Source organism: Oncorhynchus nerka, linkage group LG15, assembly GCF_034236695.1.
Source record: "Oncorhynchus nerka isolate Pitt River linkage group LG15, Oner_Uvic_2.0, whole genome shotgun sequence".
In the NCBI taxonomy this organism is placed as follows: domain Eukaryota; kingdom Metazoa; phylum Chordata; class Actinopteri; order Salmoniformes; family Salmonidae; genus Oncorhynchus; species Oncorhynchus nerka.
In genome coordinates, this window is record NC_088410.1 from 19,951,511 (window position 1) to 20,056,510 (window position 105,000).

Consider the following 105,000-nt stretch of genomic DNA (forward strand, 5'->3'; position numbering starts at 1 on the left):
ATCTCACCTGTGCTTCTTTGGATGACTGTATTTCTGCCCAATCACCACTGATCCTCTTAATCTTGCTTGGTAGATAGCCAATGGGCTGAGGTAAATGGAAATAGCAATTGTTTATATCAGGGAAGACCAGCTCTTGAACGAAACTCATGCGGAACGCAGCCATTCGCCATTGGAATTTCTACCAGAAGGAGCCATTTTCTTTGCGCGACGCAGTATTGAGTCAAGATCATTTTCAGCTCTTTTATTGAAGTAATTATGGCGAGTAAATCTGCAAAGGCAAAGTCCAGGTATACGCATCTACATGATATTATTACCAAGATAAGTGACACAGAAGTCCAAGAAGATCTATCAGATTGTGTGTCAAGTTTGGACAGTCAATTTGAGGACATGTTTATGTATGGTGAGGATGCCATTCTCGTTTGGTAAGTAATTCTCATGCAGTTGTTTGAAATATTTGACAAAAATATAATATAAAATCAGTAATGGAATGTTTGTTGAGGTGCCCACGTGGCTTTCCCTTTGCGTGTGTCTGAACCTCACCGGAGTGATTTATGTTCCCTACTCTAATATAATCTGTGTTTCTGTGTCTTTATTTCACAGTCCCTCCGATTCTGATTGGGAGCCCCCACTGCCAAGGTGCCCATCCCCGACAGGAGCTGGATCATCTAGCCGGACCCCTGCTGTCTCCGGCTCCACACCTACCCCCGCCCTGCCAGGTGTGAAGTCTGTGACAAAGAAGCGGAGGTGGGGAAGGGCTAAACCGGCAATCAGAGAGGAGGAGGGTCGTTGGCACTCTGTGCTGGAGGAGGATGTGGTGCCACCACCTCCAGTATTCAGACCGAAGAGGCCATCAGGACCTCAGCTGGACATGACGTCTAAGTACAGCCCCATGCAACTTTTTCAGCTGTTTTTCACCTCGGCAGTTGTTGATTCCCTGGTGTCGAACACAAACAAGTATGGTGCTAAGAAGCAGGCAGGCAAGAAAGAGGGATGGAAGCCCATTTCCATTTCAGATCTTTTTTGTTTCATGTCAATGGTCATGTCATGGGTCTTGTGAAGCTAAAATCCCTGAAAGATTACTGGAAAACTGCTCCCCTCTATCAACTGCCTTTCCCATCCACGGTCATGTCATGCAAGAGGTTTCTGGCAATCTCACGGGCGCTTCATATCAGTGACCCAGAAGTTGATGAGGACAACGAGAAGAAGAGAGGCACAGCCAGGTTTGATAGGCTGTGCAAAATAATACCTCTCTATCCCAGCATCGTTGAGGCTTGCACAGTAGGGAGATGTCGTTGTGCCCTTTGTCACAGGAAATGCCCCATCACCTGCACCAGCTGTACAGTAACCTTCTGCTTTACAGCAGAAAGAGACTGCTATTGGGCATGGCATCAGAAGAACAATATTGTGTAGAGGACTGAGGGTCTTCACAATATTGTACATTATACATTGAATGTGTGTAAATAGTTAGCCTTGTTATTTGAAAATGTTTCGAATGTTCATTTTTTTGGGGGGGGGGGTTATTTGAGTGTTTTGTATATAGTAATTTACTTCAAAATGTATCACTGTACCAATTCGGCCACTTGGGTACATTTGGGCACCTTGTGTGGGACACCTGGGTGACTACATGCTCAATGTCATGTAGCTCACTCCTTCCTGAAGATATCTTTCTAAAACTTTTTTCAAATACTGTTGAAATACTGTTGCCATCTTATGTTCTCCATTTTTACCACCCCCAGCATCCTCTGTATGTTTGGATGTTCTTGTTCAGTTGATAGATGCAGCAACAATAAAAACAAAACAAATGTTTATTTCCTTGCATTTTCTTCTACCAGATCTACGGTGTTCTATTCTCCTACATTCAATTCACATTTACACAAAATTCAGAGTGTTTCCTTTCAAATAGTACCAAGAATATGCATGTCCTTGCTTCTGGGCCAGAGCTACAGGCAGTTAGATTTGGGTATGTCTTCAGGCGGAAATTGGAAAAAGTGGAGGGGTAGCTTTAAGAGGTTTGCTTAACGTTAACAGCAACAGCTCTCCCACCCTAATCATGCAGTGTTCTCTCAGGTACCAGGGCAATTGCAATGCATTTCCAGGCATTCCTGTTGGATGGACTGATGAGGTGGAACGAGGACCGTGCGCAGGCAGCAGTGGAGGGAAAGAACAGGAAGCCCCTGCTCTCCTACAGTGGCCACCTGCAGCACATCCTTAACCTTGCTTGGGTTGCTTGGCAAGGAACAGGGTAAGGACTACACCAAGCCTAGCAAGTACAGGGGTAAGTCGAGTAAGAGAATGAACATTTACATCAGTTGCATTAATTACATCCCATTAACACTTCCCTACTCTGCTTTTGCCTGAGTTTTTCTTGTTTGTTGTTTTGTTGCATTAATAGGGGAACTTCTCGGAGTGGAGTACCTGTACTCACAGACTGGCAGAGTGCCTGCAGGATGTCAGCGCGGGCCCTGACCTTCCGGAAGAGGCAGCCGCCGTCGAGCAGCTCGACGAGGAGGACGAGGGCTTTCAGGAGGATGTGGACCAGACAGTCCATATCCCTCATGTCACTCCTATGAGCACGCCGTCCTCCAGCTCAACGGCACCTCTGTCAGGGGAACCTGCTGACGCACCCAGGTCTGGGCCATCCAGTCCCACCGCCCCTGAAGACTGAAGCTCCCCTGAGGCCCCTGAGTTTACTCTGGGCACCTTACTCATCCAAGCTGCTCCCAGCCATAAGAAGTTAACAACTTCTAGCGACTTTTAGGACATCCAATAGCTACTTTCCTTACTGAGGAGTTGGCAACACTGCTGGGCCGCCTGTGAGTGCATTGGGCCAATGGCAGCACCCACTGCTCGTTGAGAAGAGTAAGAACGATACGTGCTTTCACGTCAGTCTCCAATAACACCAGAAAAAGTCGCTAGATTTGTCGCTAGTCACTTTTTTGAAAATGTGTTGCTAGAGGGATCTGAACACTCACTAAATATAGTGACAAAGTCGCTAAGTTGGAAACACTGCGGCCCAGTCCTTGCACAGCAGTCCCTCCCAGCTGCAGTCAGAGCAGGAGTTGTTCACCCCTCCACGTCCAGACTGCAAATTAATTGAGCATGCGGGAAGCCGCCGCTGGCTTATCCCGCCCTGGCTTACATTCAGGGCAGGATGTAAATGTAAAATGTTCTTTGTCTAAAATAAATCACGGCACAAAAATAAAACACTGCTTTTGACTCATACAGCCTCCAGTCACTTCCTCACCTTGTCCACTGTGTGTGTGTGCACATACATAAGCTAAACATCTAGCTGCCTAGCTCATATCTCAGTCTAAACTGTACACAAAAATACAGAAAGGAGTGGGAATCAAACCCTGAATTCAAAAGCTGGTTGAGGCCGGTAATTGGAGATGATACACGGCATACTGCCTGTATGTAAGGCTGATTTCTACGCCAAACTTAGCAATGTAAACAAACACATGACTACTCAAAAACATACTCAAAAGACAAGGCCTTATAACAGTTCCACCCAAAACAAGCTGCCATTTCTGGTTTAAAAAAGGCTGAGGCCACCATCAGCTATCGCTGAACACTGTTCCATGCTGGCATGTGATCACATTGGAGAAGCATGTAGAGCTGCTTTCTCAGACTCCACTGTTACCCACTTCAAAGTGCACAGAAATTAATAATGGTGTTCTAGCATCATACTTTCTGAAAAAGTTGTTCGCAGATGTGGGTGACCAGCGGTTCAGCCTACTATACTCCATGTACAGTGATCCTCAAAACATACTGTATCTGACTTTTTTGAAGTCAGTGCTGGGTGAGGTACAGTAGTGCTGGGTGAGGTACAGTAGTGCTGGGTGAGGTACAGTTAGCCATCAAGGCTTTTGAGGGAGAGCAAGTAGATCCTCTTAAGCAACTTGACAGCTTGGTTAGCCTGATCAAGTCTGTGAGCAGCAGGGTCTGAATCCACTGGCAAATGTGGATTCTGACCATAGAGCACATTATTTGGGGCGGCAGGGTAGCCTAGTGGTTAGAGCGTTACCGAAAGGTTGCAAGTTCAAATCTGTCGTTCTGCCCCTGAACAAGGCAGTTAACCCACTGTTCCTAGGCCATCTTTGAAAATAAGAATTTGTTCTTAACTGACTTGCCTGGTTAAAAAAATAAATAATTAAAATAGCCAATTTTCTCAACTGTGATCCCCTTGCTTTTATGGTTTATAGGTATTCTATGCTAGTCCTAAATCCAGACAAAGTCCATACATATGTGATTGTTATAAAGGGTCTAAGTTGAGGGGAAACAAACATATTTGTTCCTGGAAGAGTGAGATGTCAGGAATAGGGTCACAGTAAATATGCTAGAACCGATAGAAACAAGGATGTATTTCCCAGAAACTAATAGTGTAAATCATTGGTAATTCACGTTATCGTGGTTCAATGATACGTGGTCCATTCTATAGACTGAGAATAAAAATACTTTGCAGAACACATACATTTAGAGTGTATATATTGTTGCTTTGGAAATACTGACACAATATTTTTCATGCCAATATAGCAGCTTTAATTTGAAAAATAATTTAATTTGAGGAGAGAGAAAGGAGATGGAGAAAAGAAAGAAAAGAGGGGAGAGAGAAAGAGAGTGAAGATGAGAGAAAGAATGGAGGGATGAAGAGAAAAGAGAAGAGCGAGAAAAAGGAGAGAGAAACCAGGGGAGAAAAGAGAAAATAAAGGATGGAGAGAAAGGAGAGATGAGAGAAAAGAAAGGAGAGAAATAAGAGGAAAGAGAAGAACAAGGAAATAGAAGAGAGAAAAGAGAGGGCAGAGAGAAGTTGGAAGAATGCATTGTAAAATGTGTTTACAATTCGCTTTTGCAACCTCTGGCCTCATCTCCCTATCTTGCACGTGTTAAAGGCACTGTACAGTACTGTACCTTTCTGCGTTGTGTTCTGGTGATGTGTAGGTGGAAGACAAGTCTCTGGACACAATTCTGCTGGTTGTCTCTCTTTTAGTGACTGAAGGGATACAAATACAAGACAAAGGTTGGTGCTGCTGTCTGGACTCCCAAACACAACTATATTAGCCTCTCTTCATCACGCTCTGAGCTAACTCACGTCAACAACTAAAAATACATTGTACAAAATGTACATGTTCATATTTTCAAAAGACTAATTTCATTTTATAAATGTTGTACAGAAATAATTAGCTAATAAATGCTAAATATTTCTTAGTGTACTATTGTACCTGAGGTATACTAATGAGGCAACAACGCCATTTTGACATGTCCAAACAAGTAACAAAATGAACAACAGCTAACTAATTAGCACAATAAACATTACATATCAAATCGTCACATTTCAGAACATACCTGCATGGAATGGATACAAATACAAAGCCAAGCTTGATGCTGCCGTCTGGACTGCCATACACAACTATATTAGCCTGATAAAAGACAAAAGTGCTGAATTCCTGTCTGAAAACTCACGCTGTCTGCACCTGAGAGACCCGTAACGATGGCTGGGCAAACCTTGCAAAGTTGCAATCAAACATTTTCCCCATTCACACTAATATATATATTCCTAAAAACAGTAGCGCAACACTAAATCAATGACGATATCATTTTCGTTTGTCTTTTTTGAACATGTGTGGACATTTGCGAGCATGTGCATTGAAAAGAGCGGAGCGTAACATAACACATACCTCTCCTCATCAGGCTCTGAGCAAACCGAGGAGTAAAAGCATGGCTCCCGTTGATGACCTCACAGCATTAACACCATGTAGAAAATAAATACAATAGTTCACTCTTGAAAGTAGTGTAACACATCTCAAAATATCCATAAAACAATAAATTATAATACATATCAGGGATTTTCGGTGAAATACATCAAGTAAATGTTTATTTATTTAAATTTCACCTTTATTTAACCAGGTAGTAGGCAAGTTGAGAACAAGTTCTCATTTACAATTGCGACCTGGCCAAGATAAACGCATGTTATACCTGTAATGCATACGTAGCATTTGCTTCGGCACAGGTGTTGTTTTTTCTGGAGTTAAAATTATTTTTCTCTCAAGTAGTGAAATTAAATCATTTTAGAGTGTAATTATTACCAGTGGCCGCTAGAGTGGGGGCAAAAATACTGACTAAATTCTATTGGAGTAAAACAGCATGACCACGCCCACTAATGTTGGTTAATTAAGATTTTGCCGCCATTGTCCATTTGCAAGTGTCTGGTGAATGTAAAGAGTGGACAGATCGTGAGCGTGGATATGCCGAACATCGGAAGTCATTCACTGAACCACAGAATTTCTTCATTTCTAAACTTAATTAGAATTCCAGGCAAATTCACTGTTATTGGGTCACTTTGTGTGCAAATTAAAACTGTTGAGCAACATTACAGCTAGCTAGCATTGTAGTGTAGGCTTACTGTTACTGCACGATTTGCATAGTCAGATTCTAATGTGAGCATCTAGCAAGAGCTAATTAGCTAGCTACAGTAACATTAAGTTATACCACTTTTAGTGGTTTATGGACAGTATGTACGCCTGGTGGATCGGTGCATCACCTGTTTTACATTTTCAACAGAGTGGTATTAGCTATTATCAGTAGCTAGCGGACTTTACTGACTACTGCCAGCAGGTTAGTCAGTGCAACCTGTGTTTTACTCTGAAAAGTGAGCTGCTAGCAGACAGTTAGCGGCAGTTGGTCTGTGCTACATGTTGTTTCACTCAAGTTTTTAGCTCTTAGACAGTTTTTAGCTGCAGTTTGGTTGGTGCAACACGTGCATTTTATCTGAACAGAGCTGATGTACACAGTGTTGCCAACATAGCGACTTAGTAGCTATATTTAGCGAGTATTCAGACCCCTCTAGCGACACATATTCAAAAAATCAACTAGCGACAAATCTAGCTACTTTTTCTGGTGTTATTGGAGACTGACGTGAAAGCGCATATTGTTCTTACTCTTCTCAATGAGCAGCGGGTGCTGCCGTGGGCCTCACACCGCACTCACAGACGGCCCAGTCCTCGCGCAGCAGGGTCTCCCAGCTGCAGTCAGAGCAGGAGATGTTCGCCCTTGTGTCCAGACTGAATCGTGCATGCTGGAAGCATGGGCTGATCCCAGGGCTGCTCCCGCACTGTTTGACTCACACAGCCTCAGTCACTTAATCACCTTGTCCACTGTGTGTGTGCCTCTCTGTGACACAAGCTAAACTTCTAGATGGCTAGCTCGTCATATCTCAGTCTAAACTGTACACTCAAATACAGAAAGGAGTGGGAATCAAACCCTGAATTCAAAGGCTGGTTGAAGCCGTTTATTGGAGATGATACACGGGCATACTGCCTGTATTGTAAAGCTGATTTCTACGCCAAACTTAGCAATGTAAAAAAACACATGACTACTCAAAAACATATTCAAAAGACAAGGCCTTATAACAGTTCCACCCAAAACAAGCTGCCATTTCTGGTTTAAAAAAGGCTGAGGCCACCATCAGCTATCGCTGAACACTGTTCCATACTGGCATGTGATCACATTGGAGAAGCATGTAGATGACTCCACCGATGTAGGTGTTTTTAAGTACCTGGGGCTTGTGATAAGGTACTTTAGTGACACAAAACAGACAATTGTATAAACATTTCTGGGGCTTTTTAAGTTGGAGGGAGGAGATGCCAAATCTGTAGCCCGTGCTGTTGTGGCTTTCCTCGAGAAGTGTTGTCTTAAAAGAGAAACTCCTGGGGATAGGGACTGACAAATGCCTCTGTTATGACGGGGATTAACAATGGGGTCCATAAAGTGCTGAAGGAGGAGTACGGCCTCAAATATCTGGTTTTTATTCGCTTTTTATTCGTTGTCTCTGATTGAGAACCATACTTAGGTAGCCTTTTCGCACCTGTGTTTTGTGGGTAGTTATTTTCTGCTTTGTGTGTCTGCACCAGACAGAACTGTTTCGTTTGTTCCGCGTTCTTATTTTTGGTTCTAGTGTTCAGTTTTATTAAAAATCATGAACACGTACCACGCTGCACCTTGGTCCTCTTCTTCAAACAGCCGTTACACCTGCAGAGATAGACAAGATTGTCCAGCAATGGCGTGCCATCAATCTTAGTAAATGGAATGAGACAAAAAAACACACTGGGCTTCTGTGTTGGGATTTGGAAGTTCAGGGATGCAGCTGATATCAACCCGTTTCAAGAACTTGCCATGGATGCTGTGTCTATGATGTCATTGCCACAGTCAAATGCTGAAGTTGAGAGAGTATTCAGCCAGATGAGGGTGGTAAAAAGCAAACTTAGAAATCGGATGTCCTTGCAGACCCTTAACTCCATCCTGTACATTCGATATGGACTGAAGCTGTCTGGTGAGGCTTGCTATGAGCACCAGCTCCCTGATAATGTTTTGCAGCTTTTTGGCTCATCAGCTGCTTACTCATTTAAGTCAGCTCCCTCAGTTGCTGAGCCTGCCATAGAGAGCCTTGACCAAAATGACGATGACCCACTCTCTCTGTGTTCAGCACTGCCTGTGTGTGTGTGGAGGGGGGTCAGCGTAGTGTCCAGAACATGGAGGCGCTACCAGGAGACAGGCCAGTACATCAGGAGATGTGGAGGAGGCCGTAGGAGGGCAACAACCCAGCAGCAGGACCGCTACCTCCGCCTTTGTGCAAGAAGGAGCACTGCCAAAGCCCTGCAAAATGATCTCCAGCAGGCCACAAATGTGCATGTGTCTGCTCAAATGGTCAGAAACAGACTACATGAGGGTGGTATGAGGGCCCAACGTCCACAGGTGGGGGTTGTGCTTACAGCCCAACACCGTGCAGGACGTTTGGCATTTGCCAGAGAACACCAAGATTGGCAAATTCGCCACTGGCGCCCTGTGCGCTTCACAGATGAAAGCAGGTTCACACTGAGCACATGTGACTGACGTGACAGTCTGGAGACGCCGTGGAGAACGTTCTGCTGCCTGCAACATCCTCCAACATGACCGGTTTTGCGGTGGGTCAGTCATGGTATGGGGTGGCATTTCTTTGGGGTCCGCACAGCCCTCCATGTGCTCGCCAGAGGTAGCCTGACTGCCATTAGGTACCGAGATGAGATCCTCAGACCCCTTGTGAGACCATATGCTGGTGCGGTTGGCCCTGGGTTCCTCCTAATGCAAGACAATGCTAGACCTCATGTGGCTGGAGTGTGTCAGCAGTTCCTGCAAGAGGAAGGCATTGATGCTATGGACTGGCCTGTTCCCCAGACCTGAATCCAATTGAGCACATCTGGGACATCATGTCTCGCTCCATCCACCAACGCCACGTTGCACCACAGACTGTCCAGGAGTTGGCGGATGCTTTAGTCCAGGTCTGAGAGGAGATCCCTCAGGAGACCATCCGCCACAATGCCCAGGTGTTGTAGGGAGGTCATACAGGCACGTGGAGGCCACACACACTACTGAGCCAGTAGCTAACCATGGTTCTGAAAGACAAACCAACGTGCACGGCGCCACATAGGACCGATCACAGGCACGACTTGGATGGACAATGTATTTAACTTATAGGCCCAATGTTGTTGACTGATTGTGCTCTATTTTAATCCATTAGGCATTTCTGAAGACCATCCATTTCTAAAATATTTGAGAACACATGCAATTGTCATAGCAACATATTATAATTACAATACTGCAGGCTAGTGTTTTCGAGAAATCAAAATTAAAATCAAATACATTTTTATTGGTCACATACACATGATTAGCAGATGTTTCGGGGGGCGGTGTAGCCTAGTGGTTAGAGCGTTGGACTAGTTAACTGAAAGGTTGTAAAATCGAACCCCTGAGCTGACAAGGAAAAAATCTGTCGTTCTGCCCCTGAGGAAGTTAACCCACTGTTCCTAGCCCATCATTGAAAATAAGAATTTAGCCTAGTGGGAGGAAGTGCAGCTGCCAACACCAGACTCCGAATGGAGACATTAGCTAAGTAACATAGATAATTAAGATGTCTTATCTGCAGAATATGTTTATATTGTTGAAACTCTTGTTATTAGAATGTCTCCTTTTGGAGTCTGGTGTTGGCAGCTGCACTTCCTCCCTCATATGGGCCTCAAGTCATCTGGGGTCCAGAGAGGGAAGAAGTCAGGCTTGTCTGTCACATGTCCCTGATGCTATGCAGAATATCAAAAAGGGAATATGGCAAAGGAGGCCAGAAGGAAACATTGTTTCCATATCTGAATGTGTCTTTACCTATTGCAACCCAAGTGAAGGGATGGCGTGAGTAATGGCAACCAATCACTTGTCTCCACAATGTCTGTGCATCAGTCACCCCCTCCTAGCAAGGTGGAACTAAGTAACAACAAGTGTCTGTGCATCAGTCACCCCCTCCTAGCAAGGTGGAAACTAAGTAACAACAAGTGTCTGCATCAGTCACCCCCTCCTATCAAGGTGGAAACTAAGTAACAACAAGTGTCTGCATCAGTCACCCCCTCCTAGCAAGGTGGAAACTAAGTAACAACAAGTGTCTGCATCAGTCACCCCCTCCTATCAAGGTGGAACTAAGTAACAACAAGTCTCTGTGCATCAGTCACCCCCTCCTAGCAAGGTGGAAACTAAGTAACAACAAGTGTCTGTGCATCAGTCACCCCCTCCTATCAAGGTGGAAACTAAGTAACAACAAGTGTCTGCATCAGTCACCCCTCCTAGCAAGGTGGAACTAAGTAACAACAAGTGTCTGTGCATCAGTCACCCCCTCCTAGCAAGGTGGAACGAAGTAACAACAAGTGTCTGTGCATCAGTCACCCCCTCCTAGCAAGGTGGAACGAAGTAACAACAAGTGTCTGTGCATCAGTCACCCCCTCCTAGCAAGGTGGAACGAAGTAACAACAAGTGTCTGTGCATCAGTCACCCCCTCCTAGCAAGGTGGAACTAAGTAACAACAAGTCTCTGCATCAGTCACCCCCTCCTAGCAAGGTGGAACTAAGTAACAACAAGTCTCTGTGCATCAGTCACCCCCTCCTAGCAAGGTGGAACTAAGTAACAACAAGTGTCTGCATCAGTCACCCCCTCCTAGCAAGGTGGAACTAAGTAACAACAAGTGTCTGTGCATCAGTCACCCCCTCCTAGCAAGGTGGAAACTAAGTAACAACAAGTGTCTGCATCAGTCACCCCCTCCTATCAAGGTGGAACTAAGTAACAACAAGTCTCTGTGCATCAGTCACCCCCTCCTAGCAAGGTGGAAACTAAGTAACAACAAGTGTCTGTGCATCAGTCACCCCCTCCTATCAAGGTGGAAACTAAGTAACAACAAGTGTCTGCATCAGTCACCCCCTCCTAGCAAGGTGGAACTAAGTAACAACAAGTGTCTGTGCATCAGTCACCCCCTCCTAGCAAGGTGGAACGAAGTAACAACAAGTGTCTGTGCATCAGTCACCCCCTCCTAGCAAGGTGGAACGAAGTAACAACAAGTGTCTGTGCATCAGTCACCCCCTCCTAGCAAGGTGGAACGAAGTAACAACAAGTGTCTGTGCATCAGTCACCCCCTCCTAGCAAGGTGGAACTAAGTAACAACAAGTCTCTGCATCAGTCACCCCCTCCTAGCAAGGTGGAACTAAGTAACAACAAGTCTCTGTGCATCAGTCACCCCCTCCTAGCAAGGTGGAACTAAGTAACAACAAGTGTCTGCATCAGTCACCCCCTCCTAGCAAGGTGGAACTAAGTAACAACAAGTGTCTGTGCATCAGTCACCCCCTCCTAGCAAGGTGGAACTAAGTAACAACAAGTGTCTGTGCATCAGTCACCCCCTCCTATCAAGGTGGAACTAAGTAACAACAAGTGTCTGTGCATCAGTCACCCCCTCCTAGCAAGGTGGAACTAAGTAACAACAAGTCTCTGTGCATCAGTCACCCCCTCCTAGCAAGGTGGAACTAAGTAACAACAAGTGTCTGTGCATCAGTCACCCCCTCCTAGCAAGGTGGAAACTAAGTAACAACAAGTCTCTGTGCATCAGTCACCCCCTCCTAGCAAGGTGGAACTAAGTAACAACAAGTCTCTGTGCATCAGTCACCCCCTCCTAGCAAGGTGGAACTAAGTAACAACAAGTCTCTGTGCATCAGTCACCCCCTCCTAGCAAGGTGGAACTAAGTAACAACAAGTGTCTGCATCAGTCACCCCCTCCTAGCAAGGTGGAACTAAGTAACAACAAGTGTCTGTGCATCAGTCACCCCCTCCTAGCAAGGTGGAACTAAGTAACAACAAGTGTATGTGCATCAGTCACCCCCTCCTAGCAAGGTGGAAACTAAGTAACAACAAGTGTCTGTGCATCAGTCACCCCCTCCTAGCAAGGTGGAATGAAGTAACAACAAGTGTCTGTGCATCAGTCACCCCCTCCTAGCAAGGTGGAAACTAAGTAACAACAAGTGTCTGTGCATCAGTCACTCCCTCCTAGCAAGGTGGAATGAAGTAACAACAAGTGTCTGTGCATCAGTCACCCCCTCCTATCAAGGTGGAACTAAGTAACAACAATGTATGTGCATCAGTCACCCCCTCCTAGCAAGGTGGAACTAAGTAACAACAAGTGTCCTTTTAAGTTCTTAGTACTGAACAAAACAACAAGTTCCTTGGATTTGGGGCCTAAAGTCTGGCACAGGATGTGTGGGGTTAGTGTCTGGAACAGGATGTGTGGGGTTAGTGTCTGGAACAGGATGTGTGGGGTTAGTGTCTGGAACAGGATGTGTGGGGTTAGTGTCTGGAACAGGATGTGTGGGGTTAGTGTCTGGAACAGGATGTGTGGAGTTAGTGTCTGGAACAGGATGTGTGGAGTTAGTGTCTAGAACAGGATGTGTGGGGTTAGTGTCTGGCACAGGATGTGTAGGGTTAGTGTCTGGAACAGGATGTGTGGGGTTAGTGTCTGGAACAGGATGTGTGGGGTTAGTGTCTGGAACAGGATGTGTGGGGTTAGTGTCTGGCACAGGATGTGTGGAGTTAGTGTCTGGAACAGGATGTGTGGAGTTAGTGTCTGGAACAGGATGTGTGGGGTTAGTGTCTGGAACAGGATGTGTTGGGTTAGTGTCTGGAACAGGATGTGTGGGGTTAGTGTCTGGAACAGGATGTGTGGGGTTAGTGTCTGGAACAGGATGTGTGGGGTTAGTGTCTGGCACAGGATGTGTGGGGTTAGTGTCTGGAACAGGATGTGTGGGGTTAGTGTCTGGCACAGGATGTGTGGGGTTAGTGTCTGGAACAGGATGTGTGGGGTTAGTGTCTGGATCAGGATGTGTGGGGTTAGTGTCTGGAACAGGATGTATGGGGTTAGTGTCTGGAACCATTGTATGTCATCTCTGAGGTCCCACCTATCCTGACCTATCCTGAGAGAGTATATAACCCAGAGGCTCACTCCACTCCACTCAGTGAGCACTCACTGCATTCATGTATGTTTGGTGTGACATGCTCCCTTACTAATAAATTGTGAATAAATGCATATCGTGATTGGTGATTGACCTTCTCTCTCCTCATTATTGATTACAATTTCCACAACACTAGTCACTCTTTTTGTCAATACTATTATATTTTTCATTACACCGTTTTGGGTGAGTATCTTAGTAAAATATTTCATTTAGAGAGAAATTATTGATGTAGTTTATTTCCCCCACAAATGGACGTCAGATTGACGTGATTTGACAGCTACGATATTTTCTTTAATCTACTCTCTCCATCATCGGTTCGCTCTGCGTTCTATTGGCCAGTCGGATTTGATTGCGGAAGTGATTACTTTTCTCTCGCAGTTGGCAGGCAGGCATTATTTGCTTAAAACAAATACTTTCCCAAACATGTATACAACACAAAACATCGTCAACTCAATAACATCGATTTGAATAGCGAAAACAATTGATTGACTTCATAACAAGAAGACTGTGAAGACTGTCTACACGGGCGTGTGTGACGCGTCTCTTCCTACATTCATCGTGTTGACGATCGAGAATTGCTTTCATATTCGCTAACTACGGGTTTTTTACACTTTGCCCGCTAGTCAGGTAATGTTGCATTTCTTGCCTTATTATTCATATATATTGATTGTTGCAAATATTACATGTTAATGTTATGTCAATCACTAGCTGGTTAGTTTAAGTTACAATTTCGCCAGGTGGCTACATGCGATTTGGATGACAGCTGTTGTTGTGTAACGTTAGAAAACACTAGCTATGTGTGACAACAATGTATTTTCATCAACATGTGATATAGAACCCATATTTAACACCGCAGTGTTTTGGCCTGTTGCAGTCCTATTGTTTCATGACCCATTTCATGTCAGCCGAACACAAGTCTGCAGTCACGTTTCTCAGTAGCATTAGAAGATCCATGATTAAATCGTCATTAAATCAGGTCTGGTAGATTTACTTTGATCGTCCAGGCTCGTGATTGCACCCTTCCTCTTTCCACTGATAGCTAGCTAGTGAGTGAGTGTTTGCACAGCGTAACATATTCAGGAAATGCTAGCTAGAGCAACAGACGGACATGAAAATAAAATATGAACATCTTGTCGTGTCCCTCTGTGTTTCTCTCTCTGTCTTTTTTATTTTATTTGACCTTTATTTAGACAGGGAGGCTAGTTGAGAACACGTTCTCATTTACAACTGCGATCTGGCCAAGATAAAGCAAAGCAGTGTGACACAAACAACAACACAGAGTTACACATGGAAACATACAGTCAATAATACAGTAGAAAACAAAAGTCTATATACAGTGAGTGCAAATGAGGTGAGATAAGGGAGGTAAGGCAATAAATAGGCCATGGTGGCGAAGTAATTACAATATAGCAATTAGACACTGGAGTGATAGATGTGCAGAATATGAATGTGCAAGTAGAGATACTGGGGTGCAAAGGAACAAGATAAATAATGTCTGTCTGTGTCTCTGTCTGTCTGTCTGTGTCTCTCACTCCCTTTATCTACCCCCTCTGTTTATGTCCCCCTTTCTCCCCCACTCTAGTCGGGATGAAGCCTGGAGTAGGGGCATGTCAGGACCCCTGTCAGGGTGGTCCGGGGGTGGGTGACAGGGGGGACGACACCCTGGTGTCTCTACCCCCTAAAGACACCCCTGGCTCACCCGCGGGGTCACCCTCAGATTTGGGAAGCCCTGGCCCCCGCCAGGTCGCGACCTTTGACCTGCTCAAGATGGTGGTGTCTTACAAGAGGATGGCCCTGTTTCTGGAGCCTCTCACTGACACGTTGGAGCTGGCCCGCTACCTACTGGGGTGAGAGGATACATTTAAGATCGGTTTTTAGTTTTTCCAATGGTGATAACGAATAGGAGAGTTGGGAGAGTAGACTGATTCGCTCTACCTACTGGGCTAGTGAAGGGAGTAAGATGAGGTTTCCTATGGGCCTAGACACTGACCTGTCAGATTTGAGTTTCTTCACCCTAATGGTTCCAGGGAGGGTATGCTGATCCTAGATCTGGGATGTGGAGCTGGCACTCTACCTACTGGGCTAATGTAGGGAGGGTAGACTGATCCTAGATCTGGGCTGTGGAGCTGGCACTCTACCTACTGGGCTAATGTAGGGAGGGTAGACTGATCCTAGATCTGGGATGTGGAGCTGGCACTCTACCTACTGGGCTAATGTAGGGAGGGTAGACTGATCCTAGATCTGGGCTGTGGAGCTGGCACTCTACCTACTGGGCTAATGTAGGGAGGGTAGACTGATCCTAGATCTGGGCTGTGGAGCTGGCACTCTACCTAATGGGCTAATGTAGGGAGGGTAGACTGATCCTAGATCTGGGATGTGGAGCTGGCACTCTACCTACTGGGCTAATGTAGGGAGGTTAGACTGATCCTAGATCTGGGATGTGGAGCTGGCACTCTACCTACTGGGCTAATGTAGGGAGGGTAGACTGATCCTAGATCTGGGATGTGGAGCTGGCATGCTACCTACTGGGCTAATGTAGGGAGGGTAGACTGATCCTAGATCTGGGCTGTGGAGCTGGCACTCTACCTACTGGGCTAATGTAGGGAGGGTAGACTGATCCTAGATCTGGGCTGTGGAGCTGGCACTCTACCTACTGGGCTAATGTAGGGAGGGTAGACTGATCCTAGATCTGGGCTGTGGAGCTGGTCTGCAGGTGAGGCTTTTGCTCCAGCCCTGCTCTAATGAGCGTAGTTGAGTCATGAGTCAGTGTGTGATTTGTACAGCCTGCTACCTACTGGGGTGAGTCAGTGTTTACCATAGACACTGATCGGAGGTCAGTTTTTAGTTCCTCCACCCTAATGGTTGAGGATAGGACTTGAGGACACTAAACTGATCCTAGGTCAGTATGACTGTGTGGTGTATTGCAGGTGGAGGATGCCTCTGTGCTCACTACTGGTCTGTGTACTGCTCAACATCCTCTTCCTCACTCTGAGTGAAGGTGAGCTAATGCTGGGTAATACACACACACACACACACACACACTGCTATATGAACTACTACCACATACAACTGAGTGTGTATAACAATGTGATATATATCAAATGTGACAGTCAGTTTCTCTCCTGCCCTCCAGTGGGGTGGTTCTCTGTGTGTGTTCTGGGGGTGTCTGCCCCGGCTGCCCTGGGTTACCTGCAGGACAGGTGTGGGGGCGGGGCGTCGGAGGCGGAGCAACAGAAGAGGCGGTGCCACGCGGTGCATCGTAAGGACCTCCAGAACATTCAGCTCACCAGACAGGACGCCATGTTGGAAGTCAAGGACCTGTGAGTGAGTGAGTGAGTGAGTGAGTGAGTGAGTGAGTGAGTGAGTGAGTGTGTGAGTTTGGCCTTCCAGTTTATAAAACCAAGTTAATTTATTTACTATCCCTGTGTGTGTGCCTGTGTGCGTGCACGCATGTGCATGTCCGGGTGTCTCTATGTGTGTGTGTGTGTCCGTGTCCACAGGTTAAAGCAGCTAGATGACCTGTTGTCTCATGCCTGCCTGTCTGCTGAGTCCGTCTACAAGCTCCTGTACTGGGAGAGCCACTCTGAGTCCTCTAGGTCAGTAACACTGTCTGTGTGTGTCCTTGGAGCCACTCTGAGTCCTCCAGATCAGCAACACTGTGTGTGTGTCCTTGTTCTCCAGGACAGTAACTCAACCCCTCTACATTCACCATAGATATCATCACACATCTTATCTGTACTTACAGAGCTCCCGACAGACTGGTTAGGGTTGTTTGTGTGTGCCTGAGTGTCTCTCTGTCTCTCTCTCTCTCTCTCTCTCTCTCTCTCTGTTTCTGTCTCTGTCTCTCTCTCCCTCCTCTCTCTCTCTCTCTCTGTCTCTATCTCTCACTCTCTCTCTCTCTGTCCTGTCTCTCTCTCCCTCCTGTCTCTGTCTCTCTCTCTCCCTTCTGTCTCTGTCTCTCTGTCTCCTCTCTCTCTCCCTCCTCTCTCTGTCTCTCTCCCTCCTCTCTCTCAGGTTCTATGGTGGCCTGTTAGCTGTATTGATGCTGCTGTATTCTGTCCCTGTGGGCTGGGTGCTGGCCTGTCTCACTACTGCACTCTTCCTGTGGAATCGAGACTTCTGCAGGGGTCAGTACACACACATACAGTACCAGTCAAAAGTTTGGACACACCTTCTCATTCAACAGTTTTTCTTTATTTTTTTAAAATTTTCTACATTGTAGAATAATAGTGAAGACATCAAAACTATGAAATAACACATGGAATCATGTAGTAAGCAAAAAAGTGATAAACAAATCAGAATATATTTTATATTTGAGATTCTTCAAAGTAGCCACCCTTTGCCTTGATGACAGCTTTTGCACACTCTTGGCATTTTGAAGAATCTCAAATATAAAATATATTTAGATTTGTTTATCACTTTTTTGCTTGCTACATGATTCCATGTGTTATTTCATAGTTTTGATGTCTTCACTATTATTCTACAATGTAGAAAATGTTGTTTTTTTTTAAATAAAGAAAAACCCTGGAATGAGTAGGTGTGTCCAAACTTTTGACTGGTACTGTACATTTTTTTAAAAACATTTTTATTGTACCTTTTTATTTAACCAGAACAAATTCTTATTTACAATGACGGCCTAGGAACAGTGGGTTAACTGCCTGTTCAGGGGCAGAACAACAGATTTGTACCTTGTCAGCTTGGGGATTTGAACTTGCAACCTTTCAGTTACTAGTCCAACACTCTAACCACTAGGCTACCCTGACGCCCCGGCAGACACACACTCAAGTGTTGGTTCTGTGTTCTAACAGCCTGGTTCCACTCCCCCTCTTGTGTGTGTAGTTGTGTTGGACCTAAGGGAGGTGGTCCAGTCTGGCCAGAACCCATCCTCAGAAGGAGAGATGGACCTCACAGAACCGGACCACAGCAGCCTGGACCGGACTCCCACTGCTACCAGCTTAGAGGTATGGACAGAGAGAGAAGTGGTGGGGGAGAGAAATGGGTAGGGAGGGAGTGAGAGAGAGAGAGAGAGAGAGACAGGGTGGGAGGAGAGAAACAGGGGAAGGGAGGGAGGATGAGACAGGGTGGGAGGAGAGAGAAACAGGGGGAGGGAGGGAGAGACAGGGTGGGAGGAGAGAGAAACAGGGGGAGGGAGGGAGGGAGAGACAGGGTGGGAGGAGAGAGAAACAGGGGGAGGGAGGGAGGGAGAGAGAAACGGGGGGAGGGGGAGGAGAGAGAAACAGGGGGAGGGGGGGAGGGAGGGAGGAGAGAGAAACAGGGGGAGGGAGGGAGAGAGAGACAGGGTGGGAGGAGAGAGAAACAGGGGGAGGGAGGGAGGGAGAGACAGGGTGGGAGGAGAGAGAAACGGGGGAGGGAGGGAGGGAGGGAGAGACAGGGTGGGAGGAGAGAGAAACAGGGGGAGGGAGGGAGAGACAGGGTGGGAGGAGAGAGAAACAGGGGGGGAGGGAGGGAGGGAGAGACAGGGTGGGAGGAGAGAGAAACAGGGGGAGGGAGGGAGGGAGAGACAGGGTGGGAGGAGAGAGAAACAGGGGGAGGGAGGGAGGGAGAGACAGGGTGGGAGGAGAGAGAAACGGGGGGAGGGAGGGAGGGAGAGACAGGGTGGGAGGAGAGAGAAACGGGGGGAGGGAGGGAGGGAGAGACAGGGTGGGAGGAGAGAGAAACGGGGGGGAGGGAGGGAGGGAGAGACAGGGTGGGAGGAGAGAGAAACGGGGGAGGGAGGGAGGGAGAGACAGGGTGGGAGGAGAGAGAAACAGGGGGAGGGAGGGAGGGAGGGAGAGACAGGGTGGGAGGAGAGAGAAACAGGGGGGAGGGAGGGAGGGAGGGAGAGACAGGGTGGGAGGAGAGAGAAACAGGGGGGGAGGGAGGGAGGGAGAGACAGGGTGGGAGGAGAGAGAAACAGGGGGAGGGAGGGAGGGAGAGACAGGGTGGGAGGAGAGAGAGCGAGAGAGAGAGAGAGAGGGTGGGTGGGTGGGTGGGTGGGAGGAGAGAGAAACAGGGGTAGGGAGAGAGAGGAAGGGGTGGATGTATAAATAGAGTCTGTATATTTGGATCAATGGTGTACATTAAAACATTACAGATCAGTGTTCTGCAATAATCCTCTTCTCTTACATGTATATCATTATTGTGTGTGGTGTGTAGGACCTGTCCCCGGGCAGCGTAGAGGAGGCTGAGGAGGCAGAGCCTGATGATGAGTTCAAAGATGCCATCGAGGTAAAAACTAAATCAACCGTTATCTCGACTTTATTCCTTCATGTCTCATTATCTGACTGGTTTTTCATCCTGACCTCTCTCTCTCTGGTCAGGTCTTAGGCCATGTAGTTTTGATTTGATATAACTTTATTGGCAATTGCACCACTCTCACTCTGGCCCTGTTTGAACGCTGCCTCCATGCCTTCCACTCAGTCTTCACAGATCTAACATGGTAGGATGGGAGAACCAAATAATCCACTAGGCCCACCTTCCTTTGACCTTATCCATGTCATTGTCAAATCAGAAGGGAAAAGATTGTGTTGGAACACAGCTTCTTCTCCTTCTTCCTTCTGTCGCTGGCTGACAACTTCCTGTCCTTCTGATGATTCATTTCCTTTTCTGTTTCTACCTCCCTCCACTCTCAGTTGACTCAGGAGCCCCATATCTCCCTGCAGGTGAGTGGCTCCCCATGTCTGTCGGGCTGTGGTATTACAGCATTAGAAACAGGACACATTAATTAACAATTGCGACAAATAATTTTTGTTTTTATTTGTTGATAAAGTTCTGTGACAGTTCAACTACTCAGCCCAGTTACTAAGTTGTGTGTGTGTGTTACAAGCATTTCGCTACACCTGCATTAACATCTGCTAAATATGTGTATGTGACCAATAAATTGTGATTTGAATTGAATATTTAGGACTATCTCAGACAGTTCAGTGTTACACGGCGTCATGACCGAGGTCAAAGACCTGTAAGTGTGTGTGTGTGTGTGTGTATTGCAGTGGTGTGTGTTGCACAGGAGCTACACGGGGACGTGGAGAGAACCCTCGTTCTTTACCTGCTACACTGGAAGCTTAACGTTTTGCTGGCATGAGCAGAGCTCAAACCCCGTCATCCCACTGTTCAGTGGTGTGAGCTGCACGGTCCAATCTACACACTAGAAATAGACCACGTCATCCCACTGTTCAGTGGTGTGAGCTGCACGTTCCAATCTACACACTAGAAATAGACCACGTCATCCCACTGTTCAGTGGTGTGAGCTGCACGTTCCAATCTACACACTAGAAATAGACCACGTCATCCCACTGTTCAGTGGTGTGAGCTGCACGGTCCAATCTACACACTAGAAATAGACCACGTCATCACACTGTTCAGTGTGTGTGAGTCCAATCTACACACTAGAAATAGACCACGCCACGTTTCTGCTGTGTTTACACACTGTCACAAGCTGCACGTTCCAATCTACACACTAGAAATAGACCACGTCATCCCACTGTTCAGTGGTGTGAGCTCGTTCCAATAGATACGGTGTGTTACACACATAGAAATAGACCCGTCATCCCACTGTTCCACTCCAATCTACACACTAGAAATAGACCACGTCATCCCACTGTTCAGTGGTGTGAGCTGCACGTTCCAATCTACACAATAGAAATAGACCACCACGTCATCCCACTGTTCAGTGGTGTTGAGCTGCACGTTCCAATCTACACAATAGAAATAGACCCCGTCATCCCACTGTTCAGTGGTGTTGAGCTGCACGTTCCAATCTACACACTAGAAATAGACCACCACTTCATCCCACTGTTCAGTGGTGTTGAGCTGCACGTTCCAATCTACACACTAGAAATAGACCACGTCATCACACTGTTCAGTGGTGTTGAGCTGCACGTTCCAATCTACACACTAGAAATAGACCATACGGTGTGTTAGATACTTCATCACACTGTTCAGTGGTGTTGAGCTGCACGATCCAATCTACAGATACGGTGTGTTAGAAATAGACCACCAGGTTTCATTGAAGTGAATCTGTTTACGTTAGATAGATACCATATGGGGGGGGTGTGTGTGTAATCTGCTGTGCGTTAGATAGTCTACGTGCTCTGCACTGTGTTTACGTTATGCATCTAGTGCAGATACTATGGCCAGTTCAATATTGTTTACGTTAGATAGATCTGTTTCTGCTGTGTTTGTGTTAGCTCCATGGGTGTGTGTGTTTCTGCTGTGTTTACGTTAGATAGATACGGTGTGTTAGATACATATGGGGGTGTGTGTAATCTGACTGTGTTTACGTTAGATAGATACGGTGTGTTAGATACATATGGGGGTGTGTGTGTAATCTTCCAGTGTGTGCTGCTGTGTTTACGTTTAGATAGATACGTTAGATAGTGTGTTAGATACATATGGGGGTGTGTGTGTAATCTGCTCCATATGGGGGTGTGTGTGTTTCTGCTGTGTTTACGTTAGATAGATACGGTGTGTTAGATACATATGGGGGGGGGTGTGTAATCTGTAATCCAGTGTGTGTGTTTCTGCTGTGTTTACGTTAGATAGATACGGTGTGTTAGATACATATGGGGGTGTGTGTGTAATCTGCTGTGTGTGTGTTACATATGGGGGGGGGGTGTGTGTTGCTGTGTTTACGTTAGATAGATACGGTGTGTTAGATACATATGGGGGTGTGTGTGTAAAGTGTGTGTGTTTCTGCTGTGTTTACGTTAGATAGATACGGTGTGTTAGATACATATGGGGGGGTGTGTGTGTAATCTCCAGCTGTGTTTTCTGCTGTGTTTTAGATAGATACGGTGTGTTAGATACATATGGGGGTGTGTGTGTAATCTGCTGTGTTTACGTTAGATAGTGTGTGTGTTAATCTGCTGTTTGTTTTACGGTGTGTTAGATAGATACTGTGTTTACGTTAGGTGTGTTAGATACATATGGGGGTGTGTGTGTAATCTGCTGTGTTTACGTTAGATAGATACGGTGTGTTAGATACAGTGTGTGTGTTTCTGCTGTGTTTATAGATAGATACGGTGGTTAGATACATATGGGGGTGTGTGTGTAATCCAGTGTGTGTGTTTCTGCTGTGTTTACGTTAGATAGATACGGTGTGTTAGATACATATGGGGGTGTGTGTGTAATACATATCCAGTGTGTGTGTTTCTGCTGTGTTTACGTTAGATAGATACGGTGTGTTAGATACATATGGGGGGTGTGTGTAATCTGCTCCAGTGTGTGTGTTTCTGCTGTGTTTACGTTAGATAGATACGGTGTGTTAGATACATATACGGGGGGTGTGTGTAATCTGCTGGGGTGTGTGTGTTAATCTGCTGTGTTTACGTTAGATAGATACGGTGTGTTAGATACATATGGGGGTGTGTGTGTAATCTGCTGTGTTTACGTTAGATAGATACGGTGTGTTAGATACATATGGGGGTGTGTGTGTACATGCTGTGTTTACGTTAGATAGATACGGTGTGTTAGATACATATGGGGGGGTGTGTGTAATCTGCTGTGTTTACGTTAGATAGATAGTGTGTTAGATACATATGGGGGGTGTGTAATCTGCTGTGTTTACGTTAGATAGATACGGTGTGTTAGATACATATGGGGGGGTGTGTGTAATCTGCTGTGTTTACGTTAGATAGATACGGTGTGTTAGATACATATGGGGGGTGTGTGTGTTCTGCTGTGTTTACGTTAGATAGATACGGTGTGTTAGATACATATGGGGGGGGGGGTGTGTGTAAATCGTTAGATAGATGTGTGTTTCTGTGTTTACGTTAGATAGATACGGTGTGTTAGATACATATGGGGGGGGGTAATCTGTGTGTGTGTTAATCTGCTGTGTTTACGTTTAGATAGATATCTGCTGTGTGTTAGATACATATGGGGGGTGTGTGTGTAATCTGCTTTACGTTAGATGTGTGTGTGTTTTGCTGTGTTTACGTTAGATAGATACGGTGTGTTAGATACATATATGGGGGGGGTGTGTGTGTAATCTGCTGTGTTTACTGCTGTGTTTAGTTAGATAGATACGGTGTGTTAGATACATATGGGGGTGTGTGTGTAATCGTTAGATAGATACGGTGTGTTAGATACATATGTGTGTGTAATCTGCTGTGTTTACGTTAGATAGATACGGTGTGTTAGATACATATATGGGGGGTGTGTGTGTAATCTGCTGTGTTTACGTTAGATAGATACGGTGTGTTAGATACATATGGGGGTGTGTGTGTAATCTGCTGTGTTTACGTTAGATAGATACGGTCTGCTGTGTTTACGTTTAGATACATATGGGGGTGTGTGTGTAATCTGCTGTGTTTACGTTAGATAGATACGGTGTGTTAGATACATATGGGGGGGTGTGTGTGTGTAATCTGCTGTGTTTACGTTAGATAGATACGGTGTGTTAGATACATATGTGGGGCTGTGTGTGTTTCTGCTGTGTTTACGTTAGATAGATACGGTGTGTTAGATACATATGGGGGGTGTGTGTAGTAGATCTGCTGTGTTTACGTTAGATAGATACGGTGTGTTAGATACATATGGGGGTGTGTGTGTAATCTGCTGTGTTTACGTTAGATAGATACGATAGTGTGTTAGATACATATGGGGGGTGTGTGTGTAATCTGCTGTGTTTACGTTAGATAGATACGTTAGATAGTGTGTTAGATACATATAGGGGGTGTGTGTGTAATCTGCTGTGTTTACGTTAGATAGATACATATGGGGGTGTGTGTGTTGATACATATACGGTGTGTTAGGGGGGGTGTGTGTGTAATCTGCTGTGTTTACGTTAGATAGATACGGTGTGTTAGATACATATGGGGGGTGTGTGTGTAATCTGCTGTGTTTACGTTAGATCTGCTGTGTTTACGTTAGATAGATACGTGTGTTAGTACATAGATACATATGGGGGTGTGTGTGTAATCTGCTGTGTTTACGTTAGATAGATACGGTGTGTTAGATACATATACATATGGGGGTGTGTGGGTGTTTACGTTAGATAGATACGGTGTGTTAGATACATATGGGGTGGGGGTGTGTGTGTTTCTGCTGTGTTTACGTTAGATAGATACGGTGTGTTAGATACATATGGGGGGTGTGTGTGTGTTTCTGCTGTGTTTATCTGCTGTGTTTTAGATAGATACGGTGTGTTAGATACATATGGGGGTGTGTGTGTAATCTGCTGTGTTTACGTTAGATAGATACGGTGTGTTAGATACATATGGGGGGGTGTGTGTGTAATCTGCTGTGTTTACGTTAGATAGATACGGTGTGTTAGATACATATGGGGGGGTGTGTGTGTAATCTGCTGTGTTTACGTTAGATAGATACGGTGTGTTAGATACATATGGGGGGTGTGTGTAATCTGCTCCAGTGTGTGTTTTGTTCCTCTCCATCCTAACAAGGAGACTCCCTTTGCTTTAGTGGTAAGTCTAGTTCACCCCCTTCCCTCACCCTGTTTGTGGTGAGAGGGGGGGGGGGGGTGTATAGGGTACACACCTCAGTTGGGTCCTGTCTGCATGGGTAGTGGGATGTCTTTACACCTTAGTGCTGTTGTTACCATCACTGGTTATGTTACCATTATGCCATCAGGACTATAACTTCACATCTATACCACTAATGTCATTACATATAACACTATCATTACATATAGGACTAATGTCATTATATATAACACTATCATTACATATAGGACTAATGTCATTATATATAACACTATCATTACATATAGGACTAATGTCATTATATATAACACTATCATTACATATAGGACTAATGTCATTATATATAACACTATCATTACATATAGGACTAATGTCATTATATATTATCATTACATATAGGATATCATTATATATAACACTATCATATAGGACTAATGTCATTATATATAACACTATCATTACATATAGGACTAATGTCATTATATATAACACTATCATTACATATAGGACTAATGTCATTATATATAACACTATCATTACATATAGGACTAGTGTCATTATATATATGTATGTATATTATATATAGCACTAATGTCATTATATATATGTATGTATATTATATATAGCACTAATGTCATTATATATAGCACTAATGTCATTATATATAGCACTAATGTCATTATATATAGCACTTTATATATAGCACTAATGTCATTATATATAGCACTAATGTCATTATATATAGCACTAATGTCATTATATATAGCACTAATGTCATTATATATAGCACTGTCATTATATATAGCACTAATGTCATTATTTATATATATATATATATACATAGCACTAATCATCATTCATACAATCGGCCTCATTCTCAATGTAGTCTGGGCATGTCTGCATTATTCCAGCAAACCATTGGATGAGCATGCTCTGAGTTGGTCACTGCACCTGAGTACACACACAAGGGTGGCGTTGTAATGTGTGTGTGTATTGTGTGACGTGTTTCTAGCATGGTTGTGCACTTCACTGTAAGGATGCAAATAGGACACATCCATCTCATGCTACATAGGGCTCTGGTCAAAAGTAGTGCACTAAGACTGCCAAACCCGGGCGACGCTGGGCCAATTGTGCGCCGCCCTATGGGACTCCCAATCACCGGCCGGATGTGATAAAGCCTGGATTCGAACCAGGGACTGTAGTGACGCACGCCTCTTGCACCGTCTACGTAGACAGGTGCAATGTCGTCTGAGGGCGGAGCTTAAGGTGCCCTGCCACTTCCCAATACGTTTCTTGCCTAAGGTGTACCAGCCCTCGTCTTTTAGGGCAATATATAGGCACAGATCTAGGATCAGCTTAGCTTCATCTAATACTAACCTTAACCATAAGGGTGTGAACTGTACAACTGATCTGGAGCATGTCTGGTAGCACGTTTCAAACTCATTCCACAGAGGTCCCAGTCTGTAGGCTTTCACTCCTTCCTTTGACTTGATTGATGAATTGAGCTCATTGGTTAGTAAGGAACTGGCCTCACCTGGTTGTGTAGGTTGGACAGGAAAACCCCCAAAACCAACAGACTCTGGGCCCTCCATGGAAGGAGTTGGACACCCCTGCCTTGGAGGATGATGTGTATGGTTTTGTGTTAGTGGGGTTTTGCTGCCTGTGTGCTCTCTACTCCCTCTGCTGTTGACGTTGAGAAACACATCCACCTAAACCATGGAAGAGATCGGTTGGAGGAGTAGGGTTCAGGGTGTAGGGTTTAGGGGCTATGGTGTAAGGTTCAGGGAGCAGGGTGTAGGGTTTAGGGGCTATGGTTTGTAGTTCCCACAAAGCTGCTGCCTTTAACTGCTCTTTAGTAACTTAACCCTTCTCTTCTCCTCCTCCCCCCATTCTGCCCCCCCCCCCCTACAGGAGGATGATGACATAAGTTCAGATTTGGACACCATCTCCATCACCTCAGACAACGGTCTGCTGAGCCGCAACGAGCCAATCCGCAGTAAGGTGTCCAAACTGACGGAGAAGCTACGCAAACGCTACCCCACCAACAACACAGGTCAGTCTACCCTTCGTCCCTCTGTTCATCTTCTTCTTCCTCACCTCAACCCTACTTAAGAGGTGGGTTTAGTAGCTAGTCTTCATAGAAATTAAATATCCCCCCCTCTTTCTCTCTCCCTCTTTCTCTCCCTCTTTCCCTCCCTCTCTCTCTTTCCCTCCCTCTCTCTCTTTCCCCCCCTCTCTCTTTCCCTCCCCCCCCCCCCTCTCTCATCCCCAAGGTAACTGTTCCAGCTGCAGTGCAGTCTTCTCAGTGGTGAAGAGAAGGGTAAGAGCTTTACACCTGTTTTTAAACCACCAATAAATACAATCATATGTCGTTTTTTTTATTTCACCTTTATTGAACCAGGGAGGCTAGTTAACTGCGACCTGGCCAAGATAAAGCAAAGCAGTAATACTGTAGGTTGTTTAATAACTATGTGTGGAACCTGGTGTGGGTCCCAAATGGCATCCTATTCCCTATATAATCTACCACTTTAGAACAGAGTCCTATGGGCCCTGGTCACAAGTAGTGAACTAGGTAGGGAATAGGACAGGGTTGGGGTTAGAGTTTCACTTTACTTCCTGAATTCACCCACTTCATTTCAAATTGGCCCCAACCCTGGAATAGGGTTCAGTTTGGGACATAACAATGATGATGATGTCATCGTGACCTCTGCTGTTTCAGCGGAGCTGTAGTAACTGTGGCAACAGCTTCTGCTCCAGATGCTGCTCCTACAAGGTCCTCAAGGCCTGCATGGGTGTCACAGGTGAGAGAGAAACACACACACACAACATGCTATTATGGTATTTCTATACTTGAAATGATAAATAAGGTCTCCGAAGACATCAGTTGATTTTAAAAACAAAATCTCTTCTATTTTACACCTTCTCTCATTCCCCATCTTCCTCTGCCTCCCCTTTCTCATGTAATGCCTCTTTACCTCCCATCTCCCTCTGCCTCACCTTTCTCATGTAATGTCTCTTTACCTCCCTCCCAGCTCCAGATGCCTCCCCTTTCTCATGTAATGTCTCTTTACCTCCCTCCCATCTCCCTCTGCCTCCCCTTTCTCATGTAATGCCTGCCCCTTTCTCATGTAATGCCTCTTTACCTCCCTCCCAGCTCCAGATGCCTCCCCCTTTCTCATGTAATGCCTCTTTACCTCCCTCCCAGCTCCCTCTGCCTCCCCTTTCTCATGTAATGCCTCTTTACCTCCCACCCATCTCCCTCTGCCTCCCCTTTCTCATGTAATGCCTCTTTACCTCCCTCCCATCTCCCTCTGCCTCCCCTTTCTCATGTAATGCCTCTTTACCTCCCTCCCAGCTCCAGATGCCTCCCCTTTCTCATGTAATGCCTCTTTACCTCCCTCCCAGCTCCAGATGCCCAGAGAGAGACGGTGTTTGTTTGTGCTGTCTGCAACTCCACCCTCAGCAAGTGAGAAATGACTACCACCTCCTACCCACTCATGGAGACCCAGGGAGGGTACTGCCCCTCCTACCCAGGGTTCGAAGCTCCTTGGCTGGGTAGAGCCCGCGGCAGATCAGCCTCTACCCCTGGGGGTGGTTCAAAACCCCAGGTTGTCTGGTTCTCTGGCTCCAGCCCAGGTGACCAGGGTTATTAAGATGAACCAGTCCCAAATGGCAACCTATTCCCTATAAATTATTCCCTATAAATTACACTGCTTTTGCCCAGAGCCCTATGGGCCTCCCTATGGGCCCTGGTCTACAGTAGTGGACTATATAGGGAATAGGGTGTAATTTGGGACACTACCACAGACTCCCATCAGCTTGTGTTGCATTGAGATTTATCCTGTACTGTCATTCTGTCATGGAGGTCCTGAGAATGCTGAGGTGTGTGTGTGTGTTTTATTGTATAGGATATGCTATGCTATAGATTGACCCTGTTATAACTTATCCATTCTGTAATGGTTTTATATGTTGGTCCTAATGTTAATTTAATGGCTGTAAAGACAGGATGCTAAAGACTATACCTCAGTCCTAAATGGCATTCCCTAATCCCCATGGAGCATAACCTAACCCCATGGAGCATAACCTAACCCCATGGAGTGATTTCCAGAGGTGATCCCAGAGCTGTGTTCAAATACTCATACTAGCTGTACTATTTGTGATGTAACATTGAGTATGTAGTTAAGTACTTATTGGATATAGTATGCCAAACGTTCCTGGATGTCGTACTAAATTCACCTAAATATGAAGTATACAAGCAGTGGACACTATTTCTGTGCTTTTAGGGACCATAATGCAATTCTTCAGAAAATGGGCGTGGCTTCACCGACGTTTTCAGATTTGAGGAAAATGGCCGACGAGAGCAGATAGAAATGAATTGCTTTAGGAAAATGTTGAGCAATGTAATGACTTTTCAAACAAGTTAAATGTTATGTTGGCTGACAATTTATTAGCTACGCTGTCCTTACGAACCACAGCATGTCATTCAGCAGTATGTACCGGGCTGTTAGCTAGCTACCTAACGGTAGTTGGCTACTAATAACATTGAACTTGCCAGGTAGTATATTAACTATCTAGCTAACTACCCAATGTTTATTGACTTGATTATTCACATCATTCTTAGCTAAGTGGTAGAGTCGCCATCTCCCATCTGTGTGCCAGTGCACAGAATAGCTGAATGAAACGCGTTGAATATGGCCGGTGTCAGTAAACGTTGTCAAGGGAAAAAAGCGTTATTAAATTGTTGCCTGCAGCACAGTTAGTCACCAACACTCTACATAAAATGAAAACTGCCTAACCAGCTCTGCTAGGGTGAGTAAAATGGTCAGAGTGAGGGTTTCTCTCATTTGTGTCTGGAGGTAGCTAGCCAGTTAGCTTGGGTGCTTGACTGCCATTGTGAGAACAGAACGCTCGGATCAACCCTACTCCTTGGCCAGAGCGTCTAGTGTGGGCTCCGAGACCGAAACGCTCTGGATTTACCAACGGACAACGCTTTACGAACGCACCCCATATTGAATTTACAGTCGAAATCGCAAAATGTCTAGCTAGTAATTTGTTATGCTAACAAGCCAGCAAGAGGTTGCATAGCAACAGCATCAACTTCTGGTAGACAGGCGAAGTGCTAGTACACTCAACTGAAAGGATACCCTTCGTTTCCAGTATTCTAAAATGAACTAATAGTATGTAGTATACAGGAGGTTGGTATGGGTACTTGAACACAGCACAGGCTTTAGATTGACACATAAGAATGTACATGTTACACTTTTACCATTGTGATCACCAATATTCAATCCACTGAAAGTTTATATTTATCCAATTTATTCATTTGATTGATTAGCTTGACAGAATGGAGGAGTTTGTTTACTCTTCATTGCTTCAATAAACTGTGATTTTGAATGTTTGAAATTAACTTATGGCGTATTTTTCCTGCCTTTTTTCAGCCTAGTTGTAGAGAGCTCTGTTAAAAAAAAAAAAACTGTAAAAAGAGAGCGTGCCCTGCAGGTTTGGTGCATCTGTTTGCGTTTCACTACCGTAGACATTGTATCTGTCCCATTATGGCGTCTGTGAGAGCTAAGCAGAGCCATAGAGGTCATCTCCTTTTTGAGGTAGTCCATTCCTCATCTACTACTTCTATGACTTGGTAAACAAACTGAAAGGGTGCACACTGCCACTTGCATTGTGTTGTTTGAACAGATATAAAGCCAAGGTTGGTGATTTACTGCCACCTGCAGTCATGACTACTTCAGAATGGTCCTCAATGGCGCTGTCCATGCTAAAACAGGCTTTTGGGCACTAGAGTCCTCTATCTATCTCTATGGTCACTACTCAACCCAAATCCACCACATGCCAGAAGGCTCCAGGTTCCTCTCCTCACAACCCAAATCTACCACATGCCAGAAGGCTCCAGGTTCCTCTCCTCACAACCCAAATCTACCACATGCCAGAAGGCTCCAGGTTCCTCTCCTCACAACCCAAATCTACCACATGCCAGAAGGCTCCAGGTTCCTCTCCTCACAACCCAAATCTACCACATGCCAGAAGGCTCCAGGTTCCTCTCCTCACAACCCAAATCCACCACATGCCAGAAGGCTCCAGGTTCCTCTCCAATCCTCTCCTCACAACCCAGGGAGAATCTCAATAGTCTGAAGTAGCTTCCTTACTTTCCTTGTCTCCTTTCCTTACTTTGTTGTTTTCCTTACTTTAACCTGTCTTCCTCCATATTGTTTCCACCTTTCCTATCTCCTCAAATCAGTTTGTATTACCAGAAGGAAAGGAAACAAGGAGAGGAATGTATAGTCGTAGCCAAAAGTTTTGAGAATGAGACAAATATAAATGTTCACAAAGTCTGCTGCCTCAGTTTGTATGATGGCAATTTGCATATACTCCAGAATGCTATGAAGAGTAATCAGATGAATTGCAATTAATTGCAAAGCCCCTCTTTGCCATGCAAATGAACTGAATCCCCCAAAAACATTTCCACTGCATTTCAGCCCTGCCACAAAAGGACCAGCTGACATCATGTCAGTGATTCTCTCGTTAACACAGGTGTGAGTGTTGACGAGGACAAGGCTGGAGATCACTCTGTCATGCTGATTGAGTTCGAATAACAGACTGGAAGCTTCAAAAGGAGGGTGGTGCTTGGAATCATTGTTCTTCCTCTGACAACCATGGTTACCTGCAAGGAAACACGTGCTGTCATCATTGCTTTGCACAAAAAGGGCTTCACAGGCAAGGATATTGCTGCCAGTAAGATTGCACCTAAATCAACCATTTATCGGATCATCAAGAGCTTCAAGGAGAGTGGTTCAATTGTTGTGAAGAAGGCTTCAGGGCGCCCAAGAAAGTCCAGCAAGCGCCAGGACCGTCTCCTAAAGTTGATTCAGCTGCAGGATCTGGGCACCACCAGTACAGAGCTTGCTCAGGAATGGTAGCAGGCAGGTGTGAGTGCATCTGCACGCACAGTGAGGCAAAGACTTTTGGAGGATGGCCTGGTATCAAGAAGGGCAGCAAAGAAGCCACTTCTCTCCAGCAAAAACATCAGGGACAGACTGATATTCTGCAAAAGGTACATGGATTGGACTGCTGAGGACTGGGGTAAAGTCATTTTCTCTGATGAATCCCCTTTCCGATTGTTTGGGGCATCCCGAAAAAAGCTTGTCCGGAGATGACAAGGTGAGCGCTACCATCAGGCCTGTGTCATGCCAACAGTAAAGCATCCTGAGACCATTCATGTGTGGGGTTGCTTCTCAGCCAAGGGAGTGGGCTCACTCAAAATGTTGCCTAAGAACACAGCCATGAATAAAGAATGGTACCAACACATCCTCCGAGAGCAACTTCTCCCAACCATCCAGGAACAGTTTGGTGACGAACAATGCCTTTTCCAGCATGATGGAGCACCTTGCCATAAGGCAAAAGTGATAACTAAGTGGTTCGGGGAACAAAACGTCAATATTTTGGGTCCATGGCCAGGAAACTCCCCAGACCATAATCCCATTGAGAATTTGTGGTCAATCTTCAAGAGGCGGATGGACAAACAAAAACCCACCAATTCTGACAAACTCCAAGCATTGATTATGCAAGAATGGGCTGCCATCAGTCAGGATGTGGCCCAGAAGTGAATTTAATTTGTGTCATTCTCAAATCTTTTGGCCACGACTGTACACTAGTGCTACGCAATGATATATAGACCACGCCCCGCGCCCTACCCCCTCGTGTGAGGTCCTCCCAACCCCCGCCGCTCTCTGCCCCACCCCACCCCCTCCTCTCCTCCCCCTCAGTCTCTTCCTCCCGCCCTCCAACCCGTCCCTGTGTCCCAGTAAAGCGCGTTGAGCTCCGGGACTCGTCCTAGTAGCCTAACGCCGTCAGATGGAAACATGGCGACAGAGGTGAGAATGAATAGACTAATCTATCGTCTTCTTCAGCCTATGTCTTTCCCTTTACCTCTATGGGCATATGGTTGTATTGTCTTCCATGTGAGCAGGTAGCCTTGTGGAGACGGTTGTAACCTATATTCTGAACCGTTTGAATGGCGTTTGTCAGTAACAGCAAGGTTAGCCCTATGATAGAAAAGATTGTGTAGCATACAATCATTTCAATCTCTGTTACCCAGCAACAATAGAAATCAACACAACAGTTGTTTATTTACAAATAAAAAGTTCATTTCGAATATAACATTTGCTCAAACGGGTCAGGCAGGCAGGTTCATTTCGGCAAATAAATCATCTGCTTTGATTAGAAATGGAAGCCTTGTCATTTTAACACTTCTTCGGTCACCCTGACCGACATGGCATGTGAATAGCATATAATCCCTATATCATTATATTGCCATATTAAAGGTGTCGGTTAAAGGCGTCGGGAGGCTACGTGCCTGAATAGAGGTTAGTTAGAGGAATTCTCTTTGTGGCACGAACAGCATTTCCAGGGCTGTGTAGCCTATGCTACAACTTGTGCTTGAGAACAGGGATAAACAAGCAATCCTCGCGCCGTTAAACTGTTTTGGTGAAAGCAGAGCTCTTATTTTTTTGTCTAGAGTTCCGCCGTTAATCCGGTATAGGCAGGCTGGCCCGTGCTAGTGCTGAAACCTACTAAAGAGATATCAGCACCGTGGACAGCAACCCATTGAGGTCAAGGAGAGAAAATCTCCGCGTTTACACGGATCTTTTCATTTCCGTTATTCGGTCCAACTGCCCCTTTTATTGCCTTTCATTCATCGACACATTGGGGAAACAAGCTTGACGAACCATAACAGCCTAAACTAGTTTCCCAAAGCAAGAAACTAGACTGGCCTACACCCCCCTAAACGGCTAAGTCCACAACTATGGACATCAAGCTTCTTTATGGGGGGGGGCGATCATTTGGTGCCATCGTTGGCCTATTGAGCCTTCTAACCCTGCTCTTACAGAGATTGATTTGTTGTGAGCTGTTCTGTGATGTTGGGCCTTCTTCTATTGGCTCAATTCCATGATCCGGCTGCTGTAGCAGTGTGCATGGTCAGAGGAGAGAGAGAGGTAGACAAAGCGTTACAGAGAGAGGAGGGGGAGGAGAGAGAGAGAGAGAGAGAGACAAAGAGCTACAGAGAGAGGAGGGGGAGAGAAGAGAGAGAGAGAGACAAAGAGCTACAGAGAGAGGAGGGCGAGAGAGAGAGAGAGGACGGGAGAGAAGAGAGAGGGGAAAGGAGAGAGAAGAGAGAGGGGAAGGGAGAGAAGGAGAGAGAGAGCTACAGAGAGAGAAGACCAGTTAGAGAGAGAGGAGAGAGAGTGTGTCTGTGTCTGGGCCGTGATCCAACGGACTGCCAGACAGACTTTGATTGAACACCTCTCCTCTATCATCGTATACCCCTAAAGACTACATCAGCCACTGTTTGTATACATTACCTCTTGAACAGAGAGTGTGTGTGTGAGAGAGAGAGCGAATGAGCAGTTTAGTTTTATTCTCATGGTGAGTCATACACACTGCTTCCTCAGAACCAGAAAGTTAATCCATATTAGAATTCTATCCACAATCTCTCTCTCGCTTCCTCACATTCCTTTCTCTCTCCTCTCTCTCTCCCCAAATATGGGTGGGTGTGTGCGCGCTCTTATGTGTGTTTGTGTCCTGTAGTTCCATAACCTCCAAGAGTTGAGGCACAGTGCATCTCTGGCCAACAAGGTGTTCCTGCAGAGAGACTACAGTGAAGGGACCACCTGCCGCTTCCAGACCAAGTTCCCTTCTGAGCTGGAGAGCAGGGTGGGTAGTCTAACACACACACCACACACACACACCACACCACACACACACACCACACACACATGGCTGAAAAGACCGCTAACTGAGTGTCTCTCTGTCAGATTGAGCGGCCGTTGTTTGAGGACACCGTGAAGAGGTTGAATATCTACTATGCGGAGGCAGAGAAGATGGGAGGCCAGTCCTACCTGGAGGGATGTCTGGCCTGCGCTACAGCCTACCTCATCTTCCTCTGTATGGAGACACGCTATGAGAAGGTGAGACCGGGCTAAACCACCACAAGAGAACCACAGTAGAACTTCAGTAAGACCACAATATAAACACAGTAGAACCACACAGTAGAACCACCATACTAGAACCACATAGAACACCACAGTAGAACCACCACACTAGAACCACATAGTAGAACATCACAGTAGAACCACACAATAGAAACACACTACGACCACACAGTAGAACCACCACACTACAACCACATAGTAGAACATCACAGTAGAAACACATTACGACCACAGTAGAACCACACAGTAGAAACATTACGACCACAGTAGAACCACACAGTAGAAACATTACGACCACAGTAGAACCACATAGTAGAACCTGAGGCCCAAAACACCAGTCTCAACGTCAACAGTGAAGAGGCGACACCGGGATGCTGGCCTTCTAGGCAGAGTTACAAAGAAAAAGCCACAACTCAGATTGGCCAATAAAAGAAAAGATTAAGATGGGCAAAAGAACACAGACACTGGACAGAGGAACTCTGCCTAGAAGGCCAACATCCCGGAGTCGCCTCTTCACTGTTGATGTTGAGACGGGTGTTTTGCGGGTACTATTTAATGAAGCTGCCAGTAGAGGACTTGTAAGGTGTCTGTTTCTCAAACTAGACACTCTAATGTATAGTCAGTCGGGGCCAAAAGTTTTGAGAATGACACAAATATTAATTTTCACAAAGTCTGCTGCCTCAGTGTCTTTAGATATTTTTGTCAGATGTTACTATGGAATACTGAAGTATAATTACAAGCATTTCAAGTGTCAAAGGCTTTTATTGACAATTACATTAAGTTGATGCAAAGAGTCAATATTTGCAGTGTTGACCCTTCTTTTTTAAGACCTCTGCAATCCGCCCTGGCATGCCGTCAATTCACTTCTGGGCCACATCCTGACTGTTGGCAGCCCATTGTTGCATAATCAATGCTTGGAGTTTGTCAGAATTTGTGGGTTTTTGTGTGTCCACCCGCCTCTTGAGGATTGTTCTCAATGGGATTAAGGTCTGGGGAGTTTCCTGGCCATGGACCCAAAATATCGATGTTTTGTTCCCCAAGCCACTTAGTTATCACTTTTGCCTTATGGCAAGGTGCTCCATCATGCTGGAAAAGGCATTGTTCGTCACCAAACTGTTCCTGGATAGTTGGGAGAAGTTGCTCTCGGAGGATGTGTTGGTACCATTCTTTATTCATGGCTGTGTTGTGAGGCAAAATTGTGAGTGAGCCCACTTCCTTGGCTGAGAAGCAACCCCACACATGACTGGTCTCAGGATGCTTTACTGTTGGCATGACACAGGACTGATGGTAGCGCTCACCTTGTCTTCTCCGGACAAGCTTTTTTCAGGATGCCCCAAACAATCGGAAAGGGGATTCATCAGAGAAAATGACTTTAACCCAGTCCTCAGCAGTCCAATCCCTGTACCTTTTGAGGAATATCAGTCTGTCCCTGATGTTTTTGCTGGAGAGAAGTTGCCTCTTTGCTGCCCTTCTTGACACCAGGCCATCCTCCAAAAGTCTTTGCCTCACTGTGCATGCAGATGCACTCACACCTGCCTGCTGCCATTCCTGAGCAAGCTCTGTACTGGTAGTGCCCAGATCCCGCAGCTGAATCAACTTTAGGAGACGGTCCTGGCGCTTGCTGGACTTTCTTGGGCGCCCTGAAGCCTTCTTCACAACAATTGAACTGCTCTCCTTGAAGCTCTTGATGATCCGATAAATGGTTGATTTAGGTGCAATCTTACTGGCAGCAATATCCTTGCCTGTGAAGCCCTTTTTGTGCAAACAATGATGACGGCACGTGTTTCCTTGCAGGTAACCATGGTTGACAGAGGAAAAACAATGACTCCAAGAACCACCCTCCTTTTGAAGCTTACAGTCTGTTATTCGAACTCAATCAGCATGACAGATTGATCTCCAGCCTTGTCCTCGTCAACACTCACACCTGTGTTAACGAGAGAATCACTGACATGATGTCAGCTGGTCCTTTTGTGGCAGGGCTGAAATGCAGTGGAAATGTTTTTTGGCGATTCAGTTCATTTGCATGGAAAAGAGGAACTTTGCAATTAATTGTAATTCATTTGATCACTCTTCTTCTAACATTCTGGAGTATATGCAAATTGCCATATACAAACTGAGGCAGCAGACTTTGTGAAAATTAATATTTGTGCCATTCTCAAAACATTTGGCCACAACTGGACTGTCCTCTTGCTCAGTTGTGCACCAGGGTCTCCCACTCCTCTTTCTATTCTGGTTAGGGCCAGTTTGCACTGTTCTGTGAAGGGAGTAGTACACAGCGCTGTACGATATCTTCAGTTTCTTGGCAATTTCTTGCATGGAATACCGTCATTTCTCAGAACAAGAATAGACTGACAAGTTTCAGAAGAAAGTTCTTTGTTTCTGCCCATTTTGACCCTGTAATTGAACCCACAAATGCTGGTGCTGCAGATACTCAACTAGTCTAAAGAAGGCCAGTTTTATTACTTCTTTAATCAGAACCGTTTTCAGCTGTGCTAACATAATTGCAAAAGGGTTTTCTAATGATCAATTAGCCTTTTAAAATGATAAACTTGGATTAGCTAACACAACGTGCCATTGGAACACAGGAGTGATGGTTGCTGATAATGGGCCTCTGTACGCCTCTGTAGATATTCCATTAAAAATCAGCCGTTTCCAGCTACAATAGTCATTTACAACATTAACAATGTCTACACTGTATTTCTGATCAATTTCATGTTATTTTAATGGACAGAAAAAAAGCTTTTCTTTCAATAACAAGGACATTTCTAAGTGACCCCAAACTTTTGAACGGTAGTGTATGTTCCTTACTTTGTCATACTGTCTCCCTTTTGTTATTTCTTTCTCTCCCTGTTCCCTCCCCCCTCTCTCTACCCCTTTCATCCCCCTCTTTCTCAATCTCCCCCAGGTGTTGAAGAAGATAGGCAGGTACATCCAGGAGCAGAATGAGAAGATCTACGCCCCGCGAGGTCTACTCATCACTGACCCCATTGAGAGGGGCATGAGGGTCGTATCCTTACAGCTACTACTGCTGCTCTCTCTGTGTGTGTGTGTGTGTGTGTGTGTGTGAGAGAGAGAGAGACAGATAAAGAAGATAAAGAAAGATGGGGGAGAGAGATGAAGAAAAACAATATAGACATAGAGTGGGTGAACAGTACACATGTATGAGATTTAAAGAGGGAGAAAGAGATGAAGAGTCAACAGTACACGTGGGCTCCCAAGAATAAGGATCTTGTACACTGTGTTTGTATTGGATAGACCCAGACCCTCCTTATAGACCCAGCCCCTCCTTATAGACCCAGCCCCTCCCTTTAGACCAAGACCCTCCTTATAGACCCAGACCCTCCTTTTAGACCCAGACCCTCCTTATTGACCCTCCCTATAGACCCAGACCCTCCTTATAGACCCAGCCCCTCCTTATAGACACAGCCCCTCCTTATAGACCCAGACCCTCCTTATAGACCCAGACCCTCCTTATTGACCCAGACCCTCCTTATTGACCCTCCCTATAGACCCAGACCCTCCTTATAGACACAGCCCCTCCTTATAGACCCAGCCCCTCCTTATAGACCCAGACCCTCCTTATAGACCCAGACCCTCCATATAGACCCAGACCCTCCTTATAGACCCAGTCCCTCCTTATAGACCCAGACCCTCCCTATAGACCCAGACCCTCCTTATAGACCCAGACCCTCCTTATAGACCCAGACCCTCCATATAGACCCAGACCCTCCATATAGACCCAGACCCTCCTTATAGACCCAGTCCCTCCTTATAGACCCAGTCCCTCCTTATAGACCCAGACCCTCCTTATAGACCCAGACCCTCCTTATAGACCCAGCCCCTCCTTATAGACACAGCCCCTCCTTATAGACCCAGCCCCTCCTTATAGACCGAGACCCTCCTTATTGACCCTCCCTATAGACCCAGACCCTCCTTATAGACCCAGACCCTCCTTATAGACCCAGCCCCTCCTTATAGACCCAGCCCCTCCTTATAGACCCAGACCCTCCTTATTGACCCAGACCCTCCTTAGTTGACCCAGACCCTCCTTATAGACACAGATCCCTCCTATAGACCCAGACCCTCCTTATAGACCCAGACCCTCCCTATAGACCCAGACCCTCCTTTTAAACCCATGACCCTCCTTATAGACCCAGACCCTCCCTATAGACCCAGACCCTCCTTATAGACCCAGACCCTCCCTATAGACCCAGACCCTCCTTTTAAACCCAGACCCTCCTTAACCCAGACCCTCCTTTTAGAACCCAGACAGCAGACCCTCCTTATTGGGCCCAGACCCTCCCTATAGACCCAGACCCTCCTTATAGATCCAGACCCTTGAGCTAACCAGACCCTCCCTATAGACCCAGACCCTCATGGATAGACCCAGACCCTCCTTATTGACCCAGACCCTGGGAATATAGACCCAGATTTATAGACCCATTTTGGTTACCCTCCTTAATGACCCAGACCCTCCTATAACCCAGACCCTATATAGACCCAGACCCTTTGGGACCCAAGTCCTCCTATAGACCCTACCCTCCTTGGTTAGACCCAGACCCTCCCTAGTTAGACCCAGACCCTCCTTATAGAAGTAGTCCCTCCTTAAGACCCAGACCCTCAAGATAGACCCAGACCCTCATTTATAGACCCAGACCCTGGACTATAGACCCTCCCTGTATTATAGACCCAGACCCTCCCTTATAGACCCAGAAAACCCTCCTTATAGACCCAGACCCTCCCTATAGACCCAGACCCTCCTTATAGACCCAGATAGACCCGTCCTTATGACCCAGACCCTCCTTATAGACCCAGTCCCCTATAGACCCAGACCCTCCCTATAGACCCAGACCCTCCTTATAGACCCAGACCCAGACCCTCCTTATAGGAGATCCTTATAGACCCAGACCCTCCCAAATAGACCCAGACCTTATAGACCCAGACCCTCCTTATAGAGTCCCTCCTTATAGACCCTCCCTCCTTATAGGACCCTAGTAGTAGACCGAGACCCTCCTTATAGACACAGACCCTTTGGGATGACACATACAGCTTCCTGAGAGTAAACCCAGACCCTCCTTATAGACCCAGATAGACCCAGAATCCTTTTAAACCCAGACCCTCCAGAGACCCAGACCCTCCTTTTAAACCCAGACCCTCCTTATCCAAATGACCCAGACCCTCCCTGGTCATAGACCCATGCAGCTTGGTATCAAGACAGACCCTCCACAACCCAGCCTCCCTATAGACCCAGACCCTTCAGTGCTGAACCAGACCAGCTCTCCTAGATCATGATTATGCAAATACACAGCTACCTGTATAGACTATATAGCATCCTTTAACATAGTGACCCAGTCCCTCCTTATAGACCCAAACCCTCCATCCTGGTGTTTTAGACCCAGCCCCTGGAACAAAAGCTTATGCACCCAGACCCTCCCTTATAGACCCAGAACAATTCTTCCTCCCATAGACCCAGACCCCCTCCACATAACACCCTCCTTATAGACCCAGACCCTCCTTATAGACCCATAAACTGCCTTATAGACCCAGTCCCTATTTATGACCCAGACCCTCTAGACCCAACCCTCCTTATTTTCATCTTATAGACCCAGACCCTCCTTATAGACCCAGACCCTCCTTATAGAACAGAACCTTCATTAAAGTAGAGACCCAGAACCTCCCTTCATTAGACACAGACCCTCCTTATAGACCCAACCCTCCTTATAGAACAGACCCTCATTATAGTACAGAACTGGAACCTTCATTAAAGTAGAGACCCTGGAACCCTCCTTAAAGACCCAGAACTGGAACCTTCCTTAAAGTACCCAGAACTGGAACCTCCATAAAAGTAGAGAACTGGAACCTTCCTTAAAGTAGAGAACTGGAACCATCCTGTCCAGATAGAGAACTCCATCTAAAAGGAGAGGCTCCACTGGAACCTTCAGGCTCCAGAGAACTGGAACAGTGCTAAAGTGAGAGAACATGTCACCTCATTAACCTCCCGGTCCCTGGAACCTTCACCCAACCACAGTGAACTGGTGACTGGAACTGGAACCTCTACCCCCTGATCCCTGGAGAACTACAACCTGGTCCCTTAGAGAACCACCCGACAGCAGTGCTTGGTGGGCTGGGTATGCCTCTTGTTGTTGTTGTTGTTGTTTTGATTCTCACCTACTGAAGAACCATAAATGGCCCTGACCTAACAAACTTGAGCTAACGAACCGTCATTCGATCGCAACTGAAACAACTGAAGCAGATCAAGCTGAATCTATCAACGTTGGGAATACTGACGATTTAAAATTGCATTTTGGTTAACTTCTCGTCCCAAATGACAGCTTCTTCAGGCCTGGTAAAAAATACACTATATAGGGAGCCATTTGGGATAAAAGTCCTCCTATAGTGCACTAGTTTGGGGCTCTGGTTAAAAGTAGTGCACTAGTTTGGGGCTCTGGTTAAAGTAGTGCACTAGTTTGGGGCTCTGGTTAAAAGTAGTGCACTGTGTTTGAAGATAGTAGTGTTCAAGATAGGGACTAGGGTGTCATTTGATATGGAACGATGATGGACTACTACACACCTACCTGTATTCATTAGTGCACATCGTAGTGAAACATTTGAACCAGGGAAAACAGTTCTTATTGGACACGTTTCAGGTAGTCCCTCTACTGTTTCAGTTGGTTTTCTGCCGTTTGAGTGTCTTGTGAATAGGCCTGTGGACCCAGACACGTACTGTAGGAGATCAGGGTACTTCCCAAATGGCACCTTATTCCCTATATAGTGTTCTAATTCTGACCTGGGCAAAAGTAGTGCACTATATAGGGAATAGGGAGCCATTTGGGATGTAGCACTACACAGCTTGGCTGAGATGTAAACCACATGGATGGGCTGATAGTAGCAAACAGATGAATGCAGCTCGTTCCATCCAGAGACATATATATTAGCCTGTATAAATGGCTCAGGTACCATCCACTGGTCAGTGTCACGATGCAGCTTGGTATCAAACACTCCACAACCCAGCTATCCTCGTCTTCAGTGCTGAACCACCAGCTCTCCTAGATCATGATTATGCAAATACACAGCTACCTGTATAGACTATGTAGCATCCTTTAACATAGTGTTCTTCAGTCCTGGTGTTTTAGTGCTCGTCTGGAACAAAAGCCTGCACCAGGACCCTGTAATAAAGTCATGAACAATTCTTCCTGCACGCAGCACAAACACTGCTTCCTTTTTGCTACACAAACCCTCCTCCAAAGAACCATAAACTGCCAAAATGTCATTATTTATTGATGTGAAGCGTCTGCCTTTTATTTTCATCTGGGACATGTTTATGCAAAAGTAGAGAACTGGAACCTTCATTAAAGTAGAGAACTGGAACCTTCATTAAAGTAGAGAACTGGAACCTTCATTAAAGTAGAGAACTGGAACCTTCATTAAAGTAGAGAACTGGAACCTTCATTAAAGTAGAGAACTGGAACCTTCATTAGGGTTAGTGAACTGGAACCTTCATTAAAGTAGAGAACTGGAACCTTCTAGGGTAGTGAACTGGAACCTTCATTAAAGTAGAGAACTGGAACCTTCATTAAAGTAGAGAACTGGAACCTTAAAGGGTAGAGAACTGGAACCTTCATTAAAGGGTAGAGAACTGGAACCTTCTAGGGTTAGAGAACTGGAACCTTCATTAAAGTAGAGAACTGGAACCTTCATTAATCTAGAGAACTGGAACCTTCAGGGTTAAAAGTAGAGAACTGGAACCTTCATAAAAGTAGAGAACTGGAACCTTCATAAAAGTAGAGAACTGGAACCTTCATTAAGTAGAGAACGAGTGGGAACCTTCAGGGTTAAAGGGTAGAGAACTGGAACCGTCCAGGGTTAGAGAACTGGAACCTTCATTAAAGTAGAGAACTGGAACCTTCTAAAAGTAGAGAACTGGAACCTTCATTAAGGGTTAGAACTGGAACCTTCATAAAAGTAGAGAACTGGAACCTTCATAAGGGTTAGAACTGGAACCTTCATTAAAGTAGAGAAGTGGAACCTTCAGGGTTAGTCTGAGGGTAGAGAACTGGAACCTTCTAGGGTTAGAGAAGTCTGACCTTCATTAAAGGGAGAACTGGAACCTTCATTAAAGTAGAGAACTGGAACCTTCATTAAAGTAAGAGTGGGTACTGAACCTTCTAGGGTTAGAACTGAGGGTAGTAAAAGTGGGAGAACTGGGTTATAAAGGGTAGAGAACTGGAACCTTCATTAAAGTAGGGAACTGGAACCTTCATAAAAGTGGGAACTGGAACCTCATTAAAGGGTTACTCTGAGGGTAAAGTAGAGAACTGGAACCTTCATAAAAGTAGAGAACTGGAACCTTCATTAAAGGGTTAGAACTGGTTAAAGTAGAGAACTGGAACCTTCAGGTTAGTCTGGAACCTTCATAAAAGTGGGAACTGGAACCTTGATAAAAGTAGGGAACTAAAGGGTTAGAACCTTCATTAGGGTAGAGAACTGAACCTTCATAAAAGTAGAGAACTGGAACCTTCAGGGTTAAGGGTAGAGAACTGGGAACCTTCAGGGTTAGTCTGGAACCTTCATAAAGTAGAGAACTGGAACCTTCAGGGTTAACTGAGGGAGAACTGGAACCTTCATAAAAGTAGAGAACTGGAACCTTCATAAAAGTAGAGAACTGGGAACCTTCAGGGTTTAAAGTGAGGGAGAACTGGAACCTTCAGGGTTAGTGAGGGAGAACTGGAACCTTCAGGGTTAAGGGTAGAGAACTGGAACCTTCAGGGTTAAGGGTAGAGAACTGGAACCTTCATTAAAGTAGAGAACTGGAACCTTCATAATGCTTGGGTGTTGTTGTTTGATTCTCATGGTCAGAAGAACTTTAATAAATAACCACTGTACTCTTCCATCACTCCATTTTAACATGTCATTCTTTTTTTCAGGGTTGTGAGGGAAATACCCACTGGGCACACACTGGTTTAGAATCTCCAGGGCATTTCAGTGGAATAGGGTTGAATCTGACTTCTCTAGTCTGGTAAGTATCTTCTCTCTCCCCAGAACCTAATCAAGCATCTGATGCAATTATGTGGATTTTTCGATCTGGGTTTCTGAGGGTACATTCAGTGGGTACACTAGGGTTAGTCTGTTTTCAAACTGTTACAGACAACATGCCTAAGGGTTCCATTCACTTTCTAGGGTTGTCTCCAGACCATCACACACAATGATTGCCAAAGGTTATTTGATCCAACTGAGCATGCTGCCCCCCCCAAAAAAGGGAAGTTCAGTGGGTTGTCCAGTTAGTTGAGGGGTCAAGTGGGTACCTTCTAGCATCATACATGTCAAAGTTCATCCGGTGGGACCTTGACACTCCTGGAGCATCATTGAGTCCATGGGAGGGCTGTGGTCAAAGTGATAGTGATTGACCAGGGCTGTGGTCAAAAGTGGTGATTGACCAGGGCTGTTGTCTGAGTGATAGTGATGGGACCAGGGCTGTGGTTAGTCTGAGGGTAGTGATTGACCAGGGTTGGTCAAGGGTAGTGATAGTGGGATTGACCAGGGTTAGTCTGAGGGTAGTGATTGACCAGTGGGTGATTGACCAGGGTTGTTGTCTGAGGGTAGTGCACTAGTGGGATTGACCAGGGTTAGTCTGAGGGTAGTGCACTACCGTATAGGGTTAGTCTGAGGGGTTGTCAAAAGTAGTGCACGACCGTCTAGGGTTGTCCAGGGCTGTTGTCAAAAAGTGGGTGCACTATCTAGGGATTGACCAGGGCTGTTGTCAAAAGTGGGTACCGTCTAGGGTTGTCCAGGGCTGTTGTCAAAAGTAGTGCACTGAGGGTAGTGGGGATTGACCAGGGTTAGTCTGAGGGTAGTGACGAGTGGGTATTGACCAGGGGTTAGTCTGAGGGTAGTGACTATATAGTGGGATTGACCAGGGCTGTTGAGGGTAGTGCACGATCTAGGGTTGTCTGGGCTGTTGTCAAAAGTGGGTACCGATCTAGGGTTGTCTGAGGGTACCATTGGGAACCAGTCAAGGGTCCCCTGGGGCAGTGACTGAGTGGGTACCGTCTAGGGTTATTCAGACCATGGAGAGGGCCAGTAGAAATAGGAGGGAGAGCCCAGGTTAGTCTGAGGGTAGCCCCGGCGAGTGGGTACCGAGGAAGGGTTAGTCTGAGGGAAGTAACAGTGGGTACAGCTGCTAGAGTTGGAGTCTGAGGGTAGTAACGAGTGGGTACCGTCTAGGGTTAGTCTGAGGGTAGTAACGAGTGGGTACCGTCTAGGGTTAGTCTGAGGGTAGTGACGAGTGGGTACCGTCTAGGGTTAGTCTGAGGGTAGTGATGAGTGGGTACCGTCTAGGGTTAGTCTGAGGGTAGTAACGAGTGGGTACCGTCTAGGGTTAGTCTGAGGGTAGTAACGAGTGGGTACCGTCTAGGGTTAGTCTGAGGGTAGTGATGCAGTGGGTACCGTCTAGGGTTAGTCTGAGGGTAGTAACGAGTGGGTACCGTCTAGGGTTAGTCTGAGGGTAGTAACGAGTGGGTACCGTCTAGGGTTAGTCTGAGGGTAGTAACGAGTGGGTACCGTCTAGGGTTAGTCTGAGGGTAGTAACGAGTGGGTACCGTCTAGGGTTAGTCTGAGGGTAGTAACGAGTGGGTACCGTCTAGGGTTAGTCTGAGGGTAGTAACGAGTGGGTACCGTCTAGGGTTAGTCTGAGGGTAGTGACGAGTGGGTACCGTCTAGGGTTAGTCTGAGGGTAGTAACGAGTGGGTACCGTCTAGGGTTAGTCTGAGGGTAGTAACGAGTGGGTACCGTCTAGGGTTAGTCTGAGGGTAGTAACGAGTGGGTACTGTCTAGGGTTAGTCTGAGGGTAGTAACGAGTGGGTACTGTTGGTAGGTAAAAGGAGAGGGAACGAGGGAGGAGAGCACCAGGCATATCATCAGCCCCCTCCATCCCTCTCTACTCACCCACACATGCCCTCCCGTCCTTGGTGGGCTTGTGGCCCCTGGAACATGTCTTCCTGGGGCCACAGTTATAGTGGCCGTAGGTGTTGATGCAGACTGGACGGCTCTTAGGGCACACTGGGGGCCCACTCTGTTGCTTACACTCGTTGTTGTCTGGGGGAGGGTTAAGGAGGGGGGGGTGTTAAGGATTTCATCCCCAACAAACATTTGGTTGATAAAATATTTTCATAACTAAATATTTTCTTGAAAGAGAGTCTGATTCACTAGTTGTTGTCTGGCACGGGGCAGGGGAGGGCCAGGGTGGTTGGTGAGGGAGAAGGGAGGGGGGGTAGTGAGGCATGAGGTAGTGAGACAAGGGGAGGGTGAATAGAGGGGTTGGGGGGGGCAGTGTGAGGGAGAAGGGTCAGATGGAGGGATGGAAAAGGTATGGGAATAATTGATTACGGATAAGATCTTGTGCTTTGAAAAGATAGTTGGATTCCATCAATGTTGTTGTATTGATTTATTAGGGATGGTTAATTATTCTAAAACAAAAGAGCAAAGGGGAACAGTTTGACTTGTCAAGAAAAACAAAGAAAAGTAGAACAATAAGTTAACACTTACAGAGAAGATGACACTTATGAAAGATCGAAGCAAAACAGAGATAATCTACTAGTTCAAATGACAAACCAAATGGAGTGTCATTGGTCTTCGATAGTATACATTATCTTGATGACAAGGCATATTTTTTTATTTTGCTTCAAGGCATCTCATTCACTGCCCTCATATACCTGCAGAGATAGAGAGGACCAGAGAGGAGCGAGAATGAGAGAGCGAGCAGAACTTAATTTATTCATCTGTATGTTTTACTATATTGTAAATGTTGTTATATTCCATCTATTCTCTGCCAGACAAGACAGATCTACATACCTGCACAGCGGCCATTCTTGACAAAGAATCCTTCCCCACACTGAAAAAGACCAGGACATCAGTTCAAAGACATTTCCCAGCTCCACCATTTTGAATGCTAACAGAATGTAGTTGATGATTCCGTCTCTTCTATTTCATCTGATGCTGTTGGGAGAAAGTCTAACATGCTGAACATGTTGATTTTGTCCACCCACACTGATCAGAACACGTTGAAATATCAAATTAACTTTGAACCAACTATATTAATTTGGAGACCGGTTGAAAAGCATTAAACATTTATGGCAATTCAGCTAGCTTGCTGTTGCTAGCTAATTTGTCCTGGGATATAAACATTGGGTTGTTATTTTACCTGAAATGCACAAGGTCCTCACTTTGACAATTAATCCGAGTTTGTTTCAGAAATCTCTCCTCCTTCAGGCTTCTTCTTCTTTGGACTTTATATGGCAGTTGGCAAACAACTTTGGCATTACCACCACCAACTGGACTGGAGTGTGGACCTCAGTTCATCTTTCAATCAGCACGTGGGGCCTCCCGGGTGGCGCAGTGGTTGGGGCGCTGTACTGCAGCGAGTGCCACCAGAGACTCTGGGACTTTGCCAACCTCCTCCGACACATTGGTGCGGCTGGCTTCCGGGTTGGATATCGGATGTGTGCTGTGTTAAGAAGCAGTGCGGCTTGGTTGGGTTGTGTACGGAGGACTCATGACTTTCAAGTCCTGTAGCGGGATAGCAAGACAAGATAGTAGCTCCTAAACAATTAGATACCATGAAATTGGGGAGAAAAAGGGGTAAAATTCAAAAAAAAAACAAAAACAAAAAAAATCACCCACATGGTTTATACTAAAAACCAATGAGGAGATCGGAGAGGCGGGACTTGCACCAAATAGAATCAAGTTCTATTTTAGCGCCTTTTTTAGCGCCTTCTTTACACAGACAACTCATTGACGCGCGCGAGCACTGTGGATGCACTGTGTGAGGTCAGCATGTAACGGTTAGGAATCTCCACACAATGTAATTAAACAGAAAAACTACTGTTGTCATTGGGTAAGAATGTAGTCGCTGGTGATGGATTGGCTGAAACTTTTACCCAGGGTCATAGTTCATATGTCGTGGTGTAAGTCCGCAGAGCGTACCTGGGTATCAGGGGTCAGCACAGACTCCTCCCCCTCTTTAGGGTAGCCAATCTCCATCACAGAGTTCATGTCACTAGGCTGTAGTGGGCGGGCCACGGAACGGCCATCCGGCCAATAGACCTCCACCACGGTGACCTCGTCCTTGCCTGTGAGCCAATGTGAAGAAAGGAAGATAAATACACAAGCTATCCAGAACTACTAGCTAATATGTCTACAAGATGTCTACTGCACAGGAGGTTGGTGGCACCTTAAATCGGGCAGAACGGGCGTGTGGTAATGACTGGAGCGGAATGGTATCAAATACATCCAATTATTTCAAGGTGTTTGATGCCATTCAATGTGCTCCGTTCCAGACATTATTATGAGCCGTCCTCCCCTCAGCAGCCTCCACTGCGCCCTATGCACTCGTGGAGATCTGAGAGGATTTGATTGGGAGAAGCAGTATGGCGAAACTTCCACATCCTAGCCAAAGGGGAAATTGGATCATCATATTGACTGCATCTATTAAATCCTTTCGGATCTCTACAAGTGCATAGGGTCTAGGGGTCCATTTGGGATTAGGCCGTAAATGGGAAGTAAACAGGAAGTTACCCAGTCCAAAGTGGGCGACAGGCTCCATCTCACAGAGGTACCCCGAGCCGCTGTCGATGATGCGCATGAGAGCCCCACTCCGATTGGTGTAGGCCGTGACCCGGGCCCCGCGGGCGAAGGAGCCGAACCGCGTGCGAGGGATTACACGCAGCCAGTGATTGGACGAGCCCTGTCAGGGTCAAAGGTCAGAGGGTAAACCTGATGGGTCAGGAATATGTCGGGTGATATCATGGGCCCTGTTCAAACACTTGAGTTCATCCTCCTTCCTTCCATATAAATATGATAATAAACAAGGAGATAACACATTGATTTGGAATCGTCGCCTTGCATTAAAATATCTAAATGAAATCTCATCCGCTTGCAGTAATTCTCCACCAGGGGACAGTAATGAGGTCGTGACCATAGAGAGAAAAGGGGGTCTGGATGGATAGAACCCGTTGTAGCAGGATCAGTACTCCAGCACTGCTGTTCAATCACCAATATTAGCATAGAGGTTGAAATAAGAAGAAAATGGAACTTTAAAAGAAAGCCCATTGTCACTACTTTAAAATGGAGAAAGCCCATTTGTCACAGGAGCCATCTGATGGGGGCTATACAGAAAATGGGTAGACAGCTTAAAATTTTATTGTTTTCCCACACATAACCAAATAACCCTCAGCACATATCAAAGCTGCAGGCTAAAGTTAAAAATCTAAAGACTTGGTTTCTTCATAAAAAAAAGTCGCTCCTAAATTTCACCCAAGCTCCCAAACTAACCCTGATTCAGATGACCATCCTACCCATGCTAGATTACAGGTCAGCAGGTAAGGGTGCTCTCGAGCAGCTAGCTGTTCTTTACCATTCGGCCATCAGATTTGCCACCAACGCTCATCCTTATAGGAAAACACATCACTGCACTCAATACAGCACCTCAGCACAATACCCTCCAGTATGGTTGTCGGGATGTGTTTTGTCCATAGATTTATATGTTATATTTGTTTTGTATAATATATTTTTAATCCCAGTACCCCGTAGGATGTCAGTTTTGCCTTTGGTGGGAGTCATTGTAAATAAGAATTTGTTACAGCCAGTCTCTTAATCTGTCAATCTTGATCTAGTTTAATAAAATAAATATATTTTATATTAGTTTAATAAAATAATTTTGTGTTTTATATTTTATATTAGTTTGGGAATAAAATAAATGGGCTTATTTTATAAACATCACAGCAAAGATCAAACTGTTATGAAGGCTGGGAATAAAAATGAGCTAGTCTATGTTGTGACGTCCGTGCTCTCATCCATCTAATAGTCAAATTCTTATGTTAGTGCTGCAGCTGGGCATATACATTACCCCATGTTAGTGACGCCGACCTTATCTACATCTTTCATGTTAGTGACGCATGTTGTCTTCTACAAACTCTGCTACCATGTTAGTGACGCTATCTTGCTATCTACTTAGGTCTGAGCCCTCTGGAAAGCTGGCCCGAACGGATGTTAGTGACGCTTGTCTACAAATGTATTCTGCTGAGATAGTAGCTTTGAGAGTTTGTCCTCTATGTTAGTGATTTTTGTCTAGACGGGATTCATACCTCTATTTTAATCCCACCGTCTCTTGACAGATGAGACAAATCAGCCTTTTCTTTGCATTGTTAATTGTGGTTAAATACCCGCATTCTGAATCAATCTTATGTTAGTGATTATTCAGTCTATCTACCTCTATTTTTTTTGTTAGTGAGGCCAAATAGGTCTATCTACCTCTATGTTAGTGACTGACCTGAGTGACCTTGAAGACAGAGATGGGCTGAGAGGCACTCTCCCCATGAGCCACCAGCAGGTCCAACTGACCGTCCCCGTCAAAGTCTGTTACCGTGGCACCTGTCAATCACAGAGTCAACACATCAAATGGGCCAATCAAAAACAGGGCCTGTTTAACCCTAGTAAACCAGGGGAACTACCTGAACCAGGTGTGTTGTAATTTATGTTTTTAACTAATACTAAAACAGAATACATTAGTTTAAGAAGACTTTATTAATCTTGTATAAAAGGGGAATCAAACTCCATTTCTTGAGTGCCGAGTGTCTGCAGATTTTCGCTCCTAGTTTCCTTGATAAAGGAAGGTCATTGAAGAGTTAGGATCTCTCTCACTTGGTTGTCAAGGTCTTAATTAGACACGGAAACAACAAAACCAGCTGATACACGGTCCTCTGGGAATTGAGTTTGACTCTCCTGTTGTATAGGGACCAAAAGAATGAGTCTGCATGGTGTGGTTACCTGTACCCCGGCCCTGTGGCTCTGCTGCCTCCCCCACGTTTAGCTCCTCTATCTGGGGGTCAGCACCAGCCCTCCTGGCCACCCTGGAGGAGCAGGCAGACAACACACATCAGAAACACTTTCTATCTCTCACACACACACACACAGTTCAAGTCAAAGTTGGTGTCAGGGGTCAGAGGTACCTAAAGAGCCTGTTGGGGGCGTGTCCTCTGTAGGCGATGTTGTTGAAGAAGATGTCCAGCTCCTGGTCATTGTCAAAGTCAGCAGCAATGACCGTCCGCACGGGAGAGGGAGAGGAGAACGACCCACTGGCTATGTCCTGAGGAGGGAGCGAACAGAGAGGTTTATGGTCTTTGTTTCCATCCACTACCCCCACTCCTCTCCAACCTCCCTCTCCCATCCTGTTTTGTCCAACCTCAAATGGGCTCCCATCCTGTTTAACCCCCAGTAAACCTCTCCAACCTCCCATCCTGCTCTAACCCACATGTTTCTCCAACCTCCCATCCTGTTTAAGAAACCCCCACTCCTCTCCAACCTCCCTCTCCCATCCTGCTCCAACCCCCACTCCTCTCCAACCTCCCATCCTGCTCTAACCCACACTCCTCTCCAACCTCCCTCTCCCATCCTGCTCCAACCCCCACTCCTCTCCAACCTCCCATCCTGCTCCAACCCCCACTCCTCTTCAACCTCCCTCTCCCATCCTGCTTTGCCTCCCCCCCACTCCTCTCCAACCTCCCTCCTCCCATCCTGCTCTAACCCCAGAAACACTTTCTATCCTCCAACCTCCCATCCTGCTGTCAGGGGTCACACTCCCTCCAACCTGGGGGCCCTCTCCCATCCTGCTCCAACCTCCCTCCAACCTCCCATCCTGTCAACCTCTCCAATCCCTCCTGCTCTAACAGAGAGGTTTATGGTCTTTGTTTCCCCACTCCTCCAACCTCCCATCCATTTCAACCTCCCAACCTCCCATCCTGCTCAAACCCCACTCCTCTCAACCTCCCCTCCCATCCTGTTTCAACCCCCACCTCCTCTCCCAACCTCCCTCTCCCATCCTGCTCCCATCCCCCACTCCTCTCCAACCTCCCTCTCCCATCCTGCTCCACTCCCCCACCTCCCTCTCCCAACCTCCATCCTCCTCTCCAACCTCCCTCTCCCATTTCAACCCCCACTCCCTCTCCAACCTCCCATCCCATCGTGCTCCAACCCCACTCCTCTCCAACCTCCCTCTCCCATCCTGCTCCAACCCCACTCCTCTCCAACCTCCCTCTCCCATTTCAACCCCCACTCCTCTCCAACCTCCCTCTCCCATCGTGCTCCAACCCCACTCCTCTCCAACCTCCCTCTCCCATCGTGCTCCATTCTCCCTCTCCTCTCCAACCCCCCTCCCATTTCAACCCCACTCTCCCAACCCCACTCCTCTCCAACCTCCCTCTCCCATCGTTTCCAACCCCACTCCTCTCCAACCTCCCCTCCTCCCATCGTGCTCCAACCCCCACTCCAACCTCTCCAACCCCCACTCCTCTCCAACCTCCCTCTCCCATTTCAACCCCCACTCCTCTCCAACCTCCCTCTCCCCAACCCCACTTCTCCCTCTCCAACCTCCCTCTCCCATTTCAACCCCCACTCCTCTCTCTCACCCTGAATCTCTGGTTGTTGTCCTGTAGGTACAGTCTGTGCTGGCCGTTCCAGTTTCCATAGACGATGTCAGTCTTCCCGTCAGCGTTAAAGTCTGCCAGCGCCACACCTCGGCCGTGCTGGTTGCGGTCCTCCACACCTACACGGGGAGCCACATCACTGTCATCACAACTCCTATGCAGAGATCATGGCTATGGTCCAATTATCTCTCCTTCCTCCCACACACCCACCCTAGACACACACACCCACCCTAGACACACACACCCACCCTAGACACACACACTCTAGACACACCTGCCTGTTGAGCCATGTCAGTGAAGGTTCCGTCTCCATTGTTCCGGAATAGGAAGTTAGGTCCGTTCTCGTTGTCACAGAACACGTCAGAGCTGCTCTGGCTCAGGATTGGTCCAACCACTACACCACGCCCACCTGGTGGGAGGAGACAAACAGATACATAATATAGAAGATATTAGTTTGAGATGGGTAAGCGCACACACACACATTTCTTCCATGCACTCTTGTCCAGTACCTGTGTACTTGTTGACCCCGGCCTGTGCTGCTACGTCAGACAGGGCGATGATGCCCTTGGCCAGGTCACTGGCTGCCTCGTCCATCTCTATCAGGGCATGGGGACCAACATTTCCACTGGCATAGTTAGCTACATACACAGCATAACGCCCTGTACCCTACAGTAGAGAGAAAGAGGGGGATTAGAGGGGAGGGGGGTACAGACATAGACCACACACACAGAAAATATACACAGCATAATGCCCTGTACCCTACAGTAGAGAGGAGGGGGGGGGGTAAGAGAAAGAGAGGGGGTGGGGGCATACAGACATATAGACGACAGACAGACACACACAGATGGACAGAGAAAATAGTGAGAGAGGATGGAGACTATTTACATACTTTTCTGTCCACACACGCTACGGAGCGTCCTGCCATCCGATTGGCTACTCCTCTGCGCACGTTGATGTCATCCCCCAGCAGGTCCTCGAAGCGTCCGTTACGGAACTTAAAGAGCTTGTCAGAGTATGTGGCCCGACCTTCCAAAAGAAGATTGCTACTGACTACCAGAGTAACCGTTGTTGTTGTTTAAGCATTGTTGATGGTGTTTGTGTTTACCTGCTGTTATTGTTATTTACCAGAGTAAGCGTTGTTTGTATTGAGGAAGTAGATCTCCTCCCGCCCGTCCCCGTCTACGTCGCAGGCGGTCACCCCGATGGCGTTCCCCAGGGCGTCTCTCAGGGCGTAGAATGGAGAGCTGCGGTCGTCCACCGCCATGTTCACCAGCCTCTGCTGACCACGGTCATACTTCAGCACCAGGTTAGGACCGTTGTACCTGAGAATGGAGAACATTAGTAGCTGTAGTGGAGAACATTAGGAGGTGTAGTAGAGAACATTAGGAGGTGTAGTGGAGAACATTAGTAGAGAACATTAGTAGGTGTAGTGGAGAACATTAGGAGGTGTAGTGGAGAACATTAGTAGGTGTAGTGGAGAACATTAGTAGGTGTAGTAGAGAACATTAGTAGGTGTAGTGGAAAACATTAGGAGGTGTAGTGGAGAACATTAGTAGGTGTAGTGGAGAACATTAGGAGGTGTAGTAGAGAACATTAGGAGGTGTAGTGGAGAACATTAGGAGGTGTAGTAGAGAACATTAGGAGGTGTAGTGGAGAACATTAGGAGGTGTAGTAGAGAACATTAGGAGGTGCAGTGGAGAACATTAGGAGGTGTAGTGGAGAACATTAGGAGGTGCAGTGAGAACATTAGGAGGTGTAGTGGAGAACATTAGGAGGTGTAGTAGAGAACATTAGGAGGTGCAGTGGAGAACATTAGGAGGTGCAGTGGAGAACATTAGGAGGTGTAGTAGAGAACATTAGGAGGTGTAGTAGAGAACATTAGGAGGTGTAGTGGAGAACATTAGTAGAGAACATTAGGAGGTAGTGGAGAACATTAGGAGGTGTAGTAGGAGGTGTAGAGAGAGTGAGAACATTAGTAGCTGTAGTGGAGAACATTAGGAGGTGTAGTAGAGAACATTAGGAGGTGTAGTAGAGAACATTAGTAGAGAACATTAGGAGGTGCAGTGGAGAACATTAGGAGGTGCAGTGGAGAACATTAGGAGGTGTAGTGGAGAACATTAGGAGGTGTAGTAGAGAACATTAGGAGGTGTAGTGGAGAACATTAGGAGGTGTAGTGGAGAACATTAGGAGGTGTAGTGGAGAACATTAGGAGGTGTAGTAGAGAACATTAGGAGGTGTAGTAGAGAACATTAGTAGAGAACATTAGGAGGTGCAGTAGAGAACATTAGTAGAGAACATTAGGAGGTGCAGTGGAGAACATTAGGAGGTGTAGTGGAGAACATTAGGAGGTGTAGTGGAGAACATTAGGAGGTGTAGTAGAGAACATTAGTAGAGAACATTAGGAGGTGCAGTAGAGAACATTAGGAGGTGCAGTGGAGAACATTAGGAGGTACAGTGGAGAACATTAGGAGGTGTAGTGGAGAACATTAGGAGGTGTAGTGGAGAGAACATTAGGAGGTGTAGTAGAGAACATTAGGAGGTGCAGTAGAGAACATTAGGAGGTGCAGTGGAGAACATTAGGAGGTGCAGTGGAGAACATTAGGAGGTGTAGTGGAGAGAACATTAGGAGGTGCAGTAGAGAACATTAGGAGGTGCAGTAGAGAACATTAGGAGGTGCAGTGGAGAACATTAGGAGGTGTAGTAGAGAACATTAGTAGAGAACATTAGGAGGTGCAGTAGAGAACATTAGTAGAGAACATTAGGAGGTGCAGTGGAGAACATTAGGAGGTGCAGTGGAGAACATTAGGAGGTGTAGTGGAGAACATTAGGAGGTGTAGTAGAGAACATTAGTAGAGAACATTAGTAGAGAACATTAGTAGAGAACATTAGTAGGTGTAGTAGAGAACATTAGGAGGTGTAGTGGAGAACATTAGGAGGTGCAGTGGAGAACATTAGGAAGTGTAGTGGAGAGAACATTAGGAGGTGTAGTAGAGAACATTAGGAGGTGCAGTGGAGAACATTAGGAGGTGTAGTAGAGAACATTAGGAGGTGTAGTGGAGAGAACATTAGGAGGTGTAGTAGAGAACATTAGGAGGTGCAGTAGAGAACATTAGGAGGTGAAGTGGAGAACATTAGGAGGTGTAGTAGAGAACATTAGTAGGTGTAGTGGAGAACATTAGGAGGTGTAGTAGAGAACATTAGGAGGTGAACAGTGGAGAACATTAGGAGGTGCAGTGGAGAACATTAGGAGTGCAGTAGAGAACATTAGTAGAGAACATTAGGATAGTGCATTAGTAGAGAACATTAGGAGGTGCAGTGGAGAACATTAGGAGGTGCAGTGGAGAACATTAGGAGGTGTACTACTTTGAGAACATTAGGAGGTGCAGTAGAGAACATTGGAGTGCAGTACTTTGAGAACATTAGGAGGTGCAGTGGAGAACAGAGCCCTGATTCCCTGATAGTGCACTACTTTGAGAGCCCATTCCCTGGAGTGCACTACTTTGACCAGAGAACATTAGTGACCAGAGAACATTAGCCCTATTCCCTGGATAGTGCACTACTTTGACCAGAGCCCTATTCCCTGATAGTGCACTACTTTGGAGGTGATAGTACTACTTTGACCAGAGCCCTATTCCTGGATAGTAGTACTTTGAGAACATTCCCTGGAGGCACTACTTTGACCAGCCCTATTCCCTGGAGAACATTAGGATTCCCTGGATAGTGCACTACTTTACTTTGACCAGAGCCCTATTCCCTGGAGGTGACCAGAGCCCTATTCCCTGGATGGTGCACTACTACTTTGACCAGAACCCTATTCCCTGGATAGTGCACTACTTGACCAGACTAGGAGAACATTATTCCCTGGAGCACTACTTTGACCAGAGCCCAGTAGGACTTTGACCAGAGCCCTATTCCCTTAGCACTACTTTGAGGTGATAGTGCACTACTTTGACCAGAGCCCTATTCCCTGGAACACTTTAGGCCCTATTCCCTGGATAGTGCACTACTTTGACCAGAGCCCTATTCCTGGATAGACTTTGAACATTAGCACTACTTTGAGAGCCCTATTCCCTGATAGTGCACTACTTTGACCAGAACATTCCCTGGATAGTGCACTACTTTGACCAGAGCCCTATTCCCTGGAGAACATTGACCAGGAGGTGCACTACTTTGACCAGAGAGAACATTGACCAGAGAGGTGCAGAGCCCTATTCCCTGGGACTTTGACCACTATTAGCACTACTTTGAGAGCCCTATTCCCTGTAGCACTACTTTGACCAGAGATTCCCTGGAACATTATTCCCTGGTAGTGCACTACTTTGAAGCCCTATTCCCTTAGTGAGGTGCAGCCCTATTCCCTGGAGCACTACTTTGACCAAGCCCTATTCCTGGATAGTACTTTGACCAGAGCCCTATTCCCTGGATAGTGCACTACTTTGACCAGAGCCCTATTCCCTGGATAGAACTTTGACCAGAGCCCTATTCCCTGGATAGTGTAGCCCTATTCCTGGAGAACTATTAGGAGGTGTGCACTACTTTAGCCCTATTCCCTGGATAGAACTTTGACCAGAGATTCCCTGGGTGTAGCCCTAGAGAACCAGAGCCCTATTCCCTGGATAGAGAACATTAGTACTTTGACCAGAAGCCCTATTCCCTGGATAGTGCACTACTTTGACCAGGCCCTATTCCCTGGATAGTAGAGAACTACTTTGACCAGAGCCCTATTCCCTGGATAGTGCACTACTTTGACCAGAATTCCCTGGATTAGTAGGTGCATTCCCTGGATGGACTTTGACCAGAGCCCTATTCCCTGGATAGTGTACTACTTTGTGGAGAGAACCATTATTCCTGGAGGCACTACTTTGACCAGAGCCCTATTCCCTGGTAGACTTTGAACATTCCCTGGAGGTGTACTTTGACCAGAGAGAACTATTGACCAGAGCCCTATTCCCTGGTGTGCACTACTTTGACCAGAGAGAGCCCTATTCCCTTAGTGGAGAGTGATAGTGACTTTGACCAGAGCCCTATTCCCTGGAGTGTGACCAGAGCCCTATTCCCTGGATAGAACTACTTTGACCAGAGAGATAGTGCACTACTTTGACCAGAGTAGAGAACATTAGTAGGTGCACTACTTTGACCAGAGCCCTATTCCTGGAGTGCAACATTGACCAGAGATTCCTGGGTGCACTACTTTAGAGATTCCCTGGAACACTACTTTGACCAGAGCCCTAGGTGCCCTATTCCCTGGTAGGACTTTGAACATTAGGTGAGCCCTATTCCCTGTAGTGCACTACTTTGACCAAATGGATAGTGCCCTATTCCCTGGATAGCACTACTTTGACCAGAGCCCTATTCCCTGGATAGTGCACTTTGACCAGAGCCCTATTCCCTGGATAGTGCACTACTTTGACCAGAGCCCTATTCCCTGGATAGTGCACTACTTTGACCAGAGCCCTATTTGACCAGAGCCCTATTCCCTGGATAGTGCACTACTTTGACCAGAGCCCTATTCCCTGGATAGTGCACTACTTTGACCAGAGCCCTATTCCCTGGATAGTGCACTACTTTGACCAGAACCCTATTCCCTGGATAGTGCACTACTTTGACCAGAGCCCTATTCCCTGGATAGCCCTATTCCCTGATAGTGCACTACTTTGACCAGAGCCCTATTCCCTGGATAGTGCACTACTTTGACCAGAGCCCTATTCCCTGGATAGTGCACTACTTTGACCAGAGCCCTATTCCCTGGATAGTGCACTACTTTGACCAGAGCCCTATTCCCTGGATAGTGCACTACTTTGACCAGAGCCCTATTCCCCTATTGACCAGAGCCCTATTCCTGGATACTACTTTGACCAGAGCCCTATTCCCTGGATAGTGCACTACTTTGACCAGAGCCCTATTCCTGGATAGTGCACTACTTTGACCAGAGCCCTATTCCCTGGATAGTGCACTACTTTGACCAGAGCCCTATTCCCTGGATAGTGCACTACTTTGACCAGAGCCCTATTCCCTGGATAGTGCACTACTTTGACCAGAGCCCTATTCCCTGGATAGTGCACTACTTTGACCAGAGCCCTATTCCCTGGATAGTGCACTACTTTGCACTACTTTGACCAGAGCCCTATTCCCTGGATACTTTGCCCTATTCCCTACTTTGACCAGAGCCCTATTCCCTGGATAGTGCACTACTTTGACCAGAGCCCTATTCCCACTACTTTGACCAGAGCCCTATTCCCTGGATAGTGCACTACTTTGACCAGAGCCCTATTCCCTGGATAGTGCACTACTTTGACCAGAGCCCTATTCCCTGGATAGTGCACTACTTTGACCAGAGCCCTATTCCCTGGATAGTGCACTACTTTGACCAGAGCCCTATTCCCTGGATAGTGCACTTTACTATTTGACCAGAGCCCTATTCCCTGGATAGTGCACTACTTTGACCAGAGCCCTATTCCCTGGATAGTGCACTACTTTGACCAGAGCCCTATTCCCTGGATAGTGCACTACTTTGACCAGAGCCCTATTCCCTGGATAGTGCACTACTTTGACCAGAGCCCTATTCCCTGGATAGTGCACTACTTTGACCAGAACCCTATTCCCTGGATAGTGCACTACTTTGACTAGAGCCCTATTTCCTGGATAGTGCACTACTTTGACCAGAGCCCTATTCCCTGGATAGTGCACTACTTTGACCAGAGCCCCAACTTCAGAACCAGGTTAGGGCCGTTGAACCCAAGAATGGGTGTAAGTTGAGAATATTGGGTAATTGATGCATAGCCTGTAAAGTCCTATGGTCCAGTACACTGTTACTCAATGATGGCGTTTGAATGCCCTCTCCAGCTCTCTCTTTCTTTATCTAACCCCCCACCCACACTCTCACCCCGCCACCACCACCTCCAGGTCTCCGTCTCCATCCACATCAGTAACGGCCATCCCATAGTTCAGCTGGGTGGGGTTGTGCTGGTTGTCAGGAGGTAGGACTGTCTCAGTCACTGACCGAAACATGGGCTCGGAACTCTGGGCCAAACCACACCCACACAGCACCAGGAGGGGGAGGAGCAGGGGAAGACCCGCCCACCAACGCAGCATCATCACAACAATCTGAATAGAAATGGAATTGATCCAAATTCCCCAATTCTGCAACAGACACCAAACGGGTTTTTAGTTAAATATTCAAAAAGTTACAGGGTGTTTATATGTAACCTTAGACCACTATGTTAATACACGGTTTTAAACACCATCATTTGATATCAACATTAGAATCATAGGGCATGCATAGCATAGTATAGGCTACTAAAGAATATAGGTTGGTGAGAGCAGGTACAGCAGGCAGCACACTGAACAATAACAAAAACATTGTCTACAGTGCATAATTTACATCATTACATCATCGACTCAACAGCAATACCCTCAAACGGCGAAATTCCTATTTACCCCTGTCCAAAAGAGCCTAATATGACAATTACCTATAGAAAATTGTGCGTACCAGTGTACAAAAGTGAAGACGTACCATAAATATGCAATGAGAAAAACTATCAAGAGAAAAACCATACACCCAGTGAAGACCTCGTGCATTAGATTACGTCAAGAGTTCTGCGTGCACCTGCAACAGGTTTTATTCTATACTATTATTATGTCGTTAGTTATGCAATACTGTAATCACAACTGTAATACTGAGATGAACACTTATTTCAGAACATGCACCTACTGTGTTCTGCTGTTTATTCGTTTGGGAGAAGAAGAGATCATTTCATTCAAACACTGCACATAAATCTTACCTTATATCAGTTTTCAGCAGGACTCCGGTGTTCTATCCTTCGACTGTGGAAGCGCTAGGATGAGAAAACGTTACTGTATTCTAATGCGTTGTGTAAATTGCCTTATACAATTTCAATGTTGGTGCATTATGCAAGCACTTGTGTAAGTGGTTATCCAATAAGGGTGGAACGAATAATTTTAATATTCGGCGGTTCGACCAATGACTTGTCTTTTTTTCAACAGAACTACAACTACCAGCAGCGATTTTAGTATTACGTAATATAAATGCGACAGTATGTTTTTTTCCCCTTCTAATTCTAAACATCCGGCGGTTTGCTGTTCGGTTGATATCTAGCCAAGTGATAAGCTACAGATTAAGGTATTTTGCTAATGCTTATATGTTTATGATTGTAAGGAAATAATTGTATAGAATGTCTTGCTCTACAGTGCGTTATGTGTTTAGGTGTATTCGGGTTATTGCTAGTTACACTGGATGCTGCTGCATAACGCAGCCAAGTCTAATTTATCACTCAAACACCCCGTTACTGACAACGAATTAGCAGAGAATGTAGTTAACCAGTTTGGACTTGTTTTTAATTTAGTACAGTATAGTTGTGTAAGATTTGTACATGCAGTTTAAATGGTACTAAGTACCATGGCGCATGCGTGCTAGCTATTAAACTCATGAGGGGGCTTATGCGACTTAACTAAAGAGAATTGGAGAGAGGGGCCTAGCTACTCAATTAACCTATGCATCTTTAATGATTTGTTCCTACTCCTTTCTCTTCCATGTAGGACAGTTGTATGGTGATGGAGGAGGAACAACCTCAAGAGGACTGCGCCCAACCCCAGCCCTCCGCATCCTGCTCCAAGAAGCCAGACAAGCCCCTCTACCAGCCCAAGAAGAAGCAGGACGGCCCCAAAGATAAGGCTCAAATCCAGGGAGACGGCAAACCAAAGCCCAGGCCTCGCTACACGGACAAGGCCCGAAAGAATGCCAAGAACAAGAAGGACAAAGGAGGGAAGACTGGAGGAGAGGGGAATGGAGTCCTAAACGGTGAGGCCAAACTGGAGGAGACGGTAGAAGAAGGAGGAGGCGACGCAGGGCCACAGAATGACGGACAGGCTGCTACAGCCAACCAGGGAGGAGATGGAGATGTGGGTTCGCGACTGGAGACGGGGAGCAAGAGTTCTCCGTCTGAGAGAGAAGGGGGACCCCGGGAGGGGATAGAGGCAGGCCCTCAGGAAGAGGAGGAGGAGGAGAGCTGGGACGCTCTCTTTGATGACGAAGGAGAGTGTTTGGAACCCCATGTGCTAGAGGAGGTGAGTCTGTCTACCTGTGTCTGTCCCTGTCTGTCAGGAGGTGAGTCTGTCTACCTGTGTCTGTCCCTGTCTGTCAGGAGGTGAGTCTGTCTACCTGTGTCTGTCCCTGTCGGTCAGGAGGTGAGTCTGTCTACCTGTGTCTGTCCCTGTCTGTCAGAAGGTGAGTCTGTCTACCTGTGTCTCTCCCTGTCTGTCAGGAGGTGAGTCTGTCTACCTGTGTCTCTCCCTGTCTGTCAGGAGGTGAGTCTGTCTACCTGTGTCTCTCCCTGTCTGTCAGGAGGTGAGTCTGTCTACCTGTGTCTGTCCCTGTCTGTCAGGAGGTGAGTCTCTGTCCCTGTCCCCCAGATTACTGCTGTAACACTCAGTGTTTGTCTGCTACATGTTTGCTACTTATTAGTGGTACTATTGCTGCAATGCTGTTATTTACACATCTACTGTTCTGTCTATAGTTGGAAATCGTTAGGAGACTAGTAAGCAAAATGACTCTCTCACCCTCTCTCTCGCTCACCCTCTCTCTCGCTCACCCTCTCTCTCTCGCTCACCCTCTCTCTCTCGCTCACCCTCTCTCTCTCGCTCACCCTCTCTCTCTCGCTCACCCTCTCTCTCTCGCTCACCCTCTCTCTCTCTCTCACCTCTCTGCCCCCCTCACACTCTCACGCTCTCTCTCACCTCTCTGCCCCCCTCACACTCTCTCTCTCTCTCTCTCACCTCTCTGCCCCCCTCACACTCTCACCTCTCTCCCCTCTCTCTCTCTCTCTCTCTCTCTCTCTCTCTCTCACCTCTCTGCCCCCCTCTCTCTCAGCTGGCCATAAAGCAGGGCAGGAAGAAGCGGCCGGTGCAGGAGGCCAGGTTTGACTACTACAGCTTGGATCAGGACAGAGAGGGGGATGATGACACTGAGCTCACGGAGGATGAGCTGTCTAACATCATAGAAATCTACGACTTCCCCACAGAGTTTAAGACTGAAGACCTGGTCAAATCCTTCCAGGCCTACCAGTACGTACCAGCCTTTACTGTCTTTTTACGAGTCCTGAGGTTCAGTCACACCCTAGTCCCTATCAATACACAGCGATGATCCGTCGAGGGGCAGCCGAAGCTCCGCCTACAGTATGTGGTGAAGCTCCGCCTACAGTATGTGGTGAAGCTCCGCCTACAGTATGTGGTGAAGCTCCGCCTACAGTATGTGGTGAAGCTCCGCCTACAGTATGTGGTGAAGCTCCGCCTACAGTATGTGGCGAAGCTCCGCCTACAGTATGTGGCGAAGCTCCGCCTACAGTATGTGGCGAAGCTCCGCCTACAGTATGTGGCGAAGCTCCGCCTACAGTATGTGGCGAAGCTCCGCCTACAGTATGTGGCGAAGCTCCGCCTACAGTATGTGGCGGTGATGTGGTGATGAGATGCTGAAGGTGTGTGTGTGTGTGTGTGTGTGTGTGTGTGTGTGTGTAGGCAGAGAGGCTTTGACATCCAGTTTGTGGACGATACACACGCCCTGGCTCTCTTCAACAGCCCCATAGCAGGTGAGTCACACAGCTTTTATAAAGGAAAGGAAAAGCCATAGACTCTGGCAGCTCTGTCTGACACAATCAGTTATTCACACACCTCGTCACAGGTGAGCTACACCTGACCACAGGTGACGGATACAGCTGAACACCTTATCGAAAACACTGCGTGTCTCTCTTCTGTCAGACTTTACTGAAGATGTGTTGGATGATCAAATGAAGTAGTGGTCAACATGTTTTAATAGTAGAGCTGACTTAGCTGTCTTCTCAGTCAACACTCAAGTCAACATCTGAGGTAAACATTTAGCAACTGAACTCTCTGTCTGTGCACGTGGGTTATTGTGTCTGTGTGTGTGTCAGCTCGGGAGGCTCTGAGGACCAAACACCCGCTGTTGAAGGTCAGGTCTCTGGCTAAAGCCTCCGTCACCACCAGGGCCAAGGCTCGCAGCTGCTCAGGTACTGACTGTCCTCTCTTTCATTCATCTGTCCATCCTTTATCCTCTATTATCTGACTGAGTATTTCTGGAACTCCTTCATCTTTGACCTGGTCTGTCTGTTGGTCATATCTCCTGTATTCTCTCTCTCTCATATCTCCTGTATTCTCTCTCTCTCATATCTCCTGTATTCTCTCGCTCTCATATCTCCTGTATTCTCTCGCTCTCATATCTCCTGTATTCTCTCGCTCTCATATCTCCTGTATTCTCTCTCTCTCATATCTCCTGTATTCTCTCCTCTCATATCTCCTGTATTCTCCCTCTCATATCTCCTGTATTCTCCCTCTCATATCTCATATTCTCTCCTGTATTCTCTCCCTCTCATATCTCCTGTATTCTCCCTCTCATATCTCCTGTATTCTCCCTCTCATATCTCCTGTATTCTCTCCCTCTCATATCTCCTGTATTCTCTCCCTCTCATATCTCCTGTATTCTCTCCCTCTCATATCTCCTGTATTCTCTCCTCTCATATCTCCTGTATTCTCTCCCTCTCATATCTCCTGTATTCTCTCTCTCTCATATCTCCTGTATTCTCTCCTCTCATATCTCCTGTATTCTCTCTCCTCTCATATCTCCTGTATTCTCTCTCTCTCATATCTCCTGTATTCTTCCCTCTCATATCTCCTGTATTCTCTCCCTCTCATATCTCCTGTATTCTCTCCCTCTCATATCTCCTGTATTCTCTCTCTATCATATCTCCTGTATTCTCTCCCTCTCATATCTCCTGTATTCTCTCGCTCTCATATCTCTTGTATTCTCCCTCTCATATCTCTTGTATTCTCTCTCCTTCACCTCATTTTATTCTCTTCATTTATTCTTCCCTGCTTCTCCCTTTCTTGTCACTTGTTGTGTATTCTTTGTCCTTCTTCCTTGCTTTTTAAAAAAACGTTATTTTACTTTCTTTGCCCCCCTCCCTTCCTCTTTCATTCCATCAACACTGTCCCTCCTCTCCTCCAGACTACCTGCTCCCTACTAAGGAGCGTCCCCAGACCAGTGCAGTGTTGGCCCGCAGGCTGGTGATGGGGGCGCTGGGCGTCAAGAGTCCCCAGAGCAAAGAGCACCGTGAAGCAGAGAGAAAGAAACTGCAAGATGCCAGAGGTACGTGATTTCAAGGGGCAATCTGTAATTCAAGTAATAATAACAACAGAGGTGACCCCGCCACTTGTTTTGGTAAACGGCTGAGGGATGTAACCCCTCTCCAATTCACAGACCGCTATGTATGCAAGGACTGACCATCCATGACATCAGACTGATCGTTTTAACCATATTTTGAAGCTATACGGTGCATTCAGAAAGTATTCAGATCCCTTGACTTTTTCAACATTTTGTTACGTTTCAGCCTGATTCTAAAATGTGTATATATAAAAACAAAAAAAATCATCAATTTGTTAAATTTGCAAAAATGTCTAAACCTTTTTTTTCACACCATTATGGGGTGTAGATCTATGTATTTAAACTCTTTTAGAATACGGGGTTTTGATGGGGTACGACCAATGATGGGGATAACCCTGGGTGACTGACAGGGGGCGCTGTTTTGAAGCCACCGCAAAGCCGTCTTGGTACTCGTGCATTGTAAATATATACAGTATATCACAAAAGTGAGTACACCCCTCTCATTTTTTGTAAATATTTGAGTATATCTTTTCATGTGACAACACTGAAGAAATGACACTTTGCTACAATGTAAAGTAGTGAGTGTACAGCTTGTATAACAGTGTACATTTGCTGTCCCCTCAAAATAACTCAACACACAGCCATTAATGTCTAAACCGCTGGCACCCCTAAGTGAAAATGTCCAAATTGGGCCCAATTTTCCCTCCCCGGTGTCATGTGACTCGTTAGTGTTACAAGGTCTCAGGTGTGAATGGGGAGCAGGTGTGTTAAATTTGGTGTCATCGCTCTCACACTCCCTCATACTGACTGGTCACTGGAAGTTCAACATGGCACCTCATGGCAAAGAACTCTCTGAGGATCTGAAAAAAAGAATTGTTGCCCTACATAAAGATGGCCTTTTAAAGGCAGTAAAGACGGTTTAGTCATTAATGGCTGTGTGTTGAGTTATATTGAGGGGACAGCAAATGTACACTGTTAAACAAGCTCACTACTTTACATTGTAGCAGAGTGTCATTTCTTCAGTGTTGTCTCATGAAAAGATATACTCAAATATTTACAAAAATGTGTCGGCCTCCCGGATGACGCAGTGGTTAAGGGCGCTGTACTGCAGCGCCAGCTGTGCCATCAGAGACTCTGGGTTCGGCCCAGGCTCTGTCGTAACCGGCCGCGACCGGGAGGTCCGTGGGGCGATGCACAATTGGCCTAGCGTCGTCCGGGTTAGGGAGGGTTTGGCCGGTAGGGATATCCTTGTCTCACCAGCGACTCCTGTGGTGGGCCGGGCGCAGTGCGCGCTAACCAAGGATGCCAGGTGCACGGTGTTTCCTCCGACACATTGGTGCGGCTGGCTTCCGGGTTGGATGCGCGCTGTGTTAAGAAGCAGTGCGGCTTGGTTGGGTTGTGTATCGGAGGACGCATGACTTTCAACCTTCGTCTCTCCCGAGCCCGTACGGGAGTTGTAGCGATGAGACAACATAGTAGCTACTAACAATTGGACACCACGAAATTGGGGAGAAAAAGGGGTAAAATTCAACAACAAAAAAACAACAAAAATGTCACTTTTGTGATATACTGTATATATATTGGAAGCTATGTAAATGCATTTATTAATGTCAACATTCGTTTTTGACAAGCAGATTATATTACAGACACCTTAATGCAAACTTTAAATTAGATTATTCAAACAGGAACATAAAAAAATAGAATAATATCTTACTGTCCCCACTACAACAGCAAAATATTTAAATACATGTCATGTTGTCCTTGAAACATTTAATTAAAATACTGTAGAATTCCATTCATTCCTATGGAGGACTGATCTCTCTGGGGAGTGCCAACATGGCCAACCAGTGGCTCCAAAGCAAGTAATTAGCCAATACGTAGCGTCAGCAATCCAGGGTTCATCTACATCATTAGTATGCCAGTTGAAGTAAGCTGTCGTAGAGTGTTGCTACCACTAGGGGGTGGTGTTCTGTCACTGATGTCTTTCCAGGACCATGAACCCGAAGAAGAGTCTCAGCCTCAGAGAGACTGAGGACAATGCGCTCATCTAGTGTTCTATAAACACACACACACACTGCACGTCCTGGAAATGGCTTCCAGTCATGTTGTAAGTGTAGCCTTGCTTCCAAAGACCAGCTATTGGGGGGGGAAGTAGTGTCCTGACGAGATACAAATATAGAACAGATTGTCAGGAAGAACGGACAACTAGATGTTTTCTGGTGTTGACCACTTCTTTCACTGAGAGAGAGAGGAGACGTGTGTGTGTGTGTGTGTGTGTGGTGTGTGTGTGTGAGAGACGGAGTCCTGAGAGGTTTGGTTTCTGGTTAGACAGCTGACACACACACTCTCCCGTCTCTCTGGCTAAGAGTTTCCTTGAGTTGTTCTCCTCACGCCCTGTGTTGCCGGGCAGAACCTCTACTCTATAATTTCCCTGTTGTTTATTTCTCCTCCCAGGGGATTTATAAGTGGATACATACAGCTAGAAGGGCCAGTCCACTCTGGTGTTATTTCCCCTCCCAGGGGATTTATAAGTGGATACATACAGCTAGAAGGGCCAGTCCACTCTGGTGCAGTTGGCACCTACTACCAAAGGCACTTAAATATTTTGTCCTACCCATCCACCCTCTGAATGACACACACACACAATCCATGTCTCAAGGCTTAAAAATCCTTCTTTAACCCGTCTCCTCCCCTTCATCTACACTGATTGAAGTGGATTTAACAAGTGACATCAGTAAAGGAGTACAGGTTTCACCTGGGAGGGAGGGGAGGGGAGGGATGGAGGGGAGGGAGGGAGATGACTGCTTATGGAACTGCCTTTGTTTTCTGGCTGGATAACTGTTGTGCTCTACTGTTCTCAGGGGAACTTACAAGATGTTATGTGATCATAGACATTATGTGTCTCAGTGTGAAGCTCTGTTTAGATTGTTCTAGACAACTAGCGCTCCCTCCCCCTGGTGCCCAGTGAGCACAAGACATTGAAAAGACGTCTTTTCAACCAGAAAATACATATTTTCAACCAAAAAATACGTATTTTCAACCCCCAAAAGATATTATTATAAGGTGGGATGTGCTTTTATACAGTAACATCCTGTTGTCATATACACTCTTCTGTGATTCATACAGTAGACTTAATCATATACACATGATTCATACAGTAGACTTAATCATATACACATGATTCATACAGTAGACTTAATCATATACACATGATTCATACAGTAGACTTAATCATATACACATGATTCATACAGTAGACTTAATCATATACACATGATTCATACAGTAGACTTAATCATATACACATGATTCATACAGTAGACTTAATCATATACACATGATTCATACAGTAGACTTAATCATATACACATGATTCATACAGTAGACTTAATCATATACACATGATTCATACAGTAGACTTAATCATATATACTCTTCTGTGATTCATACAGTAGACTTAATCATATAAGTTCTATATTCTATGTGTACATCAGTGTGGGCATTAGATTCATTAGGATCCCCGTTTGCCGACACCAATGGAGACAACTGGTCTTACTGGGGTCCGACACATGAAAAATACTTTACAGACCAAAAAAAAGACGTTAAAATGGACATTTAAAGACATTAACATGTACTGTGTGTGTCTATCAGTGACACAGACACGTCACTACTTACACACCTGTGTTAACATGAGTTATTGTGGAGCTGTTCTCTCTGCTGACTTAAAGGTCATGGAACATTTCATCCTGTAACTGGCGCCAAATGTCAATGACAAACCAGTACCAGGCTGCAGGTAACCTAGTGGTTAGAGACAGGTAGCCTAGTGGTTAGAGACAGGTAGCCTAGTGGTTAGAGGCAGGTACCCTAGTGGTTAGAGGCAGGTACCCTAGTGGTTAGAGGCAGGTACCCTAGTGGTTAGAGGCAGGTACCCTAGTGGTTAGAGGCAGGTACCCTAGTGGTTAGAGGCAGGTACCCTAGTGGTTAGAGGCAGGTACCCTAGTGGTTAGAGGCAGGTACCCTAGTGGTTAGAGGCGGGGTACCCTAGTGGTTAGAGGCGGGGTACCCTAGTGGTTAGAGGCGGGGTACCCTAGTGGTTAGAGGCGGGGTACCCTAGTGGTTAGAGGCGGGGTACCCTAGTGGTTAGAGGCGGGGTACCCTAGTGGTTAGAGGCGGGGTACCCTAGTGGTTAGAGGCGGGGTACCCTAGTGGTTAGAGGCGGGGTAGCCTAGTGGTTAGAGGCGGGGTAGCCTAGTGGTTAGAGGCGGGGTAGCCTAGTGGTTAGAGGCGGGGTAGCCTAGTGGTTAGAGGCGGGGTAGCCTAGTGGTTAGAGGCGGGGTAGCCTAGTGGTTAGAGCGTTGGACTCGTTAACCGAAAGGTTGCAAGATCTAATCCCCGAGCTGACAAGGTAAAAATCTCTCGTTCTGCCCCTGAACAAGGCAGTTAACCCACTGTTCCTAGACCAGTTAACCCACTGTTCCTAGACCAGTTAACCCACTGTTCCTAGACCAGTTAACCCACTGTTCCTAGACCAGTTAACCCACTGTTCCTAGACCAGTTAACCCACTGTTCCTAGACCAGTTAACCCACTGTTCCTAGACCAGTTAACCCACTGTTCCTAGACCAGTTAACCCTCTGTTCCTAGACCAGTTAACCCACTGTTCCTAGACCAGTTAACCCACTGTTCCTAGACCAGTTAACCCACTGTTCCTAGACCAGTTAACCCACTGTTCCTAGACCAGTTAACCCACTGTTCCTAGACCAGTTAACCCACTGTTCCTAGACCAGTTAACCCACTGTTCCTAGACCAGTTAACCCACTGTTCCTAGACCAGTTAACCCACTGTTCCTAGACCAGTTAACCCACTGTTCCTAGACCAGTTAACCCACTGTTCCTAGACCAGTTAACCCACTGTTCCTAGACCAGTTAACCCACTGTTCCTAGACCAGTTAACCCACTGTTCCTAGACCAGTTAACCCACTGTTCCAAGGCCGTCATTGAAAATAAGAATTTGTTCTTAACTGACTCGTTAAATAAAGGTAATATAAAAAACTAGCAAAGGAATAGAACTCCATGAGAGAGAAACATACTTGTTTGAACGCTTGTGAATTTAGATCCTTTTGTTTACCGCGACGAGCCAGTCTGACTGTTTGGTACAACTTCCTGTGTTAAGATGAGTTCTTGTTCAAGAGGTTGACAACAACAGCAAAAACATTAGCAATATGTTTCTTCATGTCCTTTCAACAGATGTGTTCTGGATAGTGATACGGTAAGAGGCAGTCCTGAGCCTTTCAGGACGTCTCTAAGTGTCTTTCACAAAACCGTGAAGAAATGAAGGCTAATATATTACATGTTGCTCCTTTAAAGTGGAACTAGTCTTTGTCTTTAGGATAGTATTGACAACTAGTAGTAGTATTGATTTACTTTCCTATCAACCTGTCTGTCTTTCAGAGCAGAAGCGTCTGGCAGCTAAACAGAGAGACGACGCCTGGGAAGGGAAAGCCTGACAGAGAGGAACCACTTCCTCCATCCTCCACCGTAGGGACTAGACACACCTCCATCCCATCCTCCCTCCACCGTAGGGACTAGACACACCTCCATCCCATCCTCCCTCCACCGTAGGGACTAGACACACCTCTGTTCCATCCTCCCTCCACCGTAGGGACTAGACACACCTCCGTCCCATCCTCCCTCCACCGTAGGGACTAGACACACCTCCATCCCATCCTCCCTCCACCGTAGGGACTAGACACACCTCCATCCCATCCTCCCTCCACCGTAGGGACTAGACACACCTCCATCCCATCCTCCCTCCACTGTAGGGACTAGACACACCTCCGTTCCATCCTCCCTCCACCGTAGGGACTAGACACACCTCCATCCCATCCTCCCTCCACTGTAGGGACTAGACACACCTCCATCCCATCCTCCCTCCACTGTAGGGACTAGACACACCTCCATCCCATCCTCCCTCCACCGTAGGGACTAGACACACCTCCATCCCATCCTCCCTCCACCGTAGGGACTAGACACACCTCCATCCCATCCTCCCTCCACCGTAGGGACTAGACACACCTCCGTCCCATCCTCCCTCCACCGTAGGGACTAGACACACCTCCCTCCACCGTAGGGACTAGACACACCTCCATCCCATCCTCCCTCCACCGTAGGGACTAGACACACCTCCATCCCATCCTCCCTCCACTGTAGGGACTAGGGTTCCATCCTCCCTCCACCGTAGGGACTAGACACACCTCCATCCCATCCTCCCTCCACCGTAGGGACTAGACACACCTCCATCCCATCCTCCCTCCACCGTAGGGACTAGACACACCTCCGTCCCATCCTCCCTCCACCGTAGGGACTAGACACACCTCCATCCCATCCTCCCTCCACCGTAGAGACTAGACACACCTCCATCCCATCCTCCCTCCATCCTCCCTCCACCGTAGGGACTAGACACACCTCTGTCCCCTCTGCCCTCCATCCCATCCTCCCTCCACCGTAGGGACTAGACACACCTCTGTCCCCTCTGCCCTCCATCCCATCCTCCCTTCACCGTAGGGACTAGACACACCTCTGTCCCCTCTGCCCTCCATCCCATCCTCCCTCCACCGTAGGGACTAGACACACCTCTGTCCCCTCTGCCCTCCATCCACCGTAGGGACTAGACACACCTCTGTCCCCCTCCCACCTACACAGGGCAGCTGTACTGAAGCCACACTGGACTGAACAGAACTGAACTCAGCCAAAGCCCAGAGTTTGTTGGCAGAAGTTTTTATCTTGAAACCTGGTCAGCTTTAGATGAATCATCACTACTAACATTGATAACAGGGTCATATGGAGGTTAGGGGTCATATGGAGGTTAGGGGTCATATGGAGGTTAGGGGTCATATGGAGGTTAGGGGTCATATGGAGGTTAGGGGTCATATGGGAGGCTCCCATGCAGGGTAGCCAGGGTTATTATGGATGAGCGTATAGTACAGGGCTGCGCTGCAGGGTTTTGCACCCACCCAGCACTAAAACACCTGCTGTGCTGATTCACCTAATTCATGAAGAATAGTTTTATTTGTTGTTTTGTTAGTGGTGGGCTGGAACAAAACCCTGCACACATACAGCACACTGTTGGCCCTGTGTAAGATGTGATGTTATCAACAACCACCAGAGGATGCTAGACAGAACAGTGTGGCAGTTAAACAGTAAGGTGGTGTCCCCTCCAGGGTTGGGGTCATGCTAGACAGAACAGTGTGGCAGTTAAACTGTCAGGTGGTGTCCCCTCCAGGGTTGGGGTCATGCTAGACAGAACAGTGTGACAGTTAAACAGTCAGGTGGTGTCCCCTCCAGGGTTGGGGTCAGGTCCATTTAGATTACAGTCAGTTCAGAAACTGAAGCGCGTTCCAAATCCACATTATCCTCATTGAAAAGCATTGAGGAGAATTGGAATTCCGCTGTACTTCCTGAATTGACAGGAATTCAAATTAAACTGACCCCGACCCTCATATTCTGTTTTTATTTACTTTTTATATTGTTTTATTACCAGCTGATGGGGAGGAGCTAATTATGACCTCATTTATGTTACATGTATTAATCTTATTAAAAATAATCTCAGTCAGGAAGTGTATCTTGAATCATCCTCCCCCAGTTTCTGCTCATGCTAAAGCACACTGTTTTTAGTTTAGGGATAGTGTGTCAAGCGTCTGAGTATGAGAGCTGATCCAGGATCAGGTCCCAACCTGTCCACACAATCTTATTCATTGTGTTCTAAAAGGCAAAACTGATCCTAGATCATTCTGATTCTACCCTGAGACGAATGAGACATTGAGGCCCAGCAATCTTAACGGCTTAATAATGATGAGCGAGGACCGACACACCAAATAACATTATGATGAAGTATCAGTTGCTCCCTAACGTTTGTAAAAATGTTTTTGTAAAAACAATGTATTTTCTTTTCCTATTGTATTGTTCAGTGAACAGGGTTTGTCACTGTTTTTCTCTTATTGGTCGTTTAATAAATCATTTTTAAACTCTTTGTCTGCTTCTCTTTGTCCCGCCTCTCTCTTTGTCCCGCCTCTCTCTCTCTTTGTCCTGCCTCTCTCTCTCTTTGTCCTGCCTCTCTCTCTCTTTGTCCTGCCTCTCTCTCTCTCTCTTTGTCCTGCCTCTCTCTCTCTCTTTGTCCTGCCTCTCTCTCTCTCTCTCTTTGTCCTGCCTCTCTCTCTCTCTCTTTGTCCTGCCTCTCTCTCTCTCTCTTTGTCCTGCCTCTCTCTCTCTCTCTTTGTCCTGCCTCTCTCTCTCTCTCTTTGTCCTGCCTCTCTCTCTCTCTCTTTGTCCTGCCTCTCTCTCGCTCCTTGCTGCCTCTCTCCTTGCTGCCTCTCTCTCTCCCCTTGCTGCTTCTCTCTCTCTCCTTGCTGTCTCGCTCCTTGCTGCTTCTCTCTCTCCCCTTGCTGCCTCTCTCTCCCCTTGCTGCTTCTCTCTCTCTCCTTGCTGCTTCTCTCTCTCTCCTTGCTGCCTCTCTCTCTCCTTGCTGCCTCTCTCTCTCCTTGCTGCCTCTCTCTCTCCTTGCTGCTTCTCTCTCTCCTTGCTGCTCCTCTCTCGCTCCTTGCTGCCTCTCTCCCCTTGCTGCTTCTCTCTTGCTCCTTGCTGTCTCTCTCCTTGCTGTCTCTCTCTCTCTCCTTGCTGCCTCTCTCTCTCTCCTTGCTGCCTCTCTCTCTCCTTGCTGCCTCTCTCTCTCTCCTTGCTGCCTCTCTCTCTCTCCTTGCTGCCTCTCTCTCTCTCCTTGCTGCCTCTCTCTCTCTCCTTGCTGCCTCTCTCTCTCTCCTTGCTGCCTCTCTCTCTCTCCTTGCTGCCTCTCTCTCTCCTTGCTGCCTCTCTCTCGCTCCTTGCTGCCTCTCTCTCGCTCCTTGCTGCCTCTCTCTCGCTCCTTGCTGCCTCTCTCTCGCTCCTTGCTGTCTCTCTCCTTGCTGTCTCTCTCCTTGCTGCTTCTCTCTCGCTCCTTGCTGTCTCTCTCCTTGCTGCTTCTTTCTTGCTCCTTGCTCTCTCTCTCCTTGCTGCTTCTCTCTTGCTCCTTGCTCTCTCTCTCCTTGCTGCTTCTCTCTTGCTCCTTGCTGCCTCTCTCTCCTTGCTGCTTCTCTCTTGCTCCTTGCTGCTTCTCTCTTGCTCCTTGCTGCCTCTCTCTCCTTGCTGTCTCTCTCCTTGCTGCCTCTCTCTCTCTCCTTGCTGCCTCTCTCTCTCTCCTTGCTGCTTCTCTCTCTCCTTGCCGTCTCTCTCCTTGCTGCCTCTCTCTCTCTCCTTGCTGTCTCTCTCCTTGCTGTCTCTCTCCTTGCTGCTTCTCTCTCTCTCTCCTTGCTGCTTCTCTCTCTCTCTCCTTGCTGTCTCTCTCCTTGCTGCTTCTCTCTCTCTCCTTGCTGCTTCTCTCTCTCTCTCCTTGCTGTCTCTCTCCTTGCTGCTTCTCTCTTGCTCCTTGCTGCCTGTCTGTTTGTGCATATTTTGTCCAACTCCTGTCATTGGTTGAACATTGCCTTTAAAAGGTGCATGGACGAAAAGCGCGATGGGATTAAATCCCGGCCCGTCCCGACCCCTGACAGTGATACCGAGATGGCATAGCAGTTCAGACGTCTTTTGTCCTCGTCTTGTCGTGTCCTGTATATAAATATATATATATATATTTATTTAGCCAGAAACTCCAAGAAGCTAGCCAGAAACTCCAAGAAGCTAGCCAGAAGCTAATCAGAAGCTAGTTCAGAAGCTAGTTAGCTTCTTTACTGGCAAATCGTTAGTATTCAGCTAACCACGGTTTGTGGTCATCAGCTATCCTTTAGCTTGAAAATCTATCGCCAGTTTTGTACGGCGCGGCTCGGAACGGAACATACCGGACCAATTTTTCTCTCCATGTCCCTGGATTTCAACTGCTCTCTGGACATTCATACCCGGATCTCACAGCTAGCTAGCTGCTATCCGTGTGACTATCGGCTTTCATCGATTCCGGAGCAAACATCAATTATTCCGGAGCTAGCGAGCTCCGTCAACCACTCCTGAGTTCCATCAATCACTCCTGGGCTGCAGTCACCTATCCGGACCCGTTTTACTGCCTACGCGGAGCCCCACCAGGCCTTCACAACTGGACTGCCGACGTTATCTACCCGAAGGAGATCCGGCTGGCTCCTCCGTCGCGACGTTACCTGAACGCCCATCTGCGGCCTGCTAACCGTAAGCTGTCTTACCGGCTGCTCTCAGAATAGACAATCGGACAATTTATTTATTTTTATTATTATTATGTTTCTTCTTGGGCCTCTATAACTATATCTAATGTTTATTTTGTGTGTGATTTGGATGAATCCCCTCTACAACACGGAACCTCACTAATCTACTGACGGACGCAAGAGGTGGCTAACAACAGACCTCCATCCTATGCTAGCTTGCTACCGATGTCCTGGCTAGCTGTCTAAATCGCCGTGACCCCCAAACCAACCTCTCCACTCACTGGACCCTTTTGATCACTCGACTAAGGATGCCTCTCCTTAATGTCAATATGTCTTGTCCATTGCTGTTCTGGTTAGTGTTAATTGGCTTATTTCACTGTAGAGCCTCTAGTCCTGCTCACTATACCTTATCCAATTTATTAGTTCCACCACCCACACATGCAATGACATCTCCTGGTTTCAATGATGTTTCTAGAGACAATATCTCTCTCTTCATCACTCAATACCTAGGTTTACCTTCACTGTATTCACATCCTACCACACCTTTGTCTGTACATTATACCTTGATGCTATTTTATCGCCCCCAGAAACCTCCTTTTACTCTCTGTTCCAGACGTTCTAGACGACCAATTCTTATTGCTTTTAGCCGCACCCTTATTCTTCTCCTCCTATGTTCCTCTGGCGATGTAGAGGTGAATCCAGGCCCTGCAGTGCCTAGCTCCACTCCTATTCCCCAGGCGCTCTCTTTTGATGACTTCTGTAACCGTAATAGCCTTGGTTTCATGCATGTTAACATTAGAAGCCTCCTCCCTAAGTTTGTTCTATTCACTGCTTTAGCACACTCTGCCAACCCGGATGTTCTAGCTGTGTCTGAATCCTGGTTTAGGAAGACCACCAAAAATTCAGAAATTTTAATTCCAAACTGCAACATTTTCAGACAAGATAGAACTGCCAAAGGGGGCGGTGTTGCAATCTACTGCAAAGATAGCCTGCAGAGTTATGTCCTACTATCCAGGTCTGTACCCAAAAATGTTGAACTTCTACTTTTAAAAATCCACCTCTCTAAAAACAAGTCTCTCACCGTTGCTGCCTGCTATAGACCACCCTCTGCCCCCAGCTGTGCTCTGGACACCATATGTGAACTGATTGCCCCCCATCTATCTTCAGAGCTCGTGCTGCTAGGCGACCTAAACTGGAACATGCTTAACACCCCAGCCATCCTACAATCTAAACTTGATGCCCTCAATCTCACACAAATTATCAATGAACCTACCAGGTACCCCCCCAAAGCCTTAAACACGGGCACCCTCATAGATATCATCCTAACCAACTTCCCCTCTAAATACACCTCTGCTGTCTTCAACCAAGATCTCAGCGATCACTGCCTCATTGCCTGCATCCGTAATGGGTCAGCGGTCAAACGACCTCCACTCATCACTGTAAAACACTCCCTGAAACACTTCAGCAAGCAGGCCTTTCTAATCGACCTGGCCGGGGTATCCTGGTAGGATATTGATCTCATCCCGTCAGTAGAGGATGCCTGGATATTATTTTTAAATGCCTTCCTAACCATCTTAAATAAACATGCCCCATTCAAGAAATTTAGAACCAGGAACAGATATAGCCCTTGGTTCTCCCCAGACCTGACTACCCTTAACCAACACAAAAACATCCTATGGCGTTCTGCATTAGCATCGAACAGCCCCCGTGATATGCAGCTGTTCAGGGAAGCTAGAAACCGTTATACACAGGCAGTTAGAAAAGCCAAGGCTAGCTTTTTCAAGCAGAAATTTGCTTCCTGCAACACTAACTCAAAAAAGTTCTGGGACACTGTAAAGTCCATGGAGAATAAGAACATCTCCTCCCAGCTGCCCACTGCACTGAAGATAGGAAACACTGTTACCACTGATAAATCCACCATAATTGAGAATTTCAATAAGCATTTTTCTACGGCTGGCCATGCTTTCCACCTGGCTACTCCTACCCCGGTCAACAGCACTGCACCCCCAACAGCAACTCGCCCAAGCCTTCCCCATTTCTCCTTCTCCCAAATCCATTCAGCTGATGTTCTGAAAGAGCTGAAAAATCTGGACCCCTACAAATCAGCCGGGCTAGACAATCTGGACCCTTTCTTTCTAAAATTATCTGCCGAAATTGTTGCCACCCCTATTACTAGCCTGTTCAACCTCTCTTTCGTGTCGTCTGAGATTCCAAAAGATTGGAAAGCAGCTGCGGTCATCCCCCTCTTCAAAGGGGGGGGACACTCTTGACCCAAACTGCTACAGACCTATATCTATCCTACCATGCCTTTCTAAGGTCTTCGAAAGCCAAGTCAACAAACAGATTACCGACCATTTCGAATCTCACCATACCTTCTCTGCTATGCAATCTGGTTTCAGAGCTGGTCATGGGTTCACCTCAGCCACGCTCAAGGTCCTAAACGATATCTTAACCGCTATCGATAAGAAACATTACTGTGCAGCCGTATTCATTGATCTGGCCAAGGCTTTCGACTCTGTCAATCACCACATCCTCATCGGCAGACTCGACAGCCTTGGTTTCTCAAATGATTGCCTCGCCTGGTTCACCAACTACTTCTCTGATAGAGTTCAGTGTGTCAAATCGGAGGGTCTGCTGTCCGGACCTCTGGCAGTCTCTATGGGACCGACTCTCTTCTCTGTATACATCAATGAGGTCGCTCTTGCTGCTGGTGAGTCTCTGATCCACCTCTACGCAGACGACACCATTCTGTATACTTCCGGCCCTTCTTTGGACACTGTGTTAACAACCCTTTAGGCAAGCTTCAATGCCATACAACTCTCCTTCCGTGGCCTCCAATTGCTCTTAAATACAAGTAAAACTAAATGCATGCTCTTCAACCGATCGCTACCTGCACCTACCCGCCTGTCCAACATCACTACTCTGGACGGCTCTGACTTAGAATACGTGGACAACTACAAATACTTAGGTGTCTGGTTAGACTGTAAACTCTCCTTCCAGACCCATATCAAACATCTCCAATCCAAAGTTAAATCTAGAATTGGCTTCCTATTTCGCAACAAAGCATCCTTCACTCATGCTGCCAAACATACCCTTGTAAAACTGACCATCCTACCAATCCTCAACTTTGGCGATGTCATTTACAAAATAGCCTCCAATACCCTACTCAACAAATTGGATGCAGTCTATCACAGTGCAATCCCTTTTGTCACCAAAGCCTCATATACTACCCACCATTGCGACCTGTACGCTCTCGTTGGCTGGCCCTCGCTTCATACTCGTCGCCAAACCCACTGGCTCCATGTCATCTACAAGACCCTGCTAGGTAAAGTCCCCCCTTATCTCAGCTCGCTGGTCACCATAGTATCTCCCACCTGTAGCACACGCTCCAGCAGGTATATCTCTCTAGTCACCCCCAAAACCAATGCTTTCTTTGGCCGCCTCTCCTTCCAGTTCTCTGCTGCCAATGACTGGAACGAACTACAAAAATCTCTGAAACTGGAAACACTTATCTCCCTCACTAGCTTTAAGCACCAACTGTCAGAGCATCTTACAGATTACTGCACCTGTACATAGCCCAACTATAATTTAGCCCAAACAACTACCTCTTTCCCAACTGTATTTTATTTATTTATTTATTTTGCTCCTTTGCACACCATTATTTTTTATTTCTACTTTGCACATTCTTCCATTGCAAAACTACCATTCCAGTGTTTTACTTGCTATATTGTATTTACTTTGCCACCATGGCCTTTTTTGCCTTTACCTCCCTTCTCATCTCCCTTCTCACCTCATTTGCTCACATTGTATATAGACTTGTTTATACTGTATTATTGACTGTATGTTTGTTTTACTCCATGTGTAACTCTGTGTCGTTGAATCTGTCGAACTGCTTTGCTTTATCTTGGCCAGGTCGCAATTGTAAATGAGAACTTGTTCTCAACTTGCCTACCTGGTTAAATAAAGGTGAAATAAATAAATAAAATAAAAATGCCGAGTCGGTCTGTAAGCCAGAAACACTATGGAAACTGAACAACAAAATCAACATAGAACTGAAAGAAACAGCCACTATGACACACACTTCCCAGCCACCCACCCACCCTAAACACCCAGAAACACCCACCCAACCCTGCCACCCACACACCCACCCAGCCCTGCCATAGCGTGATGTGAGATCTGTGGTCAGACCATGATAATATCAGAGCTTCAGGCTTTATGAGGTAACGTGCCGCGGGGCTACAAGCTTGGCGATCGCACACTAACCACAATGTGCCAGTCTAACAGGCACTCCAGCCGGGCTGCTTAGGACTTGTCCCGTTCCACACTTTCATCTTCAGTCTTGAGAACCACAGACACATACGTGGTGGAGGTCTTTATAGGGAGAGATGCCAGCTGTCATGCCAACCCAATGCCCACGTGTCATGGCGTGGAGGTTGGTAGGTTGGAACACACAGTAGTTACAAAGCAACCGTTTAACCGCAGTGTCAACCGTGTGTTTAAGACTGGAGGAAGGAAGAGGACGAGGTCCCAAATGGCACCCTATTCCTGTGGTGTGCACTACCTTTAACCAGTGGCCATGTAGTGTAGTGCACTATATAGGGAATAGGGTGTGATTTTGCCCGCGACCAGGGAGTCATGACGTTTCTGGTGAGAGATCCCTAATACTGCTAAGATGAGGATTTGTGTATGTAAAGTATTTGACCTGTAATGTCTTTTTTTCGTTATGTGTCGGACCCCAGTGAGACCAGCTGTCGCCATGGAGATCCCAATCAATCACCTTGAAGAGAGAAAGAGAGGGAGGAGGATGGGGGGGGGAAGAGGAAGACTGGGAGGAGAGGGAGGAGAAGGTGATGGGGGGGGGAAGGAAGACTGGGAGGAGAGGGAATAGGAGGAGGGAAAGAGAAAGCAATAGGAAGGAGAGGAAGTTGAAACAGACTCAAGTTGCTCTGCCAGTCTATATCCTCTGTGATGCTTCTCCAATGAATGTAATGGCCAGGGTCGTATTCATTAGTGCATAACGTTTTGCAACGGAAATCAACGATGTAGATTCCTCATTGGACAAGTTCAGTTTGCGCCTCGCTGTTTCAGTCTGTTTTCTTCCGTTTTGGCGCTGAATGAACATGCAGCAGATCTGGGGCTTGTTGAATATACGGTCGGCCTGATGTGTATTCTAAGCCTCTGGCGGTTGTTTATTTGAATGTGACCTAAATACGCCTTTTCTGACTACAGCATTACAGCTATAGTTAGACACGGACTAAAACTTAAACACACTCATCTCAGCACGCCGCAGCTAAAATAAGCAGCATATTGAGTACATGCCCTAATTGGTTGGGTAAAAGAGGGCGTGTGTGTGTGTGTGTCTGAGGTTGGAAACGGCAGTAAAGCCTCTATGTTCCCTAGGTCAGGATGGAGGTCATGGCTCTATATCCACACTGCTCTTTTTGAATGAATGAATGAAAGGTTTCTCATGGTTTAATCATGAGTAGTTTAAATGTACATTCTATAGCTAATGATAGTATTAATCATCAAATGCTATACACTCAAATGACCAGGTACCAAAAGAGCCATATCGTTTGGAAATCTGATGTTTATTGTTCTCTACCATTGCCAAGTATCAGGTGCAGTACTTATTAGGTACAACCATAGTGCATCCCAAATGTCACCCTATTCCCAAAACATAGAGCACTGCTTTTAACCAGAGCGCTACTGGTCACAATATATCTACCTGTATGATGAGGTTCACTGGTGTCAAAACAGACTGATGACAGCAACTATAGGATTTATCCTAATAAAACATAAACAATACAAAACTAGGGTTGCACATTTCTTTTAAAAATCTGGTAACTTTTCCAAAATTCCCAGTTGTAGGATTCCTATATTTCCCAGATGTCCTGCTTTATTACTTCCTGATTCCAGGAATCTTCCAACCGGGGTTGCTGGAAAACCTGGGACTCGTGGGAAAGTTACCAGAATCTTCCAACCGGGTTGCTGGAACACCTGGGACTCGTGGGAAAGTTACCAGAATCTTCCAACCGGGTTGCTGGAACACCTGGGACTCGTGGGAAAGTTACCAGAATCTTCCAACCGGGTTGCTGGAACACCTGGGACTCGTGGGAAAGTTACCAGAATCTTCCAACCGGGGTTGCTGGAAAACCTGGGACTCGTGGGAAAGTTACCAGAATTTTGCAACCTTATGAAAAACACAACTACAAAAAGGGACAAAACGTTTTAAGTCCAAAGTACATCATATTAAAGTATAAATTACAAACCTACAGGACGATATTCTAGAAGGTCACATAAAACTACATTTGCAATACATTACAATATGATTATGTTTTTAAAGGCTAAACGTTAGCACCATGAAAAATACTTGTCAATGTCATTTCCATATAACAAAAAACACATCACTTTTTTTTTACAGCGAGTACTGCATTTGTATTGCATAAATACTGCATTTGTATTGCATAAATACTGCATTTGTATTGCATAAATACTGCATTTGTGAAGTAGATATATGAAAGCACATGAAGGCCAGTTTTTAAAGGAAGTAGGGGGATCTGATTTGATGATGGATGGACAACAGGCAAGAGGACGAGAGAAAACCACCAAGGCCCGGTTTCCCAAAAACATCTCAAGGATCCTATGGTTCTAAGATAAACTTAGCCTCAAGATGCTTTTGGGGAACCGGGCCCTGATCAATTACCAAGGCAGTGGCCAGACAGGAAGTTTGTGTGAGGAAAACTATGGCTTTGAGCCAATGGTTTTTCAATGGAGGGCTTCCGTTGATGGAAGATGGACAACCGAGATGATTGTCTTTCGAAAGAAAACACACAAGATGACGGCCTTTTGTGCGTATGAAACTCCGGAAATAGTTGACTTGAGTTGAACTTTCGACAGACAAAAACATACAATAATAAATGCGAATCCAATTTCATACGTTTCCTTGCGTCTGTGATACTATCTTATAAGATCATGACTGAGATTGAGAAGACAATAGACAACTTAAAGGCTCAGCTATATAACATACACAGACATATACACAGACATATACACATACACAGACATATACACAGACATATACACAGACACATACACAGACATATACACAGACACATACACAGACATAAACACAGACATATACACAGACATATACACAGACATCAACACATACACAGACATATACACAGACATAAACACAGACATCAACACATACACAGACATAAACACAGACATATACACAGACATAAACACAGACATCAACACATACACAGACATATACACAGACATAAACACAGACATCAACACATACACAGACATATACACAGACATATACACAGACATAAACACAGACATATACACAGACATATACACAGACATAAACACAGACATATACACAGACATATACACAGACATAAACACAGACATATACACAGACATAAACACAGACATATACACAGACATCTACACAGACATCTACACAGACATAAACACAGACATATACACAGACATATACACAGACATATACACAGACATAAACACAGACATATACACAGACATATACACAGACATAAACACAGACATATACACAGACATATACACAGACATATATACAGACATATACACAGACATATACACAGACATAACCACAGACATATACACAGACATATACACAGACATATACACAGACATAAACACAGACATATACACAGACATATACACAGACATATACACAGACATAAACACAGACATATACACAGACATAAACACAGACATAAACACAGACATATACACAGACATATACACAGACACAGACATATACACAGACATAAACACAGACATATACAGAATTCAAAATGTCCGCAAGCAGGAAGACACCCTTGTTGTTTACAAGGTCTTATCTAACTTTGCTGTTGAAGTATAGACACCTGAATTACCTAAGGCTTGGTTAACTTGGTCTCCGGCAGGTAAATCTGCTTTTTGTTTTTAATGCACCGTATTGCTGGAACAAAATTGAAAATCCATTTCATCTTGACGTTCTGGTGCCATTCGGGCAGTTTAAAGTATTGATTGGGGTTTTATGGAAACCATGTGTTTGATTCCATTCCATTTAATTCCTTTGCAGCCATTACTATCAGCCCATCCTCCCCAATTAAGATGCCACCAGCCTCCTGTGCTACATAACCATAGTATGTCTGAATCTTAGGGAACAATCTTGTTGTTTTTCCGTCATTTCAAATCTGTAAATAACTCCATGTTGCACATAATTTTTTGTTTCAAGACAAGCATCTCTAATTTAATCTAAATCCTGTTATCATGGTGACACCTGACACATGTGACAGCTTGATATGGTCCAATTCCAACTGAGAAACGTGTCATAACTACCCATAAGTCCTGTATACGTCTCTGTCTATCTCTCTCTCTCTCTCTCTCTCTCTCTCTCTCTCTCTCTCTCTCAGAGATATGGTTAGTGATGGGGAAGGTGCGATGATTGCTTGATGTTCAGGTGATTCTTTCTTTGACCTTTCCAGAAACAATTCCCCCCTTCCCTCCCCTCTTCCTTCCTCCCCCCTCCCTCGCACAATCCATTCCAACCCCGGCTTCCTGGTTCTCCTCCGGCTCCTCTCCACTGATTGGGTAAGTTGAGATGAGCTGTGGTTCCAAAGCTCTGCCCTGAGAACCCCCATTGGTTGACTGGTTGTTCTGAAGTCTTTCATTCGTTGTTCGGTTGGATGGAGATCTCCCATTGGTTCTTTTGTTGTTCCGTTGGTTAGAGGAAGTTGTTGGTGATCTGACGCTGGTGCTCAAACAGATCCTCCACGTCTGGACTGTATGCATCACCTGAGAGAGAGAAAGAGAGAGAGAGAGAGGTAGAGGGAGAGAGAGAGACAGAGGTAGAGAGAGAGAGAGAGGTAGAGGGAGAGGGAGAGGTAGAGAGGTAGAGGGAGAGAGGTAGGGAGAGAGAGAGAGAGAGAGGGAGAGAGAGAGAGAGAGGGAGAGGGAGAGAGGGAGGGAGGGAGGGAGGGAGGGAAGAGAGCGACAAATATTAGAATAACATTTTTGTGTGGATGTGAAGTAGAGACTGAGAGAAGTAACGGGGTGAAGGAGGGGTGGAACCCCTGTCGTTGGTCAGGGTGAAGCAGCCCCCTCACCAGCGTGGCAGCCGAACATGAAGACACGTCCTCCATCGTACTTGCAGCGGCAACGCATCACGTTGTTCTGAAAGTCTGACTCGGCCATGTCCAACGAGGGGTTCACTTCAACCTGCAGGGAGGGACAGAGGACAGGGTGGGAGGGGGGACTGGGTCAGATATGTGTGTTTCAGGTGTGTTTGTGTCAGGTGTGTGTGTGTGTGTGTGTGTGTGTGTGTGTGTGTGTGTGTGTGTGTGTGTGTGTGTGTGTGTGTGTGTGTGTGTGTGTGTGTGTGTGTGTGTGTGTCAGGTGTGTGTGTGCGCGTGTGTGTGTGTCAGGTGTGTGTGTGTGTGTGTGTCAGGTGTGTGTGTGTCAGGTGTGTGTGTGTGTGTCAGGTGTGTGTGTGTCAGGTGTGTGTGGAATAACGTGGGTGGTTACCGCTTGAGTTATAAGAGGAGGAGGAAGTTGCCCCTAGATACTGGTCCAAGTTCAGCTTGACTTTTCTCCCTAATGGTTTGGGTTTAGTGTTGGTAAACTGATCCTAGATCTGTGCCTAAGGGAACTTCTATACGGAGTGGGTCTGTGGGACAGGGAGTAAATGATGTTGTTCCTACACTGATCTAAGGTCAGTTTTGTGGTTGTCCTCCTAATGATAAGGTTGGGGAAGAGTAAGCTGATCCTAGATCTGTGCCTAAAAGAGCAACGTCGATACCCGGTGTGTGGTTAGGAGACGATAACAACTACGTTTGGTTGCGCTAAAACTCTCAGCCTATCATTAAGATGTAGTCATGGTAGGTTGGTTGGCATTGTTTTTCCGTTCACTCTGTTTCCCATACATAAAAACATGCATGTGACTTTTCCAGCCTCATGAAAGACAAAACCGACAGTACAATTCCATAAAGCTCTTTCATTTTCTACAAGCTATCTTTCCATAAAAAAAACAATAAATAAATCATAAAAGACAATAAATCATAAAAGTATTCATAATTATGAAACATGTTTATTTAGTTTTCTGTCTAATTTGTTTCAAGCACTTCATGTATTTTCTCCTGGCAAGTTAGAAGACTTATAAGCACATATTTTATATGTATCATATTAACTTGGCTATATGGCCTGTTTAAAACAGTATCATATTAACTTGGCTATATGGCCTGTTTAAAACAGTATCAAATTAACTTGGCTATATGGCCTGTTTAAACAGTATCATATTAACTTGGCTATATGGCCTGTTTAAAACAGTATCAAATTAACTTGGCTATATGGCCTGTTTAAAACAGTATCAAATTAACTTGGCTATATGGCCTGTTTAAAACAGTATCAAATTAACTTGGCTATATGGCCTGTTTAAAACAGTATCATATTAACTTGGCCACAATACAAGCTCTTTTACAAGCTTTCATGCAGTAATGTTAGATAGGTTATGAAGGTTCCTGCTAATATCATTGTGTTCTTCGCTGTTCCTAAGTCTGTGTGTGCTTGGGCGTGTGTGTGCCTGTGTGTGTGTGCCTGGTTGTGTGTGTGTGTGCCTGGGTGTGTGTGGTCCGAGGCCAGCAGTGTTGGGTGACTGATTTGTAAATGAAGTGCAATCAGAGATCGTGACAGTGGCTGTGGGGTGGATGTCAGTCAGAGACTGTGACAGTGGGGTGGATGTCAATCAGAGACAGTGACAGTGGGGTGGATGTCAGTCAGACTGTGACAGTGGGGTGGATGTCAGTCAGACTGTGACAGTGGGGTGGATGTCAGTCAGAGACTGTGACAGTGGGGTGGATGTCAATCAGAGACTGTGGGGTGGATGTCAATCAGAGACTGTGGGGTGGATGTCAATCAGAGACTGTGGGGTGGATGTCAGTCAGAGACTGTGGGGTGGATGTCAGTCAGAGACTGTGGGGTGGATGTCAATCAGAGACTGTGGGGTGGATGTCAGTCAGACTGTGACAGTGGGGTGGATGTCAATCAGAGACAGTGGGGTGGATGTCAGTCAGAGACAGTGGGGTGGATGTCAATCAGAGACTGTGGGGTGGATGTCAATCAGAGACTGTGGGGTGGATGTCAATCAGAGACTGTGGGGTGGATGTCAGTCAGAGACCATGACAGTGGGGTGGATGTCAATCAGAGACAGTGGGGTGGATGTCAATCAGAGACTGTGGGGTGGATGTCAATCAGAGACAGTGGGGTGGATGTCAATCAGAGACAGTGGGGTGGATGTCAATCAGAGACTGTGGGGTGGATGTCAATCAGAGACAGTGGGGTGGATGTCAATCAGAGACTGTGGGGTGGATGTCAATCAGAGACAGTGGGGTGGATGTCAATCAGAGACTGTGGGGTGGATGTCAATCAGAGACTGTGGGGTGGATGTCAGTCAGAGACAGTGGGGTGGATGTCAATCAGAGACTGTGGGGTGGATGTCAATCAGAGACTGTGGGGTGGATGTCAGTCAGAGACTGTGGGGTGGATGTCAATCAGAGACCGTGACAGTGGGGTGGATGTCAGTCAGAGACCATGACAGTGGGGTGGATGTCAATCAGAGACAGTGGGGTGGATGTCAATCAGAGACTGTGGGGTGGATGTCAATCAGAGACAGTGGGGTGGATGTCAATCAGAGACTGTGGGGTGGATGTCAATCAGAGACTGTGGGGTGGATGTCAGTCAGAGACTGTGGGGTGAATGTCAATCAGAGACTGTGAGGTGGATGTCAATCAGAGACTGTGGGGTGGATGTCAATCAGAGACTGTGGGGTGGATGTCAGTCAGACTGTGACAGTGGGGTGGATGTCAGTCAGACTGTGACAGTGGGGTGGATGTCAATCAGAGACAGTGGGGTGGATGTCAATCAGAGACTGTGGGGTGGATGTCAATCAGAGACTGTGGGGTGGATGTCAATCAGAGACTGTGGGGTGGATGTCAGTCAGAGACTGTGGGGTGGATGTCAATCAGAGACCGTGACAGTGGGGTGGATGTCAGTCAGAGACCATGACAGTGGGGTGGATGTCAATCAGAGACAGTGGGGTGGATGTCAATCAGAGACTGTGATGTGGATGTCAATCAGAGACTGTGGGGTGGATGTCAATCAGAGACCGTGACAGTGGGGTGGATGTCAGTCAGAGACTGTGAGGTGGATGTCAATCAGAGACTGTGGGGTGGATGTCAATCAGAGACTGTGGGGTGGATGTCAATCAGAGACTGTGGGGTGGATGTCAATCAGAGACTGTGGGGTGGATGTCAATCAGAGACTGTGGGGTGGATGTCAGTCAGAGACTGTGGGGTGGATGTCAATCAGAGACTGTGGGGTGGATGTCAGTCAGAGACAGTGGGGTGGATGTCAATCAGAGACTGTGGGGTGGATGTCAATCAGAGACTGTGGGGTGGATGTCAGTCAGAGACCGAGACAGTGGGGTGGATGTCAATCAGAGACTGTGGGGTGGATGTCAATCAGAGACTGTGGGGTGTATGTCAGTCAGAGACTGTGGGGTGGATGTCAATCAGAGACTGTGGGGTGGATGTCAGTCAGAGACAGTGGGGTGGATGTCAATCAGAGACTGTGGGGTGGATGTCAATCAGAGACTGTGGGGTGGATGTCAGTCAGAGACCGAGACAGTGGGGTGGATGTCAATCAGAGACTGTGGGGTGGATGTCAATCAGAGACTGTGACAGTGGGGTGGATGTCAGTCAGAGACAGTGGGGTGGATGTCAATCAGAGACAGTGGGGTGGATGTCAATCAGAGACTGTGGGGTGGATGTCAGTCAGAGACTGTGGGGTGGATGTCAATCAGAGACAGTGGGGTGGATGTCAATCAGAGACTGTGGGGTGGATGTCAGTCAGAGACAGTGGGGTGGATGTCAATCAGAGACTGTGGGGTGGATGTCAGTCAGAGACAGTGGGGTGGATGTCAATCAGAGACTGTGGGGTGGATGTCAATCAGAGACAGTGGGGTGGATGTCAATCAGAGACAGTGGGGTGGATGCGTCGAAGATGTCGTTCCCATAGCAACGATAAAAACATTCCCAAACCAGAAACCGTGGATTGATGGCAGCATTCGCGTGAAACTGAAAGCGCGAACCACTGCTTTTAATCAGGGCAAGGTGTCTGGTAATATGTCCGAATATAAACAATGCAGCTATTCCCTCCGCAAGGCTATTAAACAAGCTAAGCGTCAGTACAGAGACAAAGTGGAATCTCAATTCAATGGCTCAGACACAAGAGGCATGTGGCAGGGTCTACAGTCAATCACGGACTACAAGAAGAAACCCAGCCCAGTCACGGACCAGGATGTCTTGCTCCCAGGCAGACTAAATAACTTTTTTGCCCGCTTTGAGGACAATACAGTGCCACTGACACGGCCTGCAACGAAAACATGCGGTCTCTCCTTCACTGCAGCCGAGGTGAGTAAGACATTTAAACGTGTTAACCCTCGCAAGGCTGCAGGCCCAGACGGCATCCCCAGCCGCGCCCTCAGAGCATGCGCAGACCAGCTGGCCGGTGTGTTTACGGACATATTCAATCAATCCCTATACCAGTCTGCTGTTCCCACATGCTTCAAGAGGGCCACCATTGTTCCTGTTCCCAAGAAAGCTAAGGTAACTGAGCTAAACGACTACCGCCCCGTAGCACTCACTTCCGTCATCATGAAGTGCTTTGAGAGACTAGTCAAGGACCATATCACCTCCACCCTACCTGACACCCTAGACCCACTCCAATTTGCTTACCGCCCAAATAGGTCCACAGACGATGCAATCTCAACCACACTGCACACTGCCCTAACCCACCTGGACAAGAGGAATACCTATGTGAGAATGCTGTTCATCGACTACAGCTCGGCATTCAATACCATAGTACCCTCCAAGCTCGTCATCAAGCTCGAGACCCTGGGTCTCGACCCCGCCCTGTGCAACTGGGTACTGGACTTCCTGACGGGCCGCCCACAGGTGGTGAGGGTAGGCAACAACATCTCCTCCCCGCTGATCCTCAACACGGGGCCCCACAAGGGTGCGTTCTGAGCCCTCTCCTGTACTCCCTGTTCACCCACGACTGCGTGGCCATGCACGCCTCCAACTCAATCATCAAGTTTGCGGACGACACAACAGTGGTAGGCTTGATTACCAACAACGACGAGACGGCCTACAGGGAGGAGGTGAGGGCCCTCGGAGTGTGGTGTCAGGAAAATAACCTCACACTCAACGTCAACAAAACTAAGGAGATGATTGTGGACTTCAGGAAACAGCAGAGGGAACACCCCCCTATCCACATCGATGGATCAGTAGTGGAGAGGGTAGCAAGTTTTAAGTTCCTCGGCATACACATCACAGACAAACTGAATTGGTCCACTCACACTGACAGCGTCGTGAAGAAGGCGCAGCAGCGCCTCTTCAACCTCAGGAGGCTGAAGAAATTTGGCTTGTCACCAAAAGCACTCACAAACTTCTACAGATGCACAATCGAGAGCATCCTGGCGGGCTGTATCACCGCCTGGTACGGCAACTGCTCCGCCCTCAACCGTAAGGCTCTCCAGAGGGTAGTGAGGTCTGCACAACGCATAGGGTAGTGAGGTCTGGGCAAACTACCTGCCCTCCAGGACACCTACACCACCCGATGTTACAGGAAGGCCATAAAGATCATCAAGGACATCAACCACCCGAACCACTGCCTGTTCACCCCGCTATCATCCAGAAGGCGAGGTCAGTACAGGTGCATCAAAGCTGGGACCGAGAGACTGAAAAACAGCTTCTATCTCAAGGCCATCAGACTGTTAAACAGCAATCACTAACATTGAGTGGCTGCTGCCAACACACTGTCATTGACACTGACCCAACTCCAGCCACTTTAATAATGGGAATTGATGGGAAATGATGTAAATATATCACTAGCCACTTTAAACAATGCTACCTTATATAATGTTACTTACCCTACACTATTCATCTCATATGCATATGTATATACTGTACTCTAGATCATCGACTGCATTCTTATGTCACTAGCCACTTTAACTATGCCACTTTGTTTACTTTGTCTACATACTCATCTCATATGTATATACTGTACTCGATACCATCTACTGTATGCTGCTCTGTACCATCACTCATTCATATATCCTTATGTACATATTCCTTATCCCCTTACACTGTGTATAAGACAGTAGTTTTGGAATTGTTAGTTAGATTACTTGTTGGTTATCACTGCATTGTCGGAACTAGAAGCACAAGCATTTCGCTACACTCGCATTAACATCTGCTAACCATGTGTATGTGACAAATAAAATTTGATTTGATTTGATTTGATTTGGATGTCAATCAGAGACAGTGGGGTGGATGTCAATCAGAGACTGTGGGTGGATGTCAATCAGAGACTGTGGGGTGGATGTCAGTCAGAGACTGTGGGGTGGATGTCAGTCAGAGACAGTGGGGTGGATGTCAATCAGAGACAGTGGGGTGGACGTGCCTAAACATGGCCCCCGTCACCCCACAACTGAGCATAAAACACACAAACGCACGCAGATACACAGGCATGCATGCACACGCACGCACGCACGCACACACACACACACACACACACACACACACACACACACACACACACACACACACACACACACACACACACACACACACACACACACACACACTCACACTCACACACACACATATAGACACTCAGATACACAGACACACACAGACACACACACACACGCACGTATGCACACACACACACAGACATACAGACACACTCCCTCGCTCACACACACTTTATTGTCAACTTAACTACTGTTGAATAAAGGGTTTCCTTGGCAACCACATAACGACGCGGCAGGCTGGGGCAACAGTCGTCTCGCCGGCCTCCGTTTGATCTCCCAACTTAATGACATGACGAGTGTGTCAGATGATAATCCCAGAAGGCATGACTGAGTGTTACAGCCCAGCCCGACCAGTGCAGATAGACCACATACAGACAGGCCCCTGTAGGAGCGATGGGTTGGAGGATGGATGGACGGGCCACTCCCTCCTGTCTAAACAAATCCCTTTCATCTCTCTGCTATAGACTGATGAGAAAGGATGTGATGTGTGGTGGGGCCGGGGGCGTGTGGTAAACATTGTGGTGGTTTACTCACACAGAGGACCCAATCAGAGAGTCCTTATGGAAGGGGTTGGAATGGAACAGAGGGAAGGACGCAGGGTGACGTGATATAGGCTTTGTGATGTCACATCAGAAGCTTCAGAATGGAATCTTATAGAATTTAACAGAATCTTAGAGAGAATTCACAAGCAAACAATGTTATTTGAGCCATCTGATGACCAACTAGAAAAACAGAGATGAGATAAAGAAAGATAGAATGAAATCTGCTGGTGTCCTTCTCTATCCCTTCTACAGGTTGTTTCTCTGTATCTTTCTCTCTCTCTCTCTTGCTACCTCTCTCTCTCTCCCTCTCTCTCTCCCTCTCTCTCTCTCTACCTCTCTCTCTCTCCCTCTCTCTCTACCTCTCTCCCTCTCTCCCTCTCTCTCTCTCTCTCTACCTCTCTCTCTCTCTCTCTACCTCTCTCTCTCTCGCTCTCTCTCTCGCTCTCTCTCTCTCTCTCTCTCTCTCTCTCTCAGAGATATGGTTAGTGATGGGGAAGGTGCGATGATTGCTTGATGTTCAATTCAATTCAAGGGCTTCTCTCTCTCCGTTCCAGAGTGAGTATGTGAGCCCCCTCCCCCTCCTCCTTGCCCAGGGCTGAGGGGTGAGGGTGTGCCTGGTGGGTGAGACTCTCTCATCAGTGGTAATGTGCTGACACAGTTTCCCTGTCACTGAGCCAAGCCTTTCTCTGAACGGTTCTACTAATGGCAGGTTATCACTCCCCTTAAACACAGGTTCAATACATCCCTCTATTTTAAACCCACACTTTCACTCAAACTACCTCCAAGCACGTGAACCAGCTGGACCGGCACGTGTAGACGGAGCCAAGGCCCATTTATGCTCCAGTTCTAGTCTGTATCACAGCTCTTCATCTCTTCCTCCTGGTCTCCACGGTTACTGGAGCCAACACTTAGTATTCCTCTTCCAAAAACTAAAACACAGAGCTGCATTTGGTTTCTTTTCTTAAAAGTATTCCATGCAAAAGTTAAGAGGCCGTTGATCCATTGATAAAGCTTGTGTGTATGTCTGTGTATGTGTGTGCGTGTGCGTGCGAATGCGTGAGCGTGTGCGTGTGCGTGTACGTGTGCGTGTGCGTGTGCGCGTGTGTGTGTGTGTGTGTGTGTGTGTGTGTGTGTGTGTGTGTGTGTGTGTGTGTGTGTGTGTGCGCGTGTTTTCTAACCTGAAAGATGTACTCCCCGGGGCTGATGTCTGTGATGTCGATCCACTGACAGTCGATGTCATGGCGATACGTATCCCAGCAACCTACCTGGATACCCTGCTCTCCCATGTTGTAGCACGAGTAGCGCTTCTGCATACCTGTATGTTGCCATGGAAACACAGTAAGTGTAGTTGACGGTGACTGATCAAGTTGAAGATCAAGTTCAAGTTAAAGATTTGGATAAGCTCCAATTCATGTCTATTGACAGGTGAGAGATCTATTGACAGGTGAGAGATCTATTGACAGGTGAGAGATCGATTGACAGGTGAGAGATCTATTGTCATGTGAGTGATCTATTGTCATGTGAGAGATCTATTGACAGGTGAGAGATCGATTGACAGGTGAGAGATCTATTGACATGTGAGCGATCTAGTGACAGGTGAGAGATCTAGTGACAGGTGAGAGATCTATTGACAGGTGAGATATCTAGTGACAGGTGAGAGATCTCGTGACAGGTGAGAGATCTATTGACAGGTGAGAGATCTATTGACAGGTGAGAAATCTGGTGACAGGTGAGAGATCTATTGACAGGTGAGAGATCTCGTGACAGGTGAGAGATCTAGTGACAGGTGAGAGATCTAGTGACAGGTGAGAGATCTGGTGACAGGTGAGAGATCTAGTGACAGGTGAGAGATCTAGTGACAGGTGAGAGATCTATTGACAGGTGAGAGATCTATTGACAGGTGAGAGATCTATTGACAGGTGAGAGATCTAGTGACAGGTGAGAGATCTGGTGACAGGTGAGTTGATAGGTGTGAAAGTGCATGGGGGGACTCGTGGACTGTTTAGGGTTAGGATAGGAGAAAGCCAGGGACTGGTCAAATTAGGCCAGGTAAGATAAGTGACACAGGTGATGTACCGTCAGGACAGTAGGTAAGGTGACATAGCGTCAGGACAGTAGGTAAGGTGACGTACCATCAGGACAGTAGGTAAGGTGACATAGCGTCAGGACAGTAGGTAAGGTGACATAGCGTCAGGACAGTAGGTAAGATGACATACCATCAGGGCACTAGGTAAGGTGACATACCGTCGGGACAGTAGGTAAGGTGACATAGCGTCAGGACAGTAGGTAAGGTGACATACCATCAGGACAGTAGGTAAGGTGACATAGCGTCAGGACAGTAGGTAAGGTGACATAGCGTCAGGACACTAGGTAAGGTGACGTGCCGTCAGGACAGTAGGTAAGGTGACATAGCGTCAGGACAGTAGGTAAGGTGACATAGCGTCAGGACAGTAGATAAGGTGACGTGCCGTCAGGACAGTAGGTAAGGTGACATAGCGTCAGGACAGTAGGTAAGGTGACGTACCATCAGGACAGTAGGTAAGGTGACATAGCGTCAGGACAGTAGGTAAGGTGACATAGCGTCAGGACAGTAGGTAAGATGACATACCATCAGGGCACTAGGTAAGGTGACATACCGTCGGGACAGTAGGTAAGGTGACATAGCGTCAGGACAGTAGGTAAGGTGACATACCATCAGGACAGTAGGTAAGATGACATACCATCAGGGCACTAGGTAAGGTGACATACCGTCGGGACAGTAGGTAAGGTGACATACCGTCGGGACAGTAGGTAAGGTGACATAGCGTCAGGACAGTAGGTAAGGTGACATACCTTCGGGACAGTAGGTAAGGTGACATAGCGTCAGGACAGTAGGTAAGGTGACATACCATCAGGACAGTAGGTAAGGTGACATAGCGTCAGGACAGTAGGTAAGGTGACATACCATCAGGACAGTAGGTAAGGTGACATAGCGTCAGGACAGTAGGTAAGGTGACATACCATCAGGACAGTAGGTAAGGTGACATAGCGTCAGGACAGTAGATAAGGTGACGTGCCATCAGGACAGTAGGTAAGGTGACATAGCGTCAGGACAGTAGGTAAGGTGACATAGCGTCAGGACAGTAGGTAAGGTGATGTACCGTCAGGACAGTAAGAAAGATGACATAGCGTCAAGACAGTTGGTAAGGTGACATAACATCAGGACAGTAGGTAAGGTGACATACCGTTTGGGCACCAGTTAAGGTGACATACAGTCGGGACAGTAGGTAAGGTGACATAGTGTCAGGACAGTAGGTAAGGTGACATACCATCAGGACAGTAGGTAAGGTGACATACCGTTTGGGAACCAGTTAAGGTGACATACAGTCGGGACAGTAGGTAAGGTGACATACCATCAGGACAGTAGGTAAGGTGACATAGTGTCAGGACAGTAGGTAAGGTGACATAGCGTCAGGACAGTAGGCAAGGTGACATACCATCAGGACAGTAGGTAAGGTGACATAGCGTCAGGACAGTAGGTAAGGTGACATAGCGTCAGGACAGTAGGTAAGGTGACATACCATCAGGACAGTAGGTAAGGTGACATAGCGTCAGGACAGTAGGTAAGGTGACATAGCGTCAGGACAGTAGGTAAGGTGACATACCATCAGGACAGTAGGTAAGGTGACATAGCGTCAGGACAGTAGGTAAGGTGACATAGCGTCAGGACAGTAGGTAAGGTGACATACCATCAGGACAGTAGGTAAGGTGACATAGCGTCAGGACAGTAGGTAAGGTGACATAGCGTCAGGACAGTAGGTAAGGTGACGTACTGTCGGGGCAGTAGGTAAGGTGACATAGCGTCAGGACAGTAGGTAAGGTGACATAGCGTCAGGACAGTAGGTAAGGTGACATACCGTTTGGGCACCAGTTAAGGTGACATACAGTCGGGACAGTAGGCAAGGTGACGTACCGTCGGGGCAGTAGGTAAGGTGACATAGCGTCAGGACAGTAGGTAAGGTGACATACCATCAGGACAGTAGGTAAGGTGACATAGCGTCAGGACAGTAGGTAAGGTGACATAGCGTCAGGACAGTAGGTAAGGTGACATACCGTCAGGACACTAGGCAAGGTGACGTACCGTCGGGGCAGTAGGCAAGGTGACGTACCATCAGGGCAGTAGGTAAGGTGACATAGCGTCAGGACAGTAGGTAAGGTGACATACCTTCGGGGCAGTAGGTAAGGTGACATACCATCAGGACAGTAGGTAAGGTGACATACCTTCGGGGCAGTAGGTAGATGACATACCATCAGGACAGTAGGTAGATGACATACCATCAGGACAGTAGGTAAGATGACATACCATCAGGACAGTAGGTAAGGTGACATAGCGTCAGGACAGTAGGTAAGGTGACATAGCGTCAGGACAGTAGGTAAGGTGACATACCATCAGGACAGTAGGTAAGGTGACATAGCGTCAGGACAGTAGGTAAGGTGACATAGCGTCAGGACAGTAGGTAAGGTGACATACCGTTTGGGCACCAGTTAAGGTGACATACAGTCGGGACAGTAGGCAAGGTGACGTACCGTCGGGGCAGTAGGTAAGGTGACATACCATCAGGACAGTAGGTAAGGTGACATAGCGTCAGGACAGTAGGTAAGGTGACATACCGTCAGGGCAGTAGGTAAGGTGACATACCTTCGGGGCAGTAGGTAGGTGACGTACCGTCAGGACAGTAGGTAGGTCACGTACCGTCGGGGCAGTAGGTAAGGTGACATACCTTCGGGGCAGTAGGTAGGTGACGTACCGTCAGGACAGTAGGTAGATGACATACCATCAGGACAGTAGGTAAGATGACATACCATCAGGACAGTAGGTAAGGTGACATAGCGTCAGGACAGTAGGTAAGGTGACATACCATCAGGACAGTAGGTAAGGTGACATAGCGTCAGGACAGTAGGTAAGGTGACATAGCGTCAGGACAGTAGGTAAGGTGACATACCGTTTGGGCACCAGTTAAGGTGACATACAGTCGGGACAGTAGGCAAGGTGACGTACCGTCGGGGCAGTAGGTAAGGTGACATACCATCAGGACAGTAGGTAAGGTGACATAGCGTCAGGACAGTAGGTAAGGTGACATACCATCAGGACAGTAGGTAAGGTGACATAGCGTCAGGACAGTAGGTAAGGTGACATAGCGTCAGGACAGTAGGTAAGGTGACATACCGTCAGGACACTAGGCAAGGTGACGTACCGTCGGGGCAGTAGGTAAGGTGACATAGCGTCAGGACAGTAGGTAAGGTGACGTACTATCGGGGCAGTAGGTAAGGTGACATACCATCAGGACAGTAGGTAAGGTGATGTACTATCGGGGCAGTAGGTAAGGTGACATACCATCAGGACAGTAGGTAAGGTGACATACCATCAGGACAGTAGGTAAGGTGACGTACTATCGGGGCAGTAGGTAAGGTGACATACCATCAGGACAGTAGGTAAGGTGATGTTCTATCGGGGCAGTAGGTAAGGTGATGTACTATCGGGGCAGTAGATAAGGTGATGTACTATCGGGGCAGTAGGCAAGGTGACGTACCATCAGGGCAGTAGGTAAGGTGACATAGCGTCAGGACAGTAGGTAAGGTGACATACCTTCGAGGCAGTAGGTAAGGTGACATACCATCAGGACAGTAGGTAAGGTGACATACCTTCGGGGCAGTAGGTAGATGACATACCATCAGGACAGTACGTAGATGACATACCATCAGGACAGTAGGTAAGATGACATACCATCAGGGCAGTAGGTAAGGTGATGTACCATCAGGACAGTAGGTAAGATGACATACCATCAGGACAGTAGGTAAGGTGATATAGCGTCAGGACAGTAGGTAAGGTGACATACCATCAGGACAGTAGGTAAGGTGACATAGCGTTAGGACAGTAGGTAAGGTGACGTGCCATCAGGACAGTAGGTAAGGTGACATAGCGTCAGGACAGTAGGTAAGGTGACATAGCGTCAGGACAGTAGGTAAGGTGACATAGCGTCAGGACAGTAGGTAAGGTGACGTGCCATCAGGACAGTAGGTAAGGTGACATAGCGTTAGGACAGTAGGTAAGGTGACATAGCGTCAGGACAGAAGGTAAGGTGACATAGCGTCGGGACAGTAGGCAAGGTGACATACCGTCCGGGCAGTAGGTAAGGTGACGTACCGTCGGGCAGTAGGTAAGATGACATACCTTCGGGGCAGTAGGTAAGATGACATACCTTCGGGGCAGTAGGTAAGGTGACGTACCATCAGGACAGTAGGTAAGGTGACATACCATCAGGACAGTAGGTAAGGTGACATACCATCAGGACAGTAGGTAAGGTGACATACCATCAGGACAGTAGCTAAGGTGACATACCATCAGGACAGTAGGTAAGGTGACATACCATCAGGACAGTAGCTAAGGTGACATACCATCAGGACAGTAGGTAAGGTGACATACCATCAGGACAGTAGCTAAGGTGACATACCATCAGGACAGTAGGTAAGGTGATGTACCGTCAGGACAGTAGGTAGGTGACATACCTTCGGGGCAGTAGGTAAGGTGACATACCTTCGGGCAGTAGGTAGGGCAGTAGGTAAGGTGACATACCTTCAGGGCAGTAGGTAAGGTGACATACCTTCGGGGCAGTAGGTAGGTGACGTACCGTCAGGACAGTAGGTAGGGTCAGGACAGTAGGTAGGTCACGCACCGTCGGGGCAGTAGGTAAGGTGACATACCTTCGGGGCAGTAGGTAGGTGACGTACCGTCAGGACAGTAGGTAGGTGACATACCAGTAGGTAGGTTCGGGGCAGTAGGTAGGTGAGGTGACATACCGTCAGGGCAGTAGGTAGGTGACATACCGTCGGGCAGTAGGTAGGTGACGTACCTTCGGGACAGTAGGTAAGGTGACATACCTTCGGGGCAGTAGGTAAGGTGACATACCTTCGGGGCAGTAGGTAGATGACGTGCCATCAGGACAGTAGGTGAAGGTGACATACCGGGGTAGGTAGGGACAGTAGGTAAGGTGACATACCTTCGGGGCAGTAGGTAGATGACATACCCGTCAGGACAGTAGGTAGGTGACATACCGTCAGGACAGTAGGTAAGGTGACATACCTTCGGGGCAGTAGGTAAGGTGACATACCTTCGGGGCAATAGGTAAGGTGACATACCTTCGGGGCAGTAGGTAAGGTGACATACCTTCGGGGCAGTAGGTAAGGTGACATACCTTCGGGGCAGTAGGTAAGGTGACATACCTTCGGGGCAGTAGGTAAGGTGACATACCATCAGGACAGTAGCTAAGGTGACATACCATCAGGACAGTAGGTAAGGTGACATACCATCAGGACAGTAGGTAAGGTGACATACCATCAGGACAGTAGGTAAGGTGACATACCATCAGGACAGTAGCTAAGGTGACATACCATCAGGACAGTAGGTAAGGTGACATACCATCAGGACAGTAGCTAAGGTGACATACCATCAGGACAGTAGGTAAGGTGACATACCATCAGGACAGTAGCTAAGGTGACATACCATCAGGACAGTAGGTAAGGTGATGTACCGTCAGGACAGTAGGTAGGTGACATACCTTCGGGGCAGTAGGTAAGGTGACATACCTTCAGGGCAGTAGGTAAGGTGACATACCTTCGGGGCAGTAGGTAGGTGACGTACCGTCAGGACAGTAGGTAGGTCACGTACCGTCGGGGCAGTAGGTAAGGTGACATACCTTCGGGGCAGTAGGTAGGTGACGTACCGTCAGGACAGTAGGTAGGTGACATACCTTCGGGGCAGTAGGTAAGGTGACATACCGTCAGGGCAGTAGGTAAGGTGACATACCTTCGGGGCAGTAGGTAGGTGACGTACCGTCAGGACAGTAGGTAGGTCACGTACCGTCGGGGCAGTAGGTAAGGTGACATACCTTCGGGGCAGTAGGTAGGTGACGTACCGTCAGGACAGTAGGTAGGTGACGTACCGTCGGGCAGTAGGTAAGGTGACATACATTCGGGGCAGTAGGTAGGTGACATACCTTCGGGGCAGTAGGTAGGTGACGTACCGTCAGGACAGTAGGTAGGTGACATACCTTCGGGGCAGTAGGTAGGTGACATACCGTCGGGCAGTAGGTAAGGTGACGTACCTTCGGGACAGTAGGTAAGGTGACATACCTTCGGGGCAGTAGGTAAGGTGACATACCGTCGGGGCAGTAGGTAAGGTGACGTACCTTCGGGACAGTAGGTAAGGTGACATACCTTCGGGGCAGTAGGTAAGGTGACATACCTTCGGGGCAGTAGGTAGATGACGTGCCATCAGGACAGTAGGTAAGGTGACATACCGTCGGGGCAGTAGGTAAGGTGACATACCTTCGGGGCAGTAGGTAGATGACATACCGTCAGGACAGTAGGTAAGGTGACATACCTTCGGGGCAGTAGGTAAGGTGACATACCTTCGGGGCAATAGGTAAGGTGACATACCTTCGGGGCAGTAGGTAAGGTGACATACCTTCGGGGCAGTAGGTAAGGTGACATACCTTCGGGGCAGTAGGTAAGGTGACATACCTTCGGGGCAGTAGGCAAGGTGACATACCTTCGGGGCAGTAGGTAAGGTGACATACCTTCGGGGCAGTAGGTAAGGTGACATACCTTCGGGGCAGTAGGTAAGGTGACATACCTTCGGGACAGTAGGTGTCCTCCAGACAGAAGCTGGCTTTGTGACCCTCAGCGATCTTTGTTCCATTCAGGGTCAGAAGGTCATAATGGGTGAACACCTCAATGCTGTGGTAGTGCCTGTGAGGAAGAGGAGAGGAGGAGGAGGAAGAAGAAAAACAGAGGTTATTAATGCTATTAATGCTAAATGCTAGCAGCATACCATCCTGCATACCACTGCTGGCTTGCTTCTGAAGCTAAGCAGGGTTGGTCCTGGTCAGTTCCTGGATGGGAGACCAGATGCTGCTGGAAGTGGTGTTGGAGGGCCAGTAGGATCTAAAAAAAAATATCCCAATGCCCCAGGGCAGTGATTGGGGACACTGCCCTTTTTATTTTACCAGGCAAATCAGTTAAGAACAAATTCTTATTTTCAATGATGGCCTGGGAACAGTGGGTTAACTGCCTGTTCAGGGGCAGAACGACAGATTTGTACCTTGTCAGCTCGGGGGTTTGAACTTGCAACCTTCCGGTTACTAGTCCAACACTCTAACCACTAGGCTACCCTGCCGCCCTGTGTAGGGTGCCGTCTTTCGGATGGGACGTTAAACGGGTATCCTTACTCTCTGAGGTCATTAAAGATCCCATGGCACTTATCGTAAGAGTAGGGGTGTTAACCCCGGTGTCCTGGCTAAATTCCCAATCTGGCCCTCAAACCATCACGGTCACCTAATAATCCCCAGTTGACAATTGGCTCATTCATCCCCCTCCTCTCCCCTGTAACTATTCCCCAGGTCGTTGCTGCAATTGAGAACGTGTCTCAGTCGACTTACCTGGTAAAATAACGGATAAATAAATATTCAACATGAAGAGATTGGAGAACAGTTGACACTCAATAACAATAGCACTGAAAGCTGGTTTGTTGTGTGAGGATAGGAGGATGATGATGTGTTTGTCTGGTGTGTGAGGATAGGAGGATGATGATGTGTTTGTCTGGTGTGTGAGGATAGGAGGATGATGATGTGTTTGTCTGGTGTGAGAGGATAGGAGGATGATGATGTGTTTGTCTGGTGTGAGAGGATAGGAGGAGGATGATGTGTTTGTCTGGTGTGAGAGGATAGGAGGAGGATGATGTGTTTGTCTGGTGTGTGAGGATAGGAGGAGGATGATGTGTTTGTCTGGTGTGAGAGGATAGGAGGATGATGATGTGTTTGTCTGGTGTGTGAGGATAGGAGGATGATGATGTGTTTGTCTGGTGTGAGAGGATAGGAGGATGATGATGTGTTTGTCTGGTGTGTGAGGATAGGAGGATGATGATGTGTTTGTCTGGTGTGAGAGGATAGGAGGAGGATGATGTGTTTGTCTGGTGTGAGAGGATAGGAGGATGATGATGTGTTTGTCTGGTGTGAGAGGATAGGAGGATGATGATGTGTTTGTCTGGTGTGTGAGGATAGGAGGATGATGATGTGTTTGTCTGGTGTGAGAGGATAGGAGGATGATGATGTGTTTGTCTGGTGTGTGAGGATAGGAGGATGATGATGTGTTTGTCTGGTGTGAGAGGATAGGAGGATGATGATGTGTTTGTCTGGTGTGTGAGGATAGGAGGATGATGATGTGTTTGTCTGGTGTGAGAGGATAGGAGGATGATGATGTGTTTGTCTGGTGTGTGAGGATAAGAGGATGATGATGTGTTTTTCTACTGCTGTTGTTTGTCTGTTGTGTGACTTACACTAAACAATACATCTATCAAATGAATTCTTGCTTCTACGTTCATTTGATACATGACACTGACAGACAGAGATTTTTCTTTTTGACACAGCTTTTTTTTTTGCGTAGCCGTGGCGATGAATATATATATATAGACTACAATAGAAAAGAATACGAGACAGTTAGAGATCTGTTTGGAACCGTTCCCTCTTTATCACAACCTCACGCTCCCAGAATAGAACCGAAGACGCTGTGTTCGTCAGTTGGATTGGACCCTGCGTGGTACTGCTGTGGTCAGGAGAGTGACCAGGTTGTTCTCACTCTGTCGACCGTAGCAGAGCCACAACCACAGCAGTAAAGAACCATTCCACTTTGAATGGTCACAGTCAAGACTGTTGACACGGTTGGTTCCAGAGGAAGGACAACCAGGTCAAGAATAACTGTTCTTTGTTTTGTTGAAAATTCCTATACCACTACCTCCTATCATCTCCATAAAACTACCACAACCCCCTACACTTGTCTTTTAAAACTACAACTACCACAATCAACCCCCTACACTTGTCTTTTAAAACTACAACTACCACAATCAACCCCCTACACTTGTCTTTTAAAACTACAACTACCACAATCAACCCCCTACACTTGTCTTTTAAAACTACAACTACCACAATCAACCCCCTACACTTGTCTCTTGAAACTACAACTACCACAATCAACCCCCTACACTTGTCTCTTGAAACTACAACTACCACAATCAACCCCCTACACTTGTCTCTTGAAACTACAACTACCACAATCCAACCCTCCTTCACTTGTCAAAACACAACTACCACAACCAATCTCTCTTAAAACTACAGCTACCACAACCTACAACCCATGTCTCTTAAAACTACAACTACAACAACCCACTACCCTTGTCTATTAAAACTACATCTACCATAATTCACAACCCTTGTCTCTTAAAACGACAACTACCACAACCAACAACCCATCTCTCTTAAAACTACAACTACCACAACCCACTACCCTTGTCTATTAAAACTCCCACAACCCCCCTTTTGAGTACCTGTGACACTGGTGCCAGGTCCAGGACTCCCTGGTCGCTCTAGGTCTGAAGTCGGCCCGGCCCATGTTCATGATGCGTGAGGAGAATCGTAGCAGGCGTCTGTGTCCGTAAGGCCAGCTCATCCGGGCAGCAGAGGACGACAGACAGTTCTCCTCATTGGCACAGGTCAGGAGGTGCAAGGGGCGGTCCTCCAGGTAGGCTGTCTCCTGGACCAACTGGGCATCTAATACCAGGTCAGGGGCCGCTGGTGGGGGTCAGAGGTTAGAGGTTAGGCGTAAGAGGTTAGCGTTGAAAGGTGAGAGGTTAAGGGTTGAAAGGTCAGCAGGTGGAAGGGTCTATGTGGGAGTTGTTGGGGATGTGTGTGTGTGTGTGTGTGTGCTTGCGTGATCGTGCGCAGGTGTGTGTGTGCGTTCGTTCGTCCGTGTGTGTGTGTGTGTGCTTGCGTGATCGTGCGCAGGTGTTTGTGTGTGTGTGTGTGTGTGAGTTCGTTCGTCCGTGTGTGTGTGTGTGTGCTGGTTGTAAGAACTCACTCTCAACACAGGTGACCCCAGCCGCCTTGCCATCTCCTCCCCTGGGGCAGTAGACCTGTGTGTTCCTACGACACTGCTGAACGGACATCTCTGTGCCGATGCAGTGGGTTCCAGTCAGAACCACCTCTGCTGCCTCCGGAGCTCCGGGCCAGTACCACGTCTCCTGTAGGACACACACACACACACACACACACACACACACACACACAGAACCATGAGGGCTGGAACTGAGTCAGTAGATCACAGGACAAGTGCCAAACCCAAATCCTTTTCAGATAATGACTGCCTCTCATTACCATTATACATAATAGTTTCATTAACGGTCATTATCACATTCCTCCACTCTCTCTTTCTTTCTTTTTCTCCCTATGGGCTTTTAATACACACACACACACACACACACACACACACACACACACACACACACACACACACACACACACCCTGAGAGAGAGAGAGAGAGTGAGTGAGAGAGAGAGGTACCAAAATTTCAGGAGGGAAATCCTATCACAATAGTGTCCCCTCTACAAACGGATCAATTGTGTGTGCACCACAGGAGGCTGGTGAGGGGAGGATGGCTCATAATAGTGTCCGCTCTACAAACGGATCAATTGTGTGTGCACCACAGGAGGCTGGTGAGGAGAGGACGGCTCATAATAGTGTCCCCTCTACAAACAGATCAATTGTGTGTGCACCACAGGAGGCTGGTGAGGGGAGGACGGCTCATAATAGTGTCCCCTCTACAAACGGATCAATTGTGTGTGCACCACAGGAGGCTGGTGAGGGGAGGACGGCTTATAATAGGAAGGAAGCAAATGGACTGGTATCAAACAGCAGGAAACCATGGAAACCATGTTTGATGTATAACCCATTCCACTGATTCCCCTCCTCCCCAATTAAGGTGCCACCAACCTCCTGTGTGTGTGTATGTGTGTGTGTGTGCACGTTTGTACACCTGCGTGCCTCCATGTTAGTTTTGTTCATCACCTGGTGAGCTCTGTTTGCAAAGCCGTAGCCCAGCTGTCTGCACACCACCATGGCCTCGTTGATGCCCCAGTTCTCACTGCAGACGGCCCCCCAGCGCTGTACCCCTCCCACCTCCATCAGCACCTCCACACGCCCCTCTGCAGGCTCCCTGCCCCCCGCCAACCGCACCTGGCACAGAGGGGTTAGAAACACTTCATACACACTTCATAGACACTTCATACACACTTCATACACACTTCATACACACTTCATACACACTATAAATTCCTATTACCACTTTGTAAACACTAATGAATGCATTTTATGATTGTGTGAGTAAGCTGGTGTGTGTGTGGGGTATGGGTAAGCGTGTGTGTGTGTGTGTGTGTGTGTGTGTGTGTGTGTGTGTGTGTGTGTGTGTGTGTATCTCTGTCTCAGTGTGTGTGTGTGTGTGTGTGTGTGTGTGTTTCTGTCTCAGTATGTATCTCTGTCTCAGTGTGTATCTCTGTCTCAGTGTGTATCTCTGGTATCTCTGTCTCAGTGTGTATCTCTGTCTCAGTGTGTATCTCTGTCTCAGTGTGTATCTCTGTCTCAGTGTGTATCTCACCGTGGTCTCCAGCCCAGTGTGTATCTCTGTCTCAGTGTGTATCTCTGTCTCAGTGTGTATCTCTGTCTAAGTGTGTATCTCTGTCTCAGTGTGTATCTCTGTCTCAGTGTGTATCTCTGTCTCAGTGTGTATCTCTGTCTCAGTGTGTATCTCTGTCTCAGTGTGTATCTCTGTCTCAGTGTGTATCTCTGGTATCTCTGTCTCAGTGTGTATCTCTGTCTCAGTGTGTATCTCACTGTGGTCTCCAGCCCAGTGTGTATATCTGTCTCAGTGTGTATCTCACCGTGGTCTCCAGCCCAGTGTGTATCTCTGTCTCAGTGGGTATCTCTGTCTCAGTGGGTATCTCTGTCTCAGTGTGTATCTCTGTCTCAGTGTGTATCTCACCGTGGTCTCCAGCCCAGTGTGTATCTCTGTCTCAGTGTGTATCTCTGTCCCAGTGTGTATCTCTGTCTCAGTGTGTATCTCTGTCTCAGTGTGTATCTCTGTCTCAGTGTGTATCTCTGTCCCAGTGTGTATCTCTGTCTCAGTGTGTATCTCTGGTATCTCTGTCTCAGTGTGTATCTCTGTCTCAGTGTGTATCTCTGTCTCAGTGTGTATCTCTGTCTCAGT

The 105,000-nt window shown here is 46.8% G+C and overlaps 5 protein-coding genes across 11 annotated transcripts in view; 3 read left to right on the top strand and 2 right to left on the bottom strand.

Annotated features, from left to right (window-relative positions):
- Positions 1-13,655: 13,655 nt before the first annotated feature.
- zfyve27 (zinc finger, FYVE domain containing 27) lies at positions 13,656-30,185 on the top strand. Of its 4 annotated transcripts, none has more exons than XM_065001245.1 (13): positions 13,656-13,964; positions 14,920-15,184; positions 16,265-16,335; positions 16,471-16,657; positions 16,838-16,933; positions 17,352-17,464; positions 18,177-18,298; positions 19,494-19,565; positions 19,970-19,999; positions 26,690-26,831; positions 27,052-27,098; positions 27,498-27,579; positions 27,811-28,169. In XM_065001245.1, exons 2-13 carry the CDS (start codon positions 14,925-14,927, stop codon positions 28,059-28,061), a joined length of 1,473 nt encoding a protein of 490 aa, XP_064857317.1. In that variant the 5' UTR covers positions 13,656-13,964; positions 14,920-14,924; the 3' UTR covers positions 28,062-28,169. The 4 variants fall into 4 exon arrangements, with proteins under 4 accessions (XP_064857317.1, XP_064857318.1, XP_064857319.1 ...); XM_065001247.1 differs by lacking the exon at positions 27,811-28,169 and adding an exon at positions 28,184-30,185 and having other exon boundaries at positions 13,659-13,964; XM_065001246.1 differs by lacking the exon at positions 19,970-19,999 and having other exon boundaries at positions 13,657-13,964; positions 27,811-28,168.
- Positions 27,177-60,214, bottom strand: crtac1a (cartilage acidic protein 1a). 2 transcript variants are annotated; one of them, XM_065001241.1, is made up of 14 exons: positions 60,035-60,214; positions 59,137-59,393; positions 53,379-53,575; positions 53,143-53,279; positions 52,763-52,919; positions 52,528-52,662; positions 52,236-52,372; positions 50,781-50,917; positions 50,599-50,681; positions 50,102-50,202; positions 48,349-48,517; positions 47,758-47,903; positions 45,721-45,870; positions 27,177-27,562 (listed from the first exon to the last, which is right to left on the bottom strand). In XM_065001241.1, the coding sequence occupies exons 2-14, from the start codon at positions 59,346-59,348 to the stop codon at positions 27,545-27,547; spliced, it is 1,779 nt and encodes a 592-aa protein (XP_064857313.1). In that variant the 5' UTR covers positions 59,349-59,393; positions 60,035-60,214; the 3' UTR covers positions 27,177-27,544. The 2 variants fall into 2 exon arrangements, with proteins under 2 accessions (XP_064857313.1, XP_064857314.1); XM_065001242.1 differs by lacking the exons at positions 27,177-27,562; positions 45,721-45,870 and adding exons at positions 46,205-46,487; positions 46,627-46,666 and having other exon boundaries at positions 60,035-60,212.
- On the top strand, positions 32,572-37,863 carry golga7ba (golgin A7 family, member Ba). The gene is made up of 4 exons (XM_065001226.1): positions 32,572-32,661; positions 34,376-34,501; positions 34,603-34,755; positions 37,685-37,863. Exons 1-4 carry the CDS (start codon positions 32,650-32,652, stop codon positions 37,844-37,846), a joined length of 453 nt encoding a protein of 150 aa, XP_064857298.1. The 5' UTR covers positions 32,572-32,649; the 3' UTR covers positions 37,847-37,863.
- A 76-nt stretch (positions 60,215-60,290) lies between the features above and the next one.
- r3hcc1l (R3H domain and coiled-coil containing 1-like) lies at positions 60,291-70,436 on the top strand. Of its 3 annotated transcripts, none has more exons than XM_065001251.1 (7): positions 60,291-60,393; positions 60,810-61,337; positions 62,140-62,333; positions 62,784-62,854; positions 63,197-63,292; positions 64,288-64,428; positions 69,892-70,436. In XM_065001251.1, exons 2-7 carry the CDS (start codon positions 60,819-60,821, stop codon positions 69,945-69,947), a joined length of 1,077 nt encoding a protein of 358 aa, XP_064857323.1. In that variant the 5' UTR covers positions 60,291-60,393; positions 60,810-60,818; the 3' UTR covers positions 69,948-70,436. The 3 variants fall into 3 exon arrangements, with proteins under 3 accessions (XP_064857323.1, XP_064857325.1, XP_064857324.1); XM_065001253.1 differs by having other exon boundaries at positions 69,897-70,436; XM_065001252.1 differs by having other exon boundaries at positions 60,307-60,393; positions 60,806-61,337.
- Positions 70,437-80,205: 9,769 nt separating this feature from the next.
- LOC115127801 (lysyl oxidase homolog 4-like) overlaps positions 80,206-105,000 on the bottom strand; it is a 52,461-nt gene continuing 27,666 nt past the window's right edge. The window contains exons 9-15 of the mRNA XM_065001234.1: positions 103,806-103,973; positions 102,819-102,981; positions 102,289-102,532; positions 99,544-99,659; positions 92,051-92,187; positions 83,786-83,897; positions 80,206-83,474 (exon numbers count right to left, since the gene is read on the bottom strand). Of these exons, the coding sequence (XP_064857306.1) occupies positions 83,404-83,474; positions 83,786-83,897; positions 92,051-92,187; positions 99,544-99,659; positions 102,289-102,532; positions 102,819-102,981; positions 103,806-103,973 (1,011 nt within the window). The 3' untranslated portion in view covers positions 80,206-83,403. The remainder of the gene's footprint in view (positions 83,475-83,785; positions 83,898-92,050; positions 92,188-99,543; positions 99,660-102,288; positions 102,533-102,818; positions 102,982-103,805; positions 103,974-105,000) is intronic.

Excerpts from the sequence above, each read along its gene's own strand:
- zfyve27 (XM_065001245.1), top strand. The coding sequence starts at position 14,925 with ATGAAGCCTGGAGTAGGGGCATGTCAGGACCCCTGTCAGGGTGGTCCG. Across the intron at positions 15,185-16,264 it reads CTGGCCCGCTACCTACTGGG|GTGGAGGATGCCTCTGTGCT; the intron begins GTGAGAGGATAC and ends GGTGTATTGCAG. Across the intron at positions 16,336-16,470 it reads CTTCCTCACTCTGAGTGAAG|TGGGGTGGTTCTCTGTGTGT; the intron begins GTGAGCTAATGC and ends CCTGCCCTCCAG.
- r3hcc1l (XM_065001251.1), top strand. The coding sequence starts at position 60,819 with ATGGTGATGGAGGAGGAACAACCTCAAGAGGACTGCGCCCAACCCCAG. Across the intron at positions 61,338-62,139 it reads AACCCCATGTGCTAGAGGAG|CTGGCCATAAAGCAGGGCAG; the intron begins GTGAGTCTGTCT and ends CCTCTCTCTCAG. Across the intron at positions 62,334-62,783 it reads AAATCCTTCCAGGCCTACCA|GCAGAGAGGCTTTGACATCC; the intron begins GTACGTACCAGC and ends GTGTGTGTGTAG.
- crtac1a (XM_065001241.1), bottom strand. The coding sequence starts at position 59,348 with ATGATGCTGCGTTGGTGGGCGGGTCTTCCCCTGCTCCTCCCCCTCCTG. Across the intron at positions 52,373-52,527 it reads TGACATGGCTCAACAGGCAG|GTGTGGAGGACCGCAACCAG; the intron begins GTGTGTCTAGAG and ends CTCCCCGTGTAG. Across the intron at positions 50,682-50,780 it reads GCCCCCAACAGGCTCTTTAG|GGTGGCCAGGAGGGCTGGTG; the intron begins GTACCTCTGACC and ends CTGCTCCTCCAG.
- golga7ba (XM_065001226.1), top strand. Across the intron at positions 34,502-34,602 it reads CTTCTGAGCTGGAGAGCAGG|ATTGAGCGGCCGTTGTTTGA; the intron begins GTGGGTAGTCTA and ends TCTCTCTGTCAG. Across the intron at positions 34,756-37,684 it reads TGGAGACACGCTATGAGAAG|GTGTTGAAGAAGATAGGCAG; the intron begins GTGAGACCGGGC and ends AATCTCCCCCAG.